The sequence below is a fragment of the Ylistrum balloti genome, unplaced genomic scaffold, assembly GCF_031769215.1.
Source record: "Ylistrum balloti isolate Yb309-2 unplaced genomic scaffold, AGI_CSIRO_Ybal_v1 Utg369624, whole genome shotgun sequence".
In the NCBI taxonomy this organism is placed as follows: domain Eukaryota; kingdom Metazoa; phylum Mollusca; class Bivalvia; order Pectinida; family Pectinidae; genus Ylistrum; species Ylistrum balloti.
The window spans coordinates 284246-428424 of NW_026781893.1; the positions used below are offsets into that span (position 1 = coordinate 284246).

At 36.0% G+C, this 144179-nt stretch overlaps 10 protein-coding genes across 10 annotated transcripts in view; 8 read left to right on the forward strand and 2 right to left on the reverse strand.

Annotated features, from left to right (window-relative positions):
• Positions 1 to 20464: 20464 nt before the first annotated feature.
• Positions 20465 to 31447, forward strand: LOC132550412 (globin-like). Its single transcript, XM_060214477.1, has 5 exons — positions 20465 to 20880; positions 28341 to 28481; positions 28908 to 28988; positions 29955 to 30120; positions 30512 to 31447. The coding sequence occupies exons 1-5, from the start codon at positions 20741 to 20743 to the stop codon at positions 30650 to 30652; spliced, it is 669 nt and encodes a 222-aa protein (XP_060070460.1). The 5' UTR covers positions 20465 to 20740; the 3' UTR covers positions 30653 to 31447.
• Positions 31448 to 44599: 13152 nt separating this feature from the next.
• On the forward strand, positions 44600 to 49214 carry LOC132550510 (globin-like). Its single transcript, XM_060214584.1, has 4 exons — positions 44600 to 44718; positions 45741 to 45821; positions 46712 to 46877; positions 49065 to 49214. Exons 1-4 carry the CDS (start codon positions 44600 to 44602, stop codon positions 49212 to 49214), a joined length of 516 nt encoding a protein of 171 aa, XP_060070567.1.
• Positions 49215 to 53501: 4287 nt separating this feature from the next.
• Positions 53502 to 59987, forward strand: LOC132550903 (GTPase IMAP family member 7-like). The gene is made up of 4 exons (XM_060215006.1): positions 53502 to 53590; positions 54776 to 54904; positions 58172 to 58372; positions 58867 to 59987. Exons 1-4 carry the CDS (start codon positions 53503 to 53505, stop codon positions 59844 to 59846), a joined length of 1398 nt encoding a protein of 465 aa, XP_060070989.1. The 5' UTR covers position 53502; the 3' UTR covers positions 59847 to 59987.
• A 3953-nt stretch (positions 59988 to 63940) lies between these two features.
• LOC132550957 (glutathione S-transferase 1-like) lies at positions 63941 to 69106 on the forward strand. The gene is made up of 5 exons (XM_060215060.1): positions 63941 to 64079; positions 66686 to 66781; positions 67114 to 67232; positions 67957 to 68061; positions 68587 to 69106. Exons 1-5 carry the CDS (start codon positions 63941 to 63943, stop codon positions 68749 to 68751), a joined length of 624 nt encoding a protein of 207 aa, XP_060071043.1. The 3' UTR covers positions 68752 to 69106.
• A 4016-nt stretch (positions 69107 to 73122) lies between these two features.
• On the forward strand, positions 73123 to 76580 carry LOC132550945 (S-crystallin SL11-like). The gene is made up of 5 exons (XM_060215050.1): positions 73123 to 73261; positions 74155 to 74250; positions 74761 to 74879; positions 75493 to 75597; positions 76416 to 76580. The coding sequence occupies exons 1-5, from the start codon at positions 73123 to 73125 to the stop codon at positions 76578 to 76580; spliced, it is 624 nt and encodes a 207-aa protein (XP_060071033.1).
• Positions 76581 to 83317: 6737 nt separating this feature from the next.
• On the forward strand, positions 83318 to 86765 carry LOC132550518 (cell surface glycoprotein 1-like). The gene is made up of 2 exons (XM_060214597.1): positions 83318 to 84073; positions 86616 to 86765. The coding sequence occupies exons 1-2, from the start codon at positions 83318 to 83320 to the stop codon at positions 86763 to 86765; spliced, it is 906 nt and encodes a 301-aa protein (XP_060070580.1).
• A 410-nt stretch (positions 86766 to 87175) lies between these two features.
• LOC132550522 (S-crystallin SL11-like) lies at positions 87176 to 97740 on the reverse strand. Its single transcript, XM_060214610.1, has 7 exons — positions 97651 to 97740; positions 97154 to 97252; positions 95014 to 95203; positions 94356 to 94463; positions 93998 to 94113; positions 93461 to 93559; positions 87176 to 87560 (listed from the first exon to the last, which is right to left on the reverse strand). The coding sequence occupies exons 1-7, from the start codon at positions 97738 to 97740 to the stop codon at positions 87381 to 87383; spliced, it is 882 nt and encodes a 293-aa protein (XP_060070593.1). The 3' UTR covers positions 87176 to 87380.
• A 3013-nt stretch (positions 97741 to 100753) lies between these two features.
• Positions 100754 to 111991, reverse strand: LOC132550530 (hematopoietic prostaglandin D synthase-like). Its single transcript, XM_060214623.1, has 9 exons — positions 111859 to 111991; positions 110702 to 110794; positions 108570 to 108679; positions 108291 to 108389; positions 107432 to 107573; positions 102892 to 102984; positions 101801 to 101916; positions 101546 to 101644; positions 100754 to 100933 (listed from the first exon to the last, which is right to left on the reverse strand). The coding sequence occupies exons 1-9, from the start codon at positions 111989 to 111991 to the stop codon at positions 100754 to 100756; spliced, it is 1065 nt and encodes a 354-aa protein (XP_060070606.1).
• A 4079-nt stretch (positions 111992 to 116070) lies between these two features.
• Positions 116071 to 138250, forward strand: LOC132550539 (uncharacterized). The gene is made up of 12 exons (XM_060214635.1): positions 116071 to 116206; positions 119757 to 119849; positions 120102 to 120217; positions 120586 to 120696; positions 121068 to 121240; positions 126289 to 126421; positions 129501 to 129680; positions 135273 to 135444; positions 136215 to 136307; positions 136855 to 136970; positions 137289 to 137399; positions 137724 to 138250. Exons 1-12 carry the CDS (start codon positions 116071 to 116073, stop codon positions 137886 to 137888), a joined length of 1599 nt encoding a protein of 532 aa, XP_060070618.1. The 3' UTR covers positions 137889 to 138250.
• Positions 138251 to 141700: 3450 nt separating this feature from the next.
• Positions 141701 to 144179, forward strand: part of LOC132550835 (probable glutathione S-transferase 7) — a 9882-nt gene continuing 7403 nt past the window's right edge. The window contains exon 1 of the mRNA XM_060214931.1: positions 141701 to 141892. Within this exon, the coding sequence (XP_060070914.1) occupies positions 141760 to 141892 (133 nt within the window). The 5' untranslated portion in view covers positions 141701 to 141759. The remainder of the gene's footprint in view (positions 141893 to 144179) is intronic.

Sequence of the window (144179 nt, forward strand, 5' to 3'; positions counted from 1 at the left end):
CAAAGGTCTGATGGGAAATAGTAACGCTACATAGGTCGGACGGGAAACAGTAACACTACAAAGGTCTGATGGGAAACAGTAACGCTACATAGGTCGGATGAGGAAACGTAACACTACATAGGTCGGATGAGGAACAGTAATACTACATAGGTCGGATAGGGAAATGTAACGCTACATAGGTCGGACGGGAAACAGTAACACTACATAGGTCTGATGGGAAACAGTAACGCTACATAGGTCGGACGTGAAACAGTAACACTACAAAGGTCTGATGGGAAACAGTAACGCTACATAGGTCGGATGAGGAAACGTAACACTACATAGGTCGGATGAGGAACAATAATACTACATAGGTCGGATAGGGAACTGTAACGCTACATAGGTCGGACGGGAAACAGTAACACTATATAGGTCTGATGGGAAACAGTAACGCTACATAGGTCGGACGGGAAACAGTAACACTACAAAGGTCTGATGGGAAACAGTAACACTACATAGGTCGGACGGGAAACAGTAACGCTACATAGGTCGGACGGGAAACAGTAACACTACAAAGGTCTGATGGGAAACAGTAACGCTACATAGGTCGGATGAGGAAACGTAACACTACATAGGTCGGATGAGGAACAATAATACTACATAGGTCGGATAGGGAACTGTAACGCTACATAGGTCGGACGGGAAACAGTAACACTACATAGGTCTGATGGGAAACAGTAACGCTACATAGGTCGGACGGGAAACAGTAACACTACAAAGGTCTGATGGGAAACAGTAACACTACATAGGTCGGACGGGAAACAGTAACACTAAATAGGTCGGACGGGAAACAGTAACGCTACATAGGTCGGACGGGAAACAGTAACGCTACATAGGTCTGATGGGAAACAGTAACGCTACAAAGGTCGGATGGGAAACAGTAACACTACATAGGTCGGACGGGAAACAGTAACACTAAATAGGTCGGACGGGAAACAGTAACGCTGCAAAAGTCGGATTGGAAACAGTAAGGCTACATAGGTCGGACGGGAAACAGTAACGCTACAAAAGTCGGATTGGAAACAGTAACGCTACATAGGTCGGACGGGAAACAGTAACGCTACAAAGGTCGGATGGGGAACAGTAACGCTAGATAGGACAGATGGGGAACGGTAACGCTACAAAGGTCGAATAGGGAACTGTAACGCTTCATAGGTCGGATGGGGAACGGTAACGCTATATAGGTCTAATATGGAACAGTCACGCTACAAAGGTCGGATGGTGAACAAGAACGCTACATAGGTCGAATGGCGAAGGTAAAGCTTCAAAAGTCAGTTTGGGAACAGTAACGCTACAAAGGTATGATGTGGAACAGTAATGCTACACAGTTCGGATGGGGAACAGTAACGCTACTTAGATCAGAAGAGGAACAGCAACGCTACAAATGTATGATGTGGAACAGTAACGCTACATAGCTCGGATGGGGAACGGTAACGCTACAAAGGTCGAATAGGGAACAGTAACACTACATAGGTCGGATGGGGAACGGTAACGCTATATAGGTCTAATGGGGAACAGTTACACTTCAAAAGTTGGATTGGAGAAAGTAACGATAGAAAGGTCGGATTGGGAACAGTAACGCTACATAGATCGGATGGGGAACAGTAACGCTACAAAGGTCGGATGGGAACAGTAACACTACAAAAGTCGGATTGGAAACGGTAACACTAAATAGGTCTGATGGGAAACAGTAACGCTACAAAGGTCGGATGGGAAACAGTAAGGCTAAATAGGTCGGACGGGAAACAGTAACGCTACAAAAGTCGGATTGGAAACAGTAAGGCTACATAGGTCGGACGGGAAACAGTAACGCTACAAAGGTCGAATGGGAAACAGTAACACTAAATAGGTCTGATGGGAAACAGTAACGCTACAAAGGTCGGATGGGAAACAGTAAGGCTAAATAGGTCGGACGGGAAACAGTAACGCTACAAAAGTCGGATTGGAAACAGTAAGGCTACATAGGTCGGACGGGAAACAGTAACGCTACAAAGGTCGAATGGGAAACAGTAACACTAAATAGGTCTGATGGGAAACAGTAACGCTACAAAGGTCGGATGGGAAACAGTAACACTAAATAGGTCTGATGGGAAACAGTAACGCTACAAAGGTCGGATGGGAAACAGTAACACTAAATAGGTCGGACGGGAAACAGTAACGCTGCAAAAGTCGGATTGGAAACAGTAAGGCTACATAGGTCGGACGGGAAACAGTAACGCTACAAAAGTCGGATTGGAAACAGTAACGCTACATAGGTCGGACGGGAAACAGTAACGCTACATAGGGGATCAAAATATCATACACTTCATAAATGATATTTGAAATATCATATGTTTAGTGTATTTTTCATGTGTGTGCTCCTACCTGTTGTTTTTTGACCCACTTTATAAACCGATATAGAGATATGACTAAACATAAACCTATATGGTCACCTTTCCGCCACGGTATGTTTGTACTATGTTGACCTTTCTCAAAGGAAGATATGATGTACAAAAAGTCCACATTCTATCTGTAAATTTAACCAAATTTACCACACAAAGCAAATGTCACCATATTGCTTTTACTACCATGTTCACATATAGATACATACTTATCACTTAATTTCCTTATAAAACATAACATATATATACTAATGCATTACCGTCAGGAAAAATATATGTTTTGATAATAAAAACATAATTGTCAAATTGGATCTCCTCTACTAACAAAATTGTTTTTAAATCTCAGATTTTTTCCCTTTTTTACCGGATGTTTTAAAAACCCACGAAAATCAATCCCACTAAAATATATGACCCAACAGTATTGTCAAACGCTAATTCTTATCACGAGATATATTAGCGTAATGTGTCGTTTATAGTTGCATGCTGTACAAAGTAAAACACTATACACGGTAGCCTAAAGCATTCACTCTTAATGACTTTGAAGATGAAAATAAATATCGGAAACTGATATTCTTTATCAAAATATCACAGAAACCAAACATGGACCGCTGCTGCTCCCAGCAAAATTTGAGATAAAAAGATGTATAAAAGTTAGAGATGCATTTCTTTGTAATCTTCTGTATACTGAAATTTTGTCTCCAGGGCCCTCTTCAAATACATTATTATTTTTTATAATGTACATACCGAAAAATTAGTATCATAAACAACGGCCATCCGGTATCAGTACTTAATGTACGGAAATTATACAGCAATTCAAAATATTAAATTGAATTAGATATTTCAAATCATGAAATCTACATGAGATTATTTCCATGAACGCTTCTCATGAGACAATTTTTTGCCACACATTTACGAAGAGGTCAGTGATCTGATGTTCAGTGAAAATATCAACAAGAATGACCTTTATAGTTGTTGACGTGGTGGCCCAAATTCTTCAAATGTTAGCTGAAATATGAGAAATATCGTCGGGAGACAAAAGTGACTGGTTCGTGTCTTATCAGGCTGACCTCATCAGTTAGACAACGAGAACATGCTCTGGACGTTAGTATCACAACGTTAAACTACTCTCGGTCAAATTGAGCTGACCTCATTGTATAAATTCCGTAAAGTCATTCCGCAATCTATTAGGTACATCTGATATCATCTGAAGACGGGATTGCCAACCTATAGTACACATATAATAATATAGTTTGTCATCGTAGTGTAATGAACGATATCTGGACCTCACAGTGATAACTCGGTGTCTACAATAGTCCTATTAATCTCACTACCGTGCATACAGAAGGCATATCGAATTATCAGTGTGCCAATGAGATGTCCACATGAGTGTCTGGGTCATTTGGCTTGAATAACCTGAAAGTGAAACTGTAAACAATGCTTTCAATGATATGAAGGTATTCTTATTGTCTGCTAGTAGCTTTAATAAAAGGAAACTAATTCCAATAAAAACTCAAACAACCAGCTATTGTTATCGTAACTTGATACTTCTAATTACTGATGTAATATGGTGTGAAAGACAGTAACATGTTACATGTTGATGATCTCACCTGGAAAACAGATTTCATACAATTTTATAAGATGCAGATCGACTAACCTTTTCGACTGTACAATAATTCTATGTACACAAGTAGCAACACAGTGTAACGAGATGGTAAACATATAACAGAAAAAATACACAAGGTGGTACAACAATGTATTACAGTCGATTTGGCCACGTTTTGTTTAACACTTGGTCATAGATGTGCGAGAGTCTGCGGTCCCCACGCATTGGCCCGCTGTGGTGTATCCAGATGACCTCCTTGACCAGCCGCCTGGAAAGGCATCAAAACATGAAAAACTGAAGAGCAACCCTACCTAAAAGCTACAAAAGTGCCTGATAGCTATGTTATTGAAACTGAAGCAAGACTACAAGGTCACTGAATCAACATTATAAACACCCGTATCTATGGTGGCTGATTCGGGACATCGTAATGTCGCTTCATTTAATGGGAAGCGATATTGCGATATTACGATAGAACGATGCGATATTACGATGTAACGATGCGATACTACGATATCACGATGCGATACTACGATATCACGATGCGATATCGTTGTATCGCATCGTGCTATCGTGATATCGCATCGTTCTATCGTAATATCGCAATATCGCTTCCCATTAAACGAAGCGATATTACGATGTCCCGAACCAGCCACCATACGTATCCCACTGCACAGAACACTTTAGATTAAAAATTAAAAACTCAAAAATAAGACACGACCGTTTTACTCAAAATGCAAATGCAGATTTATTCATGTAATAAATTACAAACTTACTTTCAGGATAGGATTATTTAGAAATTTTGTTGTTCTCGAGATTTTAGGGTATGCAAATATATACGGTTGTTTGTAATTACATGAGGGTGCAGTCAAAGTAAACTACAGAGCATTTGATGGTGGTGTTACAAATTGAGGTCGGCTTGTTTTTAAATTTTTATGTAATAAAAACTATAAACTAGTTTGTAATCGCATAGGATTTTGTCAAATTAAACTACAGGCCATTTAACGTAGAGGTGTAGTAGATATAGGACTACGAAATTTGATATTTCAGGAAATATTCTTATTGTTGTTACTACCGTCTGGATTATATAACCAATTACACAGAAGCTATGTGCACCTTTCTCCTCGTCTCTCCGTACCAACCTACCAGGAATTTCTCTCCATAAGGATGATCCTACTTTGAAAGAGCGAAAATCATGTGTGATCTTTGCTTAAACCAGGACTTTTCTCCTGTATCCTATGACTTCGGGTCGCTACATCCTACGCTAAGTACAAATATGTATACATTTGGAAAACTACGAAATTTGAGCCCCATGGAAATACATGCTTTTACAGTAAGTAGTGATTCAAGATTAAAACAATAATAATTAAAATGTATAATATAAAAATTCCGGCGAATGCCACACAGAGGTTAACAATGGTTTAACATGTGGTGAAATCTTTAACTCATAATAGATGCTATTTTGATAATAAATTACTGATTTTTTCATCAATGAACATCCATAGTCATAAAAATATATAAAATGGCCGTTCTGTCATACGGAAGAAGGATTTTGTCTGCACTGTACGGATTCACATTCAATCCATCTTCTTGGTGGTTTAATAAGTTTAAACATATTTATTGCCCAAAGATAGACAAAGGATTGGTAGCTATATGGCGTAACAGACATCGGACGACTTAAGACCGTGACATTTACATAACGTTATTTTATGTGATCAGTGAAATTATGCCATGCATAACGGACACAAGGTATTTATTACACAATTTTATTCACTGATAATACGTTACAAAATTATATGCTTTAAATATCTTCTCTGGTTAGTAAAATTGCAAAGTGACAAATAAAACGAAATATCTTCGTTTTTGAAAAGCTGATATAACAGGTTGTTTATACAGCTGAAACCAATGGGAACTTTCTTATACTTTGAGAATAGAATATTTGTATTGAGAACGAATGACCACAGACTAAGAAAGGACCGAATAGTTTTTCCTTACTATTTCCTAATGAAGTGAGATACCTTTGACAATCCGAAGAACAAGCGACATACACTGAGGGGTCTATATTGGTCTTTGATGTTATCTACGGGGCTGATAGACGTTGAAACTACTGGGAACTAGTTTCATCCTTTTGTTAGATATACTGAACTTTGATATATACACCTACATAAATACATAGACGAAGCAGAAGAAGGGGAAGGGGAGTGCTTAATTAAGCGTATTTATTCATGGCGATCTTCAGAAGTCATTGTCAGTTGCGCAGTCCAGCGTGAAATTGGCCAATCTAAATGTAGAAATGTTGGCTGGGACATTACAAGAAAACGACTGTTGAGAGATTACGTGTACTTTCACCCCAAAAACTACAAACTTTAAGATTTACTAAGAACAAACTTACATTGCAATAAACAGGTTTGACAGACTAATAGGTTATTTTGCCTATGATAAACGATAGAAATTTAGCAACGATATGTCTGAGTATTGACCACTAAGTGGTGAACTATTTGTAAGCGTTTGACAGGTGCGTGGTCCTTGCTGTCACCCCATAATCTCCAGTCGCAATCCATCTGTATATAGACAACATATCCTCAAGATGCTGATTATGCAGTATTTATTTGACAGCTTTAGCATGACTGTATTTGAATTTGTACATTTTCTATGTGCCTATTCAAAATCACTATTTTGATTTAAAGAACAATTTTGTCTACTTCTCTAAGCATTTATCTTACTGAATGAGTTCTGAAGACCAACATACATCATAATCATTTTGTTAGGACGATGATATTAGAAATGATATTATGTTGTCAGTGACGATGAAAGGTACAACATGAAGTAAATGAGAAACACAGATATCATATAATATGAAGCAGGCTTGTAATTCAACATAATTTATACCTGTATATATATAATATAGTTGTTACGTCTAATACACTGACCTGATTTAGAAACATAACCTATTGGCCTTTTATCTTACATCATGTGTAAGTAATAGGTAACCTATAAAAGTAGTGATTTATGAACAACGACGACAAAAAAGTCACTTAGATATGCACACAAGCAGGATTACGGGAACAAGAACATTAAAATGTACTAGGAATAAAGAGTAAACTAATTTAAAAGAAGAACATAAATACTCGGAGATAGTTTAAAAGATCATAGCGAAAGATTTATCAGTCTAGGTCAAAATCAAATGATGTCATGTTATCAAAGTAAGAGATGGGGAAGTAACAACAAATCAACAACATATGCCTTTAAGCATATTAACTAAATATGTTTTATTTGTAAAAACACACACAAAATAATCCAAATGAAAAAAGTTGAATGTTGCAATCAGGAAAAGAAAAATTCAAAATACAAGATAGGTAGGGAATGTTACGGAGTACTGATCACGGAGGTTTGGTACATTAGGTAACAGAAATATAGGGGATGCTTGCTTGTGTTGAGTAGTGCCCACGATCATATGATGTCTGTGGGAATCAGAGAGGTGGTTATGCTAGTTGTGGTGTCTGTGATAGCTGATAGCCATGTCATGTTAGGATTTTGTTATGACCAAGGGAGGATGCTGCCTTTGGAGTGAGATAACAAGTGGGGGATTTCCTCAATCGTGTGGAATCAGATAGGTAGGAGCTGTTTAAGGAGACGTGGTGAGTGTTGTACGAGATACATGTAGGTAGTGGATGCTAGGGGATGTTAGGGGTGTGTTAAGTGTTGCCCAAGGTAATGTAGTACCTTAATGACCAGATAGGTAGGGGATACTAAGGTTGTTAAAGTACTGCCCGTTGTCATCTAGTGCCTCAAGGACCAGATAGTTGGGGGATACTAGGGTTGTTTAAGTACTGCCCAAGGTCATATAGTGCCTCAATGACCAGATAGTTGGGGGATACTAGGGTAGTGTTGGTGCTGACCAAAGAAATTTGGTATCCGTGGAATTAGAAAGCAAGGGGTGGCTGGATTTGTAGTATTAGGAAGGGGTTGTTCCAGGAGATGTGGAACAAGATGTTTCAGATATATGTAGGTAGAGGAGGCTAAATGAGATAAACTGGCTAAGTTGTATGTGGTATCGGTTATTACTACCCAATGTAGTGTGTTTCCTGCCGTAACAGATAGGTAGTTACCTGGAGGTAAGATATTTGTTCGACACTGTCCAAAGTCGTGTGCATGACGCAAAACATCCATGACTGAAAATCTATTTGATATACCCGAACACGAAACTAGGGGATACTGTTAATGATGCTGTTTTCCTCTACACAATGATAGATTAGAAGGATTTATAGGTTATAAGGACATAAGTACTTTATATTATAAACCAGAATAATAAGATTATTCGGGTGTCCCAAAAGATTACTGTAATTGCATTTGTTAGACTCAGCACGTATACATGTGCAAATAAGATCTTTCTATAATTGGATGACCATGAAAGGAATGGGGATTTAAAGAAAATATCGATACCGGAATGAAATAGGATTTAACAGGAAATGACAGGGAAGGTGAAATCAACATGTGCATTTAAGAATGGGGCCTCTTTGAGTATATAGTTTACATTTGAAAAAACTCCAACAATTATAGCATTCCGATATCTTCACGACTGGGACGATCTAACGAACACGTGTTTGATTTATCAAGCACGCAATAGGTGACGTAATTGGCATATCAGTAAAACCTTTAGACGCCATAGATAAATGTCCTCTACCGATTTTTCCATATAAACGCGCGGGTGACATGTTGCTGCTTCTTTTCAATAACTTATGCTACATGTTCTTAACTTATGCTACATGTTCTTAAAGTGCCCTTGATCATTCCTACTCCTTTGAATTTTCTTTCCCATGCCATAACTAAGGTTACATTTTGCCCCAACTGGTTGTTATTGGTCTTCTAAAAGAAGAATTTCACTGTCCTGTCAGATGAGGTCAATGTTTTTACTTGTTTTTCTTTCAACGATTATGATTTATTTTGATTCACTTTACAAAGATATGACAGACTCTTCTACATCAGCTGTTTACCTCGTAGCTTTCCATTAAGATGTATGATAAACATGCGTATTGATTTCAATTTCCCTATTGTGAATTTTCCATTTTTGGATAGCAATATCCATACAACCCCAACATATGGTATTTACATGTCACAGTTGATTCGACATTCAAGGGCTGTTCCCATTATCACGATTTTTCATGCAAGAAGTCGTCAACTGACTGACAAACTCGTAATACAGGAGTGCAAATGCTGCAGTTTGGTGAAAATTATGGGAGTGTTTATGGTCGCCATAGTTATGTTATTGAGAAATAATCTATTTCTTTGTGCGACATAGAACTGGACGTATGTGATGCTCGTTGGTTTGTCTGTTGGTTCCGTTGTTGTGTACATTGTTCTCATTTGAGTACGTGACATTACATACTAGGATTGACCAAGGTTTATATAGCGGGTGTCGTCTATGAGGCAGATGACGCTTACTTGTTCTTATTTTACTTGTACTTATGCAGGAGTTTCCAAGTAAAGTTTTCATTTGTTCATACTTGCCCTAATTTTATGGAATTTGAGTTTGAATTATGATTATGTTGCCATGTACGTATTTTCTTGATGTTGTTTTTGCAGCAAATTCTTGATGGTTTGAACTGAATATCTCCTGTTAATGACCTCTTTAAACCAGGCTGTAGTTCATGGCGATCTTGAAGCATGTCGCTCTGCGCTCTTGACATAGTAAACCTACTTGACTGGGTTGTATACTTATATTGGTGAGCAAACCCATGAATTAGCATGATGACGTCTGTTGACCTTATCACAAGTCAGAGTAGGGGGTTGTGTACACAAACCATTAGAAGAGGACGATCCAACATATATCACTAACCATCCAATACTGAAACGATAATCCAACACAAAACACAACCGCAGAGATATCTTACATTTTAGTGCACAAAAGAGGTGTCACAACCGATAATACTTTGTTACAAAGAGAATTGTATTGGACAACGGGTTGCTAGGATGATCTAAGAAGCGTGGCAGCAGGTTTTGAGGACAGTTTAAGGATATTAGAATTGGGACCAGAAGCAGGTGAGTGAATTCAAGTCTGTTGTACTACCTAATTGCTAAGTCATAAAAGGTGTAAATAAATGTCGAATGTGAATTAAGTCATTTATATCGAGTTGATAGAATCGATTCATTTCCGTATTTTGAAAGGAATTTGTTTACAGAATGAGGCCATTTATCTGTATTTTACGAATATAATTCAGGACACCGACAGATTAAGATTCCTAGTTACCATATGAGAATGTTATATGGAGAATCGGTTCTATCGTTATGAAAAAGATCGGATCGATAAGCCTTGACGACAAATTGATAAAACAAGTGTTAATGACTAAGCTCACTTTTTTAAATATCTGAAATAGAATTATGCTATATTGTAAACTGTAGAAAGCAGCAAGATAAAGATTATTAAAAGGGTCATTGAAGGTAGATTGTCTCAATAGATTTTCTTTTAATACTGTGACCTGTGTAACTTCCTCAAAAACTGTTGCCTTTTATGTCACATACCCCTTAGATTGACTTTTTCATTTGCGTTTTATGTTGTTGAATTCGTGATGACTCTTTTCATGGACGAATTCATATGTCGACGAAACAATCAAGATTAAATGACATTAATTTTTAGCATTACAACGATTTAGTAAATCAAATGCATCATCTATAAACCATAGGTTAACGTGAATGTATATTGTTGTAAAACCACAACCAAATGAGCCCAACGAAAACATATCAATTGACAGTAAATAATATAACTACAATAATAGATGGGTGTTGTTCAACTCCCAATCCATTTTTAATCATTTCAGCTGTTGTATAAAACTACATTTTATACCACATGTAGTATAACTCTTTAGCATGTTTTGATTGGCTAACTGGGTGAACTTTGACAAAAAAAGTGCTTCACGCACTAATGGAAATTACAACATGAAATAAGAAGTTTGTAATTATTCAAATTTATTTTGATTTTCGTCCATTTTTTTTTGCTTTGAAAATAACTAATCAAGTTATCACTATTTATAATTTTAATGAGCACAATATCTCAATGTCAGTTTTGCATGTAAATTTGTGGTATTTATTTGAAGGTTAAATCATTAATCCCCAACTGATGACGTTAAGGAAACACACGTTGGTACAAAAAGGTCACTTTAACTTCGGAATAGCCTTATTGTTGTAGAAACAGGTCACTCAAAGTTATGGTTGTTAGGTAAAGTACTTCTTTCACTCTGGAATTTTTTCAAATGATAAAAAAGCACGAAAGTTCATGTTATTTCGTAACTTTTGGAAAATATTTAACTTCAGTGAAAGAAATACCATATGGTTTATGTATGGTATTACCGATTCATGGACTGGTCATGTTTGTATTCAGAAGTCCCTCACCAGTTTATTATTACTTTACGGTCTCCACATTATTCTGATTTGTTACCCTTTGCTCCCATCTTATAAAACCAATCTTGTTTCATTTTGTCGCATTGTTTAAGTATATATATGTTCAATGTTTGTTCACCACTTGAGTAATTTCTGTTTCAATGCTGCTGTAGTTTGTCTTCACTTCAATGCAGATATTTATAGCACTATTCGCAATCCCTGTTTTATATATATTTGACTGGTTTTACGACTGCAGTGTTTACAAATTTTTTTTCTGTGGCGTCTCTCACACATATGATGCCATGGTCTACTTACGATCGAGTTAATCTTTTACAACATCTACTAGACCTCGAAATATTTATAATAGATTTAATATTCACTTTTATCACTTTGAGACATTCGTCTGTAAATTTAACAAAAACACATGAAATATGGCTGGTGTTTGTATATATATACACGTGCATACATGTACAAGATTGCAGTATTGGTACATTATAATTGTTATATAGATTTAAATAGCAAAAAAACCTCCATATTGCCAAATAAATCATAAGATATTTAAATATCACGTATAATATCGTTCATGTAAATTACAAACGACAATGGACAAAGATCCACAGAAAGTGGGACAACTAAAGGACAGTTTTTCACATATCTTTCACTTTGACATCCTTGACACAGAAATGCCAAAAGCCTTGACATGAAAATGTCATAATATTGAAACTAAAATGTAACATTATTGACATAGCGCTCCATTTCGTCATACAGTTATATAAACAAGCTATACAATGACACTTACCGCAAGACAATACTACATAGGAACAGAAGGAAGGATAAAAAAGAATATATAAGAAGCAGGGGGAGAGGGTTGGAGGTTTGGGCAGGAAACGAAACATAGAGAGGAAAGAGGAGAAGGAGAGTGTAGGAGAGAAAGGAAGAATATGGTATATAATAGAAGACAGAATAGGGGAAATGGAAAAGGAAATTCGGTAGCAGGAAAAAAAGAAATAAATTGTAGTAACCTCTTATTTGGCGATCTTCCTTCGACAAAAAGAAAGATATGTTTCTTTGTAGTGGCATGTGTTTTAATCTTCTTTGAGGTACAGTATAATGTTTTTTGACATACTAAATGTAGATAGTGACTACAGAGTTGATGGTCCTAGATAGTCTTACAGTAGAAAGCCACATTAATGTTTCAACATTGTTAGGTATCTCTTATCAGAGATATATATGGTTACAGCTGTATAACAATGTCATGCTCTAGTTACGCTTTATCCTTATCGGTCTGCACGTTATATTCAACATATCAATATTCGTAAATAAAGACACATACGCGTACTTGGATATTAGGGAACTCCCCGAATCTTTTGACGTAAATATCAGCTTTGTAAAACTATGCAAGTAATTGAGATTTGAATTATTGAAGTGTAGGTTATATGTCTAAGATTAATAATGTCTATGGAATATCATTTCACCTGTTGTGTATAATTCCGAGTTTTTTTAATCAACAAACGACGTGTTTGTGTATCCAATGTGTTCAAACTCTAAAACTTTATATTGGGTAACTTCCGCTTTGGCGGTAGGCGAGAATACAGGATAACATTTGATATATGGATCTGTTTCCATACATGTTGACATAATCACGATCACTTTATGCTAATTATCCCCTATAAGGTACCGAGGCGGCAAGGTAAAACAAAATTAGGTGCTTTTAGACTTAACAATTGTATTTTTATAGACTTTGAAGAAGAATGCAAGAGGAGGTGACGAACACCTATTGAGTATACCTGTCATGCGCTGATCTCACCTGACTCTACCTCCGGACCTTAATACACATACACACATGGGGTACGGGACACTCGACCTTCATACTTCACAGGATTATAACGTGCACACATAGGTAGGAATCAAGGTAAGTCAACCATTTACATGATATGTATCTGTAATCATTACTAACCAAACAGACTGGATGTTTAAACTTCTACCGATATTATGTTAAACCTATTGCCTTTTCATTTAAACCTAAGCGGCCTCCTTTTTATTTACTTTTCTATTGGGTTTTTATTTTCGCTCTGGTTTCCTGGGTGTTAAAAAAGGGTAAAAAAATCACTGCTGTTTGCGATAAGAGTAGTTGATTGTTGTGTGTCTATGTATGTGACACAAGATCTGCCGAGCGGGGGCCTGTGAGGCCTCGACCCCTAACCGTCAAAGATAATAGACTTATTACTCTATTACAAATTGAAACTAGCGAGAAACTAGGTCCAGTTGTCACTCCGCCATCATGTCGGTAATATAACGGCGTAAAAACGTCAATCCAACCATCTGAATTTGATCGTGACTCCTTGTAATGGTGTGCATTTCCGTGTGAACGGGATCTATTATCTTATCTTAAGGTATGTACCTACACTATATAGGTAAGCTGTGCATATGTGCACGTCATACACGTGCATAATATACAGGCATTATATTTGATAGAATATTTACCGCTGAATGTTGTCTATGGACATTTTTTCTCGAAATATGCTTCGTGTGTGTACATTTTGAAAGTTTGGGACAGCCTGCCTTCACTCCGGAGTGGCTGTGTAAACACTTCCCGTAGATCATGTTGGTCAGGAATATATAAACAATCTATATTTGTACGCCATTTCGCACTGATGTAAGTAAACTACCTTTTACACTACACATATACCTGAGATTAAATTCTAACAAAGGTCATTAAATACATGAACTTGTACATATCTTTTATTTCTGCATTTTCCTCATTTTAACATGCTAACTAATTCAAATCAATTACTAAAATTAATTAAACTGGATATTGGATTTTTAATGACGATATAGTAGAGCAAAATGATTGATAACTGTGCTTTAATTTTCCGATCTGCGTTGAATCCTACAAGATGACACACGGCTATGCATGAAGCCAGCGATACATTACATTTGTAAGGACAGCAGCATGCATCAGTGGTCGTATATGGGGGAAGGAAATTATGTATTCGTATTACAATCCATTGGAACAGTTTCTTTATAAAACCTTAACAAATCTGGGCTTGCTTGTAACAGATTACTGGAGAAAAAAACGAAAACCCATATTACTCGGTAGGAAAGGAAAATTCCTCACCACAATAAACGCATGAAATATTCAATTTTCATACAAATTATGTCATTATTTCCTAGTGATATCAGAGCATCTTAAAATTTCTAATTTTTTGTATTTTCACCGGACAAGTAGTAGACAAGCTAGTATTATTCAGACTAATACGCTCTCTTGTTTTGAACAATTTTAGCATCAGTGAAATGCAAAACGTTAATGGTTTGTCGCAGTGACATCTGTCATGTTACGTTATAAGTGTTGATACGAATGACATGTTACATTGTTAGATAAGTACGTAAGCGATTGGCTTTGTTATCACCTGATACAAAGGCCAGATTTAGAGGTGACATCATTATTAACAAGCAATAGTTTAGACTCAGTCTGTAAAACAGCATTGTATTGTCTAAATTTCTTCAAGTCAAAAACAGGTTTTATTTGTATCTTTTGTAGTTAAAGACAAATAATGAAAAAAATTAAGCAAATTTACATTCAAACGAACAACATTCGAATAGCTCATGAATCGGCTAGGACGAGTTTACTTTCGCAATAAAATATTTATCATGTCGAATGTTTGAATATGGGAATTTTTTTTCCGCAACGAATCGCTGTGAAAACCTGTAAAAAATAACTAGCGACATAATGAATTTCCGTGGGTACTTTTATTTTCGTTCATTTTGTTGGTACTCTAAATCAACTTTATTTCTCCACGAAATAAAGTCTCCACGAAATAGTGTTTTCTTTGGAAAACCACGAGAAAATAAGCCCAACGAAAATGTAGGATTTTACAGTATTATATCCATGTAGTTGATTCGTTGTTATCGCCTTGCTCTCGATATACGATACCTGTAAAACTGATTTAGTTGTGAAAATGTCATTAAATCGATTCGCGCCCTGTTTAGCTTACTCTAATGTTACAGACTGATGACAACAATAGGATATTTCGCAAATACACGTGGAAAGGATTTGTTACAGATCTGTCCGTGTAACAACAATGCCCATGAAATTAGGTCAAGTTCCTAACATGTTAAGTTGGAAATGAATGCCATTGATTCTCCAGATAATTTCTGGTATATACTATACTTAATATTCATGATGACAGAGAATCTGAAATCACTATCAACCGCTAATTACTCGCATAGCTCCCAGGTCGTTCGGCGGGTATATCTAACTGTGATACGGTCTTAAATTATCGTCAGGGTATTTAAACAATTCCTACGAACAATGCTGTTCTTCTAGGAATCTAAGAAGAAGAATTTAGAATGCTACGTTCATGTACAGTTGTGTGCTGTCCTTGAAAGCGTGATCTGATGGCCAGCACTATTACATAACTAGACTTCAGATTAGAATTGACTAAAGTAACGTAGCTGCCATATCAAGATTTCTTTCAGTAATGATTCATCGATTGGATGGCGACAAAGCGATATTCCTAAATCCTCTGATCCTTTTTAACATTTAGACATTGGAGTTGTGAATGAAATAACCAAGTAGCAAACCGTGATTCCATTTTGTTATAAACAGTTCTATCATAACAGTTTGGAGCCCAGATGACAATCGTGGATGAAAAGCCCTTTATGTTTAGTGCTAATAGCTGACCGAAGGAGTATCACCTCTAATGGGCAGTGAACAGGTGCTTAACTACCCACAATTGTCCGGATTGTCCCTCTGGACATTGGTCCAGACATTGTTTAGCATCCAGGTATATCATGCGTTCTTCTCTTATCGATAAATGGAATCTCTAAACACATACGTAAAAATAATAGCTTGATTATGTTGTTGAATGCATCAATGATATGAGCACGTAAGAAACACTTTTATCTAAGTTGTACTGTCATGCTTAATTCGTTATTGTGTTGTCAGTCGACCGGATGACTGGAGACCAGTACCCAGTAATATACGTATCCGTGGCAAACGCTCAGCCGACTATGCGTCCTAGATCTAGGTCAATTTCCTTTGTAAATCAGTGTTTTGTCAACTCCTTATCAGGTTTTGTAATAGTATATCGCTACTTTAAAGTATATCATATCGAGAATTTCAATTTTCGAGGATGGCATAAAATAGCTAAATACCATGAAATAACCTGAAAAGAGAAGATAATTGGTGTCATTTATTTCCTGAGAAACACCAGGTTTTTTGCTCCAAGCTTTTAGAAAATTAGCGAAATGTTGAACCATTAGTAACTACAGTATACACATTATATTGCAATGTATAGAATTTCTAAACGTGCGTCGATTATCATCAGAAAAATATGAAATTTATATGATTATAAAATAACATGACTTTTAAGATGAAGTATAAACTCGTATACACTGAGGTGGAGAGTAGTGTGACGAGATGGTGATAAGATTTTAGTGAAACAGGTCGAATTGGTGATCTTCCATACGTACATCAGATAGCTATAATGTTCTATGCAATAAAAGTCGATCCAGCTACGCGATGTTTATTCCCATTTCAATTTTTGATAAGAAAATCACGGATAGACTGTTTACGAATTTTTGAGATTCCTTACAGACGGTAATTGGAAATAACGAAACCAAATGAGCTGATTACGATGAAGGTTCTGCTAGAAGAGGCCACCCTCGATAACAAATAGTGTCTAGTTTCACGACGACAGTCTCTAAGGTTTAATCGTACCCCATTACATACATTGTTATCTACACTGTAATAAATAATGTCATGTTGTTGTAAGTTGAGGACTTTCTACCATTAGGATCTAGACTTGAACGTAGTTTAATTTCCTTTAGTTTCCTTATAGACAATGACATGAAAGTAAATCAATTTTCCTTTCATCTGACGGGCTTAGTTGATTACGCGCTACTGACCCTTTTGGTAATTCAATCAATGGTCGATAACTTTAATCTCTATCGGGACCTAAAATACCTCCACGGAGTCAATGTGTGTTGGGACAAGATGTTTCCCCAATAGCTCAGAGAAACCACCATAAACTTACTCTCTGTTTTACCTCGCTCAAGAACTATAACAAGAATGTGTAACTTTGCTGACGGAATTAGTCTGATCATAGCTTTTTAACCTTCGACATTCAACGTCTGACGTTAATGTTTCTATTGAGGATATTAACAAGTATTATAAAATATAAGTTTATATATATATATATTTTAACAAAATTCTGTTTTCTCTTTCTTCAGTGCATTATCATTCTTTTAATTGAATTCCATTATACTGGAAACAACGCAATATCGTAATATTTCAATCATGCAGTTTTTTTTATAATACAACGTTAAATTTCTCGTCGTAGACATTCAAATCAAAATCGCAAGATATTAAGCCTGTCTGATAACTTTATTTTCGACCTTTTGACCTTTGTTTACCAGATCGATTTTAGACTCTGTGGTAGGCTGGTATTATCGGTTAATGCGAAAACGAATTTTGAGAGTTGAATGAATAGACATCTTTATATTCTGTATAATCTCGACGCTGTTACACTTTAAATGAAATATCAGTTCCAGTTGAAGCATGTGTTATCAGCTTTCTTATTCAAGGCTGCTCCAAAATACATTTCCTGCTCTAATACATGTGTAGCTTTATATCAATGGAAAGTCTATCCAGCACGCATTCCACGGATTCCGCCGTGAAACACATGTGGTGTTGAAGTGTAAACATTCGCGAACATGATAATGTATTAAGGGAAGGGTTATCTCTGCGGTCAAAAGCACCCTTACTGTGACGTCCACCAGGTTCGGTTTAGGTCTGGTGCCATATACAGCATTACTGATGTCGTTTTATATAGAGATCAAACGCCGTGTGAAGTACATCCACCCTTTTTACTAGAATACTAACCAGCTGAGAAGAAAGAAGTCAGTCTTGCGGAAAGACACTCTACAGAGGCTGCTAGGGTGGTTGACATAGATAACTATTTCAATTTCATTATTACATGTTCTCGGTAGGAAATTGAATCTTCTTTCATAGAACTGTACAGGCAAGTGATGAGAATGGGTTATGTCGCTTATTTAGGAAATATCATCAAGTAATGTTGGTTCGGAATCAATCAATTAAGTGTTGTTAGATAGTTATCTTTATATTCAGACATGTATAAAGCTAATGAAATTATAATAGAAATATTCTATCTTTGGTAAATGTGGGTACAAGTATCCTATTTCCTTATACGATTTGAAGTTTGACGTGTTTGATGTTCTTTAGTTTACCTGTTGGTTCCGTTGTTGTATACATTGTTCTCATTTTGGGAATCTGACATTACTTACTTGGACTGACCAAGATTGATATGGCGGGTGTTGTTGATGAAGCAGAAGACGCTTAATCTTGCGGTCACATCCTCCTTGTACTTGTTAATGAGTCTTAATGTAAATCTTTCTTTTGTTCATATTTTGCTCTTGTTTGATTAAATTTTGAGTTTGGATTATGATTATGTTTACATATTGGTGTTTTGCTTGGTTTTGTTACTACACGAGTGAAGCCCGTTTGTCATTGACAAACGTTGATATCGAGATAAACATGTTAAATCGATTGTCTATATCAGCAGTGTGTATTTCTGGTATATCTTGAAGTCGCTGCAGGCATGAAAAAGATACTGATGTTAATATTGTCGACTGGTTTACCTACCATCTATATCGTCAACAATACAATTATCTGGACACAGAATTCAAACTGGATCCAACAACATATGGTTCAATATGTTATGTTTGTCTGGAAAGCTATATCTGTACGTTTGCGTATGAAATTAATATTGTTACTAGAATTAGTAAATAAAATGACGGTAAACTTGATGGAAATCGCACGAGATCTTACTGTGAAGTTCGATTACCATATAATTCCATGTTTACTTTGAAGTTTGTTTTCATTTTGTAGTATACCGCAGTTTACACTTAAATGCAATAAATAATCCAGAAACTGTCGACAGTCTAATGTGATTTACATATGAAACATGTTTTATATAGGTTTCTCATCATCACTCGCTAACTTTAATAATCCTCCTACGCGACAAAGGTGTTCGAGCTTGAAGTGTTTCATCCTCATTCTATACACACTAACATTCGTCGATAAGGTTGCTCATAAGTGTCGGAGTACCGTCCCTTACTGCTAAATAAAGAATTTCTCCGACGCGAAAGGTGCGTTAATTTGACTACATATTTAATTTCTACACTACGCGACACACGCGATGGTGTCCGCACTGAATAATCAGCTCTCCATATATATTCATTGTGTCATATGTGAGCTCGCACGTGTAGTTATACCTTTCCGACGCGACAGGTGCGGTCTTTGTATATGCGCGTTCGTATGTGCGACGGGTCACATAGTACACCACATATTATCTTTTACGCTATAACATGATGTAGTATACGATGAATTATGCAAGTTCAAATCCTATCCTTAAAGCTGTCAACAGTCGATCGTTGTAACGCGATGTTGAAGGAGTGAGGCAGTGCAGGCTGTGTATGTCATCCGTCCAGCTGCTAGCCACCTCGTTAATCTACTTAATGATCGATGAAGTGATGTCAAGTCAATACACTTTAGCAAGAAACGTTAGCAACCGAACAAAAATCAAACTGGTGATAATCTTAATTCAACATCATAAATAAAACGAATAAGAACTAAAAATAGTTTGTCATTAACACGACCGACCTTTCCAAATAATTGGAACGTTAATGAAACCCCCCAGTGCAGTAATGCACGCCCGTGCGTAAGTCTACACGTGTTGACAGATTTACGGGGGTTCTGTCTTATCAGCTGCCGTTCGACACGGCATAACCTTTCCCTCCACATTGTCGGTTATCATCGCCTGTGATGGACATGCTAACAATAAACGTGACGTGAAAACGTCGATAACTTCCGCGCCAGAATATGTTTCATTTCACATGGCCTACCTACGTCAGACCCGACCTGATGGCGCACAGTTTACACTTACTACGCTTGTTTGTCTATGCAAAGGATGCAGATGTGTGCGCGCATTGAAATCGTATCTTTTTGTCCGTTTTATCAATTTTATATACAGAGTTGATATAATGCCTTCTCGCCCAGCGTCACTTCACCATGCGAATTGGTTTACAGAAGTAATGTAAATATTTGGAACATCGGCTACTACATTTATTCCTACACGTGCTGGACCAGTATCCCTCCGCCCTGACAGGTTAATTCCGTGGTAGTGAATAGCCTATCCCTCCGCCCTGGCAGGGAAACTGTGGGAGTTTGGAGACATATCAGTAGGACATAACTACTGAGCTCAAATGATTAGAACCATTGATCGATCTTTCTAAATGTTGAAAGCATTATCTCGTTGGAATAATGGCGGGGAAAATGACCAAAAATGGGTTCGGTGTTGTAATAGTGTCCGTGTTTCGCGCTGTGATGGCGATCTTGGTGATGTTGCCTACACTCCTGATTCAGTGGCTAACAGGGACCACTTCTGCCCAACTGCCGTCCCGGTGAGTTCAACATAATTATTCTTTGTACTCCATGACGAGTTCATGCTGTTAAATTATTTTGTTTCCTTTTCCTGTATAAAACCACATGTTTAAGCTAACTTCACTCATGATGTATCTGTAGGTTAATTAAATCTGGATTTGTTTAGATAGTTCGAAATTAATCGAATCCTAATCTAACTTGATTAAGGTGACTACAAAGCTTTTAATTAACTGCAGTAAAGAAACATTTATAAGTTTAACAAGTCTGTAATGTTAAGAATGTTAAAGTTTACACAATAACTATATTAACTAAAACATGACATTTTGGAAGATATAACCCTCCCAATTAATTTGCATCTAACGTTTAACTGCAAATCGATATTAAATGAAGTGTAGTCTTTTTCAAATTAACTATCATCGCTTTTCTTATAGAAGCTCAATTAAATACCTTTTGTGATTAGACATATTGGTTTTCATCGTCGCACAAAAACATCGCCAATCGCAATATGAGACTATTAAACGAAAGATATGGTGGGGCTTGGTACTGAGTATTGACACTGTATCGCTTTAACCTATGTAAGACCTTGGTTGGGCATGATATATGGTAAAATGTTTGTCATGGTACACTAAAACGATCCATCGGTTTCACACAATACCAAATACTTTACAGGAGTAGTGAAGGCCATCGTGAATAGATATAACGATATACCAACGCGAACATGATATTTGAGCTACTCGGGAATCAAACTTACGCATCTAAGCCGATACCTTCCGAAGTAATGTTCCAGTTGTACTACAATACACAAGCTAAATCTAAAACCAAGATACATCCCGAACATTGATGTTCTGTGAATCAGGAGACGTTCTGAATTGCTACTAAACATGCTTGCATCCAGTCTGCATTCCGAAATGTTGGTGTAATTCATTGTTACGAAATGATAACATGGAGACGTTATTTCTTAATATCACTGGCTTGTTAAATCACTCAGAATGCTTTATTTTGTGTTATGTCATCTACTGGTTGGCTGAGATAGGTAGCTTAAGTACTTATCTGGGGGCTCTCCCCATCATACAGGCTTGTTTACAACAGAAACTATTTCAGACGATGGCAATGTTAGTTTTGAAAAGAGGCTTCATAACGTCGGCTGTTGTTACGCCATATACGGCGTTTTTACACAATAAACAAGTTACAAGGTCAACAATAGGTGTTTCTGATATACTACAAAGGTCTGACAGAATATGTTAATAGGGTACCGTAGGGGTCTTTTATACATACTGAAAGCTATACAATAATCTCCTTTAGACTGTATAGCTACAGAGTTTCTCAAACAGGATACATTCCGGAGGGAAGTTCTCATACTTAGATTATGTACGAGGAGTAAGTACACAATGTAAGTAAAACTGTGTTTAGGTGGAAATTAATGTAATCGTTAACTTGTCTTTGCTGATGTTCGAGTAAGGATAGCACAAACTTCAATACTGTAAAATAATTTCTTTTCGTGTGGCTAAGTTTTCGTGGTTAAAAAAATGAGAAGAAAATGCAATGTAGGATGCACTTTGTTTGTGCTGATAAATCTTACGAAGTCCACGGGTACTAAAATCCGTTTTTATGCTTATCCTTTTTTGACTTGACAAAACCCAACGAAAATAAGCCCTCGAAAATTATTGACTTTACAGAATATATATGCTGGCTGACTGAAAGATTACCTAAAGAATGAATTACGGTATTTTCAGTTGGTAAACTATTTACACAAACTATTGCACGACTTGATCGTGCACCTGTCTAGGAAGTGGACATTGATTTTACCCAGGGGTGCCAGACACCGACCTATAACTATACCTCCACATAGAAATAATCGATCGCAGGGCAAACAAATCTTACTCATGAAAAATACAGGACCAAGTTCTCGTGCTTAAATAGATACCACTTCTATAACAGTCTTCTCCACGATCAAATCAATAATTGTCTTCCTAATGAATTTTGTAATATCAAACTCGTTGTTGTAAGATTGTGAGGTTAGTGGGCTAGACTTGTTTTTATTCTTGTCGTTTCGAAATGCGACCTTACCGTACATAGACAACGACAATAATTCATTTGAAAAAGGTTTCATGGACAAGTATATACGGAAATTGAGAAAATACGTAATGGGAACGGGTATGATGTATTTCAATTGGTATAAAGTATTTACTATCTAATTTTTTATATTATTATATAGCATGTATTATGTTAAATATCTCACTTGCATGTTTTACATGAAAACAATATGTCCGACTCTATATCGTCTTTCCAAACGTAAATTATTTAATCTATTGACAGATGATTATGTGTTGACTTCATTTACAAAAACATCCTATTAATTTGTGAAAACGACTCTTCATACCCATGAGGAATATTGAAAAACGTTTGGGAAGAAAACTTTCATCCATATGTAGACAAGATGTCCTTGAGCTCTATGATGTGTTTTATTAGAATTATGAAGAGAAAAACACCACGCGGGTATCATATGCAAGTATGCATCGTCAGCCAATCAAATCACTGTAAAATTGCAGTGGTGTACTGCCGTAAAACAAGGTCAAGGACAGTATTGATGTGATTATCCAGGGCAGAAGGTGGAACCAGGTCATAATGGACAATATACACTTTTGGTCTGAAACAGACACATACCAACAATGTCATTTTGGGAGGGAGAATACTAAATAAACGTAAGAAACAAACATTCATTCTATGACGTGCGTCTCTAAAATCACACACAAACAAAATGATCTGTCACATACCCGACACAGCTACAGAGGAATTAGTACATCTAAGGAAAGGCCATAGAAATCCAGTGTGAGGGTTACATCATGTTAGATAGTGATAGGGGTGAGGTCATCAGAAGTGGTTAGGTACTATCGGAAATTCACTTATCTGTATCCATAGAACAAAACAATGAAACATGTCACGTATTCTAATAAAAAAGAATGTGGACTAAGTTTCCTGATACATATAAACGTAGCATTAAACATGAAGATTCTACCATCATGCTTTCCTTCCTGAAACGTTTAAGGAACTCGGCTTTACAATCGGCTGTTGTCTATAGCTGTAATGATCAACTGGTCAGTATCAAACTTATTGAAGATCAATGTTGAAATTAAGGATGATGGTCTTCAAATTGTCAAAATATCTAATTTCGATATACAAATGATTAACTGAAGGTCAGGCAGAACAATGAAGAGGTGTGAGAGAATGTTTCAGCACTCACATCTCCATGTGAATGTTTGAAATCAGCATTGCCAAAGTCGTCAAACGAACCAATTCTTTTGAAAGCTGAAAGTAGAGCATCGAATGTAAATTAAACTAACATACTAACGCAATCAGCAGTAGAAATCCTTTTATATATTATTATTTTCTTTCTCTAACCTTTGTCCGAAAACACTATGAATGTCATTTAAATTTACTATCTGTGAGAAGGGAAGACTTGTTATTGTCAATTACGGCTTTGATGCACACCGAAGCACGGAGCACGAAACGAGACAACAAATACAGTACGACTGCACTTAATAATGCACAAAGAAGCGGACATATCTTTTGTGCAATCTGAGATAGGTGGTAGACACTGCTGGTGGACTATACAATAGATGGTCTTCAAATTGTCAAAATATCTAATTTCGATATACGCTTGTCAATGAAGAGAAAACAAACAGTGTACACAGCTGGGAGTCTCCGAGGTTTAGTGTAATCTGCAATCCATATGAATAGTGGCACGGTTCAGAATATACACAAATACTTGACTTTCTCCTAAAATTATCAGTTTAAAATTTTACTTAAATTACTGAGTTATGGAAACTTGCCGATTTAGAATTTGACGTTTATTTCCGATCATTTTGGATTTTTCTCCGTCGCCTCCTGTGGTTAAAATTTAGTTCCTCAGCTTCCATGAGGAGTCCTAGAATGACGAAACAGCTATATAATGTAGCGTCACTGACGAATCCTAGAAAGACGAAACAGCGGTTTGATACAGTTAATTCATTGTTTGTATCTTACCTAAATTTGTATGTTCTGAAATCTCGTTTTATCAGTAATATCTGGTAATAAGGGTACATAAGATAGATTTATAGAAAACATGATGTTAATTTTCATAATCCACGTACTGTTTCAGTCTTAGTGTTTTATTTGGTATTCGGTGTATTCCGAAACAGTGCTATTTTACTATTGTTATTGGCCGAATGAATATTGAGTTGAAAAGTTTGGTACTCGGTACTTATGGTTCTAATGATCACAGGGGTCATATACACTGCCCAAAGTTTCCTATCATTATTGTATGTCACACCGCTTATCGTCATGATCAACCTAACGTCGTAATACATAGCGATCTCGTACACTATCACCACTTCTTGCGTCACTACAACTGTTATGGCCTCATAAGGCAAGCTGACACCCGTTCAGTAAAACTATATGTATAAGCCAAGCTAATCTGGAAATATCGTCAACTATTGATTGTGGCTAGGTCCGAAATAAACAAGCTGCAGATCTGTATTAAAACCGAACAGAGATAATGCACTAAAGTCTTTATACTTGTGACTGCTTTCAGTTCATCAATTAACGTTCAAAATGTTATTTCATATTAAAGTTCGAACAAAATATTTCCATAAGGTATAAGATAAACATCAACAAGGATTACAGAACATATGTATTCAAACTGAACCAGCAAAGGATTAATTTGTGAACGTGTATTTGCAATGTTTGTATTAATGTCAAGACCTACATACATACTCCTATTTCACCTGAAGATTAACGACCACAGACTGTGTTTACGACCCTAGTAACGATCCTCCATTTATACTACAAGTGTAGACCCAGAGGGTAATCATTCTACAGACGATGGGAATAATAACGACTCGGATCTAATCAGTGATCAGGTAACACTAGAAGCTACTTAAAGAGAGGTAAATATACGTCAGTCTTAAACGAGGAATCTAATGCAGGTAAACAAAATTCAGTGGAGAATCTATGAAACTAACTTTTAAAGCTGTATATGTCATCTAGTGATGAATCTGTGAAATTTACTTTTAAAGCTGTAGATGTCATCCAGTGATGAATCTGTGAAATTAACTTTTAAAGCTGTATATGTCATCTAGTGATGATTCTGTGAAATTAACTTTTAAAGCTGTAGATGTCATCCAGTGATGAATCTGTGAAATTAACTTTTAAAGCTGTATATGTCATCTAGTGATGATTCTGTGAAATTAACTTTTAAAGCTGTAAATGTCATCCAGTGATGAATCTGTGAAACTAACTTTTTAGTGAATTCTGTGAAATTAACATTTAAAGCTGTATATGTCAACTAGTGATGAATCTGTGAAACTAACTTTTTAAATCTTAATATGTCATGAAGTGATAAATCAGTGAAACTAATTTTTTTAATCTTAATATGTCATCCAGTGATGAATCTGTTAAACTGACTTTTCCAGCTTTATGTGTCATCCAGTGATGAATGTGTGAAACTCTCTTCTTTTAATCTTTATATTTCATCCAGTGATAAATCCATGATAATAACTCTTTTTAGTTTACATGTCATCCAGTGATGGACTTAAGTGAACGAAAATCAGTGACAAATATATTTCACTTTACATGTGTACGAAATTCAAAATGACTTATTTTACTGCATAAGAGAATGATGATGAATCAACCAAGCTGACTTATTTTACTATGTATGTGGACGAAACCCAGCGATAAATTCATAAAACTGGCTTATTTTGCATATTAGTTTAATGATAAAACTTAATATAACTGACATATTTTAATTGATTGAGCATAATTGCTTATTCTATTAAAAAGAAAATAACGACAGATTATATACTTAACACGCTTATTAACAGTGATATGTTTACCGTTGACAAAGGACTTGTGAACATGTAAAGTTGGTGCTAAGTGGTAGAGTGTCAATTGGGGTTGATAATGTGATTATTGTGTCCATATATCATGTTGTGGTATATATATACAGATTGTCATTGTGGTTCTATTCCATCTGACATATATGTATCTGTCTCAGGCTTTCATATATCTTCCCTTTGTGATCCATTTTATTGCCAGGGTTCACCTGCTCAATCGTTCATTCGATTTTTCTCCTTTTAAATTGAAATTGTTGCGTAATTATAATCTAGGAGTGAGATCGAAACTTATCATGTTTGTTGATTCATGTTCATTCGAGTACAATGACCTTGTAAACGTAATTTTATGCTTTGTTTCCTGTCAATTGATACTGTGATACATCTTTCGTATTTTGTCCTGAGCAGTTATCTGTTATTTTTATCTTTTTCAGCGCTTGTCGAATCACATTGCTTAAAATTAATTTGGTTTCAGAATTGACATAATTGGCCTATAATGGTTTCTTTTTAACCTTATTTGGCATGCATGTCTAGATTTAACTATGGATGTCCATATAGAGTAATATGTACGAAATCACATCGATCAACTTAACATCCGGCAATTAACCTCTTCCTATGTGTCCACTTAATTTCGATGAATCACAATCGTGTCAGTTTTAAAATATTTCCTTGATTCGTAGGTCGACCACGTTTTGTAATAATGACGACATGTTATGTGTAGTTCCTCAAAAAACCCGACTTCAATGTAAGAACCTACACAACCTGACTGACATCACGGACACAATGCAGACAGTAAACAAAGCAATCCCACAAATATACTACCAGCCATCACTTATTTCTCCGTTTAACTACGAAAATATTTAATTAATACATATACAGATAGATATGCCACAAAATAGATGGTACTCAATGATTTATACCAGAAGTTGTGACAACAATTTGCATATCACTGGGCCAGCAATATTACCAATGTGTGTTATTGGGAAGTAGAATAAATTGAGCGCCGTAGGTTCATCTTCTTAGTGTTAAGTGTAAATGGAAATATTTTAAGATAACACAAATGTAATTTATAAACTGGCATGAATTTAAAGATATTTATACAATGGTGTATGCATCCTGTTGTCGTTCTAATCCCATTAACTAGATCGTTGTCAGGTCCGACTGGGCTGTTGTGCAGATGTCGGTTTTGTAACCTACATTTTGTTTGGTTTCTTGTTTACACCGAACACAACAAATAACCCTATGATTATCCGGCTCCTCATGGCCTAACCAAATAGAAAGGAGCAATTTCGCAACCATAATGACATTCCTTAACAGTCAAAAGTCAAAAAATTTGATGGTCTATAATATAAGTGATTATTTGATTATACACGAGTATTTGGTTGTTTGTGTAAATTGTAAATAAAGCACACTCATAATCATTTAGGTTGGTTATAATGGAATACTCCTTATGCATAACTTGACATGTCAATGAAGTCGTAATATAGACAGAAATAGGAATAAATAAATATATAAGTATATAAACAGGTAGATAGATAAATAAATAGATAAATAAATAAATATTGATAATAACGCTTGTGGTGTATTGAAGAATTATTTCTTTCTTTATTTAGCAAGACAATGTCGAAGAACGGACAGCCAGCCAATGAGTATAGTGGGGCCCCTCTATCTGATAATGAGGTTGAACTACTCAAGGCAAGCTGGGAGATTTTGGCGGAGGACAAGAAGACCAATGGTGTGAAGTTCTTTATGAAGTACGTATATTTGCACAGGAATATCACACAGAATTAATAATAAGAATATAAAATTTTAGTTGGATTGCAAAAGTAATGAAATCTTAACTTTGTTACACTAATTATATATTTAATTATATAATTTCATAATGATAATGTTAATTATGTCACAGGATGCCATAGAAACGAGACGTTTTACTATATATTTAACATAATGAACATTAATAAGCATCGAGATAGCTTTTGTCTGTTATTGATGGGAATAAACAATAGATTTATGTACATGCATATAACTAATATTAAATAGCAATGATGTTGAAGACAGATGTCCTACCTGAACAACTGACGTCATAAGAGAACGTTTGTTAGGGGTAATAGTTACATGTAATGTTAGTAGCTAGCTCAATGGTTATGTCACTGATGCCGAGATTTGCATGCTTTTCCTAGATTGTTTACAATGTATCCTGATACAAAGAAGATGTTCAAGAGCTTCAAAGATGTTCCACTGGAGCTCCTCGATTATGACGGGTAAGCAAGATTTGTATGTTTGCTATGGTGATAGGAAATATATCATTACATATTTATACTCACATATAGAAGAAAAAGAAAAATACCGCCCTTTCAACAGGTTGCAGTTCAAACTCAAATTCAATTACACTAGGAAAAACATGCACAAAAATAGATTTATACTCATTAAGAATCACAAGGAAAATAAAACAAGGTGTTCAGTAAAGGTAAGAGGCATCTTGTGCTTCACCAACGACACATGTCATTAAATCTAAGTCAATCCATGTAAGCAATGCTAAGGTAACGAAACCAACAGACTTACTAACGAATAAAAAACACATTATTCATGTCGCACAAGAAAGAAGACTATTTCCAAACGAGATCCCTATGACGACTGTAAATCTTCCCCATAAGGCAACAAGACATGTTCAAAGTTATATTATGGCACTGTTATATCCCTTTCAAATCTAGGGTGTAGGATATAATTTGATATGAAACAAATTCCAACATTACATCTGTAACTACCGGTGTTTTATGTAATTTGGTATCTAAATTGGATGACTTTATATGACAATTTGTAGAGTATTAGAGTGTTTACCGAGTACACCATTTTAATATGACGTCGTTGACAGCGTGATTAAGTTAATGGTTTCATCGATATCCATGTTTTTCCGTTGTCGATGTATTTATCTTTGATATAAAGAAGGAATCTATCGGAAAATAGGTCGCCTAAGAACTTACAAAACTGTCTTTAAACCAAAATAATAACAAAAGAACAAAAACAAACAAAACAAAAAGAACGCGTAAATGGCTATTGCCAAATATACATCTACATATAACAGAAAAAGAAGTGCAGCTACTTAAGGATTCTTTAAAATTTGTTTTCACTTCTTTGCTAAAATTTTACCTCTCAAAAATTGTCACCACGACGAAAGTTTAATTTTTAGTTTTTTTGCCTACTAACCTTCATAAATCTGAAATTTACAGCACTACAACAAAGAAAAACAAGACGATGATAGCGCATGCGACGAGCGTAATGTACGCACTTGAGTCCTATATAGACAGTCTTGACGATTTAGATTGTCTGGAGGAATTGGTGAAAAAGGTTGCAATCAGTCATAAACCACGAGGGATAGGACCAGCAGAGTTTAAAGTAAATATGAATTTCGTGTCTGGCTTCTGTGTGTAACTCAGCATCGATGTAACAAAGGTATCATGTGTAATGCAATATCTAGGTTACCAGGGTAGTGTATATAACGAAATTTCTTTGTGACTTCTTTGGTGAGTAAATCTGATATAAATTGATTACCCTCTGTGGAGAACCATTGAACCCTCAGGTTTGATTGATTTTCCTGTGATGAAACTAATTGTTCCATACTAGAAAAATGATTGTCAAATTTTAAGAAGCAGTAATACAATTGTTCGAATAAAACTGAAATTATAATGATAATCAGCAAATGAACTTTTCAATATATGATGTTTATTTGTAATTTTGGTTGTGAATGCTATTGCATATCTCAGGTTTCATTGTTGTTTTATTACAGTTGCTCGAAAAAGTTTTTCTCGCCGTAATTGAAGATTTAGTGAAAGATGATTCACTTGATTTAGAGAAGATTAAGAACGCTTGGAAAGAACTCATTAGATTAGTTTGCTCTATAGTGAAGGAAGCACAAAACGACAACTGAGGTCATGGTACAACGTTTCCTTGCTCATACCATAATGACGGTTATCAGGGCTCTTTTCTCCGAAGCAAGTCGTTGTGTGTAAACATTATACTTTACATATAATATTGCATCTAATGAACAATGAACTACAAACTTGAACCTCATTCCTGAATCATCATTGGACTTATAAGACTGAGATGTGGATAGAAAAGATTGGAAAGGGTTTCCTTGCTTGAGAAAAATCAAAATCTATATATTAAATAATGCACACTCGTATTCAAGACAATAACTTGGACATATTAAAAACCTTCTTGTGATGTTGTTCTTGTATGAACTTGACAAAATAGCGGTTTCTGTGAAGCGGGAGGAGGACCATTTTCTTGACTAATGACTTGTACACGGCAATATGTGTTGACTTGTATAAATCGCGTGTGATGTTTGACAATGAACAGTGCAAAAGGTAATGTTGCACGGGTGATGAACATTTCACAAGTCCGCTCCAAATAACACATGAGAGAGTAAATAAATCAAGCATGTATTTAATGATGTATCGTAAATTCTTTCAGCTTTAAGTCCCCAAATATCTTTGTGTTGACATTTCAGTTTCTAGATCATTTGAAAAACATTTATTATAAATCCATGTTACCTGAAGGTACTTTTGCCTTCAGTCACCATCATTCCCAAATATAGTGTTTTCAAATGATTTTTTTTATTTGTTAATAAATTAAAGAAAGATCATTGAAATATTTTAAAATAAAATTTCTAAAATTTTCTTTTAAATTATCATTAAAATTAAGCAATAATAAGATAACAAACACAGAGACGTCATAATAACTCTGATTATCGTGTTGTTTTGGAGAAAATACTATTTTTAGATAGTATGTATTTTGAATGACGTGGTCGTCTATCATGAGGGGTACAGATCATAATGAGATTAAGTCATACATGTTTTAGAATAGGATCCCTAGTAATGGTATTTTTTGTCACTGCCAATATTGGTTTTTGTTTTCATAATATCTTTATTGTAAGTTATATCTGTGTATCATGTATTTTCATCATGTGTTTGTAATATCCAAATTTATCATAATCATCTAAATGGGCGTGGAAACTTGATGATGATCACAGAAAACTGAAAGATCATTGATTTTCGTTAGGGATTTTTTTGTTGATTTCGTGGGTTCTCTTTATCCATGAATTTATACGTTTACAAAACGATAAACAGTTAAAATACATATTATCTTAGCAATAGTGGATTATGTGAATATTAATAACTACAAAATCAAATGTTTTATGAAAACCACGAAATTCCAGCCCCACGAAAATAAGTGATTTCACAGAAGAATGGAAAAGGTTGTTTTGTGCACGTTGTCATTAATTTACCTAGCCCTAAAACCTGCAGATGATAGACCAGTTCAAAGTTTATTAAAATGAGATGAAAATATATCTAACTATCATTGTTAAATGTAGTATGTAAATATAAATATTTCAGATAGAATGAAATAATATCATTCTGTGTATGCTTCATGTTAATAGCTGTGAACGGAGATTTTATATATTGGTCTATCGTGTTGGTGAATATTTACTTTAACTGATATTGATAACGTACATATAGAAAACGTATTTAATATTTGGCCGTAATTTTTGTATTAATGACACAAAATTTTGTAAGGCTTCACTCAAAAAGTAAAAAGTGGCAATCATATGGAAAAATGTCTTTATTGAATTTTCGTTACTAAGGGAACATAATATTTATGATCAAATACAATAGGAAGAGAACAAAGGCGAAACAAAACTTTATCTATGTGCCGTATGCATGATATCCAGACATGAAACAAGTGCGTTGCAAAGAATATGATGTAAAGTTATTAAAATGCAAGTGTTTTATCAAACATATTATTACCAACTCAAATTTAAGATTGTCGAAAAGACACAAAGGTGAATATAGCACCTTGGAGTTAGATAATGTAGATCCAAACGATTAATTATACTACATCATACAGCTGTTTCGTCTTTCTAGGACTCGTCAATGACGCTACGTCATACAGCTGTTTCGTCTTTCTAGGACTCGTCAATGATGCTACGTCATACAGCTGTTTCGTCCTTCTAGGAGTCGTCATTGATGTTACGTTATACAGCTGTTTCGTCCTTGTAGGACTCTGCAATGATGCTATGTCATACAGCTGTTTCGTCCTTGTAGGACTCTGCAATGATGTTGCATCATACCGCTGTTTCGTCCTTCTAGGACTCGGCAATGATGCTATGTCATACAGCTGTTTCGTCCTTGTAGGACTCGTCAATGATGCTACGTCATACAGCTGTTTCGTCCTTCTAGGAGTCGTCATTGATGTTACGTTATACAGCTGTTTCGTCCTTGTAGGACTCGTCAATGACGCTACGTCATACAGCTGTTTCGTCCTTCTAGGAGTCGTCGTTGATGTTACGTTATACAGCTGTTTCGTCCTTGTAGGACTCTGCAATGATGCTATGTCATACAGCTGTTTCGTCCTTGTAGGACTCTGCAATAATGTTGCATCATACCGCTGTTTCGTCCTTCTAGGACTCGGCAATGATGCTATGTCATACAGCTGTTTCGTCCTTGTAGGACTCGTCAATGATGCTACGTCATACAGCTGTTTCGTCCTTCTAGGACTCGGCAATGATGCTATATCATACAGCTGTTTCGTCTTTCTAGGACTCGTCAATGACGCTACGTCATACAGCTGTTTCGTCCTTCTAGGACTCGGCAATGACGCTATGTCATACAGCTGTTTCGTCCTTCTAGGACTCGTCAATGATGCTATGTCATACAGCTGTTTCGTCCTTGTAGGACTCGTCAATGACGCTACGTCATACAGCTGTTTCGTCCTTCTAGGACTCGTTAATGATGCTATGTCATACAGCTGTTTCGTCCTTGTAGGACTCTGCAATGATGCTGCATCATACCGCTGTTTCGTCCTTCTAGGTCTCGGCAATGACGCTACGTCATACAGCTGATTCGTCCTTGTAGGACTCGTCAATGATGCTATGTCATACAGCTGTTTCGTCCTTGTAGGACTCGTCAATGACGCTACGTCATACAGCTGTTTCGTCCTTCTAGGACTCGTCAGTGATGCTATGTCATACAGCTGTTTCGTCCTAGTAGGACTCTGCAATGATGTTGCATCATACAACTATTTAGTCCTTTTAGGACTCGGCAATGATGCGTCCTTCTAGGTATCGGCAATGATGCTACGTCATACAACTGTTTAGTCCTTTTAGGACTCAGCAATGATGCGTCCTTCTAGGTCTCGGCATTGATGCTACGTCATACAGCTGTTTCCTCTTTCTAGGACTCGTCAATGACGCTACGTCATACAGCTGTTTCCTCTTTCTAGGACTCGTCAATGACGCTACGTCATACAGCTGTTTCGTCCTTCTAGGTCTCGGCAATGATGCTACGTCATACAGCTGTTTCGTCTTTCTAGGACTCGTCAATGACGCTACGTCATACAGCTGTTTCGTCCTTCTAGGTCTCGCGATGACGCTACGTCATACAGCTGTTTCGTCCTTGTAGGACACGGCAATGATGCTACATCATACAGCTGTTTCGTCTTTCTAGGACTCGTCAATGATGCTACGTCATACAGCTGTTTCGTCCTTCTAGGTCTCGGCAATGACGCTACGTCATACAGCTGTTTCGTCCTTGTAGGACTCGGCAATGATGCTACATCATACAGCTGTTTCGTCTTTCTAGGACTCGTCAATGATGCTAAATCATACAGCTGTTTCGTCTTTCTAGGACTCGTCAATGACGCTACGTCATACAGCTGTTTCGTCTTTCTAGGACTCGTCAATGACGCTAAGGACTTTAAATTGTTGAAACCTAAGTTTATGTTTTTACTTATTTGCTTAGTCGTCTATAAATAGATAGTACCATAAGGCACTAGACTGTTGAAGCCTCGAAAAAACCAAGTGTTTCCCGTACTTCTGACTCATCTGTAACCACTTATTCTGGGGATTTTCCCATCAAAATGTTTAAAAATGTTTATCATTTTCACTTGACTTAACTTAAATATAACCATGCGTACATTGTTATTAACTGGTGTCACTGGAAACTAACTCAAGTAGTAGAGCGTTGAATTTACATAACTTTAGATGAAGATCCGAGGTATGTTGTTTGACGCTCCTACCCGTGGCAGTTCGTGTTTCTCAGGACATTGAGGATCAGACATGTCTGTTTTGACGTAGTTGTGTCCTTGGGCAAGACATTTCAACCAATTGCTCGGTATAGTTTGCGACGGATCTCCTGTATGTTGTTCAATGAAAGTAACAACCAGTTACTACAAGGGAACTCCGCCGCAATATAATCAATATTGGATATATGAATCAAGTTGTTTTAATCTGGATACTTACAACTAATGTAAAAATGTTTTCTAGATAAAATTATAAAATTATGCTTTGTTGTCTTATCTATTTGTTTACCCTACAAAACGAAAAGAAAATTTCTGATTTGAAGAACTCTTCTTCATGTCGATGAATGTCGTCAGAATTTACATTATGATCATAGCCGATAGTGATGCAAACCTGTCTGATTAAAATCATCTCACTGAATCATGACAATATAAAATATATTCGTCGGTTTTCTGTTTTGAAATTCATCCCTAAATTTCAGGAAAAAAACATGAAGCCATTGATTTTTTGATTAATTTGAATTTTCTCAGCAATAGGCAAATATCTGCTACTTACTAGATGTGATATGTTTAGCACTACTGTAAAGACTGGTTCACTACCAGACAGCTCAATTTATTTGATTGCGGCTGGAATATTTTCTGGAATTTATAACGAACATTATTATGATATTATGCGCTGAGCCTTTTTTTCAAATCACGTATCAAGCAACGCAAATAATACATGCACTATTCGTTATAATGAAATTTTATGTAACAATAATTACGACGACCATATCAGCTGTACACAGTATCTCGTCTACTTTGTGTAAGTGTACAGTAATTGAACGTGTCAATTGCTGTTAAATAATGCATGAACAATTTTCTAAAGACTTTAGGCATACTTTCCAATTTCAGCACGATTCAAAATATGAAATCAACATATTTGTTGTCAAAGAGATGAATACATCTTTATATAAAAATATTACGAGAATAGTGTCAGTTTACTATCTGTAAGATCAAGTATGTGAAATTGTGGACATCCTGTGAACGTAAATAAAATAACATCGTCCTCGGTATATTGTGAAATTCCTGAATAATTGGAAAAAGCGGTGTACCTGTCTACCCTTAGGTGTTTGAAAACCTGTCCTCGTTACCACCCATATACAGCTGTATACCTGTCTACCCTTAGGAGTTTGAAGACTAGTCCTCGTTACCAGCACATATACAGCGGTATACCTGTCTACCCTTAGTTGTCTGAAGACTAGTCCTCGTTACCCGCACATATACAGCGGTATACCTGTCTACCCTTAGTTGTCTGAAGACCTGTCCTCGTTACCAGCACATATAGCACATATACAGCTGTGTACCTGTCTACCTTTAGGCGTTTGAAGACTAGTCCTCGTTACCCGCACATATACAGCTGTATACCTGTCTACCCTTAGGAGTTTGAAAATTAGTCCTCGTTACCAGCACATATACAGCGGTATACTTGTCTACCCTTAGGAGTTTGAAGACCTGTCCTCCATACTATCCCACATACAATGGCATACCTGTCTACCCGAAACACCCGGCATGACTGTTGTTTACCTCAATTCGTAGGCTTAGTGTAATTTAGATAATAAAAAAATAAATAAATAAATAAATAAATAAATAAAATAATTTATGAAAGTAAGAAGAAGGAAAATCGTTTACTTGCAGATGCACAAAAAGAGACAATTTATGAGTTTGGCTATTATCTACAACTTGTACTCATTAGCTATATAAATGTTTGCACGTGTATCGCAATTGTACAAAAGACATACATGTTGTAAACATATGTCAACACATATAGATCTAGATACAGCAGCGCCAGATAAGGATATAAAACACATAAAACAGCTGTTTCGTCCTTCTAGGACTAGTCAGTGACGCTTTAGGCATGATCGTGAAATCAGGAGGCACACGAGGAAAATAAAACAGAAAGAAATGTCACAATGAGATGGAGAGGTCCAAAGTTCAATAAATGCAATAAATTTTAACATTGCATCATTGCAAGAGACCGTCACATATTATGTGTATGGAACGTGACATGAAGGCATTTGCAAGTACATTTGTGTGTGTATATATATATATATATATATATATATATATATATATATGTAGATCTAGTGACTCCGTACTTTGTCAATCCTCTATAATGTGATAAGGATGTGTAATTTCAGCAACTCTATATATTGTGTTAATGATGTATAGATTCAGCTACTCTCTGTACTGTGTTACCGATGTGTAAATTCAGCTTCTCTCTGTACTGTGTTACCGATGTGTAAATTCAGCTACACTCTGTACTGTGTTACCGATGTGTAAATTCAGCTACTCTTGTGCTGTGTTACCGATATGTAAATTCAGCTACTCTTGTGCTGTGTTACCGATATGTAAATTCAGCTACTCTCTGTACTGTGTTACCGATGTGTAAATTCAGCTACTCTCTGTACTGTGTTACCGATGTGTGACTTCAGCTACTCTTGTACTGTGTTACCGATGTGTAAATTCAGCTACTCTCTGTACTGTGTTACCGATGTGTAAATTCAGCTACTCTCTGTACTGTGTTACCGATGTGTAAATTCAGCTACTCTCTGTACTGTGTTACCGATGTGTAAATTCAGCTACTCTCTGTACCGTGTTATCGATGTGTTACCGATGTGTGATTCAGCTACTTCATGTGCTACTCTCGATGTGTGTACTGTGTTAGCTACTCTCCGTGATGTGTAAATTCAGCTACTCTCTGTGTTGTGTTACCGATGTGTTACGTGTAAATTCAGCTACTCTCTGTGCTGTGTAAATTCAGCCACTCTCTCTGTGTACTGTGTAAAATTTGTTACGATGTGTAAATTCAGATGTGTAAATTCAGCTTCTCTCTGTACTGTGTTACCGATGTGTGACTTCAGCTACTCTCTGTACTGTGTTACCAATGTGTAAATACAGCTACTCTCTGTACTGTGTTACCGAAGTGTAAATTCAGCTACTCTCTGTACTGTGTTACCGATATGTAAATTCAGCTTCTCTCTGTACTGTGTTACCGATGTGTAAATTCAGCTACTCTCTGTACTGTGTTACCGATGTGTAAATTCAGCTTCTCTCTGTACTGTGTTACCGATGTGTAAATTCAGCTACTCTTGTGCTGTGTTACCGATATGTAAATTCAGTTACTCTCTGTACTGTGTTACCGATGTGTAAATTCAGCTACTCTTGTGCTGTGTTACCGATGTGTGATTTCAACTACTCTCTGTGCTGTGTTAGCGATGGGTGATTTCAGCTACTCTCTGTGCTGTGTTAGCGATGTGTAGAATCAGCTACTCTCTGTGCTGTGTTAGCGTTGTGTGATTTCAGCTACTCTCTGTGCCGTGTTAGCGATGGGTGATTTCAGCTATCTCTGTGCTGTGTTAGCGATGTGTGATTTCAACTACTCTCTGTGCTGTGTTAGCGATGGGTAATTTCAGCTAATCTCTGTGCTGTGTTTGCAATGTGTGGTTTCAGCTACTCTCTGTGCCGTGTTAGCGATGTGTGATTTCAGCTACTCTCTGTGGTTTGTTAGCGATGTGTAGATTCAGCTACTCTCTGTGCTGTGTTAGCGATGTGTGATTTCAGCCACTCTCTATGCTGTGTTAGCGAAGTGTGATTTTAGCCACTCTCTGTGCTGTGTTACCGAAGTGTAAATTCAGCTACTCTCTGTACTGTGTTACCGATGTGTGACTTCAGCTACTCTCTGTACTGTGTTACCGATGTGTAAATTCAGCTACTCTTGTGCTGTGTTACCGATATGTAAATTCAGTTACTCTCTGTACTGTGTTACCGATATGTAAATTCAGCTACTCTTGTGCTGTGTTACCGATATGTAAATTCAGTTACTCTCTGTACTGTGTTGTCGATGTGTAAATTCAGCTACTCTCTGTACTGTTTTGTCGATGTGTAAATTCAGCTACTCTCTGTACTGTTTTGTCGATGTGTAAATTCAGGTACTCTCTGTGCTGTGTTATCAATGTGTGATTTCATCTACTCTCTGTGCTGTGTTACCGATGTGTAGATTCAGCTACTCTCTATGCTGTGTTAGCGAAGCGTGATTTCAGATACTCTCTGTGATGTGTTAGCGATGTGTGATTTCAGCTACTATCTGTGCTGTGTTAGCGATGTGTGATTTCAGCTACTCTCTGTGTTGTGTTAGCGATGTGTGATTTCAGCTACTCTCTGTGCTGTGTTACCGATGTGTAGATTCAGCTACTCTCTATGCTGTGTTAGCGATGCGTGATTTCAGATACTCTCTGTGCTATGTTAGCGTTGTGTGATTGCAGCAACTCTCTGTGATGTGTTAGCGATGTGTGATTTCAGCTACTCTCTGTGCTGTGTTAGCGATGTGTGATTTCAGCTACTTTCTGTGCTGTGTTAGCGATGTGTAGATTCAGCTACTCTCTGTGCTGTGTTAGCGATGGGTGATTTCAGCTACTTTCTGTGCTGTGTTAGCGATGTGTGATTTCAGCTACTCTCTGTGCTGTGTTAGCGATGTGTGATTTCAACTACTCTCTGTGCTGTGTTAGCGATGGGTGATTTCAGCTAATCTCTGTGCTGTGTTAGCAATGTGTGGTTTCAGCTACTCTCTGTGCCGTGTTAGCGATGTGTGATTTCAGCTACTCTCTGTGGTTTGTTAGCGATGTGTAGATTCAGCTACTCTCTGTGCTGTGTTAGCGATGTGTGATTTCAGCCACTCTCTATGCTGTGTTAGCGAAGTGTGATTTTAGCCACTCTCTGTGCTGTGTTACCGAAGTGTAAATTCAGCTACTCTCTGTACTGTGTTACCGATGTGTGACTTCAGCTACTCTCTGTACTGTGTTACCGATGTGTAAATTCAGCTACTCTTGTGCTGTGTTACCGATATGTAAATTCAGTTACTCTCTGTACTGTGTTACCGATATGTAAATTCAGCTACTCTTGTGCTGTGTTACCGATATGTAAATTCAGTTACTCTCTGTACTGTGTTGTCGATGTGTAAATTCAGCTACTCTCTGTACTGTTTTGTCGATGTGTAAATTCAGCTACTCTCTGTACTGTTTTGTCGATGTGTAAATTCAGGTACTCTCTGTGCTGTGTTACCAATGTGTGATTTCATCTACTCTCTGTGCTGTGTTACCGATGTGTAGATTCAGCTACTCTCTATGCTGTGTTAGCGATGCGTGATTTCAGATACTCTCTGTGATGTGTTAGCGATGTGTGATTTCAGCTACTCTCTGTGCTGTGTTAGCGATGTGTGATTTCAGCTACTCTCTGTGTTGTGTTAGCGATGTGTGATTTCAGCTACTCTCTGTGCTGTGTTACCGATGTGTAGATTCAGCTACTCTCTATGCTGTGTTAGCGATGCGTGATTTCAGATACTCTCTGTGCTATGTTAGCGTTGTGTGATTGCAGCAACTCTCTGTGATGTGTTAGCGATGTGTGATTTCAGCTACTCTCTGTGCTGTGTTAGCGATGTGTGATTTCAGCTACTTTCTGTGCTGTGTTAGCGATGTGTGATTTCAGCTACTCTCTGTGCTGTGTTAGCGATGGGTGATTTCAGCTACTTTCTGTGCTGTGTTAGCGATGTGTGATTTCAGCTACTCTCTGTGCTGTGTTAGCGATGGGTGATTTCAGCTAATCTCTGTGCTGTGTTAGCGATGTGTGATTTCAGCTATTCTCTATGGTGTATTAGCGATATGTGGTTTCAGCTACTCTCTGTGCTGTGTTAGCGATGTGTGATTTCAGCTACTCTCTGTGGTTTGTTAGCGATGTGTAGATTCAGCTACTCTCTGTGCTGTGTTAGCGAAGTGTGATTTCAGCCACTCTCTGTACTGTGTTACCGAAGTGTAAATTCAGCTACTCTCTCTACTGTGTTACCGATGTGTGACTTCAGCTACTCTCTGTGCTGTGTTACCGATATGTAAATTCAGTTACTCTCTGTACTGTGTTACCGATATGTAAATTCAGCTACTCTCTGTACTGTTACCGATGTGTAAATTCAGTTACTCTCTGTACTGTGTTGTCGATGTATAAATTCAGCTACTCTCTTTACTGTTTTGTCGGTATGTAAATTCAGCTACTCTCTGTACTGTGTTGTCGATGTGTAAATTCAGCTACTCTCTGTGCTGTGTTACCGATGTGTAGATTCAGCTACTCTCTATGCTGTGTTAGCGATGTGTGATTTCAGATACTCTCTGTGCTGTGTTAGCGTTGTGTGATTGCAGCTACTCTCTGTGCTGTGTTAGCGATGTGTGATTTCAGCTACTCTCTGTGCTGTGTTATCGATGTGATTTTGTAGGCGTATATCAAGTTACATAATGTTAATTATTGCCTATTTGTGTAATTACATCTCTGTTACTGACTTTAAACATTTTTTGGTGGTGGCACTATTTTGAAGGTAGATAATGTTTACGTGACACATTGCAGGTGAATACGTACATTTTTTCATACATAAACATTGATTGTTGAACTATGCCACTTATGTACTCTTTACTCAAAGTAGGAGTGTCACACGAATTCCGTTATAGCATTTCAGAACAAGCAACGGTAGAAGTGTTAGACGGAGGAAGAAAATAGAGGGATAGAGTGCTAGAAGAGGTAGGTGTTATCACAGATCTTTATAAAAGTTATACATTCATATTATAGGTCAACTATTTAAAACACAATTATAAAGTTTATTGATCACAAACTTGCATCATTATCTGTATAACCTATGATGAAATACACTTATGTTAGAAAATGAAAATAAAAAGGATTTGAAGGATATCGATGTTTCCTTTTGAGGTCGCAAAGTCCGTTTTATATAAGTTGGATTAGATGTCGGAAAGTAACCTTAAACTAAACTTATAACAAAACTGTTAATCTATAAATATAACATTTTGACTATATAGGTGAAAATATTACGTCACATTCATCCGCCTGGTTTGTATTTTGGGTGGTGACAAGGCAGGTCATACACCTGCTTTATCGCGTAGCGCTCTTATCAATAGGTAACAGCGGTATTACGATATTACACCGTGGCAGTATTGATTAGAATGTAAAGTCAGCGTTGGGTATATTCATACCCTAACTGTGTTTCCGATGATAATGTGCTATCTCATGCAGGGGCGTAGCTTCCATAGGAAGCTAAAAGCCCGGGCTTACACATAAAAAAAAATCCGTGCATAGAGTATGTCGGACAAAATTACAAAAGCAAGGTTGAAAATAAATATCAGGGGTTGAAGTTTGTTGTTAAATAATTAAAAAAAACACTGTCTCAGAAAACGATTCAAAACATCTTTGAAAGCATGAAATTCATGACCCCTCGCCTGGGCTTACACATTTCTGCTGGGCTTGGCTACGCCCTGTCATGTACACAATTGTATGAAAGAATGACCAAATAAATAAAAGTTAATTAATTTATCTAAAGTTTAGATGTAAATTGTTAAAATATATTTATCATTACCACTCGACATAAACATATTTTCTCATTAATCACCAATCGGTATATGTAAATAAATAAATGATCACTCGACATCAATGATGTAAACATACAATACTATAAATATCAGCACTCGGCATAAAAAGGCATATTTATGAATTACTATGTCACTCGAACTAACTTATATATACAGATACATAAGTATGAAACACAACTCAGTATATGTAATTAAATAGATATATCGGAAAAAATACTAAATAAATAGATATTTTAAATATAAAGTTATTTTACAACAAGTTATGAATGAATACTCGACATAAATGATGTCAACAGATATATTTATAACTATACCTCGACATATGTACGGATACCATGAATTACCGCTTGATATGTATAAACAGACTTCTACCAATCGACATGATTAATGTATAAAAATACTTACTCGTAATAATAATGTCTACTCCATGTAAGTATACAGACATATTCATAAATTCATCAATCGATTTATGTAAATATATATGATAATGAATTAACAGTGCATGCACACATATACTTATATATCATTTTCTCTGACACTTTACAATTATATATATATATATATATATATTCAGATATGTTCCAGAATTATCACTATACATATATATTTAAGAATTACCACTATACATATATACAGATATATTTAAGAATTACCACTATACATATATACAGATATATTTAAGAAGTACCACTATACATATATACAGATATATTTAAGAATTACCACCATACATATATACAGATATATTTAAGAATTTGGTAACAGACAATCAGATCGGATGACATTTGCAATTTACACGTTTATTTCTGCAGTATATGCAACGTGACATCACAAACATACATCGTTTTGACATGCATTGCTTTGAGATTTTTAGTGATCAATAAGACACATTTCATTGGAATCTTGATGTATACATTACATTATACAAATCTGCTAACTTCAATGGAACGATACTTTGAGGCCAATATATCAAAAATATCCTACTTCCTGAGGGTGGCTTTTGATACACGATGTACCGACTCATCAAGGTTCTACGGAAGCGTATTCCGGCCACGTTGTGTTTTATTTTAACTCGAAATTTTGAGTTAGTAACTCGAAATTTAGAGATAACAACTAGAAATTTCGAGTGAATAATCCGAAATTTTGAGTTAGTAAGTCGAACCCGATATTACGAGATAACTCGAAATTTCGACTTACTCAAAATATCGGATTACTAACTCGAAATTTCTACTTAATAACCCAAAAATTTAGAGCTGCTATCTCTAGCTCGAAATTTCAAGTTACTATCTCGAAATTTCGAGTGAAAATAAAACACAACGTGGCCGGAATACACTTCCGTAAGGTTCAACTCAATTCAATTTTATTTAATTCACTCATTACCTTAAATCCTACGATTTATCAGTACAGTGTGCCTATATTTACAGTGCAGGTACAAACACAAGAACAAACAAAAGAAGAACACAGCTTACAAAACACACAGACTACACAGGTGAACACGTAACACATGTAGAAGTTTTAGTGTAGTGTAGGTCAGAATTAGGAGATTGAATCTGGCCAAGATAGCGGTGACGGACGGACATAACGCAAAATTATAGCCTCCCCCTCTCTTCTCGGCGGGGCAATACTAACTATCTGTCACTATTTCTCTATTCTCATGATTTTGTGAAAATCCTTCGATGCAATGAAACAATGACTTGGTTGCTTTTGTGCTACAACATAATTGTAGAGAGTTTCCAGATTAGTCTCACAGACTCGCCATCATTCCGAAGGCCGACTGTAACTACATATAACAAAACACCTGTTGATGAAACAGCGCTTGATAAATGTATACAGCAATGTTTGATTTTGAATTGATGCCACGACATAAGAAAAGAAATACTTGGCAGAATAACCACCAAGAGACATAAATAAACAGGTGTATTTCTTTATTCCTTCTTTCACTATGTTTTCAGACTATATATGAATGGCGCTATGACACACGTATGCAAACATCTTAATTAATTAATTACGGGTTCATATATTAAATAATTGTCAGTTGGTATTTTTCAGTTAAGAGTTGCATGTCGTATGATTTCCCCCCTGACATGTCAATTCCTGCGTGGTATTGAAGTCTGGGTGGTTAAAAGCACGTACACATCTGTCGGACGGGTTATCAGAAAGGTCGTAGTTGTTTATTAACGTGCTACGGCGAACCGTAATTACGATTCCAGCTGTCAGATACAGATCTCATTTTGGTAATAGTCCTTTAACAAATGATGGTCAGCAATTTTAGATAAATATCAAATATAAAGGCCGAGGTCAGTTGAAGGAATTGAAAATTTACATTTCTTTATCATAGAAAGATGTCGGAAACTACACAGAACGATGGGCCGCTTACATCTGAGGAGGCGAAACTTCTTCAAGCCAGCTGGGAGATCCTAGCCGAGGACAAGAAAACCAACGGCGTGAAACTTTTCATCAAGTGAGTACATAAAGATATGTATGTGAGCGGGTTTCGATCAATGTGGTATGTAATCCGCTTTCAGTAAACCCGCCCATCTATCTATAACATACTTGTATTGAGTGTCAGGTAATAGAGGTGTCTTGGCTTTGAATGAATGTGTATTGTGTATCTGTCAGTAAAATGTACACTACCTTTCAGAATAACATTAACACCATATCGTATTAAGGATATTGTAACTAATCAATCGGTGCACTTTTGTGAATACTGTCTACCTATCTACAATCAAATAGGGGGAAGTCGTAGTCCAAAACGAAGAAATAAAGAAATATGATGGTAAACAGTATACTATATACATTAAAAATGGATTGTTTTCTCTGGATATCAGAAAAGTTAAAAAAAGGCGATTAAATGATTAAAAAGAAATAAATACGGACTGAAACAAATTATCTCCAGAAAGACTTTGATGTAACTTCAAAATTTACACAAGAAAAGTAAAATAACATTTATAAGTCAATATACTGAGACAGCGAAAATATGTCAGTTAGGAAACCTGGATACTGATCGGCGTGTTCGTGAGAAAGGAAGTAACTGATAGTTCAAAAACAATTTTAATTTTCATTTGAACAAATCTTACATGTTATTAATCATTTTTTGAGAGGTAAACAATTTTTAAGATGGTGTAATAAACAACATTTTATCAACGACTTTTAAATGCACGTGAAACCGACAAGCAGTGTAGAAAGATATAATGATACATTAATTTACTGAAGTTACGTTTAATGTGTTTGTATATTCTTATTGCTTTATCAGTTGAAACTAAATCATAATTGAGCATTCCAAAAATTGGCAAAAAAAGCAAAACTGCCCCTCCTAAACAAAGAAAGAAAAAACACGCACAAACACATACCAAATAAAAATCAATCAATTGAAGTTGACGTAGAAAAAGAAAGTATATGAACTTGGGTAAAGTCTGAATACCATGAGGCCCTGAACACAATCTCTTAGGTCACGTGCTGATTGATATTACTATTTGATTTCAGACTTTTCAGCAGATATCCTGAGAGCAAGGAAATGTTCAAGATGTTTCATAATGTACCTCTGGAAGATTTGGATTACAATGGGTAGGCATTATTCATCAAGTTAGCTCATTTACTCACATCGTCGCAGTAGTTAGTTCAATAACTCACGTCGTCTTAGTAGTAAACTAATCGACTCAAAGTGTCTCAGTAGTTAGCTCATTAACTCACATCGTATTTAGCTCGTTAACTCATGGTGTCTCAGTAGTTAGCTCATTAACTCACATCGTATTTAATTCGTTAACCCATGGGGTATCAGTAGTTAGCTCATTAACTCACGTTGTCTTAATATTAAACTTATCGACTCAAAGTGTCTCAGTAGTTAGCTCATTAACTCACATCGTATTTAGCTCGTTAACTCATGGTGTCTCAGTAGTTAGCTCATTAACTCACATCGTATTTAATTCGTTAACCCATGGGGTATCAGTAGTTAGCTCATTAACTCACGTCGTCTTAGTATTAAACTAATCGACTCAAAGTGTCTCAGTAGTTAGCTCATTAACTCACATCGTATTTAGCTCGTTAACTCAAATTGTCTCAGTAGTTAGCTCATTAACTCACATCGTATTTAATTAGTTAACTCAAAGTGTCTCAGTTGTTAGCTCATTAACTCCTTGCGGATTAGCGACCTTAAGCAAAGTCGTTTATTATTATTATGGTTATTTCTTGGGTAAAGCCGTTTACTCTCGATTTATTTGTACTGTTGTACTGAATTAGCTGCAGTCAATGTGATAATTAATATTGTATTGGTTAATTATGTTATACTGACGTCATTAGTTCTTAATGAACCCAGAAAGGGTTACTATCATGGATTATACTTTCCTCATATACATTGGCGACTCAAGTGTTGAATAAAAGATATGTTTTTGAAACTTGACGAAACGTCCCTCTGAATCATTTCGGTTATAATGTTTTAAATTTGTAATTGTTTCTAGCGAAACAACCAAAGCAAACCGTCGGATGGTGGCCCACGGTATGAGTGTAATGTACGCCCTAGAGTCTTACGTCGACAGTCTCGATGATTCGGACTGTCTTGTAGAACTGGTGAGGAAAACGGCACGCTTCCATTTGGATAGAAATATTGGGGCGAAACAGTTCATGGTAAGTTGACTTGTTCTATGATTTGGTTTGAAATCTTCTGAACTGCAGGATTTCATTTCCTCCACCCATGCGGTTTTATAAATATTTTAAATCATCTAGCGTGGTCAGTGACTCAAAACTGCTGCCTATGACCTTGTGACCTTTATCTCCAACACAATACTGGTGTCTGTGACCTTGTGACCTTCATCTCCAACACAAAAATGCTGTCCGTGACCTTGTGACCTTCATCTCCAACACAAAGCTGCTGCCCATGGCCTTGTGACCTTCATCTCCAACACAAAACTGCTGTCCATGACCTTATGATCTTCATCTCCGACACAAAAGCTTGGCCAATGCTCATACCGTACACGTTTCTGTTCAACTGTAATGAAAGTCCTCGTTATTATAATACATATTTGAGTGACCTAGAATTACCGCTTTTAGTACTGATTTTTCGCCCATGTGTAAAATCACGCTGCGCTAAATGGCAGACTCCGGTGAACAGCGGTATTTCAGGGGTATCCATTCTAAATTTCAGCTTCTGTAATAGAACAAACAAACCAGTATACTGTTACGTAAACCTCGGTCAGAAGTTATTGCTGGTGTACGTCTGAAGATGGCAGATCACCTAGGTCTTTAATAAATATAAAAAATTTGGTGGTAACATTCGCCTTTGAGCTAGTCGTCCGGGGTTTGATTACCGGAATAGACATAAAAAGGTATGGGTCATATTCCCGACCACATGGGCTTTCCCCGGATACTCCGGTTTCCTTCCACAGTAAAACCCCTTGCGCGTCTTCATCCGGGAAAACAAGATTGAATAATAATTTTTTGGAAAAACTTTTTTTGCAATTGTTGTTAAATAGATAAAGGCTTATTTTTAAAGTACGAAATGACGTTAGCCACATCATTATAGGAAGAGGAGATTACGCCGAAATGGCAGCAATATAAATCACACACTAAACTCGCTTTGGCAGGTTCTCGTAGCTAAAGTGGAAGGTAGTGTTTTCGAGAAAAGAGCAAATCTAAAAAGTATACATATATGCCAATAGCTCACCATTAGCAAAACCAATACTGAAACAATTAGTATCTCGTAATCTTTACAGATACTGTTTATTTTGTTAATAAATTATCTAACTATTAACTAATGAAAAGGTGCTATCATTTTGATATCACAATGATTGACACAAATGTCAAAAAAAGGAGAATTAATACAAACGGTCTCTTAGTATCGTGTTCGTTCATCCAAATTTCACCGGGCATGGGGTACAGATAAAATCAACAAGGTTAAGTAGAAGTGGTAAAGAATAGAAGAATAATGTCTCATTTTGACAAAAACACTCACAAAAAAGATGAAATAGTTACTTTTTATCTTGTATATTTATGCGCTTCATTTCTAAGCTGTATACAATGTATCAGTGAATATGATAAATTGTTTAACCATAGATAAATACTATATCCTAAGTAGAAGTCAAATAAATATCACAAATAATACAAGTAAGGGATAAATACTGTATACACTTTCTATATATATATAACCTTAGCGATAATCAAATGCATTTACTTTCTATATCTATTTATAAATGAGTGGGATGATATCATCAATACGGGCTATTTTTGGTCAAACTTTCAAGACAATCTGTCGCTTTAACGCAAAACACATACCAAACACTGAGTAATGATTACGTCACAAATACGTGTATACGAAAAATCTCGATATATCTGGAATGTTAGTCTGTTAGATGTTTGCAGCCTAGGGCTATGGAGATATGTAATACTACATCTAAAGATTATCACTTCATATAAATTAAAAGGGGAAACATATTAATTAATTTTGACAGTGTTATTTCAGAAGCTTTTTGTTTCTGCGGAGATTTTTTTTCTGTACGAGAAATAAATAGAAGAGCCGGTTATGTATATGATTTTAAGGTACTCGTTACATCTGTATTAAAAAGACGTTTTAGTGAAGCTGTTATTTTGTATAACCATAATCCTTGATGCTGTAATCCTTTATGAATAATTAATTCATGGCGAAGTGATGATAAACCCAAATCAGACAGATAAATAATGGATTATAGCGCAAAAGGATTTGGTGAACAAGGTTTATCCACGACAAAAAAGAGCCAATGAAATGTATAAATGTTTGAAAAACCACGAACATTAAGCCCCGCGAAAACATGTGATTTTACCAGATTTTTCCTTTTGCAGTGGTTGATACCGGTAATACATGAACTCATTGACGACGTCACGGAGGGGAGGGACATTGCAGACATCGACGCCATCAAGAAAGCATGGGAGAAAATCCTGACAGTAGTAGCAGAACTGGTAGCGTCAGAGGCATCGGATCCACGAGTATAATACAATATTGTAAATAAAATCAGCATACTGATATTATTTAGTTGATAGTAGCAGCATTTGTTTATATAAAGTACGCCATTTCGGTGTCCATGGTTAAGACTATCAGTTTGATGTTCATCGTTTTATGAGAATCTACATGTAGACATTGTTTGGTTAATATCACCAATTAGCGACGGCTACTCTTTTGATGTCTATGATTACCATCAACACCAGTAAATTTATGCTTAGAGTAATCATTTATCAATGGGATCGGTAATGTGATGATGATATTTTAATGAATATCCACTAATGGTAATTACACAGCTTAAACGAATGTTATCAGGAATATATTTTAAAGTCTTAGTTTAAATTTTGATTTTTGAAAACATTGGTGATACAATTCCCGGACACTAAATATAATCGAATTCAGGGAAATTTCGATTTTGATATTACCTCTTTGTGAAAAAATAGAATCTTTATGGAAATCTGACCTCGCTGCAATATTTACCTCAGATTGAATAGCTTTTGGGATAATGTCTATGAAATGTTGAAAGGAAAGCAGTTAGATTCAAATGTTAGAGTAAATCGCGAGTTTATTGTCTTGACAAACTGTAAAGTTGGTAAAAATGGCGGGATTTCGTGGGCATCAATAAATAGCACGAATCTAGGTATCCTGCAAGCATTTAACAGAAAAACAAAATATAAGAAGATTTATATTAAATGGGAACAAGCCCAAATCCGGACAACCCTGAATTATTAGATTCAAGAAATCAAACAAGCAGAGAGGGCATTTTTTAAAAATATATTATGATATATGTTAATTACTTACATTGTGTAGTCATCAGCAGGGATAGTAATCCATTTATCATACATGATATATACTTATATATGTACATATGTATCTGCAACATGGGGTAAAGTTCGACGTTAGATTTTGCGATGGAAATTCCTAGATACGTTTAACATACTAAACCTAGTACAATATGATGATAATTTTAACACGGGTATCTACTTCTATTGTACCGAATGCCATGACAACGTAATATGTTTGTTGACGCTTTAAATCACCAAAATTGAAATATAAATAAGATACAACATGCTGTCTTTCTGAGACGCCGTATTATTGACGGAGTTATGCCCCTTACAAGTGTTTATTCTTGTTGGTATATTCAGTGCTTTTAGAACATATATATTTTCATATGTTGATTTTTAAAAATCGACCGAATTATAAATAAAAAAATGTTTCACACATTTTCTTTATCTTATTTTTTAAAACTATCGCTTTGTTTACACACGTACCTCAATAAATTTAGACACGTTGATTGTGACGTCATCGCGTCAACAGAACTGTAGGGGAAACCCTTCACATGATCACATTGAATTAATTTGTTAATAAGGTGAATTTAAAGCATTTTTTTCCATAAACATTACCACGAGACTATAACAAGTGATACCAGTTCATTCTAAGTATTCTGTATTTCCAACACGTGTCTAATACAGATAGTATGTAGTATGTAGAAGGACAATCATACTACTCAATCGAAAATCGATCATATCTCACAAAAAAAAAAAAAAAATAAAAATAAAAAAAAAAAAAAAAAAAATAAATAGATAAGTAAAATGAAATAAAGAAATAGATGGAAATTCAATCAACATATCCGATTTTGATTCGTGGTCCTTTAGATAAATTACAAAATGTTTCATTTGTTTTCTTTCTCAAAGAGGTGTATCGTTATAGTAAACTGACTTGTGATTACTATGGTTATCGACTCAAGAAATGCTAAGATATCACTAATTCCAGGCGAAAACTACAACTGCATCTAAAATTTTGATTTCTGAGCACCTGTCATGGTAATAAATTACGAACGGGTTCACAACACGACCACGTGTAGACACCAAGGAAATTCCACTTGATGAAAAGCTTGTTGCAAAAACATTATTTTGGAAAGTATGGAGCTCTACATAGTCCACTTCAATATGACTAGTCCAATTTTAGTAAGCATTTATTTTTCATCCAAAATATAATTAATGGTAACAAATGGCCTCGTCGAGACACTGTTTACTGCTTCCTGATTGAAATTACAAAGCTGAGGTTCTAAAGTTCTTGAGAATAAAGGATCTCCGAATCAGAAATAAGCAATAAATACAATATATGCCGAAAACATGTCATTTATGCGACATCAAATTATTGCGACTGAGGCGGTAGAACGACAATGTCGGTATCTTAGCGACATATTCTGATGTCTTTTCCATCTATAACCCTGTTTTATTCGAAGCATTTTGTCGGTCCTGCCTAACTTGACATAAAAACATTCGAACTCCCTTAAATCGAATACTCAATTATCTCGAAGTTTTCCCTCGGCCCAGCCGAGTTCCCGTTAACGAGGTTCGACTACACTGGCTAATTGCGCTCCAATATTGAAGCTGTATGATGTAATAATTATCTGTCTCTACCGTTCCTTACTCTCTTTTATAATGAATTTCAAAACGTTACAGGATTCCATATACTAAACATTTTATTGCTGGTTCATTTAGTTGTTTACCTAACCTTTAATCAAAGTCTTCACTATCATTATAAGTTTTATCGTAGCAGGGTTACAGCATTATTGTACTTCAGTAATTTTACTTTAGTAATGTAAAGAACAATTTGTGTTTTCAAAGCTCTCCAAACAGTTTTTGATCAACTTTTAAAATCCTCTTCCCAAGGAACTTTTTATTTTCCCACTCTGCACTTTCGAATACCCCATTCCAAACTGAACGCCTTCGTTATCTTGTTATGAGAGCTTTTGTTTCAAAAACTATTTCGTGAAAAACAAATCCAAATCTAAGACGACATATACAGAAGAAACGATCGTAGATGGGATCAAGTTTCTTGTTGACAATATATTCGTCGAGTTTGATGGTGGCATCTTTCAACAGACTATTGGCATAACTATTAGAACAAAAAACAAAAAACTCAAATTCCACAAAATAAGGGCAAACTAAGAAACTAAAGAAAGATTTGCATGGAAACTCCAGAAAAGGTACAAGGAAAATAAGACAGTTCGTATAGCTATGGAAAAAGTTTGTTGGAAGAGCTGACCACCAAACTCAACGAACTGTGCCCTTCTGTTGTCTTGTTTTAGTTTACATATAAGGCTGACTTTGTAATTGATATCATTTACGCATTCTCCTTTTTACATGCATGATGGAACGATACAGTTGGAGGTGGTTTGCAGATCAATCTGTGATCGTAATTGATTCTTAGATTTGACTTTAGATTCATTTTAATTGCTTTATCCATATTTAACTGTAAAATATAGGTGTTTATCAAATAGATGGTATACAAAAATACATAGGAGATATAATCTTCCAAAACAAATCATAGCAGTTTGTTAATAGTGAGGTAAAGAAAGACTGAAACCACATACAGTTTTAAATATTCACCATTTAAAAAAAATCATTTTGTGAACAAACATTTACAATGTCATTTAAGTGTTTTTGTCGGATACATATATTTCATATAGTTTATATGCGACATAAAGAGGACGCATTTGAGTTACCATTGGATATTATATATTCTTCCTGAGTTTGACAGGATATCGATATTCTGACGGGTGCGAGGCACGAGTGGAAATGTCGGTATTCTATGTCATTAATCACTAATTTGGGAACGCTACATTATTTTAGTTTTACTTGGGGTAAGCGATGATGAGGACAGAAATGTTATTTCTTTTGGCATTTGAAAAGTTATTACTTTTAAGTATCGTGTTCATAAATCAGAATTTTTATTCTTTTGGTCAGTGTCCGTTTATTTGTTTTCAATAAAATCAAATATCATGGTATTTCAGTGGGACTCAACTTTAAAAAACAATGTGGCACATGATTTCATGGAATCACGCGTAATCAACTTGTATTGAAAAATGTGCCTTTAAAAAGTTGCTCGGTTCGGTCTGCTCTATTTTTCAAACACTCCATGAACTACTAGGAACCAGTTAAACAATAAGCTGAGATCAAGTCGATATTACGTGAATAATTGACAAAATGTGCATCTTTAATAAAAAAAAACATAAAAAGGAAACAAAAAGAAAATGAACCCCTAGAAATCTTACTTTTCTCTTAAAGAAATTTATACATAATCATTAAAACATATGTACTTCCCTATTTGACTTCCGGAAACAGAAGGGGAATTTCCGACAGATTGATCTTTGCTCGCGGCTGTCTAGAATATAAACTGATATCATTCTTTAACGACCTTTTTCCGCATCATGGGAGTATTGTGTTGGCGTGGAAACTACTAACCAGGACAAAAATAAATCACGTTACTTCAATGATTGAATTATTTCAAAATGAGACATTGTTGAGTATGGAGCCCGAATATTTCAACACATCAGCGGATTGTCCGGCAACCCGACAACGTAAGTACAATCACAGTATTCCTTTGCAGCAGGTATTCATCAGGCTTAATTTGTTATCCTAATTGTTGTGTAAACAAACTTTTCCTGCGTATATTTTGCTTTTTAAGCTAGCTTTGATCTTTCTGTTATCATTCAGACAAACTGTCATCCGCTTGTTTTTTTTTTTTGCACTACCTGTCACTTTCAACCTTATATGTTATATCATCACCATCTCCATTTATTGTTTCATACACTCGTTGCTCAACTTCCATCTTAATATATTTGTAGGAAGTTAGTCACCCTTCTTTATGGTTTGTAGGCTATCTGTGACACTTCCTTTATCGTTTTGTAGGCTAACTGTCACTCCTCCTTTATCGTTTTGTAGGCTAACTGTCACACCTCTTTATTGTTTTGTAGGCTAGCTGTCATTCCTCCTTTATTGTTTTGTAGGCTAACTGTCATTCCTCCTTTATTGGTTTGTAGGCTAACTGTCATTCCTCCTTTATTGTTTAGTAGGCTAACTGTCATTCCTCCTTTATTGGTTTGTAGGCTAACTGTCGCTCCTCCTTTATTGTTTTGTAGGCTAACTGTCACTTCTCCTTTATTGTTTTGTAGGCTAGCTTTCACTACTCCTTTATCGTTTAGTAGGATAACTGTCACTCCTAATTTGTTATTTTGTAGTCCTACTGTTACTTTCCTTTTTTTTGTAACCTGACTGTTATTCTCCCCTTTGAGGTTTTGACGGATTCGTGTCGCTCCCTCCTTTCTTTATTTTGTAGGATGGCACACCCCTGTTATCATTTTTTTTCCGCTGGGTAATTGCCACCCCTCCTCTTGTTATCTTACAAATACACTTACAATCTTTTAAAATTAACATTTTATAATCGTGTCTGTCTCTATTTTTATGCTAGTGTGTAGTTATAAGCTGTTTCTGACTGTTGTCCATACAATATAAGCTGTTACAAGACAGCTACAATGGTGACATAGGATATAGACAAGTAATGGTGTAAAATTGTGTTTCTTCGGATGTCTTATAATCAATGCTTCAATCATTTCGTTATCAGTTTCTAGGGAATTACAAGTACATTTTTGGAAGGTAAATTTACGTGGGAAACATATTACAGGCCTATATTCTCTAGATTGTTTATAGTTAGACTGTTGGTAGATGATTACATCCGAGCAATGGTGTTTTATTTCCCAATTCAGATGACGGCGATAAGTGGGAATGTGATGAATGTGGTTACTACTCTAGCACGGACGCTCTCATTTGTGAAGGCTGTTTCTCAAATCGTCACCAACAGATAGACAATCAAATGGCCACACTGAACCAGACAGGTAAGTATTTGAAGTAAAAGACTTATCAAACTACACCAAAAGTCGGATCTTCCAGTTTGTACACCAAAAAATGAATATCATTGTACCATACAGTGTTGTGTCTTTAAGGACTGGTGTGAATCAAATGTTAGGAAATAAAGAATGTGTTAGGTTTGTTGTAAAGAGTAGATCATTACTGAAGCCTCTAGCTGGATGATGTAGTAGTTTAATTCAATGTTTGGCTTTACATTGCTTATTCTTTAAATTATCCAACAAATGATATTTTTAAATAAGATTACAATACCGATGTAATTAAAAGGTTTTGTACATAATTCTACAAGTAATACCTAGACTTGGACGTTCGTAATAACTCACCTCACCAAGGTTTAATGTTATTGATTGTCAATTTCCTGTTTTGTGTACCCTTATTCTGATATAAGATTTCCAATACTAGAAGCCTTTCTTTTAGTATGATTAAAAACTCAAAAAGACAGTAAGCTGATCGGTAATCAACATTTTATTAAAACACAGCATGGTTTCTCTCGCCATGAGCTTTGCATAATGGTATTTTGATGTAAAAGTTTGGACATGTTGTACAAATGGTAGTAGATACGTAGTTATCTTTTATATCTGTAGTGGATACGTAGTTATCTTTTATATCTGTAGTAGATACGTAGCTATCTGTTATATCTGTAGTAGATACGTAGCTATCTGTTATATCTGTAGTAGATACGTAGCTATCTGTTATATCTGTAGTAGATACGTAGCTATCTGTTATATCTGTAGTAGATACGTAACTATCTGTTATATCTGTAGTAGATACATAACTTTCTGTTATATCTGTAGTAGATACATAGCTATCTGTTATATCTGTAGTAGATACGTGGCTTTCTGTTATATCTGTAGTAGATGCATAGCTATCTGTTATATCTGTAGTAGATGCATAACTATCTGTTATATCTGTAGTAGATACGTAGTTATCTGTTATATCTGTAGTAGATACGTAACTATCTGTTATATCTGTAGTAGATACCTAGCTATCTGTTATATCTGTAGTAGATACGTAGCTATCTGTTATATCTGTAGTAGATACGTAACTATCTGTTATATCTGTAGTAGATACATAACTTTCTGTTATATCTGTAGTAGATACGTAGCTATCTGTTATATCTGTAGTAGATACATAGATATCTATTATTTCTGTAGTAGATACATAACTATCTGTTATATCTGTAGTAGATACGTGGCTATCTGTTATATCTGTAGTAGATGCATAGCTATCTGTTATATCTGTAGTAGATGCATAGCTATCTGTTATATCTGTAGTAGATACGTAGTTATCTATTATATATGTAGTAGATACGTAGTTATCTGTTATATCTGTAGTAGATACGTAGTTATCTGTTATATCTGTAGTAGATACGTAGCTATCTGTTATATCTGTAGTAGATACATAGCTATCAGTTATATCTGTAGTAGATGCATAGCTATCTGTTATATCTGTAGTAGATACGTGGCTATCTGTTATATATGTAGTAGATACGTAGTTATCTGTTATATCTGTAGCTATATCTGTTATATCTGTAGTAGATACGTGCTATCTGTTATATCTAGATACATAGCTATCAGTTATATCTGTAGTAGATGCATAGCTATCTGTTATATCTGTAGTAGATACGTGGCTATCTGTTATATCTGTAGTAGATGCATAGCTATCTGTTATATCTGTAGTAGATACGTAGTTATCTATTATATATGTAGTAGATACGTAGTTATCTGTTATATCTGTAGTAGATACGTAGTTATCTATTATATATGTAGTAGATACGTAGTTATATGTTATATCTGTAGTAGATACGTAGTTATCTATTATTTCTGTAGTAGATACGTAACTATCTGTTATATTTGTAGTAGATACATAGCTATCTGTAGTAAATACATAGCTTTCCCAGAGGGACGAAACAACTTTAAAACACATTTAAATTAGTTACTTTAAAATTAATTTGTTCACGAGGTTCTTTTAAAAATACCTATTTCATGAACGCTTGATTTCGAGGGAACATATGAAATAAATCACTTTTAACTAATCTTAACAGTTCCTTATTACATCCTCGAAATCATTGAAAATAAACCCCAATAAATAGAATGAATTTTGAGTAATTGGCAATTACTGTATCTGATTATAGATTTGTAAACAAGGTTTACTAACTTGTGTGTCTTTCGTAATATTTAATGTACGATTGGGCTCATATGATTCTAATCGATGATTCATTTATATATACATGATATTTGATGACCGCATTATCTGAAAGCGTTCAGAGCTCGTGACAAGGAAATTATTTAATTGATGCATCCTGTTCAGCTGCCTAGCCAAGATCCCCTACTTCATTGTCATTGTTTGTTAAAATATAAAGCTGTTGCTGTAAGCCGATGTCCATCAAATCTTTTATTATTGCCTATCATTAATAAGGTCTGTTATGATTGTAACTCACTACGTTGAAACGAACATGAATTTATCACATAAAACTCAACACTTATATATGGGTGTAGCCTTCGACGGTCATCTAGCTTTATTCTTACAACAAAATTCAATCATATTGAGCCATTCACGAAATCTTCCGACGTCAATTATTCCTCCAACTTCCGGTATTAGCGAGTCACTTCCGGAGCTCCGTGAAGGTTTTGCTACATACAGAAAAGCGAACATCGAAAATCATAAGAAAAATAAGTATATGCCAGAACAGGTTGACTGTCAAGACTTGAATGACCATGCTACACTATAATGCTATTTATTATCCCGACTGACACTTGTGTCGCACCTTACTCACGTGCGATATCGAGCAATACGCCACCGCGCACGTTCCTCAGCTCGGACACCTGTCCAAAGAACCTCGTCTACTAAGAGTACGCATGTACGGAATGGATTACATCCATTGTGTTCCGTGACTATAATACATTCATATATACTGTCATTAGATCGTGGGTGAAATTCCTGTGTTAAACATTAGATATCTTGGCAGACGCTATGAGCTGGGAAGTCTACTTTATTTTACCTAAACGCCTTTGTGAAGTTTCATTGTCACTTGTGCATTCTTCCATTGGATAAATATTATATTTTCTATACTTATAATACAGTGTATCACAGGGACGTGAGAACATGGTACATGTAACAAGCTCTCGTGTCCCTGTGCGTATAACCATATTTGTTCTCAATACGAACTATAATTTGTGTCATTGATGCCGGTATTGCGATAATCAGTTTTACAAAGGGCATTATCTATATTGCAGGTGTTGAGAACGAGACCCGACTGATACTGATAGGAAAGACCGGCACAGGTAAAAGTGCTACCGGAAACATGATACTAGGAAAGAAGGCGTTCCAGTCGGCGGTGTCATGTAGGTCAGTGACAAGGGTATGTCGGAGGGGGACCAGTCTGCGGTTCGGACGGATGCTATCGGTAGTCGACACTCCCGGACTCTTCGACACAGGTACATGTTTGACAAGGAATCGTTGATAATGAAACATCTTAAACCCGTTGATAAAATATATAGGTTTTAAGATATGCTTTCATTTTCTATGACATCTCATGAAACGAAATTTTACAAGTTTGAGACTAGTCTCATTAAATTTTATATGAAGTGAAAACAAAATTAAGATACATTTTGTCTTTTAACTTTGTTATAATGTTAAACGTTAAACAATTTGTTGCCCAAATTTTTATTCAGGACATCCATATTATGATATCACAAGCAACTTTCGACTGGCACTGCCAATGAAAAATGTCCAAGGGTATATCAAACTAGTGACGTATACCTAAAATTATAACACTGAGAAATTCAATGAGTAACAGGCCATTTCTGTGATGGTTTAGGAAAATTAATATAATCCCCAAAAGATATGTTGTAACCAATTGAGTTGCACGCAGTGTTGGTTTATTATGAAAGTCAACTTTAGTAGAGTGAAACATTCTTATACATTCCAGGTCTCGATAACCATGAAATCACCAAGGAGATTTTAAAGTGTGTGGGGATGTCCGCCCCTGGACCGCACGCTATACTTCTTGTAATTTCGATCGATAGGTTCACGAAAGAAGAGTGTGATGCCGTTCGGATGCTTCAACAAGCGTTTGGCGAGGAAATGAACAAGTATCTCATCGTGATATTCACGCGCAAGGATGAGCTAGATAGATGTTTGAAGACCAAGCACGATTTGGTTAGCGAAGCTCCACCCGACCTTACAGCCATTTTAAAAAGCTGTGACTTCCGGTTTTTAGCATTTAACAACTTTGCTATAGAGAGAGAATCAGAACAGCAGGTGCAGGGACTTTTCGATATGGTTAATGAAATAGTTTCTGCAAACAAAGGAGAATGCTACACAAGTTGTATATTTAGTGAAACGGAACGAATTATCAAAGACAGGGAGAAAGAAATAAAAAAGCAGTTTAAAGATTCTGCCAGAATTGCACTTAAAAAATGTGAAAATAGACTTGCTCAAGAATGTGAACCAAGAATAGACTCGAATCGCAAGCAACAAGAGTTATACCGCAAAGAGCTGAAAGAGCTTCATGAGTTACGAGATAGCTCAAACAAATTTCTGGAAAATGCTACAGAAAGAAAGCATGTACGCAACCATAAACCGGTAATAGATCGCCCGGCAAGGTCGAACTCACCTAATTCCAAAGACGATCTTTATGAACGGATGCTCGATTGCGAAAAACGATTGAGGAATCTTCAAACACAAGAAGGACACATTATATCATCGATGAAGATGACATTTTTAGCAAGGGAACAAGAAATCAAAAAGAAGCTGGAGAAATTGAAACTTGAGGTTCGCAACACGGTCAGAGAAGAAATCGAAAAAGAAGATCGCAGTGTTCTAAGACGAATTTGGACACAAGTTACAAGTTTTGGAAAAGGCTTAGTTGATGGATTCAAACGGATTTTCGAGTCAAAAGCAACATGAAAAACACATTGTAAATAAGCACATAGAAGAATCACATGTAACATTATACCAATATATACATAGACATACAGGTATAAATGAAATATACGTTACAGACGTGTTTACTAAAATAAATATCGTGGTTCAATTGGTGTGGTGCATAGTCTGTCATGTGATCTATTGTTAAAATATTTTTTTCTGCTCGCTGAGTTGAATTCTGTATATATTTATCAACAGAGTACGATGTACTTTATGTATATTATTGAATTATTGTTATATGCATGTCCAATAAATGAGTAGCGAGCATCATTCCCACACGTCATTAAGTCATCTGTTAGAAAGTAATTGATTTTTGTTTGGACGAAGACACAATATAGAAAAGTAAAACTATTATCCTGCTAACGATTGTCTGATAATACCTGTTTTACGTATACCTTTAAAACAGTGAAAAAGTCACTGTCAATATAAGAAGACAAGATCGTAGAAAGATATGTATAGGATTTTACACGCAGTGACAGCATTTACTATCAACGCTATTAAATAATGGTTCGAGCAGGGTATACACATGTATAGAGTGGTATAGTCAAGGGATGGACGGCAACAATATATATATATATATATATGACCTTGTAGACAAACAAATACTCATGCAATGCTAATTTTCTAAGTAAAAATACAATAAATTAAAGTGGGAATCTAGACCGAACTAATAAACTCAATTACTGATACTTTCCTAAGTTCCTTTCTGTTACGTACAGATATCAGTTGGACAGGTTTATATGGAGATGGACGGTTCCAATAATACTTTTTAATGAACTTTGTACGAATATTTACTGATAATAGATAGATCTGAACAAAATGGAGCTCATCTTCTATCTGGTTTTGATTATAAATCCGACATAACGCATTATCCCTCGGAATAATATGATATACATAACTTCTCTACATAACTGATGGGATAAAAGTCATAATTTAGATATAAGTTTAAGATATCCATCTGGGATAGACTGTGTTAAATAAAATTATGTTGTAAAACTACATATTAGGACTTTTTTTTTAGAAATAGCATTTTGAAGACCGCTCAACAAAATCATCCCATATTTGAATGAAATCATTTATCAAACGCTGCTCAAAACAACGTAAAAATACCTGTTCATTATCAACATATTGAGTTAACCAGACGTTACCAAAACCAGAGGACAATAATAGTTTCTTAACTTGACAACGTCAATTACAGTTTCTGTGGTTACATTCTTGCATTTATACGTAAATTGATTTAAGGACACAATTATTACATTTGCTTAATTTCAACCAATGGTTCATTATTCGACAGTTCATAAAAATACGCATAGGTAGGCGTCCTAATTCCGAGTATACCATAAAAAATGGTGTTCTGCATTTTTAACTTCTTTTTTCTTCTTCTTTAAAAATCAACATGTACTTTTTGTACTGTGTCCTCGGCATTAAAGCGCCATGTTTCGCAACCATAATTAAGAACAGAGGAAACATATCAATAAAATACGTTGAGTTTTGATTCTACATTGAGTGACAAATCATTACAAGTTTTTAATACATTATACATGCATTTTCGACCTTGTTCAATACACCAAGATAATAAAATCTGCCAAAAATTTCTACTTCATATCCATTAGAATATAATTTCTCATCAGCTCTTTATCTTCTACCATTTCGAAATACAACAGTTTCTCTCTGTATTGACTGTCAGATCCCAGTTATCACGATACAGTTTTAAAGAGTCTAACATTTTTTGCTAACCATAGGCATATTCTGAGAAGGTGACAATATCATGTGCATACATAAGGTGAAACAAAGAAATATCTCTTTAAAACAAAGGAAGTATTTATAAGTTCGTTTTAAAGGTCATTCACATATTTTGGAATAAAACAAGGGAGATAACTCCTGTCCATGCGTCAAGCCTCGTGAGCATGTAAAGAAATCAGACAACTTAGACTTATACTGAACACAAGACTCTAAACATTAATAAAAAGATTTACAATGTTCAATAGTTTTCCTGTGACTCCACCATGATAAAGCTGATAAATATGGTATTTACAAATATGAAGTGCCTCTGAAGAGGTAGGTTTTAGTAGGTCTTGGTTTAAGACAGCTTGTCGATATTTTACTGATTCCTATACTGTTATGGGGGTGCAGGGGAAACCCGTTTGCTTGGCTATGAGAGGCACGATAAAACCCATACATCACAGATTAGAAAACCACGCTGTCTTCACTTTACCGCCAATTTATTCTACGGAAAACAACAACACACATATAAACACGAAAACAAGGATCTGGAGGCCGGGTCAAATATCCGGAACTAGTCAATTATCTTACACTACCTGACCAGTTATATAGATGTATACAACATCCCCGCACCCCCCCCCCCTCCCCAACACACATATAAACACGAAAACAAGGATCTGGAGGCCGGGTCAAATATCCGGAACTAGTCAATTATCTTACACTACCTGACCAGTTATATAGATGTATACAACATCCCCGCCCCCCACCCCCCCCAGGAAAAAAATTGCAAGCAATTTTGGAAGACACTGGTCAGCAAGTGTACGATAAAGGAACACAATATATGGAATTCTATCCTAATTAGAATACATGAATTAAAGGAAATTTGATATAGGAAAGCGTTATCAGCAAAAAGATACAATTAATGACATATTATAAACCTTATGAAGAAAATTGATCAAGGTATACATGTTATTCCCAGAGATCAAATGATGCACACTAGCATGACACAATATTATTATGAAACTGAGTGTATAAACATGATCATTGCAGGATAAATGACAGATTTTTTTCCATACAGGACAAACCAGGTTATAATAGTAATGTAATGAAAAATTTCAAAAACTGACAATAAGACATTGAATATATGTTACCACAAACATCTCTTACAATCACCTGTGCACTAGGTAGTTACACTCACAGTTTCGCCCGCAACACATAATGAAATCAAATTGCGCAGGATTTGTATAACCTCATAGTGAATTACATTGTTACATTCTATTGCTGGCAATCATAATCATTTCATACAAGATCATAAGTAAATAGTCACTACAGATTCATGTGGAAAACTTTGTGATTTCATACTATAAAGTTGAATTATTTGTAAAATCTCATCCACTGGTTAAGAACCACACAGGATTATTCAATAGCAATCATTTGAAATCAATTTCAATGCAGTAGTAATTAACATATAAATGTATTCTTAAGAGAAAAAAAATATATTCTCCACCATGTTATGGGGGTGCAGGGGAAACCCGTTTGCTTGGCTATGAGAGGCACGATAAAACCCATACATCACAGATTAGAAAACCACGCTGTCTTCACTTTACCGCCAATTTATTCTACGGAAAACAACAACACACATATAAACACGAAAACAAGGATCCGGAGGCCGGGTCAAATATCCGGAACTAGTCAATTATCTTACACTACCTGACCAGTTATATAGATGTATACAACAATACAATTTAAATACTACTGGGATTACTGATCACTATTTTGGAAGGCTTTTTTAAACTATTTTTTTAAGAGTAATTTTGGTTTTTATGCAACAAACGTGTACACATGAGTAGACAGTAATTTTAATAGGAGTCAACTGATTTATTTAGTGCTTTACTGAAATGCCACGTTTAATTTTTATTAAATAAATAAAAACAAATTGATTCCATTTATAGATTGGATGGAAATGCGACTTTTAATCGAGCAATTAGTACAACAGGTTACATTGTCTAAATCAATTATATTATTACAGGGAATGTGAGAACAATTTTCGGCATGAAAGTAACTGAAACATGACTGTTGTATAATAAATAAAAACTAGTTAAAAAAATAATTACTTTAATTTGAGTGTCCCGTTAAACATCCTAAGTAATTACTGTTGGGTCAGCTGATGGTGACATACTCATTAACAGGTTAATACAATAGTACACGTAATTTTACCGGGCTCCGATCACGGAGGTGAGACGATCGCGACCAGCAGTGCTGAAAATTATAGTCGTCACAGTAAATGGACTCGCTGTGATTGCCATGGTGTAGTCCATATGACTCGTCCTGTTTATTTATCAGCGGCAGGCAAGATGTCTGGTAAGCCCTGGAAGGTAACGTATTTCAACGGCCGCGGAAGAGCAGAAAGTACCCGGATCGTTCTTACCGAAGCAGGAGTGCCATTTGAGGACATTCGCATTAACAAAGAGAAATGGGATGCAATGAAAGAATGTATGTATATATTTAAAAATGTGTATGGAATGTGAATACATAGAAACCAACTGTCGAGAATTATTCACTATTCGGAACATATCAGATGTTTCCATGTATTCATACAGACTTTGATGGAAGTTAGTGAATCGGAGTGAGGTGTTTCGAACGTTTCGACAAGGCCGACAGGCCTGTAATATTGGACACTCAGTTCTCGATAGAAAATATACACAGGATTTAAACTTTGTGATTATCTCTTTTACAATATAATCTATTATAACAGGCAATCATTCGCTTATCCCCAATATATAAACATGAAAATGTATCCTGCTCACCTCGAACAAACATAAAGAGTTAGTGGCAAAAACACTATGTACATATGAGTGGATATTTCTCGGTATCAGGAAGGTCATTGCCAAATATTAATATCAGTCTGTCTTTATCTCAGCCGAGGATTATTTTCGTGTGAAGGTAAATTATGGATTTTTTCTTAAACGTTAAATAAATGTGGTATGGATAATTCATCACAAAATGATTCCGAGAAGATTTGGAAAGTTTGAAAGCTTGAAGTCCGGTTAATTGTGTAACTAAAGTTCTGGTGTCATTGAAGGAACACAATGCTAGATATAACTCTGTTATGGAGCGAAATATCAGTAAATTGTAAGTTCTAAAATAGTTCAAAATACAGGAAACTAAAACCATTTTATACGTGGTATTTTCATCCTATAAATAATTAAGATATTTCCTGTATGGATCTTTCAAGGAAAAGTACATGTTTGAACATTTCATATGACAAACACGGAAATAAGTGCTAGATGTTATATAATTTACTAGGAGCAGAAGGGTGTTTTACAATCTCGTGACAAGGAAATTTCAGATTTGTGCTGTGCATATTGTGAACATTGTGAAAATAAAGAAAATGTACATCCTCGATACTCCAGAGGTTATAATCACTTTCGCTCTCTACACCCCAGGAAGATGGGAAAAGGAAGAAACACTTAAACAGCGCATGTCACAGGTCAAGTGGTCAGTCATTGTCCAGAACATGTATACTACGTCATTAACAATAGTATGCCTATTCCGGGCCTACTATATATGTACATCAGACAAAACCAAAGTAACCAACGTTTACGGGAATGAACACGAATACAAGAGACTAATATAATAAATACAAACATTCACTTGTATTACTGTATGTCACATACATCATGATTATAATTGATCCTTTCATTTGTATTTTCCCCTTAATTATTACTATCTTATCGATTTTCTCCCCTTTACCACAGGTTTGTTACCACTGTTCACTGCACACAGCCCCATTCGTGGTCTCGTAATCATGCATACCAATGAAATGGGATCAGATGTGCACCACTCTGTGGTAGCGAACGTTCTAATACCCAAACGTTTCCGTTGTGAGAAGTGTGAAGTATGCAGTTGTTGTGATTTCACGTGGAAGTGTTCGCAGGGTACTGTAGTAGCGGGCGTTTTCCATTGAGAGAGGTGTGAAGTATACAGTATGTTGTTGCTCGATTTCTTGTCACTCGACATTAATTCTCCCCACAGTCTCACTTGGGTGTAATAAATCCATTAAACTTGAAAGCAGTGCGATCACCTATACAAACATTACTTTGATTTTGTCACATATCTCGAAAATCAACCAGGATTGCGACCAGAGGGACAACTCCATAAGTCAAAGACTAGAAAAAAAAACCTTAGAAGTTCTACTGTCAGCACTTGATGATGAAAAAAAACTTAGACGTTATACTGTCAGCACTTGATGATGAAAAAAAAACTTAGACGTTATACTGTCAGCACTTGATGATGAAAAAATAAACTTTATAAAACACAGAAAACATTCAAAATTGGGCATGTAAGTGTTTACTTTATATTTGTTATTTAGATGAATATTTCTTGCTGAGAAATTACGATATGTATGTCATAAAAAACTGACCGAACGCTCCGTGGTAGCAGGCTAGAACGAACAAAACGGTCATTCTTACAACATTCACGTGCAACGTACTTTCCCTGTTCAATATTCATGATTCGCTCTTATCCTTAACAAAAGACAAACATTTTCTGATTTGTTATGAAAAGCAAGAAATTCTGTCACTGTCGAACGCTCCGACATGAATCGAACCAGGGTATCCGGTGTAATGAAAAGCGTGCCCTGTCTACTGAAAGACAGAGATCGTATTAATCACAGTGCATTTTTGTATGTGAAAACCGCACTTCTTTTAAAGCACAACCAAAATAACCTCAATTTAGATCAAACATAATCCCATCAAATATAAGGTATAATTCATTATGTCACTGACGCTGTCTTTAGTTAGATAACTGACACATTCTTACAAAAATACAGGAAATCGTAACCACAGGAAAGGAACTACTACAATAGGGGAGATAACTCCAAGAGTGCGAAACTCTTTACTAAGATAATAACTGATACTCTATTACACATGAAAACATCATTGTTGAAATTTAAGAAGTAACGAGCACGTGCACTTTTTGTCGCTGATGTCCTGATAACCAATATGTATATTAAATGAATTATCAAGTACGATTTGTACTGGTGAAATCCCTATAGTTTCCCTCGGGAATTTAACGGACGTTTCTGTTGATACCAACAGCAACACCTACACATACCCTCCCTATCCTGGAGACCGACGAGGGGATTGTTCTCAGTCAGTCATCAGCCATCCTCAGATACCTCGGTAGGAGGTTTGGTGAGTCCTCGTTCTTATATTTCTGTCCCATGTATTTATGTTCATTATTGTGTTTTGTTATTCATTCATTTTCGAGTACATTTTAAAACCATATTATCAAATAATTAAAAACGCATTAAGTCAGTGATAAGCAGATGTGAAATCTTTCCATAGAACATGTATAAATAAGAAAAATGTCTCATGAGTGAAATAACTCAGTTCTCTTCCGCGGTATTTACTTTGAATACCTGTCCTCTATGATTGGTATTACAGGAGGTTGATAACATTTCGTATTATTGAGGGTCATCATGTTAATTATATGTACCACGAGGCTACCACTTCCCATTACACAGGTATGTACAACGGCGATGTCATGGAAGAGTACAGAATTGACCTGGTCATGAACATCATCGATGATCTGGTCGATAAAATACTAATACCAGCGCTTTTTGAAAAGGACCCCCTGATCAAGGCAAGTATGTTAAACTTATCTATATTTCTTTTAGTTTGATAACGAAGAACCCGTTGTGACAGGAGGCACCGGGTCGGCTCGGGGATGTCTTATGGCGACAGCAAAACAACGTTTATGTTGCCCTAACCATAATAGCAAAGCATCAATTAAAAAAAGGAAAAAATTGGGATCACACAAGTCATTTTGCTTGTTATTTGATGAGAGAGAGCCATTTCGTTCAGATTACCCCTGTTACCCACTAACTATCTTTTGAGAACATTGCCGTAAATATCTGGCATCACTTCAACGCTATTTGTATTCTTGTGATTTGACATGAACAACCTGTATTCATCGTTTTTAAATCATGAGTAATATACTGTCCCAAAACACTCCCGGTGTTAGGTTAACGCAACAAAGAACACACAAGTGAATATTACATTTCAATATGAATTTGGATTTAAATTTAGAATTAAACAGGAGAACCAAACAATTTTTACTGCATTAACCTACTTAATGGTGTAAGTTTCCAATAGTTACAATGATTATAAGCATCTCTTACACAACGTATCAGACGTCAATATCAGCTTCACAACAAAGCACGAATCCGTCTCTTAATATGATTTAGCACTGTCCTTCAAACGATTTCCCATCTAGATGATTTTATAGAATCAACTGAGACGTGTTTCTTTGTAATTTTCTTTACAAAATTCAGTCTCCTTTTAATTCGTAACTGTTTGATTTTCAGGCGGAAAAGATGAAAAAGGTTGAGGGTGAAGATTTAACGGGTTATTTGAAACTGTTGTCGAGAGAACTACAAGCTGGCGGTCATGGATTTTTTGTCGGAACTGAAGTGAGTTGTTACGGGTAACAAAGAATGTGCACCCAGAGACATCATGGAAGATTGAATTATTTTTTTTTAAAGGCAGGTGCCGGCCTCTCCAAAATAATACTTTAACTTCTGTTTGATGTCGCCGTATATATATATATATATATATACCGTGGGTGATATATTTTAAAGGTTAGTAGTAGACTTTGACAAGTTGGCGACTACATAACTAAAAGAATAGGAGCCTGAAAGTTGTCCACGTCGTTAAAAAATCTCCCGTGCGGTCCCGTTATGAATTTATTCGGAGATGGTCGTGAACACTTTCAATCTGGCCATCATCAAAGACTCGAAATGGAATTTGTGGAATAAAACGTGTCTTGTCAGAAATCACCAGGTATTACAGTAGAATATTCAGAGACAGAATTTGTTGTTTTATTCTTCAAAGATTTAAACATGTAGCGCACATAATTTATCGACTCCAGATAATTTCTGAATATTGCCTAGTACATATGTTCTGCGCATTTTATAAATCATGCGTTTCTATTTCAGCTTACTATAGCTGACGTTAAAGTGTTCACTGTTTTGGAAAATATGACGAGCGATTTTCCAGAAACTATGGCAAAATGGGACGACCTCAGAGAATTCAAGGAGAGGATAGCATCACGACCAAAGATAGCTGAATGGATTAAAAAACGACCAAACACTTGGTTCTAAATCGTTCGGAGGCTTTAAAGGAAAACCTGTCCCGAAAATCTGTTCAATTTAGTAATTGATATAAAGAGGATGGGTCAGTTTTGTTCATAACCATCTTTCAGTCAGTAGAAGTACGATGGCTGCCCATCATCAATGTTTTAACAAAATGTTGCAAACAACCAGCAATTCGACCAAATGTAAACTATGTGAATCCATATTGTGTGCTGTTAAACGTGGCTATCTGTATATACATATCATGTGATCAAGTCTGAGAAAACATGTTTGGTTTAGTATAAAAAGTTGAAATATTTCTTCTGAAATATCTTCACACTTATAGTTATAATGTGTCGGTATATGAGTATGAATGGGGATAGTACTTGTCTTTAAGTTATTTTCAGGTTAATAAATTTGTATTCTGTTGTAAGTCATTGTTCCGTTTTTCATTTTAAATTTAGAATTCCATATTTCATCTATTGGGGTATCACAAGTTTAACCCGCGTATCAGGAAATAATCTGATCTGACAGGTTCACTACAACAGTAAGTACGCACAGCTGGAAATACTGCGATTTGATTGGTCAAAAGTAGGTGAAATTATCAATATATGTTACATGTATCTTATTTTCACCATAAAACATTGTATTTAACTACGAAAATGTAATCAATTATGATATTATATATTTGGTCAGTAACTATCAGTCTAATACAATACTGTACAGACAAAACGAGACAACATCCAACAATTCCTGCTATCCTCTTTATATACCTAGTTATACTCTAACCAAATAGTTCATATTTCAATTTTCTAACTTTCACAATATCATGAAAAATGAAACTTGAGATTTTTATCGGTCAGACATGATATACATACATAATTTCTAATGCTTTCCAAATGTCATGGTAACAACAAGCGAACATCGTAGATATATACACTGTAACTAGAGTGTGACGAAATTGGGCTATAAAAGCCCGAGGTGACTCCTCCCATCATGATGTCGACGAACTTATTTCCGTCTATAACGTTGTGTCAGTTTCTTTAGAAATATAGACGGTCACCACCAGACGCCAATCACAGAATGCACATATTTTATTCCAAAGAGAAATGACATATGAAAAATTATCATGATATAACGTAGACTATCCAATGGTACGCACAGATCTTATTCCAAAATAAAACTTTAGACCTGTTAACGCATTTACATATAAATGTTCTATTTGATTGTACACTGTGATAAATCTGATGAATCAAGTTTCTTATATTGATGTGTTCCCCCTTATTGACACATCCTCATCACCATCTGGTGTCTATCAATAATATGGCCCTGACATAGAACAACGTGTTTATCAATAAACACAAAAACGCTTTATCACAACAAAACCTAACAGTAGAACTATTGATTAAGATTTCAATAAACATCACAAGTTAATTTTACCTAGCATGATTTCCAGTCACGTGATAACATGGCGATATAGATATTTATGTTGTAAATCAACAAAGACACAATCTTCACAGCTGTCTCATTATGGTTATGGAAAAAATAACAAAGATTGTTTCCCGATAATTGTCATTTATTTAAATGAATGTTTACAATGAATATGGCAACAATATAGGTTATAGAAATATACACAAAACACCTAACGTCATAAGTAATAATTAAAAGATGACGTGTATAAAATGCCTAACATAACCGATATAGAAAGATTACCAGCAAAACGTTCTTATTGAAAACATAATATATCCTAAAATGTTGTTCGTAAAGAAAAGTATCACCGACATTTAGTCAAGTTCCTTTGAATTCAGATGGAAAACTTGTTTGTGAAAACCAATAATTCATAGAACATGTTATGTATGTAATGTATTAACGTACATTAATGGAATTCCAAGTATTAAAGAAATTAAGCAGGGGTGTCCTTTTTCAGCTCTACAATTCACTGACTTTTTTAGGCTGTGTATCCAAAGACTGGTGCCATTTGGACAGATTACGTCGAAGAGGTAGCAATCTAAAGTAAACAAGGCAAGTGACTTTTAGAAAATGAACAAAAACCGCTGACAGAGCAGTGATTTAATATTTGACATAAGAAAAACCTAGTTCTTAAGTATATCCATACTGATATGGTAGCAACACTTAGGAATGATACCCCTTTATATGCTACAGTGAAAAGGTGGGGGACGGAATTAAACGTGGCAATACCTTCGGGATTCCATCTAAGGAAGATCTTGCAATGAGGAAGCTTTCAGCCCGAGACTATGGGTGAACCGTGAGTCCATCATTTCACACCTAAACAATGGAAGAGCCCTAGTTCAGAAGGCAAAGGAAAGGTTATGGTCTCGGTTTTCTGGGATGCTGATTGTATTCTGATGATATGTTATCTGCAAAAGGGACAAACAATCAATGGCACATAGTCTGCATAATTTCTTAGGTAGGTAGGAGAAAACATTAAACTCAAGCGTCGTGGAAAACTCGGTAAAAGTGTATTGTTCCGCTAGGTCAATACCTCTGTCCACAGGTCTGTCATTGTCATGGATGTCATTAACTATTATTCGCCTGATCTCACACCATAAGACATTCATCTAATTCTAGAATTGAAAAAGGCCATTTCTGGTACCCACATTCGGTAAGATGATTACGTCATACATGCAGTGGAGGACTTTCTGAACGGTCAAGTCCTCTTGAAATCTTTAAAAGTGACTTTAGTGTCCTTAAACATCGCTGACAAAAGTGTATAGATACTGAAGGGGATTATGTTGAAAAACAATCGATTTGTCAGCCAAAAGTCAAACTCGTATATATGAAGGTCACAGCTTATCATCAATCAGCCCTCGCGTATCTTGAAATCGTGTATTGTAAGTTGATCCTTCCGTTGTTGGGATTATTTCACGGAATTAAATATCCATTATGTTACATTTGTATTAATTATTCACACGTAATATAAATCCTCTATAATTTGTCCTTATATTTACAATTCAGTTACGAAGTGAGAATGTAGATTTATTTTTTGTTTTTGTTTTGTTATTTAAAGACAAACATCCATAACTGTATTTAAAAGTAAAAGCTAAGTACTAAAGTCTCTTTGGTCTTGGTTTCTGTTTTCGGTAAGTTTATGAAAGAACTATTAATTAACACGTGAATATTGGAACAGAAACCAATGAGCACCGCTTGTACATGTTTTAAATATGTCTTTTTATCAATACCATAAAAACTCACAATCCGACCCCACAAATAATGATTTACTGAAAATAAGCCTGTAGTTTCTTCCATTCGTAAACCTGCATTTGCTTATTATCAGAGAAACTAAGTCCCGTCTTACTTTCGACGTTTAGGGTATATTTTCAGCTACATGTATTGGCTTTTTCAGAGGGCTACAAATAATTAATTGTCAAAACTACACAACATATCACAATCCTTCCCCCTTACTTTCTCAATGATATAGGCATAAGGAACACGGAAGAATAGATATCTTAAAAATGAAAGTGCGATAATGTCGGTCAGATTTACAGATATATGAAATAGTTACGGATAGGAATCCCTCGGCATCCCGAAACCAACTCGATAATTGGGTATTTATGCGATCATCATGCTAACCTTGTACGAATTTTTAAAAAAAAATAAAGCTGATAAAGCATTGGGGTCTGTGTTTAAACGCTGTCGTTATTGGCACTTGATGTGGTTCCCATTCAGTGTTTCCTTATGATTGAAATGAATCTTATCATACAATTTTGCAAGTTGAAAACATAGTAATACTAAATCATTCAACGTATATCTTCATTTTCATAACAGTCAGTCATATATAGACAATGATTAGATCTAGACAACAGTGCCTTTTGAATGATATTTTCTGCCACGGTGAAGGTAATGATAGGAACCGCGCTTTTATCAAAAGCAAATATCGTCAGTAAGCTATTGAAATACATTGGTCGTGCAAGAGTGCATGGAAATAAAAAGCAATGAATGTCTATGGATAGGTGTATTCAAAATGTGTAAACAGTGTTATCAAGTCAAAATTTTATAAACAATATTGGACGGAACCAACAGTAAGGCGTCAGGCCCGTATTAAAAACATGGACTCGTTTAATTTGCCACCAGAAGTTTGGAAGTCAATGGCACTGTGTACCCGGTCTGTCAATATTTAGATTATTAACAACGGAAAGACAGTATTTACAATTTACGTCCGGTACGCGTTTACTTAACAATGTTTTTAAAGGTCCAACGTTTGTGTTTACCTGTGTGCTTTTGGCCTATTCCCGCATGAACCACTACGTCTGCACGCAATCGATATTGAATGTTGTTAAATGTAATGCAGTGGAACGTCTACGGAATATTTAGCTGTGGCCTGTCAATTTTGTATTCATCTTACTACAAGAAAATATACCGTTGTATCGATCAGCAGAAGACATGCCTCGTAAGCCATGGAAACTTACATACTTTAATGGCCGCGGAAGGGCAGAAAGTATCCGGATTGTCCTCACCGAAGCTGGGATTCCTTTCGAGGACATCCGAGTCTCCAAAAAAGAATGGACAGCAATGAAAGACTGTATGTATGCATGTCATTAACATATGTGTACCTTAAAAAACAACACGAGAAAGTATTGACAAGAAAAATTACTCGTGTTCCTGTTAAAACCATCACAGGTGTGATTCATAACGAAACGTGTAATGATTAATAGCTAGTAATGTCAACATACAGAAAATGCCCTTGTAGAGTATCTTGGAACGTGCTATTTACTTTTATGGTCTTGTACGATCTGTAAAGTAGAGTTAATGAATGATTCATAACGACTAGGTGTACGCATTATTAAAAATCAATACAGATGTATGCGTGTTCGTCGGGAACACAACAGATAATTAATTGTGGCCCGCCACTTCTCTATTTAATTGCTTTCGTCACCTTTATGTTTCAAGACTTTAGCCATGTATTATATTTGTGCCGCACCAGTTTTACTGTTATATATATACTTTAAAATTTAATTAACACTTTTTTCGGCTTTGTATGTTTATATAATGAACATCATACCGCAAAATTATGTTGTCATTGGACTTAATTTCTATGGATGTAAAGAAAATGCTATTACGTGGACTCTTGGTGTCGCATATAAATATAGATTATTAGATCTACTTAATAATTTAACACTTTATGGAAATATAAATTCATGGATTAGTAATTAGTAGTACACATAATCAACCAAAATAAATCTCCCACGAAAATGAATGATTTTACAGTAATGTATATCTTTTAATTTTTATGTTAATAATATGATTATTGAAAGAATCAGAGTAAACCATGTGAATTAAACCTCTGTCAAAACGAGAATATTTCATGCCACTTTTACTGTACAGTTAAACTCTATTTGTGTCAGATGTCTTGTATATACATCGTTTCTTTATTGTGTAGAATCGACTATAAAATGCATATTTTATTAACAACAGCCACACCTACACATACCCTTCCTATCCTGGAAATCGACAACGGGATTGTTCTTAGCCAGTCAACGGCCATCCTCATATTTCTCGGTTCACAGTTAAGTAAGTTTTTTTCTCATTTATTTTTGTTGCTTTATACATGAATTGTAAGCCTTCGTATGCCATTTGGTATTCTGATATCAAACCAGAGCTGAAGACAAATATTTGATTAAACAATGCAGCTGTTGCAGCATATGGAGGAGAAGATAAAACATTCTAGACGTCTAAACCAAGGAAGAATGATTACAATACCATATAGAATGTTCGGTCTCAAATAAAAGAAGAAAAGGCACGGAATTCCAGAATGTTTAGTCTCATAGAAAAAGAGAAAAACATTTCTTGATAGGTTTAGCCTCCAAGGAAAATAGTAATACATTTCCAGAAGGTTTAGTCTTAGATGAGAATAGTGACATATTTCAAGAAGGTTTGACTCAAGGAAGATTTTTGGACATTCCGTGTTTACCATATTACAGTATTATGATCGGCAATGATTGTTGTGGTGAAGCCGAAAGTGAAGTAAGGTTTTGTGTTCTTTGTAATGAAGATTTTCTATGGTCCCCTCCAACATTACAGATATGTACAGTAAAGATATCATGGAAATGTACAGAATTGACCTAATCATGAACATGATGGATGATCTGATCGATAAGGTACTAGTTCCAGCACTGACCGAAAAGGATCCTAATTTAAAGGCAAGTGTTATATACAAACAAATTCACGGGGAATGAGGTATTTAATGTCTGTATGCAGTAATTGATCCCGATATGCTGGCGTTCTAACAAAATTCAGTGTTAAGCAAATAAAACCAATTTTCTGCTATTCTGGTTCATTTCTTTAACACAAAATCACCATTACCCGTAACACAAAACGAAATTAGGTGTCCGGACATGCATCACCAATGCCACCAATAACAGCATACAAACATCAGCAGCATCAGCAGAAACAACAACAACAACAACAACAACAACAACAACAACAACAACAACAACAACAACAACAACAACAACAACAACAACAACAACAACAACAACAGCAGCAGCAGCACCATCACCACCACCACCACCACCACCAGCAGCAGCAGCAGCAACAACAACAAATAATAAGTCAAAAGTTTTTGTTTCGTTGAAATGGATATTACCGCAAATATGACGAAATATTGATAATACATAGAAAAAAAGAAATGGAGGGACGGACATGCCATAGACTCACTGGTACTTCAATTGCCAGGAGTGCTAAAAACCTTTTCATGGACTTAAAAACGTACAAGGTAGTATATCAAAGTCTCCACAACTTCTTCATTTGCAGGCCGAAAAGACAAAAGCTGTAGAGAAGGAGAATTTACCGGGTTATATGAAAACGCTTTCCAGAGAACTAGAAGCAGGTGGAAACGGATATTTCGTTGGAACAAAGGTAAGTGGTATGACGGATAACGAGTGAAGTTGGACGGATGACAGCACCAGGATGTAATCCAAATGCTTACGTTACAATAAAGACTCCTATTTGTATTTCCGTGTTATGGATCAATGACATCAGAAATGATTAAAGTTGCTTCCATAATTTCATCAGATTGCGATATGTTTGACATTTGTAATGAACTTTTTAAAAAATAATTTCTTACGACGCCACATTGGCCAATCAGACATGACGTTACTAAATGACGTAAACACTTTTGATGTTAAGAGATGCTATGTAAAAACGTTGCCAAAGAAAATGTTTGTTTTATACAGAATTGAATTATTAATATCATGAATGAAAATATGGATTTATCAGGACAGCGTTTACTTTCTTCAATTTTCTAGACTACTGTTTTATTATGATTCTGCCTACTTATCAGTAATATTTTTTTCTGTCACGATATGGTCGGCGCACGCTCAGTCAGTATGACATCGGACCACTGTAGCCTCCGAGGTGTGTGGTTCGATTCCTACCTGGCGCGGTTCATGTTTATCAGGAAAATGAATCACCAAAAGGCATGCACTTTTGAAGTTGTGCCCATGAGTAACATATTTAACGAAATGTCTAATATAGAACGTGATTGGCCTCTCGCATGATACTCGGTAAAGTTGTAACTAGTCAAAACATGTACAAAGAGAAACCTCAACTAAATGATCTAGTTCATTCAAAAAGTTCTAGTATTTCAATTAAATTCGATTGCATAAGAGTTTTACAGATATGTATCATGATAAGCTTTGATGACTGTTCCAATTTTTTTTCTTTCTCTATTTCAGCTTACTATAGCCGATGTTAAAGTTTTCACTGTTTTAGAAAACATGGCAGGCGCTTTTCCAGAAACTATAGCCAAATGGAAGGACATCAAAGGATTCATGGAGAGGATAGCATCACGACCGAAGATAGCAGCTTGGATAAAAGGACGACCAAAATCGTGGTTCTAGATTTGTGAGAGGAGTAAGAGAACCTTCACGCCTTCTTTCGGAGCGAGATAATTGAGATCCTCTCTCCCATCCTTAGAGAAGTAAATGATCATCTTGTTTTACTCCGCTGGTATTCTACAAGACGTATTGTATTAGGGATGTTATTACTGTAGTAACGATATAAATGGGTACCAGCACCCCCCCCCCCCCCCCCGCCCTCGACTCAGAAGCTCAGTAAAAATTGTGGACACACTATTCCAGGGTAAGAGCAAAAGATCGATATTGACAATTACTTGGTATAATTAAAATTGACCGCATCATTTATGTGTAATATCCATTAAAAGGTTTCTCCGTTTTAACGAACTTACATGCACGTACCCGAGGATGTATTCATGTATCTACTTATCATCACGTTGATATTTTGAAGAAATGTGTTCGAAGTTTATAAATATATGTGCCATGTTGATATGTTTAACACATATTATAACACAATATACATATAAATTATACAGTGATATAAATACAGTCCAACATATACATCTATCAGAGTTGATCAGGGTAAGTAGAACATCAACACATTTGTCGATTCATGTACCTTGTATCACCTGGTCGAACATCCTTTTTTATCATGTACATAACAATAAAACACATCGGTGACTTAATTCGTTGTTCTGTCTCTCCCTATATGCTACTTGTGGCTAACATACCCAACTTCCTATTGGACATTCGTCTATAGTACAAGGCAGTGATAGGTAGCTTAGGACTGTTACACGAAACGTGTAGTAGATTCCCTATACAGTAAAACAATGCAATATCGACAGGCATGTTTTGAAATAGTAGTAAAACATAATTAGTTTAATCAGACTTATTCCAAAGGATATCAATCTGCTCTCTATCATACTATAGTACAGTTAGGGACTTGTCTCCATAACATCATTGATTATAAGTATGTTAACAACAGATATAACAAAAGGTCATTGAGAATTGATATGAAATAATTTGCGCCTATCAAGGTTAAAATCACATGCAACAGGGTCTGATGATAATCACTATCAGTTCCTTAATCGTGTACCAGAATCATCAACAGAAAAAAACTTGATATTTATAATTATATCTTTAGATCGGGTAATGTCCCAAGGTCATGTAAAAAGGCAACTGTGATTCTATCCCCAAACACGGTAAAGATACAATCCCTCCAGTTACCCCTAATATCACTCAAGAGATCGTTTTGTAAAACTCGAAAGCGGATGATGAATTCAAAGTTAATTTGGTATCTAGAATCTAATAATATAACATCACCCCCACGAAGCTGTTTTAGATCTAAGAGAGGTACCAACGATCATTTGGTTAGACTTGAAACCTTTGTACACGAGTCTTTTCTATCGAAGGAGAAGTTGGTTGAGGTTTTCTTCGATTTGGAAAAGGCTTACGACACAACGTGGAAATATGACATAATGAAAGATCTGCACGATATAGCTATTGCAGGTCATTTACCAAATTTCATTTCACATTTTTTGTCCGATTGAGTATTTCAAGTTTGGAATGGAACGACCCTTTCCAATGTTCGTCAGCACGAAATGGTTGTACCATAGGTCAGCAATTTCTTTGTTTCACTTTTCGGAATTAACAGTATTGCCAAAACTTTATCCCCTTCAGTGGAGGGTGCTCTTTATGTCGATAACTTCATTATATGCTATCGACCTTAACATATGAATACCAATGAAAGACAACTACAGCAATATTTAAATACGCTTCATATTTGGGCAAATGAAAATGGATTTAAATTTTCACAAGCAAAAACAGTTTGTATGCATTTTTGTCAAATCCGGAGACAACATGACTATTGAAATCTCTCTCTTTGTAGTGTACCCATTTCAGCTGTTGAGCAAACAAGATTCTAATGTGAAATCTTCGACAGGAAATCATCGTTCCTTCCACATATAAAAATATCTGAAAGTCAAATGCCTTGAAACACTAAATACTCTAAAAGTAGTGTCCCAAACTGATTGGGAATCTGGTAGAAAAGTTTTGCTAAGACTTTATAGAGCTCTTACTATATCAAAATTAGACTACAGTTCCATTGTGTATGGATCTGCTTGACCTTCATATCTCAAATTATTAGACACTGTTCATCACCAGGGTCTGAGGCTCCCTCTTGAGTTAACTTAAGAGTTATGATATAGCATTTACCACGCCCATAATAAAATCCTGAAGCAAGTTTACTTATTGTGTCCTTACTGTCACTACTTTTTCTGCTCGCCATCACGTGTTCGTGTTTACAAAGTGCACTGTCTCGGTTTCAAAACAATAACGTAACATTAAAAATGCTAAAGTTGAGAGGGGTTTCCTGAACCAAAGAAGTAGTCAAGCTTGACATTGGAAATCAACTGTAAATATTGGGATACCATAGATACATAATTGGAGGTAAAAAAATCATGCACAATCAATAATAAATTGATGTTTTTAAACTTATGTCACTTTAAGATATTTAGTTGAGAGACAACGAGTAGGCAGGAAGTGGAAACGATATTTCTGAAACGCAGAAAACACCATGTCAAGACATACAAATTCAAAATTGAGACTCCATTGGTCAAATTGGTCTAATGGAAAGTGTATGGAAAACATTTACATAGACAGTATAATGAACGAAACTTAATTAATTCTATCAAGAAAATCTGTTTCAACTAATGTAACGATCACATTTGTCAAGTTTGTGAGACGTTTTATCATATAATACAAGTCAGACACTGTTGGATTGTTCAACACACTCCTCTTACAGGTCTAGTATATCAAAAGTACAGCACTGAATATTGAATTTGTTTCTTCCTCACTCATTTAACGTCATTTTAATTTCGATATCATTTGTATTATCATCTCTCCAGCCATTCCTTAATTTCTTTCACTTCTGCCATCCTGTCGCTGTGCGCCTTTAACTTCGCATTATCTGTAAAGGCCTTGATTGTATCAGCACCCAAGTAGCTTTTGATGACACCAAAAAGGCTGAACAGTCCATGATCAGCGACCGTCAACTATAAAAAATTTAAGTGCACGTTTAGCAAGGTAAGTCATGAAGGACCGTTTCTGAATTTCTTATACCATGTCAAACGTTCCATTCAAAATGCATTGATATTGAAAACAGAAAAATAAATTGTAAACAGCATCTTCATATTCATTACATTTAGAAGCTACATAATAACTTAAAATAAATACAGTCTAACCTGTATTAAACGGCCACTGTGGGGAAACTATGAAAGTGGCCTTTATAGAGAGGTGGCCTCTTAATTGAGGTTCCTTATTTTCGAACCCAAGTTGCGGCAATTTGCACATTGATATTTGAATACAGTTTAATAATCAGGATTGTCACTGTCTTCCTGTACTTGGGAGTTTGTGGTTTGGTCTGAGTTCGTTTGCTGCTCATATATCGAAGTGATTTGCCACAATAGTGATAATATGCCTGTATTGTGTATACCAGTGACGTAAATGAAATCAAACTCAATATATAATGCATGGTGAATTGTGTGCCATCGTGCCATCAGCTGTTTTCAACTGACAAAAAACTGTCTTATGATAAACAACCAACATCAAACATGTGTCTTCATCGACAACCGACAACAAACATGTATCTTGATCGACAACCGACATGAAACCTATCTCACGATCGACAATTGACTAAAACCTGTCTTATGATAAACAACCAACATCAAACATGTGTCTTGATCGACAGCTAACATCAAGCATGTGTCACCAAGCATGTGGCACGATCGAAAACCATCAAATAACCAGCCCCACGATCGAAAACCTTCAAATAACCAGCCCCACGATCGAAAACCAACAAAGAACCCGTCTCACGATCGAAAACCAACAACGAACCCGTCTCACGATCGAAAGCCAACAAAGAACCCGTCTCACTATCGAAAACCAACAAAGAACCCGTCTCACGATCTACAACCAACAACGAACCCGTCTCACGATCGAAAACCAACAACGAACCCGTCCCACGATCGACAACCAACAAAGAACCCGTCTCACGATCGAAAACCAACAAAGAACCCGTCTCACGATCGAAAACCAACAACGAACCCGTCCCACGATCAAAAACCAACAAAGAACCCGTCTCACGATCGAAAACCAACAAAGAACCCGTCTCACGATCTACAACCAACAACGAACCCGTCTCACGATCGAATACCAACAAAGAGCCCGTCCCACGATCGAAAACCTTCAAATAACCAGCCCCACGATCGAAAACCAACAAAGAACCCGTCTCACGATCGAAAACCAACAACGAACCCGTCTCACGATCGAAAACCAACAAAGAGCCCGTCCCACGATCGAAAACCTTCAAAGAACCCGTCCCACGATCGAAAACCAACAAAGAACCCGTCCCACGATCGAAAACCAACAACGAACCAGCCTCACGATCGAAAACCATCAAATAACCAGCCCCACGATCGAAAACCAACAACGAACCCGTCCACGATCGAAAACCAACAACGAACCCGTCCACGATCGACAACCAACAACGAACCCGTCCACGATCGAAAACCAACAACGAACCCGTCCACGATCGACAACCAACAACGAACCCGTCCACGATCGACAACCAACAACGAACCCTTCCCACGATCTACAACCAACAACGAACCCGTCCCACGATCGAAAACCAACAACGAACCCGTCCCATGATCAAAACCAACAAAGAACCCGTCTCACGATCGAAAACCAACAACGAACCCGTCTCACGATCGAAAACCAACAAAGAACCCGTCTCACGATCGAAAACCAACAAAGAACCCGTCTCACGATCGAAAACCAACAAAGAACCCGTCCCACGAACGCAAACCAACAACGAACCCGTCTCACGATCGACAACCAACAAAGAACCCGTCTCACGATCGAAAACCAACAAAGAACCCATCTCACGATCGAAAACCAACAACGAACCCGTCTCACGATCGAAAACCAACAACGAACCCGTCTCACGATCGAAAACCAACAACGAACCCGTCTCACGATCGAAAACCAACAACGAACCCGTCTCACGATCGAAAACCAACAAAGAACCCATCTCACGATCGAAAACCAACAAAGAACCCGTCTCACGATCTACAACCAACAACGAACCCGTCTCACGATCGAAAACCAACAACGAACCCGTCTCACGATCGAAAACCAACGAACCCGTCTCACGATCGAAAACCATCAACGAACCCGTCACACGATCGACAATCAACAACGAACCCGTCTCACGATCGATCGAAAACCAACAACCAACAACGAAAACCCGTCCCACGATCGAAAACCAACAACGAACCCGATCGAAAACCAACAACGAACCCGTCTCACGATCGAAAACCAACAACGAACCCGTCCCACGATCGACAACCAACAACGAACCCGTCCCACGATCAAAAACCAACAACGAACCCGTCCCACGATCTACAACCAACAAAGAACCCGTCTCACGATCGACAACCAACAACGAACCCTTCCCACGATCGAAAACCAACAACGAACCCGTCCCACGATCGAAAACCAACAAAGAGCCCGTCTCACGATCGAAAACCAACAACGAACCCGTCCCACGATCGACAACCAACAACGAACCCGTCCCACGATCGAAAACCAACAACGAACCCGTCCCACGATCCCAACAACGAACCCGTCCCACGATCTACAACCAACAAAGAACCCGTCTCACGATCGACAACCAACAACGAACCCGTCCCACGATCGAAAACCAACAACGAACCCGTCCCACGATCGAAAACCAACAAAGAACCCGTCTCACGATCGAAAACCAACAAAGAACCCGTCTCACGATCGAAAACCAACAACGAACCCGTCTCACGATCGAAAACCAACAAAGAACCCGTCTCACGATCGAAAACCAACAAAGAACCCGTCTCACATCGAAAACCAACAAACCCGAGATCGAACAACCAACAAAGAACCCGTCTCACGATCGAAAACCAACAAAGAACCCGTCTCACGATCGAAAACCAACAAAGAACCCGTCTAAAACGATCGAAAACCAAAAATCAGTTTCAACCCGTCTCACGATCGAAAACCAACAACGAACCCGTCTCACGATCGAAAACCAACAACGAACCACGATCGAAAACCAACAAAGAACCCGTCTCACGATCGAAAACCAACAACGAACCCGTCCCACGATCGAAAACCAACAAAGAACCCGTCTCACGATCGAAAACCAACAACGAACCCGTCTCACGATCGAAAACCAACAAAGAACCCGTCCCACGAACGCAAACCAACAACGAACCCGTCTCACGATCGAAAACCAACAAAGAACCCGTCTCACGATCGAAAACCAACAAAGAACCCGTCTCACGATCGAAAACCAACAAAGAACCCGTCTCACGATCGAAAACCAACAAAGAACCCGTCTCACGATCGAAAACCAACAAAGAACCCGTCTCACGATCGAAAACCAACAAAGAACCCGTCTCACGATCGAAAACCAAAAAAGAGCCCGTCTCACGATCGAAAACCAAAAAAGAACCCGTCTCGTGATTGATAACCAATGTCAAAGCTGTCTCACAATCGACAGCCGACATCAATCCCGTCTCACGACTATATCCGACACCAAACTCGTCTCATGATCGACAACCGATAAAAAAATCGTCTCACAATCGACTAACGTCAAACCCCGCTCATGATTGTTAATATTGACAGGTGACTCAAAAGATAATTCATGGGCATGGGTTCTTCACGGATTAGTATATTGTAAAACGATGGACGGAGAGTCCTTAAATATCAGTTTCAGTTCAACCCGTCTCACGATCGAAAACCAACAACGAACCCGTCCTACGATCGAAAACCAACAACGAACCCGTCTCACGATCTACAACCAACAACGAACCCGTCCCACGATCGACAACCAACAACGAACCCGTCCACGATCGAAAGCCAACAACGAACCCGTCCCACGATCGAAAACCAACAACGAACCCGTCTCACGATCGAAAACCAACAACGAACCCGTCCCACGATCTACAACCAACAACGAACCCGTCCCACGATCGACAACCAACAACGAACCCGTCTCACGATCGAAAACCAACAACGAACCCGTCCCACGATCGACAACCAACAACGAACCCGTCTCACGATCGACAACCAACAACGAACCCGTCCACGATCGAAAGCCAACAACGAACCCGTCCCACGATCGACAACCAACAACGAACCCGTCTCACGATCGAAAACCAACAACGAACCCGTCCACGATCGAAAACCAACAACGAAACCGTCCACGATCGAAAACCAACAACGAAACCTTCCCACGATCTACAACCAACAACGAACCCGTCCCACGATCGACAACCAACAACGAACCCGTCCCACGATCAAAAACCAACAACGAACCCGTCCCACGATCTACAACCAACAACGTAGCCGTCCCACGATCGACAACCAACAACGAACCCTTCCCACGATCTACAACCAACAACGAACCCGTCCCACGATCGACAACCAACAACGAACCCGTCTCACGATCGAAAACCAACAAAGTGCCCGTCTCACGATCGAAAACCAACAAAGAACCCGTCCCACGAACGCAAACCAACAACGAACCCGTCTCACGATCGAAAACCAACAAAGAACCCGTCTCACGATCGAAAACCAACAAAGAACCCGTCTCATGATCGAAAACCAACAAAGAGCCCGTCTCACGATCGAAAACCAACAAAGAACCCATCTCACGATCGAAAACCAACAAAGAACCCGTCTCACGATCGAAAACCAACAAAGAAACCAACAACAAAGAACCCGTCTCACGATCGAAAACCAACAAAGAGCCCGTCTCACGATCGAAAACCAACAAAGAACCCATCTCACGATCGAAAACCAACAAAGAACCCATCTCACTATCGAAAACCAACAAAGAACCCGTCTCACGATCGAAAACCAACAAAGAACCCGTCTCACGATCGAAAACCAACAAAGAACCCGTCTCACGATCGAAAACCAACAAAGAACCCGTCTCACGATCGAAAACCAACAAAGAACCCATCTCACGATCGAAAACCAACAAAGAACCCGTCTCACGATCGACAACCAACAACGAACCCGTCCCACGATCAAAACCAACAAAGAACCCGTCTCACGATCGAAAACCAACAACGAACCCGTCCCACGATCGACAACCAACAACGAACCCGTCCCACGATCGAAAACAAACAAAGAACCCGTCTCACGATCGAAAACCAACAAAGTGCCCGTCTCACGATCGAAAACCAGCAAAGAACCCGTCCCACGAACGCAAACCAACAACGAACCCGTCTCACGATCGAAAACCAACAAAGAACCCGTCTCACGATCGAATACCAACAAAGAACCCGTCTCACGATCGAAAACCAACAAAGAACCCGTCTCACGATCGAAAACCAACAAAGTCTCACGATCGAAAACCAACAAAGAACCCGTCTCACGATCGAAAACCAACAAAGAACCCGTCTCACGATCGAAAACCAAAAAAGAGCCCGTCTCACGATCGAAAACCAACAAAGAACCCGTCTCGTGATTGATAACCAATGTCAAAGCTGTCTCACAATCGACAGCCGACATCAATCCCGTCTCACGACTATATCCGACACCAAACTCGTCTCATGATCGACAACCGATATGAAACTCGTCTCACAATCGACTAACGTCAAACCCCGCTCATGATTGTTAATATTGACAGGTGACTCAAAAGATAATTCATGGGCATGGGTTCTTCACGGATTAGTATATTGTAAAACGATGGACGGAGAGTCCTTAAATATCAGTTTCAGTTCTCTGTTGTAATATATTCACGAGTTCTTTGGTATTCAAGGAATGTGAATCTTAAATGCAATATTATGTTACTTAATTTATGTTAACCAATCAATGTCTAACTCTCATGTATTAACACATAAACTGTAGGCCGGCAAATACTACAAACGTGAATGTATGCATGATCACATGTGTGTAGTTGTGAACAACAATACTATTGATCACTTACATATAGACATGTAAACTTACTTGGTTTCTTTTCTTTCCATACTTCTGGCGTCAGCCTTATATCTTCAAACGTCTGTTTTGCCGCACAGAGCGCCAGGCGGGTTAATTCAGCCCGGCCGGATGCGTCATAATATATTACCTTATACTGAGGCATGCTTGACCAGTGAATGGTGTGAGGTGTCTTTAGTGGGATGTCAGTCAGTCAGTGATGTCGATTTTAGAAACAGAACGCTCGACTGCATATAAATGTTAGGTAACTTTTAAGGTTTCTCGACCGTTCCTCATTATGTATACGTATGTGATGACCGTGCCCATTAAATACTTATTCAACATCCAATTTATTGCATGAAATCTGATAGTGTCAATTAAATACATAATTTTATAACTTTATCAAAGTATTAATGCACTCGGCAACCTGTCCTATGCTTCTAGCTCCCAGACGAGTTTCTGCTTTAATTCTGTTTTACTTTGGTGGTGTTTGTTGTTCTTTAAACGGAATTTCGTGTTTGAAAGGGTTTTCACTGAAAAGGCATCCCTTCGGTGGATTCCAAGATCTTTTGTGGCGTTTCATGGCGATTTGACGTTTGCACTCTACCGCGATGAGATCCACCACGCTGACCTGACCCATGTGAGGTAATCAATTCTACTGCCCAAACCCTAGACTATCCTTACTAAACACAAGCTGGTTTCGTTGTCAGGGTCTATGGCGGCCAAGCATGAAACAAGAAAAATTGGGATTCGCTATTACAACAAATGATTATTTCTTATGGAACTGATTGTGACGCAATTACAATTCAGAAACGAAATGTTACCTCACAGTTTTTCTTGTTGCTTCTTTTAGTCTAAGAGAAATTTTCTCTAACCGCCAACCGAGCAGTTTATTGTGGCTTGTATTTAGCAGGGTTACATAGGCAGAGTATGCGCCCTTTTAATACATTGTAACTGAGAAAGACTGTAGGATGTTAGGGTTTTGGCAATGATTTTTTGCTTCCTCATTGTTACCAATTATTCTCTAGTGTCAGAAAACTAAACTCTTGTTTGTAGCAACAAAGCGAAGGTATGGTCAAGGCGGCCGTAGTTTCGTATCTCCACGACCTGTATTCTCGTCATCATATAAGTCGGGTGTGTAACACATTAATGGATCTCTACATTAATGATGATGCCTATGTACCTTACTTTACAATTGATATATAATGAAACGTTGTAGCTGACAGTTACGTAAAACTATTTCTAATATTTCGTTACTGTCACTACAGTTTCAATATTTTCATGATGTCTTTGCTTTAGAGTCGGAACGGGTGATAAGCTTTCAATATAAACTGTGTGGTTAAGCCGCAATGCTTAAAGTAGCAAAGTATTGAATTAGGTAATGCTTGTCATCTTAAGAGCTGACGATTGCTTCATATTAGTGAAAAAGTTACTTGTGTGGCAGTTACAAAGTTCAAAATGGCTAATGGTGAAAGTATAGTCACTTCTGTGATCGTCAAAGTCAACTCAAGCTTAACCTTCAACGGTCATTTGTATGTGAATGTCGACACTTTAACTCGGATGGTTTACAACCCGTAAGTAAAATATGAAAAAAAAAACGACACAGATGGCTAGATTGTATTGTATCTTGATAAAGGGGCAGGTTGCCTCGACAATTTGACAATTCGCTTGTCCTTACTGTTGCTATTACTTCATTGATCATTTACTAAATATAGACATATTCACAATGTTCATTTTTTACGATTCAGATGGATTACACAACGATGAACAGGAAAGGTATGTATTTACATTATAGTGTTTATTTGAAAATGATCACTGTATTCATTGCGATTTTGGCTTAGGACGCTTCTCAAGATATTTCTTCACGTTTTCATTAGCAGCCACCTTCTCGGAAAGACCTGGAAGAGTTTTGCTGTCACGAAACCTTTTGACTGAATTTTCACCGAACGTTACCGGGAGTTGGTCAAATATACTGAACACAGCTAGATCGGCGATTGTCATCTGTAAATAAAAACTCAAAATGGATAATTATTCATGTGGTATAAATCTGCCATGTACAAATATCTACTGCTTTCTCATAGTATAAAAAACAAGAAGTCTATAGCGCCCTCGTCGCACACTAGGATAGCTCAGCAATTTACGAAAATTACATTAAAATAATGCTTTAAATTTATAACTATATAACATAACTGTTCCGGCCCGTCTATCTCCAGAGGTCAGACCCACCGTTAACATATTTGAGTTCCTTAACCCAGGAATATCATATTTGGGGAAAAAAACTGTCATTCCTATAGAAGAGGGAAGGTTTAAAACATGGCGTCCTTTCCTTCTAAACTAGATCTCGGAGGAACAGGTCATCCGTTTAAACAAAAGTTGCATTTCTCCAACCACAGTTTTTTCTGACTGTATTCCACCACAATGTCATATGTACCGCTGTAGCTGACAGTGTATTATACAAGATATATGCATCTTGCACGAGCACAGGTGATGGTAAAAATGTAGTATATCTCGTACATACACAGGCGTTATTAAGTCTGTGGTATATCTTGCACATGTACCGGTGTTGTTAAGTCTGTGGTATATCTTGTATATGGTGTTGTTAAGTCTGTGGTATATCTTGTATATGGTGTTGTTAAGTCTGTGGTATATCTTGTATATGGTGTTGTTAAGTCTGTGGTATATCTTGTATATGTACCGGTGTTGTTAAGTCTGTGGTATATCTTGTATATGGTGTTGTTAAGTCTGTGGTATATCTTGTATATGGTGTTGTTAATGGTGTTGTTAAGTCTGTGGTATATCTTGTATATGTACCGGTGTTGTTAAGTCTGTGGTGTATCTTGTATATGGTGTTGTTAAGTCTGTGGTATATCTTGTATATGGTGTTGTTAAGTCTGTGGTATATCTTGTATATGTAGCGGTGTTGTTAAGTCTGTGGTATATCTTGTATATGGTGTTGTTAAGTCTGTGGTATATCTTGTATATGTACCGGTGTTGTTATGTCTGTGGTGTATCTTGTATATGGTGTTGTTAAGTCTGTGGTATATCTTGTATATGGTGTTGTTAAGTCTGTGGTATATCTTGTATATGTACCGGTGTTGTTAAGTCTATGGTATATCTTGTATATGTAGCGGTGTTGTTAAGTCTGTGGTATATCTTGTATATGGTGTTGTTAAGTCTGTGGTATATCTTGTATATGTACCGGTGTTGTTATGTCTGTGGTGTATCTTGTATATGGTGTTGTTAAGTCTGTGGTATATCTTGTATATGGTGTTGTTAAGTCTGTGGTGTATCTTGTATATGTACCGGTGTTGTTAAGTCTGTGGTATATCTTGTATATGGTGTTGTTAAGTCTGTGGTATATCTTGTATATGGTGTTGTTAAGTCTGTGGTATATCTTGTATATGGTGTTGTTAAGTCTGTGGTATATCTTGTATATGGTTTGTTAAATCCGTGGTATATCTGGTATATGGTGTTGTTAAGTCTGTGGTATATCTTGTATATGGTGTTGTTAAGTCTGTGGTATATCTTGTATATGTACCGGTGTTGTTAAGTCTGTGGTATATATTGTATATGTACCGGTGTTGTTAAGTCTGTGGTATATCTTGTATATGGTGTTGTTAAATCTGTGGTATATCTTGTATATGTACCGGTGTTGTTAAGTCTGTGGTATATCTTGTATATGTAGCGGTGTTGTTAAGTCTGTGGTGTATCTTGTATATGTACCGGTGTTGTTAAGTCTGTAGTGTATCTTTTACATGGTGTTGTTAAGTCTGTGGTATATCTTGTATATGTACCGGTGTTGTTAAGTCTGTGGTATATCTTGTATATGGTGTTGTTAAGTCTGTGGTGTATCTTGTATATGTACCGGTGTTGTTAAGTCTGTGGTATATCTTGTATATGGTGTTGTTAAGTCTGTGGTATATCTTGTATATGGTGTTGTTAAATCTGTGGTATATCTTATATATGTACCGGTGTTGTTAAGTCTGTGGTATATCTTGTATATGTACCGGTGTTGTTAAGTCTGTGGTATATCTTGTATATGTACCGGTGTTGTTATGTCTGTGGTATATCTTGTATATGGTATTGTTAAGTCTGTGGTATATCTTGTATATGGTGTTGTTAAGTCTGTGGTGTATCTTGTATATGTACCGGTGTTGTTAAGTCTGTGGTATATCTTGAATATGTACCGGTGTTGTTAAGTCTGTGGTATATCTTGTATATGGTGTTGTTAAGTCTGTGGTGTATCTTGTATATGGTGTTGTTAAGTCTGTGGTATATCTTGTATATGTACCGGTGTTGTTAAGTCTGTAGTGTATCTTTTACATGGTGTTGTTAAGTCTGTGGTATATCTTGTATATGTACCGGTGTTGTTAAGTCTGTGGTATATCTTGTATATGGTGTTGTTAAGTCTGTGGTGTATCTTGTATATGTACCGGTGTTGTTAAGTCTGTGGTATATCTTGTATATGGTGTTGTTAAGTCTGTGGTATATCTTGTATATGGTGTTGTTAAATCTGTGGTATATCTTATATATGTACCGGTGTTGTTAAGTCTGTGGTATATCTTGTATATGTACCGGTGTTGTTAAGTCTGTGGTATATCTTGTATATGTACCGGTGTTGTTAAGTCTGTGGTATATCTTGTATATGTACCGGTGTTGTTAAGTCTGTGGTGTATCTTGTATATGGTGTTCTTAAGTCTGTGGTATATCTTGTATATGGTGTTGTTAAATCTGTGGTATATCTTGTATATGTAGCGGTATTGTTAAGTCTGTGGTATATCTTGTATATGTACCGGTGTTGTTATGTCTGTGGTATATCTTGTATATGGTATTGTTAAGTCTGTGGTATATCTTGTATATGTACCGGTGTTGTTAAGTCTGTGGTATATCTTGTATATGGTGTTGTTAAGTCTGTGGTATATCTTTTATATGTAGTGGTGTTGTTAAGTCTGTGGTATATCTTGTATATGGTGTTGTTAAGTCTGTGGTATATCTTGTATATGGTGTTGTTAAGTCTGTGGTATATCTTGTATATTGTGTTGTTAAGTCTGTGGTATATCTTGTATATGTACCGGTGTTGTTAAGTCTGTGGTGTATCTTGTATATGGTGTTGTTAAGTCTGTGGTATATCTTGTATATGGTGTTGTTAAGTCTGTGGTATATCTTGTATATGTACCGGTGTTGTTAAGTCTATGGTATATCTTGTATATGTAGCGGTGTTGTTAAGTCTGTGGTATATCTTGTATATGGTGTTGTTAAGTCTGTGGTATATCTTGTATATGTACCGGTGTTGTTATGTCTGTGGTGTATCTTGTATATGGTGTTGTTAAGTCTGTGGTATATCTTGTATATGGTGTTGTTAAGTCTGTGGTGTATCTTGTATATGTACCGGTGTTGTTAAGTCTGTGGTATATCTTGTATATGGTGTTGTTAAGTCTGTGGTATATCTTGTATATGGTGTTGTTAAGTCTGTGGTATATCTTGTATATGGTGTTGTTAAGTCTGTGGTATATCTTGTATATGGTTTGTTAAATCTGTGGTATATCTGGTATATGGTGTTGTTAAGTCTGTGGTATATCTTGTATATGGTGTTGTTAAGTCTGTGGTATATCTTGTATATGTACCGGTGTTGTTAAGTCTGTGGTATATATTGTATATGTACCGGTGTTGTTAAGTCTGTGGTATATCTTGTATATGGTGTTGTTAAATCTGTGGTATATCTTGTATATGTACCGGTGTTGTTAAGTCTGTGGTATATCTTGTATATGTAGCGGTGTTGTTAAGTCTGTGGTATATCTTGTATATGTACCGGTGTTGTTAAGTCTGTAGTGTATCTTTTACATGGTGTTGTTAAGTCTGTGGTATATCTTGTATATGTACCGGTGTTGTTAAGTCTGTGGTATATCTTGTATATGGTGTTGTTAAGTCTGTGGTGTATCTTGTATATGTACCGGTGTTGTTAAGTCTGTGGTATATCTTGTATATGGTGTTGTTAAGTCTGTGGTATATCTTGTATATGGTGTTGTTAAATCTGTGGTATATCTTATATATGTACCGGTGTTGTTAAGTCTGTGGTATATCTTGTATATGTACCGGTGTTGTTAAGTCTGTGGTATATCTTGTATATGTACCGGTGTTGTTATGTCTGTGGTATATCTTGTATATGGTATTGTTAAGTCTGTGGTATATCTTGTATATGGTGTTGTTAAGTCTGTGGTGTATCTTGTATATGTACCGGTGTTGTTAAGTCTGTGGTATATCTTGTATATGTTGTAAGTCTGTGTTATCTTGTATATGGTGTTGTTAAGTCTGTGGGTATCTTGTATATGGTGTTGTTAATCTGTGGTATATCTTGTATATGTACCGGTGTTGTTAAGTCTGTGGTATATCTTGTATATGGTGTTGTTAAGTCTGTGGTATATCTTGTATATGTACGGTGTTGTTAAGTCGGTGTTGTTAAGTCTGTGGTATATCTTGTATATGTATCCGGTGTTGTTAAGTCTGTGGTATATCTTGTATATGGTGTTGTTAAGTCTGTGGTATATCTTGTATATGTGGTGTTGTTAAGTCTGTGGTATATCTTGTATATGTACCGGTGTTGTTAAGTATATGGTGTTGTTAAGTCTGTGGTATATCTTGTATATGGTGTTGTTAAGTCTGTGGTATATCTTGTATATGTAGAGGTGTTGTTAAGTCTGTGGTATATCTTGTATATGTAGCGGCGTTGTTAAGTCTGTGGTATATCTTGTATATGGTGTTGTTAAGTCTGTGGTATATCTTGTATATGTACCGGTGTTGTTAAGTCTGTGGTATATCTTGTATATGGTGTTGTTAAGTCTGTGGTATATCTTGTATATGTACCGGTGTTGTTAAGTCTGTGGTATATCTTGTATATGTGTTGTTAAGTCTGTGGTATATCTTGTATATGGTGTTGTTAAGTCTGTGGTATATCTTGTATATGGTGTTGTTAAGTCTGTGGTATATCTTGTATATGTACCGGTGTTGTTAAGTCTGTGGTATATCTTGTATATAGTGTTGTTAAGTCTGTGGTATATCTTGTATATGGTGTTGTTAAGTCTGTGGTATATCTTGTATATGTACCGGTGTTGTTAAGTCTGTGGTATATCTTGTATATGTACCGGTGTTGTTAAGTCTGTGGTATATCTTGTATATGGTGTTGTTAAGTCTGTGGTATATCTTGTATATGTTGTTGTTAAGTCTGTGGTATATCTTGTATATGTAGTCTGTGGTATATCTTGTATATGGTGGTTGTTGTATATCTTGTATATGGTGTTGTCTGTGGTATATCTTGTATATGGTGTTGTTAAGTCTGTGGTATATCTTGTATATGGTGTTGTTAAGTCTGTGGTATATCTTTTATATGTAGTGGTGTTGTTAAGTCTGTGGTATATCTTGTATATGTACCGGTGTTGTTAAGTCTGTGGTATATCTTATATATAGTGTTGTTAAGTCTGTGGTATATCTTGTATATGTACCGGTGTTGTTAAGTCTGTGGTATATCTTGTATATAGTGTTGTTAAGTCTGTGGTATATCTTGTATATGTACCGGTGTTGTTAAGTCTGTGGTGTATATGTATATCTTGTATATCTTGGTGTTGTTAAGTCTGTGGTATATCTTGTATATACCGGTGTTGTTAAGTCTGTGGTATATCTTGGTGTTGTTAAGTCTGTGGTATATCTTGTATATGGTGTTGTTAAGTCTGTGGTATATCTTGTATATGGTGTTGTTAAGTCTGTGGTATATCTTGTATATGGTGTTGTTAAGTCTGTGGTATATCTTGTACATGTACCGGTTTTTACTGAAGCTACGGTATATCTTGTCATGAGTTAGAAACGACTTATCACACTTTGATGAGAGAAACGATTTTTAATTGTCTTACCGCTGATCCAACCATCCATTCTTTTTTCCCTTTGATATTTTCGAAGTGTTCCACATATTTCGGAATAACCGTTTCTCCCAAAGCAGCTTTTAATTCATCCTAACGGACATAGAAAATAAATACCGTGAAGGGATCACAGATGTAAATAATTTCAATGTAGAAAAACATTGTATACAGCAGAATTTGAGTTGTTTAGAACTACAAGGTTTGTTTGAAGGTGTATTTGCCACATCGAGGTAACCATGTACTTTTGTTAAAAATTTAATAAAGTGATTAACCTTATTTAAGGTATTATTAACATAAATGTTGACAAAATAACTTACTGATTAAAGAAAAAAAGTTCACTTTACACCGACTGACAGATTTACGAACGATTCATTTAAATTCAGTTTGGTATGGATATATTAAGGCACTTTTAATACATGTAGGTGTAAATATTTTGTAAAATTCAAAATGTGAAACTAAAACAAAACGAACAAATACAGGTTTATATATGACATGCACAACACATTGTTAGTACACTTCATTCATTTTTACCTTCTTTTTCTCGTCCTTTTCAAAGAAAATTTTAATGAGGTCATTAAAAAGGTCATTTAAGGTTTCTAGTACAACGTCCACTTCGGTGTTTTCTTCAGGAGTTTTTCCATAGAGATCTAGAGTAAAGAGTGAAAATGATTACATAACTATTTCATTGGTTACCATCGGAACACACCATAATCGATCTAAAAATCGATGAACATCTACACAATGAACATTTCTATGTTTAAGTATATCATCTAATTCTGCTTTAAGACGTATGTACTGTGTAAGAATATAAATGATTTTGCATATACTATAAATACACATATAGACTATTTAAATTTGAGTGTTTCATGTGACAAGCCTCTATACGTACCAAGGTCACGGGCTACACAGCGAGCTATTGCACCGCTCTGAGGAAACGTCACCTTTTTACCTGCAGAGTATTCTACCTCCAGAATAGGGAGCTGACCCTGTGGCGTATCTGGGATAAAAATTGACAATAATTTGAAAACAAAATTAAGAGACAAACCACCGATATGGACCAGTAGTATATAAGATGAAGATTATACATTCATTCTATAGCGTTTCATATTTCAATTAGAAGACGTTTTGTCGATCAGGAAGAAAGGAAACGGAGAAAGAGCCCTATGCCAGTCAAAATAGATAGCACGCTCCAATAGCAAGTAACGCATACAAATTGTGACATTTTATGTTATCTCATTAAATACTTTTGTGGAGATAATGAGAATCGTTCTATAAAAGTTCCCGAACTGTAATTGTTAGGCCAATGTTTTAGACATAATGTGAATCGTGTTAATGAATATTTTCATCTGCTTTTGAATTATTATTATTTTTTGTTTTGTTTTATATGCGCGGTAATGTATATTACTAATATTTAATGCAAACCATTTAGTATACGTTCACAACAAAGACAAAGTGTAAATATAACTTGTTTCGAGAAGCTTGCTTGAACTTTTTTCCGGCTATTTACATAATGAGATGACGCCGACACATATATATTTCAGACTTACTTGGTTTCCGTTTTTGCCATTCTTCTGATGTCAGACGTACATCCTCGAAATCAGCCCCAGCAGCTGCCAATGCCAATCTGGTCACCTCGGCCCTTCCGGGAGATTCAAAATATATGACGGTATATTTCACCATGCTGTTCGACGTTGAATCAGTGTATGAGAGCAGGTATGTCTGTACAGCGAGCTTGATCTACAGTGGTGAGATTTAAGGTCGGGTCACTTATATAGTGCCGGCGAATGGGGGCACTATATGGAACGTCGACAGGGTATTAAATAGAGCGCGGTGATCAACAGCTAGGTGAACTGTATGAAGAAATGGTGTACACAGCCCTGTGGTGTTAAATGGATTCTAGTTGAGGTGCGTGCGTCGTGCGAGATCAATATAGCGTCAGTAGACCATAATAATAGTTATATACCTGGTATACAATAACTAGGTTTGTCTAGGTTTATTTCAATATTCACCTCTTCAACCATTACGAAGATTTATCGTTTGTGAATAAAAGTAAAATTGTGCAGAGAAGTAAAAAAAAAGATTCTGTTTGAGGGTGCACCATATCTTTTTGTTATTTAGATGTTTTAATGTTCTCGCATAGTGTTAATCAGTACCTTTTTCATCTGTGTTCTGCAAATAGAAGACTACAGTTTCACATAATTTCTACCATCTGTTTCTACACTGTACATATGATATATACCTTATCTGTATACATTTACGTACATGAAATATGAGCTTTCCTTTTTTGGTGTTCATTAAAAATTCTCTTGAACAGACAGTTTCACCTTCAAATGTTACGATTTGTGTAAATAGCCTTCCCGCTACAACACGTATTCACACCTTGATATGAAAGAATGCTACAGTTCAGGTCAACTTGTAGAACGTTATTTGTAATCGATAAAAAAGACGGTAAAAGTGAAAATTGCCTGATTAACTTGTAGTCAGACGATGAAGACCTTTTTGTCTGGTATATCGGCTATTATATACAATATAGAGAGCGTATCAAATAAGTTATGACAGTTGAACGCATTTTTCTTGGCGATTTCGTGACTCCAACGGAATCCATGTTGCTTGGTGTATGACTGAACGTTACCTTAGATAGTGAAAAATCGCTGTACGTTTACCTTTGTGGATTATCTGGTGACTGTTATAATCTTGACACAGGTGTGAAAACAATTTCATGGACTTTCTTCAGAAACGAAACGTTCACAAGTTGAAATCATGAAGATGAGAGAATTTCTTGTTGATAATATTTTCGTTGAATTGGCATATCCATTGGACCAAACTGTGCCTCTCTCGTGGCTGACTCGTGTTTGTTTCATACAAGGTTGAAAATATGTCACCAAGATCTTTCAAAGAAATTTACAAGAAATTAATAATGTCCATCGAGGAAACAACAAGAATTGAAAATCAAGAACATGACAAACTCTTCTATAACTGCCGCTTTCCTATACTTTTCTAAAGCCCACCAAAAGGGGCTGCTTTTCTGACGAAGCTGTAATATAACCTTGGTAATTTTGATTTTCACATTATTTAAATTTTCATTTTCTGGATAGAAACAACCTGCTTATGATGTTTACATGTCGAACTTTATGCGATATTCTTGGGGCTGTTCCTAATATATCCAGTGTCAAGTTGCCTTAATGTCGATATATATCAGAAAAACTCAAATGCGGGGTTTCAAGAGATGCAGATAATGGTGATTATAGGAAAGTTTTATGTTTGTTTCAATGATTGGCTATCTCCTTGCGCAATATTTAGTGTGACGTTTGCGATGTTTGTTAGTTTGGCTGTTGGTCCGGTGTTGACCCTGGTCTTATTTTTGGAACGTTACATTACTTAGATTGACCAAGGTTTACACTTGTCGTCGATCAAACAGAATACGCATACATTTAAACTTATCCCAATTTTATGCTTCCAGATATCTAGATGTGAATCTTCCCTTTCCTCATATTTTGCCCTTGTTTCGTCGATTGGAAATTTGATTTAAGATTCTGTCGGAATTTTCTATATATTTCAGACTGATTTGTACTTTATTTCTGTATCAATTACTAAGAACATGTATAGTTCTTTCATAAATTTTGATACTTCTTGTAGCACACAAAAGAAATATATATCTTGTTGGGAAGAAAAGCACGGCATCTTTACCAATGGTCCAACCATCCACTTTTCCTTCCCAAGAATTTCCGCGAAGATCTTCATGAACCTCGTTACTGTTTTACTTTGAAATGTCTTCATCAGTTCGGCCTGTAATTATGATCATACGCATTTATGCAAGATATATTTTGGATTGTGTAATTTTCCTTCAGTTGCCTCAGCGTAGTGAGATGACACATTCAAATGCATTTAAATAACACAGGATTTGAAAAGACGCAGGTTGATAAAAATCATGGTGTTACTGATGTCACTAAGAAATAGCTTATTTCATTGTTCGATATGAAGCTGGATGTTGTTCTCCTCGTATACATTTTAAGCAGTTTCTATGAAATTTTTCTTTTCTTCATATTTAGCCCTAGTTTTATTGAGTTCGGATTGATATTTTTCAAGTGTTTTTCAATACAGCTAATCATATAATACTAGTATTTTGTTAATAAGTAACATATCAAAAGTGTAAATTAAGTTGTACTTAGTGTAAAGCATCATACCTTTTTCGCTTCGTCTTTTTCAAAAAATCCTTTATACCTCTCTTGATCTAAGTCTTGAACAGTGTCAATGACTACATCAACTTGAGCCATTTTTAAGTTGGTTTCGCCATATAGATCTGCATTATTAATTTTTGAACTGTACTGTTGTCGTCATTAGTAGCAATGATAAACATATAGAATTGGTTAAGAAGATACCATACATTGTCTCCTTGATAGACAAAAAAATCCTTGTAATTGCTCAAGATCTTTCTCACGATATTAAACACTTATATTTATAAAGTGATATATCCTTTTTCTTCCTCATATATATGCATATTGCAACTACTGATTATCGGTCCCAGCAAGTGTTTGAACAACTCAAAACGGAATTCAAGCAATTTTTTCGAGTGACTACCGATCTGAACCAGCTTATTGACAATGCAAGTAGTTTGAAATTGGATAGCGGTAGGCAAGTGTCCACTGCTGAAAGGGGTTATCGGTTAACTAAAGTATCGACTGCTGACAATTGTGTTAAACCACTACGATGCAAAACCCAATGAATGGAAAATATGGTAGACCTACCAGTGGCTATCGCGGTCAACTTTGTCGACTACCACTGTTAGCTGGAGATCTTAGCCAGTATATAGGGGCTATCCTTACTTTGTTTGAGGCCCGGCCAAACCTCGAATTTAACTCGGACGTCCTCAAAATCTGTCACATGATTTTTAATATGTGTAGTCATCCATAATATAAAAACATTCCTGAATGTATAATCAATCCACCCTTTCGCAGTATTGATTACCTAGGTAACTGATGTTGCTTCTCAGTTAAAACTGGAGGATGAAATAAAACTTGAACGGAAATCAATTACAGTAGACTGAATAAGGCGTGATGGTGGATTAACTCTAACACTTAAGAGGCCGTAGTGGCAACATTCCTTCAACAACATTACCTGTGTAATCTGTGATTTCGAAGTAGTTCATTGCCCTAATTAGTTTTACTCATAGAGTGGTACTGTACAAGTACAATTTTATACTATTGTAAGTATTTTAGTTCCTCATGTGGTCTAATTCATATGTTTCAAGCTGTACTATTAAATGCATGTTATTATGTAAAGTAGGGATTTTGAAGTCATTTGATTAGTGATGTTGAAGTGTTCAATTACTGCTTTCTAGTACCTATATGAAGTAGGACAATTAAAGCTGATAGTGTCAGATATAAACCTGTCAAATCAACATTTAAGAATTGATGATGAACAAACAATATAACAGTTTTCAGAATGCTTCTGAAATGTTTCTTTAGACGATACTGTCTTCTGGTCATCGCATCCAACGAAGTACATACATTTTTAGTGTCTGTTTTTTCCTTATAAACGCGTTTAAGTGCTGTTGGGTATAAAATGCTTTTCTAACCAGTTAGCATTGTTCGTTGATGGCTCAACGCAACAGAACTATAAATATAAAAAATATAAAAATAATGACCACGAAAAGATGCACTTTTAGGAAAAAATAATACAAACCGGTGAAGACTTATTGTCATTATTTGCTGAGGAAGAAGTCATCGATATAACAAATACTGGGATGACGATGGGCTCCATATTTTGTAGTGAACGATATCAGGTCCTCTTGGCGTATTCTTGACACCATCATTTAGTTATTACTTGTAACATACTAGCGATGTTTTGTCTTTTTTATGAACATTCGTAATTCAATAAATGACAATTATCAGAAAACAACTTTTGTTATTTCTTCATAACCAAAGGGACTGCTGTGAAGTGTTCGTCGTTGTTGATGGACACCATCAAAACTGTCTTTAAAACAAATGTTAACCCTACCTTGGTGTTCCATTCAAACTTTATGCCACGATATGGAGTGATATGTTTGATATGTTACTGTGTTTATGAGAAAATGAAATAATTCCGAAATGATATATACAATAACTAGTATAGAGTGAAGTTGATAATGACTGTCATATTGTACTAATCTAAACACCTCGGTATGCATCCAAATGAAACAACAATGTTTATTAGATTTTTATGTGAGTGTTTTCAGTTTTATTTCCAGTGTTTTGATACAAAATACTAAGAACATTATTGGGAGATAAAGGCCATCGTCGAGCTATGTCATCGTCCTGAGTGTGTTGTTCTTTTCCTTCTGACGATAAGGGTCACGTGGTGATTTCTGCTTCGTGATTTCTCATTTCTGTTGTTTACACGCTTCTCGAATCGTAACCAACATGTGGACTACACTCTGAGGCAGTTTGCATCGGTACTTGAGTTTTTTTCATGCCAACATAAATTATATTATTGACCAACCAGATTGGAACTTTAAAGGTATAAAAAAATACACATATGAGCAGATTGACTAGATATTTTCATTGTAACAAATAACAGATAATCCGTTAAGGTAACATTGCAGGCAACCATACTGTTATTACATATTCCTAAATCTGGGTCCTTGTTTTTTTTTTTTTTTTTTTAGCTGTAACGAGATCTTGCCAAACAAACATAAATAATTTCATATATTGATTTGTTTCTATACATGTTTAGCAGCCAGTGACAACTATAATTCCAATATTATAAAACAGATATCTATTTCAATCATCACATTTACCTACTACATTTGTGACATGTTTGATACATGTTAGGAATAATGTCTCATTCAATATACCTAACCTAACCAAAACCAGTTGTGTGTTATTGGCTTATGAACTGCCAACGGTGTGGTAACATTACCAGTAATGTAAGCCTAAGTATAACAAGACAAAAAATAATAAAGAATGTTAAATAGAAGAACTGAAGAACTGATATATTGTAATTAGGCAATATGATTTACAAGTATATAAATGTAAACTCAACATTCAATTCGTTGAAGAAACTTAAGTTCGCTTGTTTATCAGATATCTCTTAAATGCCTGAATATTTATTTACTATTTTGTTATTTTAAACGTTAAAGAAATTCATACGGTCTATAGATTTGGCACACTTACAACAAACGTAAACATAAATATAGTGATGAGGGTATTTCATTGGTGAAATCGTCCACGGGAAATACCACCTAGATTTACAGGAAATGAAATGTTCTGATAATGATTTGAAAAGAAAAGTTCCACTATAACATCGAATTCAATATTCGGTAGTAGGACGGCGATCCAACCATGCCTTGATTCTTGGAACAGACCTCACTCGATCTGAATGTTTTTTTATCGTAGGACTCGCAGCATAAATATTATGTTTACTTGTGTCAGAATTCATCTTTTCCAAGTAGTCACACACACTGAACAATGCGATGTCAGCAAGCGTAAGCTGTAAGAATACACAATATTAACGTTAGAATACACTGACAACACTTTTAATGAGCACTGTAAATGTACAAATTAATCACGTTCGATTAAGTTTTGGAAAAAATATATATTACTAAAAAACAAGTCTAAATTAACTGTGGCAAACAAACATGGTAACTTTATTAGACATGATTGAAAGTATTATGTTAGTAAAAAACCACTTATGTCACCAAGAAACATCTTCTGTATAGTGAAATTGCAAATCTTAGAAGCCGCGAAAATGAATCAGTCTACAGTAGTTATATCTTCACAACCAACCTCACTCTTCCGGAACACCTGGTCTTATTCTCCTTGTACTTTTTAAGGAGTCTCCGCGTAAATCTTTCTTTTGTTCACATTTTGGCCTAGTGTTATGGAATCTGCGTTTGGTTTATGATTTTGTTGCCATGTTGGTATTTTCTTGATTTTGTTTTTGTTCCATACGGTGACATATAATTTTTCATTATTATTATATTTTCATACTCGACTGATATATGAGACAGGTTTCGCTTACTGAGCGTCTGATAATCGTGAAATCCTAACATAGAATCTCTTGTCGTAGACAGACAGGATACGTGAAAGAAGTCGTACTTACCTTTTGTGCAACCAACCAATCATTTTCTCCTAGCATTTCCGTGAAGATTTTAAAAAACCTCGGCACTGTTTCAGTTATAAATGTCTTCATCCTATCGGCCTGGAACATGATCGCATGTAAATGTTATTCAGATGTTGTTAAACGACCAATAAACTCACTGTAGCGATATATTATATTAATGATATATACTTCATGATTAGGTAAAATAAAAACGTCAAATGAATCGAAACATCTATAGACGAATAATACACATACCTTTTTTTCTTCGTCTTTTTCATAATATAATTTGATTATGTGAACCTCAAGATCCTGAAGAGTTCCAATAACTACGTCAACCATGGTGTTATCGATATTTGTTTCACCATAAAGACCTGCAATATACAGTTCATGTTTTGAGTTTTTTTTTCTTTACAATCACCAATCAACAATATATTTAAGGTACGATGTACATTAATAAACATGCATTGTACCGAAAATACCATTCCAAACGAACAAACAAGTGTCAAGGGAAGTTAATCAAGGACTGGGTTAATTGCTCATCAGTCAGGACGTCAAGGAAACTGTCAATGACATTTTTTCTATGATTAATTGATCTGCCCCACGAAAAACCTCAAACACATTTCTGTAACCACCTACCATCTCATTCTGATCTCTGGTACATTTCAGTGATATATAGAGGAACCTGTTCCCCAAAATATTGACTAAATCGGGAGCTAAGAACTGTCTTTAGTACTACATTTCAAGACTTCGCTGGATTAGCCTTTCTTACATATCCACCCAAACCGATGGGGTCAAATAGCTAATTATTAGCCTTTTGTACCAAAGGGGTCCTATTGAGTAAAAGGCACGTTGACTAGTCCCATCGGTGTTTTCTCCCATATTGATGAATATGCACCCAAATCCTGCTTAGACTTCACTGGTCGGCCATATTCTGCCATTCAGATCCATCACAGGACATGTCAGATCAATAATTACCTAAACACCTATCTATTAACATTGGTGCCCGAGCAACCAATCATTGGCGTCTCAACGTCACCTAACTCACAACTACTTATCGGTATTGAGGACTAGGCCACACCTTAATATATGAGGTAACCTGAGCGTGCAGCGATGTATAGTTTTTACCTACCCTCCCCCTCCGAAAAAAAGTTGCATCGGGTGTTGTCACATAGGTGGACAGAGTAGAGGGGACCCGTGGAAACAAAGCTCTCAGCTAAAATACCCCCTCCTCTCCTCCCAAAGAAAACAAATATCCGTTACAGTAATAATTTCTGTTTTCCGCTCCCCCTTCCCCTCTACTCACTGAGTTGCATAATTTGAAAATAATGCCAAAAGCATATCAGTACCATGTTTCCGAGCGACATAGCGAGCTATGGCCCGGCTTTGAGGAATTGTCTCGCCGTGGACCTCAAGAATTGGAAGTTTACCCTGTGGTGTATCTGTAACAGAAACATAGTTGTACTTTGAAAACATATCATAAGTGCATTAAACTTTATCAAAGCTAAAACAAAGGTATGACGAAAACCTCTAGGAATAGAACGTTACTTATATGAATTTTATCTTTTGTTTCATTTATCCCTTTGTATCACACACAATATATTGTGTTACCTATGATAACATTGCATTCAGTCAAGATCAAACGTCAACGTAAATGACAACTGACAGTACATATACTTGAATCCTACACCTCCTCCGATAGACAATTGACTATTCTGACCCGATATAAGATGACCACACACTTTCTGATGAAACATTTGAATCTTTTGATAGATAATATGGCTTGAAATGATTTAATCAAAAACTTTCTGAGAATAAGATGTTATGCTAGCAAGATCAGAAGCCTTTCTCCAGATCGACAGCATGGTGACTATACTTATTGTACAGAACACGAATAGTCCAGGATATTACATGTATACCTAAATATCGTATGATATTTCCAACCATTCAAAAATATAGATATGTTCATTTCACAATGTATCTATATGTGCCAGTGTCCACCTGTTTTAAACTGTTTATCAAATTACTGCTGTATGATCCAGTATATCTTTTGTCAATTTCTTTTCTGAGTTCTGCTGCCAGTGGCTACATGTCTGAGTCACTATGACAACTTTTATATCTAGCTGTCTGAGACACTATGTCGACTGCTGCTAGTGGCTACATGTCTGAGTCACTATGTCGACTGCTGCTAGTGGCTACATGTCTGAGTCACTATGACAACTGTTATCTCTAGCTGTCTGAGACACTATGTCGACTGCTGCCAGTGGCTACATGTCTGAGTCACTATGACAACTGTTATATCTAGCTGTCTGAGACACTATGTCGACTGCTGCCAGTGGCTACATGTCTGAGTCACTATGACAACTTTTATCTCTAGCTGTCTGAGACACTATGTCGACTGCTGCTAGTGGCTACATGTCTGAGTCACTATGTCGACTGCTGCTAGTGGCTGCATGTCTGAGTCACTATGACAACTGTTATCTCTAGCTGTCTGAGACACTATGTCGACTGCTGCCAGTGGCTACATGTCTGAGTCACTATGACAACTGTTATCTCTAGCTGTCTGAGTCACTATGTCGACTGCTGCCAGTGGCTACATGTCTGAGTCACTATGACAATTGTTACCTCTAGCTGTCTGAGACACTATGTCGACTGCTGCCAGTGGCTACATGTCTGAGTCACTATGACAACTGTTATCTCTAGCTGTCTAAGACACTATGTCGACTGCTGCTAGTGGCTACATGCCTGGGTTACTATGACAACTGTTATCTCTAGATGTCTGAACCACTATGTCGACTGCTGCTAATGACTACATGTCTGGGTTACTATGACAACTGTTATCTCTAGATGTCTAAACCACTATGTCGACTGCTGCTAATGGCTACATGTCTGGGTTACTATGACAACTGTTATCTCTAGCTTTCTGGGCCACTGTGTCGACTGCGGCTAGTGGCTACATGTCTGGGTTACTATGACAACTGTTATCTCTAGATGTCTGAACCACTATGTCGACTGCTGCTAATGGCTACATGTCTGGGTTACTATGACAACTATTATCTCTAGCTTTCTGAGCCACTATGTCGACTGCGGCTAGTGGCTAAATGTCTGAACAACTGATATACTTTGACTGCTATCTCCAGCTGTTTGAGCCAATATTACGACTGATTCTTGTGGCTACTTGACTGAACCATTATGACAAATGTTATTTGTGGCTAACAGTCTGAGCCACTCTACCGGCTACTATTATTGGTCATAGGCCAGATCTATAAAAGCCAACATTCTGGGCCACTTCGTCGACTCCTTTCAGTGACAACATGTCTGAAACCGTAATGACTGTTCTAACACGTGTTAATTAACACTTTCTTACTTGGTTTCAGCTCCAACCAATCCTCCTGTTTGATTCGGACATCTTCGAAGTCTACACCAGCAGCGAAAAAGGTCAGCCTGATCACTTCTGCTCCTCCTCTAGCATCAAAATATGTAAGTTTGTATGAAGGCATGTTACTTATTACTCGTATGTGCAACAGTTATGTTGGTATATACGTGTAACGTCGACGATTTCCGACTCAAATTGCCTACCTGGGTAAATTTGTAGGTCGTGCAATGTGGCTGTTACACATATAATTAACCAGTTGAAGTCACCTAAACCTTGTCAGCACACAGCCCATGACATTGAATCGTCCATCAAAAACTATCTACAGTGGTAAATTGTGGCTGAAACAAATCGGGAAAATGTGAAGCATAGCATGACAAATCAGTAACCACGCCGCTAGGAGCAGCTCTGTGTCAAAAACCAGCCATTATACTACATGTAGGTTTTGTAGTTAAGTAAGGTCACATAATGTACTCAAGTACAATTTTTAAATGTGCTTTGTGTTTTGTGTCGAAGGATATAGTTGATTGCGTTTCTCCTGTGTCTTTATAAATGAAGGCTCTTAAAGGCTGATGTGTAGTATTTAAGAGTGGTGTGTAGTATTGAAGGGTGAAGGGTAGCATTCAAGGATGTCATATAATATTTAAGAGTGGTATGTAGTATTGAAGGGTGGAGGGTAGCATTTAAGGATGTCATGTAATATTTAAGAGTGGTATGTAGTATTGAAGGGTGGAGGGTAGCATTTAAGGATGTCATGTAATATTTAAGAGTGGTATGTAGTATTGAAGGGTGGAGGGTAGCATTTAAGGATGTCATGTAATATTTAAGAGTGGTATGTAGTATTGAAGGGTGGAGGGTAGCATTTAAGGATGTCATGTAATATTTAAGAGTGGTATGTAGTATTGAAGGGTGGAGGGTAGCATTTAAGGATGTCATGTAATATTTAAGAGTGGTATGTAGTATTGAAGGGTGGAGGGTAGCATTTAAGGATGTCATGTAATATTTAAGAGTGGTATGTAGTATTGAAGGGTGGAGGGTAGCATTTAAGGATGTCATGTAATATTTAAGAGTGGCGTGTAGTATTGAAGGGTGTCCTGTATTGTAAAGAGTTTCTTTTGGTATTTACTAGTGTTGTGTGGTGATTAAGAGTGTCGTGTAGTATTTTAGAATGTATACTATTTAAGGATGTCGTGCAGTATGTCCGTTCACTGTATATTGACATCTGTATGAAAATGACCTTTGGGTTTTTCTTGCCTAGGAAACATTTAGATTGATTAATTCTGACGACGACGAAATCGCTGTAAATTGTCGTATATACTCGTATGTACTATAATTTGGCGTAGTGATGACATAAATACCAGTTGGGAGTTCATAGCTTTGACATACCTCCATCTAGTTTACATAGACCTGAATGGAAAACTGTTGGTAGAACGGGAATATTAGCTAATGGTGTCTTATGTTATTTGATGGTGTCGTGTGGTACAAGGATGGACCATTTCAAGGAATTGAAGAGGAAATTACGATCATTTAAGAAATAAATTACTAGATGGGAAATTTAAAATGTTTATATTTGCACAGTTCTCACATCTCGATATTAGCAATATATCTGTATCACCACTCTAGATTTATTTTTATAATACCAGAAGGGTTTATGCAAGTGTTTGCTGAGCCAGGTGAACCGACTGTCGGGTCAGGGCTCTCGAATATTTGTTGTACAACTGAGTATATGAACTACATATATGTCAATGCATTGTTTAAAAAAACGCCATTTGCATACGTCATATGGCATCAAGCGATAATGTTATATCTTTACACAGCTTTTGATGTTGGTAGTCCATTGAATATGAAACAATGAAAACAGAGATGTAATATTCACTTTGTAGACTCCTGCAACGAAAAATAAGAAGCAAAATATATTTTAGGATACATAATGAATGGCATTGACTGGGTCACGTCTCTTGGAATAAATTGACCTCTGTTCGTTTGAAATATAACATAACAAGAAAATAAAAAGTTTATGAAAGTTTATTTAAATTTCAAGATCTCTCATGGTTATGTCAAATGGATAATTACTTGCGCTCCAGAAATATTATGATTTGAGAACAATCTCTGTCATTCCAAATTGACTTTGCAACGGTTGTAACAGACAATGTATGAAAACGCTACCAGAAGCGTCGTTTTGTCATGTAAGTTTGAAGGTAGTAGATCGTGACGATACTTTTATTTATATACATATAAATCGAAAAAATTATTAACAATAAGGTAAATAAGACAAAGGCTGAAATTCTATGATAGGATTCACTATCTGCATTCAATAATCATGTAAAGCTCAGAGTTTGTCACGTGGTTGTTCTGAACAAATATCACGTGGAAAGGTCAATGATCTATGGCTTCATTCGTAGCATAGCAACGGTAACAATAAAACACAAATTGTAAATCTAACGGGTCTGAGTTTTGTTTATCAAGTGTTATTACAATAACATGGTAACCACAAGTTCAAAAATCAGAATCTGGACGGTTTGCCAACCAAGCCTTGACTTTTGGATGGGACTCCACTTTCTTAGCATGTGCTTCCAGTTTTTGATGTTTAGAAAAGATCTTATTGTCCTTAGCAAAGGCCTGAAAAGAGTTAAACACTGCCAGATCAGCAACCGTCATCTGAAAGAATAAAAATCATTATCTTTAGAACGACTTGAAATAGATAAATAAAATAAGATAGGGAACGAACACACATATTGCTTAAACACATTTCGAAATCCATCATCTGTATTCAATTCAAATATATAGGAGATTAATAAAAAAAACATGTAATATATATATGCGCGTGTAGCATATAATATTCAATTACGATACAATTGCGCTTAATTCAATGCATTGCTTTTAAGAAAAATCTTGCATGCAAAATGTACAAGTAGAAATCTTGTTTATTGATCCATGACACACTGAGAAGATTTGTTATCGAACGCACAAGAATTTAGGAAAAAAAATCATATATCGTAAGTGCAATGCATTTGATGTTACGCATCAATCTGAGAATATATTATTACAGGGAAGGTGGAACGGATGTTATAGCACAGTAAATTAAGATGAGAATGCAATTTTACAGGGATTGTTAGACGGATGTTACAGAGCAGTCGATCTAACCTGAGAATACATTAGTATTTTGTTTGTGGAACAATGGAAACTATTTAAATTTGAGTGAGAAATCATGGAAATCTGTTGTTGGCGAATACAAAATATAATGATCCGACGTGCAGTTCGGAATGATTAGTATTTAGAGTGCGAAAATAATGATCTTTTCACAGTAATAGAAAAACAAAATTGTTTAAAGGAAAAACATTTTTCTTGAAAATGAAAATATTTCGTTGTGCTTACCGCATCTCCAACCAGATACTCTTTGTTTGCAAGCATTTTCATGAATATATCCAAATACTTTGGCACTGTTTCCTCTAAGAGTTCCTTCATCAATTTGTCCTGGAAATTTCATTATACAAATCTATTACTTAGGTGTCTTTAACGTTCTCTAACAACAATACTTTGTCAATATATGAGAAACACTATGAATTGGTTCATTGTTTTACAAAAAACATGTTAGGTAAGTAAATATGTACGAATGGAAGTGAACAAAATTATACTAAAGTTTATATGAAGTACCTTGTCTTCCTTTGCAAACATCGCTTTGATCTTTTTCTCAGAAAATTCCTGAATAGTCTCTAGAACGACATCCACCTCTGTCATTTCGATGTCATTTTTTCCGTAAAGTTCTGTAAAATAAGACAATGATTTAACAAATTTATGTAGCTTGTAGATATGAATATATTAAAAATATTCTTTGTGAATACGAATGGCTGATATCATAATGCAGTTTACGAAGTTTGAATATTATAAGTGCTAATCTGACGAAACACAAAAAAATACACGGCAATTATAAACAAAAGCATATGGCCCTTCTAGCCATTGTCATGAATGCTGCAATAGTGATATTAAAACAAATGGCATGACAATGGTGGGAATGGATGATGACATGACAATGGTGGGAATGAATGGTGACATGACGATTGAAAGAATGTATGATGGCATGACAGCGATTGGGAGAATGAATGATGGCATGACAGCGGTGAGAATGGATGATGACATGACAATGTTGGGAATCGATGATGACATGACAATGGTGGGGATATATGATGGCATGACAATGTTGGGAATGGATGATGACAACAATGTTGGGAATATATGATGATAAGACAATGTTGGGAATCGATGATGACATGACAATGGTGGGAATATATGATGATATGACAATGGTGAGAATGAATGTGTATGGTGACATGACAATGTTGGGAATTGATGATGATATGACAATGGTGGGAATGAATGGTGACATGACGGTTGAAAGAATGTATGATGGCATGACAATGGTGAGAATGGATGATGACATGACAATGTTGGGAATATATGATGACATGACAATGTTGGGAATCGATGATGACATGACAATGGTGGGAATATATGATGACATGACAATGTTGGGAATCGATGATGACATGACAATGGTGGGAATATATGATGACATGACAATGTTGGGAATATATGATGATATGACAATGTTGGGAATGGATGATGACAACAATGTTGGGAATATATGATGATATGACAATGTTGGGAATGGATGATGACATGACAATGTTGGGAATATATGATGATATGACAATGGTGGGAATGAATGGTGACATGACAATGTTGGGAATATATGATGATATGACAATGATGGGAATGAATGGTGACATGACAATGTTGGGAATTGATGATGATATGACAATGGTGGGAATGAATGGTGACATGAAGGTTGAGAGAATGAATGATGACAAGACGATTGAGAGAATGAATGATGACATGACAATGGTGGGAATAGATGATAACAAGACGTTGGTGGTAATGGATGGTAACCTGACGATGTAGGGAATGGTTGAAAAACGAATACCTTGCAAAATCCTTTAATTTCATTTTCAGATATATTGGTGATGTCTTGTCTTTAAATAGAATGAAATTAATTCACTATATCAGTCGCATATACCCACCTAATTAAGAAATAAAGTGAGCGGAAAACTCTTCTATATCGGCCACTCACCTCGATCTTTTTCTTAAATGAAAGCTTACGGAACAGCTTTCACCAAGATGTATGATAAGGATAATGATTTTAATGTCCTTATTGTAAATGCTCCATTCCTATAAAGAAAAGAAATCCATACATCCCCAATATCTAAAATGTTTACATGTCCAAGTCAACTCAATAGTCAAGTGTCTTATTTCACTATTACATTTGTCGTGCAACATGAGTTTCAAAATATGCAGGTTGTTGAAAATTATGTGGAAGTTCTACGGCCGACATAATGATCTAATTTGGAAATATTGGGAAAAATTCTGTTTCCTTCCGCGATATGAAGTTAAATGTTCTTTAATATGGATTAACCAAGGTTTACATTCAGGTTGTCGTCGATGAAGCAGAAAAAACTTACTTTTTCAGGAGTCTCCGCATGATCATTTTTGTTCACATTTTTTCCTAGTGCTATTGAATTTGAGTCTGGATTTTGATTCTTTTGACATATTTTTTTCTTTGGTGTGTGGTGTTTGTAGGCAAAATAAGACAATTGAATTCTTGAATATTTACCTTATACTCTCAGGATTTATGATTATATTTTGTAGGTTGGGTGGTATTGAGATATTGAGAAAATGTAAGAAATCGTAATATTGTAACATGTACTTGATTGTATTATAGATTTACTTACTGGTTGCACGGGCAATTTCGCGTATTATAGCACCGCTTTGACCAATCATCCTGTCGTCGACTTCCAGGATAGGGAGCATTCCCTGTGGTGTATCTTCAATAGAAACAGATTTGTCCAGGAATAACCGAGCTATTCCACATGCTTCAACTAGTATGTAAACTAATATATCAAAATTTGTAATTGTTCATTAGAGAGGGAAATTGATTGAAGGAGTGACAAAAAAATCTGTAAATATCTATGTTGCATTTTTCTTCCATGAAAAATGGATCTCCAAATCAACGTTGCCAAATTCACCCAAGACTTTTTCAATAATGAGAGGATGTAGCGTTTATTGTGTTTCTATCAAAATCTAAAGGGTAAAACTAATGTAAAGTTCTCAAAAAGAATACCGGAAAAGCCGCAATAACTTTAGCATTATCTAGCTGCGTAAACCTATACATATAATCTAAGGTCGTTTACACACCTCATACCGAATAATTGTGCAAGCCTAAACTTGATATCGCGGACTAGGTATCACCGTCACTCACAGGAAAACATTCATAATCACATGCAGTAATAGCCAAACGTTATGGCAAGGTATGAAAACAAAATGAACGCCAAAATAAATTGTATTGATTCATGTTTGACCTTTGCCCGACCATTACATTGACTTATGATATAACTTTAAAATCAATCAAATTAATCTTAAAATATTTGCAATATTAGGTAAAACTATTTGTTATAGGTATTTTTTCATTCAAGAACGTGATACTGCTTACTTGGAAATACCAAAATGTACATATTGGGGTCGTCGAAGGAGACGCTTTCCTTTCTGGAACACCTTGTCTTATTACTTTTCAGGGTTTTCCGTGAAATATGTTTTGTTTCAAAATTTGAGTTAGTTTCATAGAATTTGAGTTTGAATTAAGGTGCTGCTTAAATATCGGTATTCCTATGTTATTTTTGTATATCATTTTCATTTATTAAAAGTTTAAGCTGGTATTTTAGAATTAATCAGGAGACATAGACAAAAATTGTTGTTATTATGACTTGATACCTTACATATATTAATGCTGCATGATAAAAGAAAACGCTTCCAATTGGAAAAGTTTGCCTATGGTTATAATATATGCACGCTGTAAACGAGTTTTGACTAATTCTTTAAAACGTTTTCTTACTTGGTTTCAGTTTCTTCCATTCCTCAGATGACACTCTAACATCTTCGTACTTAACTCCACCTAGAGCAAAAGCCAGTCTGGACAATTCAGCTCGGCCTCGGACATTGAAATATGTAAGTTTGTATGTGGGCATGTTGCTTGCTATTCCTCCTTCTAGCGCAGACAAAATAACCAAATTCCCGTGTAAGGTACCACAGTATAGAGCGCTATGTCGATAAACCTAGCAGATAACAGGGTAAATAAGTAGACCGAAATCATTATAATAATTACAAAGAACAGAAAATAAATACATGTTATCAATTGTATCGTGACATAACAGCACGCACAGTCAAAGACAACGCTGTGTTGATAGTCTCAATATATCTAATTTACCTTTAGCTATTCAACATATGAATGGTGTAGATTTTAATCTCACATTGATCTGGAGAAACATTATACCCAGTCTAAAAAGTTTCAAAGCTAACGTCAGCATAAAGAACGAAATGTGAAATAGTCAAAGCAAAAACTTGGTAAATTTAAAGCTGCAAGTTGACGATCAAGGTCGTATTAGTACCACAGGACAGGAATATTATTAACATTTGCACGCAGGGAAAACATGACCAGAACAATTTGTACAAATTGCATTGTCATTCGATCGCGCATTGCAAGCAACATGCATTCTTAAAACAAGTCTTCTGTCTGTAAATGTCAACATTTTATAAATCAACCAGAAAGATGTCAGTATCGTTGGCGAAAAAACGATAACAGTTCATTTATTTTAGTTTTAATCAAATTATAATTGTCGGAGGACAGAAACATCGATAAGGAATATAAATATTGGTCACCCTGTGCTCATAGCCATTTATAACGACCATAAATGACAAGACAAGACAGTTCAATGCATTTTTTGTCATTGAACAAAATAAACTATATCAGAGATGATTGATTATTGTAAGAATCATGAAATATGTTTATAATCTACCTTTCGTTTAAGGAGGATATGTTAACTAGTTTGTTTTAGAAAGAGACTATAACAGAACGTGTAGATTATGTTTTTCTTCGATATCGGTGACTAACTGTAATGCCGTTCTATTTACCAAATGTTTGCATAACACTATGACATTGATTTTTGAAATCATTGCAGGAAGGTTATGAATATTTCCACTACATGTTGATGAGTTTTGACACAGCAATATATGCTTGTCATGTATTTATCCGTTGTGAGCATGCTTTCCTGTGCATTGACAATATGATGGGTGTTGTCACTGTTTACCATGTGGTACATAATTACCTTTTATGTTGTCTTTGTGTTGATATAGTAATGAATGGCAAATGTCTCTGTGTTGAGGCTGTCGTGTATAGTATCACTATGTGTTTACACCATGGTGGTGGTAGATGTTGTCTCTATGTTGAGACTGTGGTATATGTTGTCCTTGTATTCACATAGTAATGAATGCCAAATCTCTCTACGTTGAGGCTGTCGTATATAATGTCACTATGTGTTGACACCATGGTGGATGGTTGATGTTGTCTCTATGTTGTGACGGTGGTATATGCTGTCCTTGTGTTGACATAGTGGTATATATTGTCTTTGTGTGGAAGATTTTGTCTCTATGTTGACCTTGTATTAAATATTGTCTTTATGTTGACCCCATGACAGATATGTGTACATATTGTCTCTATGTTATATATTTTAAGATACGAATACAAGAGAACACATTGTACCCGGCTCTGTCTTACAGTGAACAGTCATTATTTTTCATTTTATTTAATGATATTTTCCAGCACAGTTTCCTTTATGGATCCTCTTCGCTGGACTCATAAAAGTTGCTATCATATTTATAAATTTAACATCCGGTTGTTATACGTATTGTCCCCTTGTTGTTGTTGTACTTTATTTCGTGTCAATTTGAGTAGTTATCCGGTTTGTTTTGAAGCTGTTTACTGTGTTTGCAGAGACTATGTGATCAGGCAAACTGTTTCATACGGCTGTTCCGATAGGGAATGGATTTTTCAGTAGTGATGGTATAGCATTAACTACGTACGTATGTATTGATTTCAGTAGGGGAAAGACGTTACTGTTTTTCACCTTTTGTATCGTGGGGATTTTCCACTACCTGTGTAAAGTAGGCAAACATGTACACACAGATACAGGTAGAAGCGCTGGTGAATTGTAGATTCACAAGGTTCATAAGGTTAGGATGATATACAGATCCCGTCAAACAGGTAATATGATACTATTTACACATACTCAGTATACAAGTAAACGGACGACATATATATACGAACCCCCTACCCCCCAGGTGAAGCAAACAGATTTAGATATAAACACCGAAGGTACAAGGTACGAATCAGTTTACCTGATAAGAAATTTTACGAGCTTGAAACAATAGATATGATATATTTATAATTAGTTTAATCGGTAACGATACATTGATATCATGAGCTCTTCATGGCTTTGATAGGGGTGCCGGGGTCTTACAGGTGATGAAAAACACCTTTGCCGGCTAGTTCAGCGCATCGACCCCGTTTGCCATGATGATCGGCAAGCGTTCTATCAACCGAAAAAAAAACGACCACCCTCCGCTCCTCCCATTCTCGCCATGGTGTTGACAGCCCAAATAAACTGTCATCTCAAAGATAATCACATCAGTGTTTTCAAATACACGTACAATGAAACATGAAAGGAATGACAATATCTGCTGATTAACCATACAAACACTTAATCCCTTTTTTATCGTGTGTGTTACTATATATACAATAAAATTCAATGATAAAGCATTTTCTATCACTGATTCTGTACCAGTTTAGAGTAACGAAATAAAGTGATAATTACGGAGGGACATACATGATGACGGCTTTACTATAATCATTGTGTTTACAATAATATAGAAAATGTAAATGTCTCGTCTTAAATCAGAACTGATAGTGGGAAAACGAATTAAACATGCTTCCCTACAATCATTCATCTATACATATATATAAACGCATACCTGCAACATTTTTATAGATAGAGGACAAATTACATTTGTCAAACGTTTCATGTGCAATAGATTTGTTGGTATGAATAAATGAATTTAGGGTTCTTTTTACACACAGTGTTTATTTTGTTTTCTTAAGTAACACCAATACGTTTACTCAAGTTCTATTTCAAGATAGCAGCAATACTGATAAAACAACCTGTGATGCTGCCATTATGCTGTTGGTTTCAAGAGCTTATTGTCTTATCTTACTTTCTTCATCGATATGGATTGGGAAGTGTTTTATGGTCGTTCGTATGTCTGGTGGCTCCGTTGTTTTTAATTTTTGGTGATGTGACATTACTTGGATTAACCACAGTTATGTGGCAACTGTTATCATTGACACAGAAAATGGAAAGGCTCGTCTTGTTTACCTTGTGCTTTTTCAGAAGTCTCCACAAATACCTCTCTTCTGTTCATATTTGGTACATATTTCATCTAATCTGAGTTTGAATTAGGATTCTGTTGACGTGTGGTTGGATGTTTTTTTTTTGTGTGTTAATTCATTCACATTTATATGACTCAGTTGTTGTAAACGTTTCAATATCAATGAATCTAAGACCGATTATTTATATGAATACGGAAGGGATTTTCAACACTTACTGATGAAGTTAATCATATGTTATATTTGTCATTTCTTCATATGTAGTATAATCAAAGTTCTTTAATAAGTTTCCAATGTATAATGGTAATAATAAATACAATAAAAATGATAACAATTAGATTATATAATTATACACCTCCATATCCATATCGTAATATGTATTTCCATCGACCTTGATTGTCTTAACTAGCCTTGCTCATTTCCAGGTTTTCGGTTATTTGCATTAATTTCCGACGAGTTCCAGGGGAACATAACAACTGCAAATAGTAACCTACTTCATTGTTCTGTATTAAATGTACGGAATTCCTGATCCTGATTGAGAAATACGTTTAGCATCATTAATAAGCTTATCTGAACTTTAACTCCATCTTACAACATGGATACAGAATAAGAGCCGAACTGTTCAGTACTGACAGTATGGTCAGTGAAAGCGAGACGACCGACTTTTTAATGTTTATATATTAGATTGGAACATATTGACACTTGTCCACTGATACCAATAAACCGGTTTCGTGAACTTTACTCTGCCACGTACGAAATTGTCCAGCGAGTAAAATCTTACAGCCCGAAAAGGAAGCATTGTACAGTCTACCTGACGAAGGAGACAAAATGCCGGCATATCGTTTGACTTATTTTGATGGCCGAGGACGGGGAGAAGCAATTAGACTTGCTTTAGCTGTAGCAGGACAGGAATATGAAGATATAAGGATAAAAGATAATGAGGAATGGGAGAAAGTTAAGTCAGGTAAACAAATGCTATTAATGCAACAAGATGGTTAACAAACATTATACCTATGTATCAACATTAATTTTCATGTTCCTTTTCAGTTAATAACGTTGCTTATATCAGGACAGTGACAGTATTTCCACAGAATCATATTGTTTGCATGTATTTGTTGGTCAAGGACCAGTAACTTTTAATACCTTAGGAAAGAAGGTATGCTATAGAAATAGGCGTGGCATTCAAATGTATATTATGTCCTGTATAGACCAAGTGTGAAATACGAGTACAGTATTCATGCTACGTGTACTATATTCATTTCTATAGTAGAGAGTAATGTCTAATGTCATTAACAAACAACCATGCCCTTTCCACATTACTTTGAGCGTAAGATGTCGAGAACTCTGTATTTATAAAAAATGCATTGTCCATATTTCATAAAGAATCGTTACAACTGAAGCGGAAAGAATGCACGTGCAATATATATATATATATATATATACTTTAATGATATAAATCATATCAACAAATAATCAATAAATCACTGTAAATATCAAAATGGAAAAATCAATAGATTCCGTTGACTAAGAAATTCTTGCGAATTTGCTAAGAATTTATATTTGATTTAACTTTTAATGATGGACAAAATAGATTGTTAAGGTGAAATTATGTGATATATCCGTGAGTATAAATGTTTAGGAGATAATGATCGATACTAAGAAAGGACTTAATACAGTATTCATCAGAATAAAGCATTCGGTGTCGAATTGCTTGAATTTTATCGAAGTAAAAAGAGAAATGCTCTGGTTTATAAAAGGCGAATTATGGATTATTATTCACAATAAAAAATATGCAAACATCTTTTTTTCGAAAAGGAGAAAACAGCATGAATAACTGCAAAGTAACGTTTTTTTCGCGTGCTGTGTTTTGAGAATTTCGCTATCGAAGTAAAAATCGCGAATATTAGTCGCCAAAAATTAATACAAAAAAATATCAAATTTGACTCCTTCCTCATTCTATCATGAAATGAATGAAATATTTTGTTGAAGATCTGTAACATGTTTGACTTGTATGACTTGGTCACCTTTATATGACGCCACTCAAGCTTTTGAATAACTTTGACAAACCTTCAGATTGCTATCTAAACAAAACACGAGAGACCTATTGAATTTGCAAGCTAATAATACTGGTTTATTTGTTTTGGTAGTGTTTGATGTACTAAGGTGTCAAATGTCACGCTGGTCTATGAACAAGTCACTACTGATCCCGGAAAAACGTTTCACAGTTATTTACCTGTCGTGGTAAAATTAACAATCGGGTATGGAAGTCCACTCGAAGTTTAAGTGAAGACCATGGGAATTGAATTTTACAATGCTGGGTCAGAAATCATTGTGAACATATTAAATACATTGTGCAAAAGACACATCTTTAAATACACAGTAAGAGTTAGATTAAGTAGTACTGAACAATGAATTAAACTGCATTATATATCGTATATATATCTGCATTATAATCTTTATAGGAATCGTCAGTGATGCTAAGGGTCTACATTTCGTTATTTTCATACATCAGATTATATCAAAACAACGTCAGGTATATATCTATATTCTGATCCGTTCTACTATTCGAATGAATTCCGAATATTCGAGTGAACATTGTTCAAATAGCAAAAGTTGGTAGAGTGAAAGTTAGTTAGTTTTACGTATTTTAATTGGTCACTAACAAATATATCTCTGATGGTTTCTAAAATGAAGGCGAACAAAACAACGCATTATCCAAGGTCAACAATTCAAAACGATAAAGGTAGTTTAGAAATATGAGTATTACCTACTCGGTTCAACGCCTTGGGGTATCTCTAGTAAACATCGTTCGCATCTTGATTACTCTATGATAATACCAAGTGTCTTAAATGAGGACCGGGGTAGTTCAACAACAATAATGACACGAATCCTTATATTAATGAGAAAATTATATTTATATTTCAATGGATTTACCCCTTCGGTAATATATAAGGAAGCAAGGATGAAATTGACAATAAATTGATTATAAACTATTTGAATGTTTAAATAACATGGTCATGATGTCATATTCTTATCCTTCCACGCTCAGCCTTGCCTTTATGCTTTATGATCTTACGACTTCAACAGTGGAGAAAATGGAGCGTATTATCAACAGATACCTCCGGAAGTGGTTGGGAGTTCCTCGAAGCTTTACGGCATTAGGCCTATACAGCAGGACAGCAAAACTCCAACTCCCTATCTCTTCACTCGTTGAAGAATTCAAGACAGCCAAGGCAGGAATCGTCATGACCTTGAAGGACTCCAGTGATGATGATTTACAATTAGCCGGCGTGGAAGTATGAACTGACAGGAAATGGTCAGCATCAGGAACAACTAAGAGCACCTCCTGGAGAAAGGCTGATGCGAAAGAAAGGCGTAGGATGGTCCAGAAGGAAATAAGAAATGGTGAGGAAGAACAAAGACATTCAAAGAAGTTGCATTGGGAGCCCAATGAACGTGGACAAGATGAGATGCACTTTCCTGGTCAAAAATCTGGAAGTTCCCGCAATTCCAATTGCAATTCCTCCTCCGGTCTGTGTATGACGTGCTATCAACACCAGCAAATCTCCACCGCAGTAACACCTGATTGCCGCCTGTGTGGACAGAGAGGAACATTACAGCACATTCTTACCTCTTGTCAGGTGGCCTTAACACAGGGAAGATATACATGGCGCCACAACCAAGTCTTAAGGGAGTTGGCAGATATTATAGGAAACGAAATGAAAGAATAAGGCCAGCCAACCAAGGTCCAGACATAAACAGATTAGGTTTGTGAAGGAAGGTGAGACACCAACATCCGCATCACCACAGAGAACTTCCGAAATTCTTTGTCAGGCAGGAGACTGGAAGCTGGCGGTAGACCTTAATCAGAGACTAACCTTTCCGGACATTGTACCAACCAACCTTCGGTCGGATATGGTTCTTTGGTCGTAGTTGAATGGTCATTATCATAGAGCTGAAAGTTCCATGGGAGGAACAATGCAGTGAATCACACGAATGGAAGAGAGGAAAGCACGAAGCATTGCTGATGGAGTGCGGGAAGAAAGGATGGCAGACTTGGAGAATGCTAGCTGCAGGGTAGTGTCGGGCAGGACCAAGAGAACAGCGGTGCAGAGGGTGATCAAGGCAGCAGAGAGATCTTCATGCTGGGTGTGGATGAAGAAAGTAACTGGACACCCACCACCGACTGGAAGTGACAGATCATCACTGTGGACCCCCAGCATGAGAGTGTACCGAGCTAGAGGTCGAAACACGCAATGAGGGATGGCCTCGGCTGAGGACGTAAGCGGTGAAGCAGCAGAAACAACTTAGCTATATTAAGATAATCACAGTTATTTCATTCAAGCGATAATTGATGTCAGATCTCATGATCCTACTATGAAGTCTGAGAAGATTATATTAACGAATGAAAGAAGAAATGATCAATTTCTTTGAATTTATATATCGTTTTGATTAGAAATACAACCGAATTTATTTGATATATTCCTTTATTACTTTTATTTTTGTTTTTGTAGAAATGCCGCTGAATGCAGTGCCCATATTTTCTGTAGACGGAGAGACGATTTCACAAAGCACCGCGATTTTGCGATACATTGCTAGAGAATACAGTAAGATTGAATGTTAATCTGCAATACGTACAATAAATAAAAATTTGTTGGTCTGATAGTTAAATGATGCATATTGAAATTATTTAGATAACTTTTTTATCCTCTTTTTATATTGGACAAAGATGAAAATAAAAATAAAGGAAGCAAACAAACAAACGAAAATGTCGTAAACAGTTATTGGTGATAATGTGCATGAGAATATACATGTGTAAGCTATTGAAAACAAAAATCTGATGAATGCTGTATTTCTAGATCTGTATGGGGACGGAAACATGAATATGACTAAAGTAGACACACTTATTTCAACATACGAAGACTTTTTCGGCGAGATGATTAAACCATTTATGGAGCCAGATGAAGGAAAGAAGGTATGGTTCCATGAACAACCACAAAGCACCACAGTTTTATACATTTCAAATACTGATATTTTTCAAGATATGTATCTCTGAAACAACATGTTACAGGTACACTTTATGAAAACAGTAGTTCTTCCCCAACTAACAGTACAAAACACTGCTGCTGTTTCTGGTTTTCCTTGGTTCGGGTTGATACTGCATGATGTCGTGGAACATGTAAATATCTATATTGTGCTCTGATCTTATACATCTATAACAAACATATAAAAGTTATAAGGTTGTTTGTACCTAATTATTTCGTCTTATTTTCAAACGTTCCTGACTGCTCATTTAAACGTGTAATTAAATGTGAACTTGTTCTTGTAATTGTTTCATTACAGAAAGATATGACACAGACGTTGAAGGAGAAAACGGTTCCAAAATTTGTGAAATTTGTAGGTAAAATGTTGAGTGACAATGCGGAGAATAGCGGTTGGTTGGTAGGATCGAAGGTAAGGAATGACATATTCTCCAATAGTAAACAGGTTAAAATAATTTCATCGGTAGCACTCAGAGGTTTTCTTCTTTACTTTGTTTTTCTTTGTTTGGATTTTGTTTGGTTGTGTGTTTTTTGGGGTGGGGTGTTATGGTTTGTTTGTTTTCCATTCTTGTTGGCGCTCGAGTTAAGTTCTGACATTTTGGTTGTTCATATTATTTGTTTGTGTTATCTGTAATTGTATCCAGCGTCATAAGTTACTAAAACCCATTGAAAACGATGGTGATTTGGAGATGTCGTAATGATAAGAATGTGTTTATCAATAAGTATATATAATTGTATGCTCATTTTGAGAGACTATGATTTATTGTCGATCTTTTTCGACAGCTGACAGTCGCTGATATTGCCATATTCTGCATGTTTGGAGATGTCGAAGGAATGCTTGGTAAAGACACCGCAAAAGCCTTTCTGGAAGACAAGAATCTTGTCGCTCACAATGAAAGAGTTGCTTCCTTCCCTGCAATTAAGGAATGGATAGCAAAAAGACCACAATCACAGTGGTGATTTAAAATTATAAACATTTCAGATTTATACTCATTTTGTATAAATGATCGCAATTTCATTTGCAATACATTCTAGTGACAATAGCTGAATTTTATATTGCGACCTTTTGGTCAGTATATGTAACTAGGATAGTTAATAAATCGCATAATAAATCACCTCAAATTTACTCTATACCTTGTTTCAATTACCGATCTGTTGCATGTTTTATAAGTGCCAGTGGCTATTTACCAATGCTAGCTATCACTGCAATGTTCGACTTGCAGTACATTGATAAATCGAAAAATTGTATTCATTATCTAGGTCAATATCAATCAACGTGTAACGTGTTTCCTGGCAGTCTCAAACTACAAACCAATCAGCATTCATAGCTCGTTATTACAACGTCATTTTGGAACCATCTTGGCTTACGTCACAACGATTCTTTTAGTTTTCCAAAATAATTTATCGTAGCTTAACACTGATAGCTTGAACGAATAAAATTTTCTGAAAGCTCTTCAAATGAATTAAAAAATATACACAAACTACACGATACAATATATGTTTAATGCATACGGAATTAAAATAACATTGACATCACCAACCTGCAAAATAGATAACTGAAGAAATAAAAAGTTCTAACTGAAGACAACAATGCGCTGTTCATAGAACAGGTGCGCTTTTGATACCTAACTGAAGAGGCAATGTTCAGCTGATTTTAGAGTAGCTACTTAACACCAATGGATATGTATATTTGTAGCTAGCTGGGAGGAATCAACACACAATTCTTATCATACTTATCTGTACAGAAATTTGATTGACAATAGTTGCGGAAGGGTTCGTCTAACAGTTGTTTGATAGCTACTTCCATTGATTGACTTAGTGTAAGGTAGAAGAAAGGTTTATAAACGTACAACATCTTCGGTATTTGACCTATAACATTTTTCATACTGATTAATTAATCCATAATTTGTTAATGCATTTACTTTTTATAGTTTTGTCTCATATAATTAAAACATCATACCAAAATTATCAGCAGTAACAAGCTGGTCAGTTATCGTGAGACGATTTATATCAGTAATTGCCTTTATGAATTGGCAATTTAATTATCTGGACCCTGAAAAGTGAGACCAAGTTGCAGTCAGATTTAAAGCTGTAGTATCCTTATTAGCCATTATATTCGATACAAGAAACATTATAATTACAAACAAAATCACACAAGTAAAACATGACTGAAATAGACAATAACATGAGATCATGTCTTGATGAACTTTTTTTATCGCTAACTTATAGCCAATTTCCACATGTTTATTTTCGCGCTTGAAATATGTTATTTCATTGATATTCATGTAAATATAGAAAACGATATATAGAAAATCTAGCATGGTAAAAGACTAATACACTGCATTGCAGTCATGGAAAAAAGTTTGTTTTATAGATATGAAAATTTAATCCGGGGAATAAAAAACCAATCAAACAAACAAACAAGCAAAATACAAACGTACAAACAAAACAGGAAAATATCTACACGCCAACGTAATAAAATCATCATCGTACAGCTTGGTGGATAGCTGTTTATGTTCGTGTCGTTGTAGAAAATGACAGAGATAAGCGACTGACACAGAAAAGTCAGTCGTGTCCATGATATCAATTTCTGGTGGATATATACGACAGACGTGATCAATAAATTTCTTGTTATTTAAAGATAAAACGACATCAGTATATCTGTAAGTGAAATTAAACGACTTTGCAAGGATTTTGTGACCGGTTTTGATAAGCTCTTCGATATATTTAGCCTCGTATGAGAACAAAAACAAAAACAAGTCAGCTAACGGAGGGGCACAGTTCCCATAGGTATGAAAATAGTCTGTTGAAAGATCTTCTCACCAAACTCAACGAAGATGTTGCCAACCGGAAACTCGGTCAGTTTTATGATTTCATCCCCCACATATGTGTTCTTCGATTTGGACGTATATTTTAACGAAATATGTTTCAGTATATTTAGCAACCATGTGTGTGTTTGTACCACCGTTCACCTTTCTTGGGAAAATATCTCTCATAATCAGAGAACGAAGGCCTTCTTTCAATTTAGAATGGGTAATAGTAGTGTACATGGTGAAAGAAATAAAATGTTCTTATCAGAGAAATCTTTTAAGAAGAGGGGTTTGGCCCTAAGCTCTTCAGAGTTCTTCAAAATACAAACGCTATTAATCACACTTCTTGAATAAACACTATCACAATAACACTGTAACCTAAATTTGCTAGTGCTAATAATGGTAGTCAGCAGTTATGACAAAGGCGTGGTTGAACAGCTAGAAGAGCTAGCAATAAAACGTTGTTATTAGAACTCTTATTGAGGTCCGGAATCCACTGTGAACGGAGGAAGTCTGTATCCTTATCAATGATAAGCAATCTAAATGATATCAATACCGAAGCATGATTAGCCAGTATCTTCTTTTGCACGATGTATAGGCGGGGTTTCCTTCGTTACCAAGCAAGCCCAGCTCATTTCGTATACAGGAAATAAAACAATGTTGCAGACAAGGATCAAATCATTGGACGCAAAAATATAAATGTCATGTAAATCGAGAAATGTGGATTCAACATTAGGACCGAGGAACGCTGACATGTATTTTGGTTTCCTTTTATTTTTAAGCTCAAGATTATTTTAAGAATGATGAACCGAATGGATTTGATAAACTCAGAAACTGAATCCAACGCAATATCTTATCATCAAACCCATTCTATGGTATAATTTGTAACGGAACCCAGCTGAAATTCATATTCTAATTAACTGACGGGATTTCACGATATTTGGGACCTCTCATGAAAAGCTCTCGTAGCTTGACATGTATTAATAATGCTTAAATCACCAGTAACTATTTGCCCAGTTAGACCTAAAGTCACTATCATGCTTCATCAAAATTATCTGGGGTAACAGGACAGTGAAATACAAATCCTTTTGTTACAAGTAAGAGATTATCCCACTAACAATTAATCTCATTTGGATCTTTCCGAGAAATATTGCCGGAAGGATCATATCCAGGTATGAAAACATTAGGTTGTCATATTTAGTGACCATTAATCATGCAACACCACATCAATGTCCATTTGGTAAAGTTTTAAGATTTTTAATAGATAAATGAATAAATAGATATATAAGATTTGACCACGTGGAAACGTCATCTTCTAAGAATGAAATGAAAAAACGAGAGAGGAAGGTAAATGAAAAATTGATTGAAATAATAGCAATTGTTTTATTAAAACAACCTTCTAAAGAACACGAATAACCTTATTGAGAAACACACAGAATCACAAGGTTACATGAACACAATACAAGCACATGCTAGCCAGTTACCCTATATCACATAGCCTGTTATTTTTGAGGGGGTGTATTTTCGCTTTTTCGCGGTACTTTAACATGATCGCGAAAAATTTATCCGAGAAATAATCAAACACGCCAGTTTTTTAAGGCCTTTTACATTCAGATAGCGAGTTTTTAATTCGTTAAGATATCGACATTTCAAAAGAAAATCGTGTTTTGACCCGTGATTATCACCAGTTATAGAGCATTAGAATATACATATCAGTTTTCCTGCTCAGAGTTACTACTAATTGCAGTTCGCTATCGAAAATGCTTATTTCAAATCTGATTTTGAATAAAATCCAATAATACAAGTAACAATTAAGGGCGATCGGAGTGTACACTCTGTCATGTAATCACATTTAATGTCCATGTCCAGGTCAATAGTGTTACCCAATAGCGTGGTTTCATGTCTGTAACACTATGTAAGGAAAGTGAAGTCAACCGTGGAATTCGCCCTAACTGAAAGTCCTTTGCTAAGATTAGAATATACTGATACCCACTTCCACTTACTGTGGACTCGTCATTTGTATGTGATCTCCCGACACTTACATAATCGCATTGGTGTTCTAATGAGACAGTTGGAGAAGGAAAGTACGAGACAAGATGCCGCAGTATTGTTTGACTTATTTTGATGCAATGGGAAGAGCAGAGCCCATACGAATTGCACTAGTTGCAGCAGGACAACCATATATGGATAAAAGGATTACACAGGATGAATGTATAAAAAATAAAGCCTGGTAAGCGATATTTATTTGATAATGAAACAATACGATTTATATAACGATATACGGAGTAGTTTGATATCGGGTTTTATTACATTTTTGCTAGTGAAATATAGCAAACTATCACATGGAGTGAACAAACACATTTTTCTGAAAACTAACACTTCTGTAGACTTACACCAATGAAAAGAGAGAACATCAAATTGACAATGCATAAAACCCGGTACAAAAAATACAAAACCAGAAACCTGAAGGGTTTGGTGCACACTCGTGAAAGATACTAAAATATTAGAGACACTTGTTAAATATAGTTATTATTACTGAAGACACTCTTAAATATCCTCTATTTATTGTTCATTAATAATCTGTATACCAAGATTACAAATTAATAAATATTGATAATGCCTTTCCTGTTATGAAACTACTGCTCGGTGAAAAAAAATGCTGTAAAATGAAATGCGGTTGTATGAAGCGTAACACTGGGCGTGAACATGCCTTGTTAAGTTGGGAGGATACTGTGAGCATGTTGATTGTGATATACAACGACAGTGTCGTCAAGTTCTCCATTCATGTTAGACATGTTGTACCTATAATTATCCCCCACAAAGAGTTAATAATGAAACGGTTTACAGTGGTCGAAGAAAATATACGAATCAAACTAAATAGGTGTGTAAATATAACTATATAAGATTGAAGTTTTGTTTTATATATATCAATTCTTCGTATTGGTATCAATTAATAATTTATTCTTTAAATTCGAATGAATCACAAAAAGATACTTTGTATTTCATTTAACGAACATCTTTTGATGCTGATTAGATACATTCAGCACTAAACCACGGAATATTTTGTCGTTTACTCTCGTCCTGGAGTGTTTTTTTTCGTTTAGTACTGATGCTGAAGAATATTCCGTTGTTCGATGTTGATACTGTGGTTTATTTTGATGTTGTGAGGTAATGTTGCGTTGTTTGTCGTGTAGTGATAACGCTGAAGTTCGTTTGAAGCTTGAAGGTTACAACCTGGCATCGGCAGCTGATGCTGGTGTATTGGATGATGTTTTTAATGAAGCAGAGGACGTTTGTCCTTCAGGAACGCCAACTCGCATTCCTTATGTAAAACATATCTGCTCATGTTTTGTCATTTATTTAGCAGTTTCCATTTTTATTTCAATGATATGGCATTGATGTTTAATTTTAATTTATATTTTGTCGTTAGATGTCAGTTGGAGTAGTTGTATGACGAATATAATTTGTCGGGAAATGATATATGCAATAAACGTTGATTTTTTCTTCAATTGTTCGAGTCACGGCAACGTTTTCCTCGTATTCAGATTCGCCACAAGGCTCGCTGTCTATATTCACAGTAGACGGGGAAATGATTTCACAAAGTACAACTATCTTACGATATGTCGCTATGGAGCATAGTAAGTATGAAATGTAGCTGTTAAATTGTAAGTCATACATATAATTAACTAAAATTAAATAAGAAATAACCGTATCACGTAAATATAATTAAACTCAGAAAATCTTTTGAAAATAAATCTTTGATAGCAAGCGAAGCGATAGAACATAAATTATATTGCATTTTAAATTATGACCTATTGATGTCATCAAATGATTTGGTAAAGATAAACCAAAACTATCCTTTTCAATTCATGGTAATAACTGACAAACACGTTATAGTTCACACTTGGTTGAAAAAGACCTTGTAGGTGAAACTAAAATGTCAAAACAAAAACCTTTTAGTACAAATTTTGTTGACAAGGATCTTATAGCTTAAATTGGACTTCGAAAGACCTTATAGCCCGAATTATGTTGAAAAAAACTAGTGTTATTGTTGTCTGATTACGTGTGTAAACTAGTGTTATTGTTGTCTGGTAACGTGTGTAAACTGTTGTTATTGTTGTCTGGTAACGTGTGTAAACTGTTGTTATTGTTGTCTGGTTACGTGTGTAAACTAGTGTTATTGTTGTCATGTTACGTGTGTAAACAGTTGTTATTGTTGTCTGGTTACGTGGGTAAACTGTTGTTATTGTTGTCTGGTTACGTGTGTAAACTGTTGTTATTGTTGTCTGGTTACGTGTGTAAACTAGTGTTATTGTTGTCATGTTACGTGTGTAAACAGTTGTTATTGTTGTCTGGTTACGTGGGTAAACTGTTGTTATTGTTGTCTGGTTACGTGTGTAAACTGTCGTTATTGTTGTCTGGTTACGTGTGTAAATAATAATAATAATAAAAATAATATACAACATTTATATAGGCACTATCTATTTTGACAAAATACTCTAATGCTCTTCACAATTACATAATAATCTTACTACAAAATTTATAGAACATGTATAACACAGTAATCAACATAGGTAACACAGTAACCAAATCAAGTAAGTAGTGGTGAAAGTATGTATATACAGGACGTCTGCGTGAGAGTCTAAAATGCAGACGTAAACAGGTGGGTTTTAATATCCCTCTTGAATTTGGCCAGTGATTTTGACTTTCTAGTAGCAGATGGTAAGCTGTCCCACAAAGTGGCCGCTACCTTTCCAAAGCACCGATTACCATAAGTCACAGTCCGAGAGTTTGGAACGCACAACAAGGATTCTGTCTCCGATCGTAGTGATCGTGACGGCCGATAAACGGTGACAAGTTCCTGCAAATACTCAGGAGCTGTTCCATTTATTGCCTTGTATGTATACATCAAAATCTTGTGCTGTGACCGGAATCGCACGGGCAGCCAATGCAATAAGTAAAGGACTGGTGTAAACTGTTGTTATTGTTGTCATGTTACGTGTGTAACTGTTGTTATTGTTGTCTGGTAACGTGTGTAAACTATTGTTATTATTGTCTGGTAACGTGTGTAAACTGTTGTTATAGTCTGGTAACGTGTGTAAACTGTTGTTATTATTGTCTGGTTACGTGTGTAAACTGTTGTTATTGTTGTCTGGTTATGTGTATAAACTATCGTTATTGTTGTCTCGTTACGTGTGCAAACTATGTTATTGTTGCTTGGTTACGCCTATAAACTGTTGTTGTTCCGTTACGTGTGTTGCTCATGCGTATTTATTTTATAACAGAAAGAAATGGTGGCGGCAGTAGGTGATGAATAGGTCCCTAAATTTGTGAAAATTGTCGGTAAATTACTGGACAACAAGGGATGGTTAGTCGGAGATAAGGTAAGACTTCGAGTATGTTAAATCACTGGTTATCTAGTATATAAGTATATAACTGTTCCACTTCTGACACCAATGCTAAGTAAAATTAACAAAAGATAACACAAAACATCATTTGATCACTGCTTTTCGCTAATTTCTACTGCTGCATTCTGAACTTTTTTTGACTTGTATGGTTGGGAATTCAGCATGAATTCACTTTTTTCTATATAAATAATTTATCATTGACTTTGAAGAGATATATAAAATATATTTCACTCTTATGGCCTATTTAATCTATACAAATATTCACTTTCTCTACATTGGAAATTTCTGCAATATTGATAATTATGAAATTGATTAAAGTTTGGGGTTACTGCACATCCTCATATGGTATTTTTACCAATTATGATTTTCTTTATCTCTTCCAAGGCTTAAAGATAAGGTCCATGTCAACTAACATTTGTATGATGTCTAATTCATTATTTGTCTATGCAGCATTTGATTCTAGATTTGCAATAAACGGTGGAGCTAAACTGAAGCACAACTGTCGAAATCATGGGATCAGAACTAAAGTATTACGGTATCACATCGCTAAGAATCGTCAGGACATCGTCAGAACATCGGCGACAAAATCAGCAATTTCGGACAAAGAAATTTCAATATGCTCGAAAATTTCTGCCGTTTCGTGTAGTCGAAGCGAGCTAGGAGACTTCAACAGAAGTACCACGGTATGGCTTCGTTAATGTAGTTTAAGCAGTAGTCGCCCACCATATTTGATCGGCGAACTCCCATGATGGTATGGATGTGATACCGTGATGCCGAGGTGAGATGTACGACCATTCTTAGCGAGGTAATGCTATACTGCTACCGAACTGCTACGATTGTGCATTTTGGACAGTGCCTCTGAGGCGTGCATTGGGTTGGGGTGTATTCATCATGCTGACAACCATCTTAACATATTTATGATAAAGTAAAATCTAACATATTTTTGTGATTTTTTGTAATAAAACAAATTAAACTATGATTGTATATCTGCCTGACAGCTGACGGTTGCCGACATTGTTGTGTTCTACATGTTTGGAGCTGCAGAAAATTTGTATGGTAAGGACACAGCGAAAGCCTTTTTGGAGGACAAGAATTGGGTCGTTCACAGTGCCAAAGTTGCTGCTGTACCTGAGATAAAGGAATGGTTGCAGAACAACCCAAAACATCGTTTTAGTTACGTAAGATATATATATCTGATTACTGTTGGAGCTATTTTTTTCGAATCTAACTTGATCCGAGTGTAAAAGTCCTTGCATAAGGCAAAATGCATGTGAATGTCATGATTAAAAGTCTGATATCGTCTTATATTTTTTTTTTTTTTTCATTTTTGCAAATAGAAAAGTAGTTTTTATATATTACTGTCTAACCAAAAGTAAATAGATTTGTATTGCTTTAGATAAGCGACAGCCGTCTTAATCGAGGTCAAACAATATAATACCATTCTCTCAAAAGATAACTGGGATAATAGCGACGAAATCAAAAGGAAAACAAATTGTCATCAAACACGTCAAACTCCGTATTACTGCATATATAACATTAAAAAATAATTACCACTGTGTTTATTAAATTTCACCCCTCGGGTCGGATGTCAGATTATCTGTCAGCTGTCGACATCTCTAACGTAATTAGTGATTGGGGGAACTTTGATATCGAACCAATGGCTATTTGTTTACACAGTGGGTTTGAGGAGCAAGATTTTTTACTATAAAATAGAAAACATTAAATTTTTAACGAATTTTTTCGCTTCCATAAAACTAAAACTGTTCATCTATTTGTAGGAAATATGAATAACATCATGATGGATTTTGATTGTGACAGGAAACTGTTTTCGGCCATTATGAAGATGTCATTCATCTAACGTCTATATTTCCCAATGCAGTTCGTTTTTCTGTGGACGCTTAAGTAAATCAATGATGGCACGCTCTTTTTAAAATAAGTCTGAGGCTGAACTCTCCGTTTTTGTCATAAACTGGTGATGAAATAATCACCCTTGTCACACTGACACAGAGATCTAGATAATCGCTTATAGACATTGAAATATTTACCTTTCCTTCTAGATTAATGTAACGTAGGCACCACTTCCATTCCACTTCACAAAGGATATACGCTAAACATAGGTAATGACACCGTTATATATCGATGTGATGGATCTGGAAACAAAGATTAGATGTCAAAAATCAATTAAAATCTACTGGGCGTAGTATATCGATTCTTGATAGTGATAAATACTTTTCTTGATTCATAGTTTTCATTTTACACTTTTCCCATAGCGGCCCAATATCACTGTATGTATCCAACACTGCATCAACTTTAGCGGAAGCCCAGGAATCTTCATCATAGAGACCTGAGCGGTAGCAATAAAAATATCAACACTTTGAAATGACGAAATTAAAAATGACATATATACAGTAGTTATATCTTATAACGGTATATACAAAGAACACTAAATATCCTCTGTGAAATTCGTCTTGTAAAATATTGGTCCACCCAAAGTATTGCAACAACAACAACAACAACAACAACGACGACGACGACGACGACGACGACGACGACAACAACAACAACAACGACGACGACGTCGACAACAATAACAACAACAACGACGACGACGTCGACAACAATAACAACAACAACAACGACGACGACGACAACAACAACGACGTCGACAACAATAACAACAACGACGACGACGACAACAACAACAACGACGACGTTGACAACAATAACAACAACAACGACGACGACGACAACAACGACGACGTCGACAACAATAACAACAACAACGACGACGACGACGACAACAACAACGACGACGTCGACAACAATAACAACAACGACGACGACGACAACAAATGAAGCAATGACAGCATTATTTAATTCTGTTCTTTAGTTTTCATCAAACCGAAACATTCGGAAAACATCATTAACATTTTAAACATATTAGAGGATTATCATGTGCATTGCTAATTTTTGATATAACTAGAATGGATAGGGCATTAATAAATGGCTTAAGCTCAGGAGAGAAATTATCAACATCATTCAGGTGGGAGATTTATTCAGTTATTCAGTGTCTTTTGTAACCGTGAGTCTAATTTTAGGGTGAATAGTACCCACAATATCATGCAAATCAGAAATCCTCCACCATGCTTGAACAGCCATGAAAGACTACCCGTGGAAAAAAAATACATGCAACCTGTGCCGAGTTAATACCTGAACACTATCTTTGTATACGTGTTTTATTGAATGTGACATACAAGGGAATGGTTTTCATGTCAACTCACTTACCTTGATCTCGGACCAAATACTGTATAATTGTCACGCTCTGTGGTACGGAGAGTTGGTACTGGGGCAAGTCTATAAGTAGATGCATCTTGATTTCTTTTTCATAAACGAAGAGAAGCTATGTATATACGTAATAAAACAATTGAATAAGAAACGTAAGAGATGCAAATGTTTGGTAAGATAAAAGCAATGAACTTAGTGTGCATAAAACACACCTGGATTTAAACACACCCTGTTTTATCTTCAAAAAGTCGTCAACAGAGATCCGTTTGTCTTAGAAATCTTGACTGGCAGCACAAAGGGTCATTATAATTAGTTCGGCCCCGCCTCGAAGATTGAAATATATCAGTTTGTATCCAGGCATGTTTACTAATTTTTCCTGCTAAACCGCCCGTTGTCCCTCTTCGCCTACGATAGAGTGACCTCCCTTTAACAATAAAATGAAGCCCTGTACGTTATATGCAGAACGATCCTGCCTAATCAGCTGCATTCCCTAAGCTTTCTTCATTATTTATTTTTTGTGAAGTTTATACACATGTTGTTTTATTCTACATTTCAATCATTAAGAAAAATATATTCTTATTTAGTTGAAAAATATCTTTTGAAAATATCACTTGAAAAACAGCTTTCATAGTTGTAAACGCTGATCCATCGACCGTAGTCGTTCTGTTGACATAGACAGATCCCGCCTACTACACATGTGTATACACATACAAGCACGACGCCTGATGCATCTCAGAGGTGATATTCTAGGACGACGGTTAACAAGTGAGCCTCGGATACAACGAACGTTGTGGGCTTTCACCAATGACATTCTACTGGTCGCTGTAATCACACATACTACTAAAACAAAATCATGCCACTGCCTTGAAACTATAAAAGATGTGAAATAAATACAATTGCTTGTGAATGGTAGCTGATTAATTAGACACAATAAAGATACAACTGAGTAAGCTAGCACATTAAGAATATGCCAGGTATCGAAATACAAGCCTGCTTAGGGACTCGAAAGTGACGACCTCAGAGAAAACTCTTCGAGGAAAAAAGTATGATCATTTGTATATATATGGGAGATGACTATCTACAAAACAGTGATATTAGGATTGTTCATGTAGTATACAGTAGGTGTAATCTGAATGTGTATACTAAAAGGCAAACCAGTTATTCAAATTTATTCTGGAATATTTTTCCGGAAAATTACGAAAAAGAAATTCATATCGAATGAGTTCTGTATCGAAAGTGCACTAAGTGAATGAAGTAATTTATCACCGAGAATGTGTAATCTGGCTGATATCACACATGGACAGAAGATTCTAGTAAATTTTATCTACCTGTACCGCAGGGCTCCGGGGTGAAATTCTGTAACGACATCACTATCTCCGTTATGTTAATATGTATTGGTCAGGTAAGCATCAATGTTAGATACATTGTTTGACTCCTAGCAACATGACCAATGTAAATGATATTCTAAGCATGATTAAGACGTTAGGTTCGATTTAAGGAATAGTAAAATACAAAGGTGTTCGTGTGCTAGGTTTCTTCGATAGACATATCTAAGAAATATAGAAATAAATATTTACCTGGAATGTTAATTTATCGGAGGGTGAAACATACTTTACATCAATAAACTGTAAACTTATTACATTAAATGTCTGTGTTAATTTGAATATTGAAGTTTTGTACAAGATGTGACAATACTGATCCAGAACAATGACATCAAATCGACTCCTGACTTCATTAAATTGGTATCCAATAAAAATACATGTACACTCTTTCTCAAATTGCCAGTAGTCAGCCTCTCCTGGTGGGTGTTTTAGTTATATTAAATTCTAATCCTCACAGAGAGAGACATTTGCTTAATACGATATAACTAAATAAAAAAATGATTAAATTCAGTTATAGAGTTTCCAATCCTTCCGATTGGATTTTAGTTTCATCTCTTTCTTTTCCAATAGTTCACATTTAGCAACATTGAAGTGTTAAGAAGAGTAAAATGATAGTTTGTGCAGGTTTATTAATCACAAACGTACTGTACATTTATCTTTATATATAGATATAATAGACGTTATTCACAAGCGTTTGTCTTCTATACATTCTTAAGATACACTCAAACCGAACAGCAAATATTTTTCTTACTGTCCATTTAAGCTTGAAACGTCTCGGTAAGCATGACAATTCCATGTTTGAAACCACAATACGACAGTTTTTATTGCCATATATCTTTCACTATTTCAACAAACATTCAGCATAGATATATTCATTTATTCCTAGCCCATTTTACGAGGAATATATAGACTTTTTAGCAATGGTAGAAAATTAGATAAGAAATACTTGAGAGGGAAATTATGCTTTACTTGATGAATTGATTAATATTGACCTTTTACTTTGCTTATGGTTGACCGGGTGCCTAGTGACCGCTTTAGTTTCCTTCGGTTTTGTGGTTATATTCCCACAAAGCATCAGTATCACTAGCGGGTCCCCAAATATCCTAATTATATTTTATGTTTAGCTATAAGTTCGAAGACTTCCACAAATTCAAAACGTACTCTTCCTGAAGCTAACGGGTGATAAAGCAAGAAATAATTCACAGACTGCACAAACCGGCAATATCAGGATATTGTAATAAATACTTACCATTATTTTTAGACATTTATCCGTTTGAATAATGTCTTTGAACGTAACATGACATAGCAGGATTGCTTTAGATCCATCAATGAATCATGATAAAAAAAGATCCTCCATCGTTTTGATAACTTACTATAAGAAATGGTTCTCGTCTCGAATTTAAAAAAAAAATCCATAAAATTTGTCAGCTCCATCATTACAAAAAATGTTTACCTTTTCATCAAATAAATAATTGTCCGTTATTCTTTCTTCCTCTGTAGAACTGATTTATTTGTTTAAATTCCTGTTAGATAAAAATAATGACCCGGATTTTATCTTACTCTACAAATGCGCTATTTATATAATGCCAACATCCTGATATGACGTCATAACAACGAATGTTGAGAATGTGCACTTACTAACACCACGACATGGCCAGTGTAGGGCAAACAAAACACTCCTGTAGTAATATACACAAATAAAGTGTGTTATGTGTAGCAGCTTGTGGCGTGTTTGTCATCGTCTAGACGGACATAAACCGAAAAAAAAATATGCATATTGAAAGCATGTAAATTCTCCCGCCATCACCCTATAATTACATCTGGACAGGTGATATTCTATATGTAATTCTTTAATTCATTCATCTAAGATTGTTTAGATGCACTGCCGTTTTGCTATTAAACACTTGTACATCCGGGTTTTGCGTAAATATGACCTCCGTTATCATCACGCGCCCTGTGACCAACCCTCAGCCAATAGACGTTGTTTCCAAGAATAACACGTGTGCTCAATGCTCCATTCCTTTTTTGCATGTCACATCCGCCAGTTGAGGTTAAAGGTCATTAATATGTATAAAACAGGAATACAGGCATCGCTGATATCATTGCCTACACCAGCGTTTTAGTGAATCCACTAGTCACAAGATGCCAACCTACAAATTGCATTATTTCCCTATCCGAGCCAGAGGAGAGCTCATCAGGCTGATTTTCGCCGCAGCAGGGGAGACTTTTACAGATCAGATCATCACATTCGCAGATTGGCCATCAAAAAAATCAGGTACGGACTTTACCTTAATCATTTCATCAGTTTGTTTTCAGAAGATAATTTCGTGTGCCGATGGTTAAATGTTTTATTATCTTTTATAATAAATATTTGGAGAATTCTGTTCGCTTTACAACTCTGTCGATATGGAATATAATGGGAAATTGTGATAAAAATCAAGATACATTGCTGCTCTGCCTGCGTTTAAAAACACTTCAAATATGTCCGTGGTGTAGTACTTGCGTGGCAGTTTGAGTATTTATTTCCGTTGTAATACTACAGTTGTATGGGAAATGTTGGGATGTAATTTGTACATATAGGTGAATTACGTACCTATTTTGTTCGAGCTGTCGTGTTGTTTCCTGTTTTACTATCTGCAGTTGTCCATGTTTTCGATGCGTTTAATACATGAGCATTTATACGTGTACGTGAGAAAGTTAAATGTATTACAATACGTAAGTTATTTTGTAATTTTGAATATTTACGTAAATAGTAAAACTTCAAATATAAACATTTGACCTTCTTATCTTGAAAATGATTTAACTTATTCGAAAGAGATAAAACCCAAATCACAAGTAAAACTTGTCACTGAATCTGGACGAAAGCCAGAAGATAAATCAATCCAGTTTGTAATTGTAGTCGGATATCGATATCGCTGTTGTATAAAAAGGTCCGTTGCAGCATAGACGCGCTATCAGCTTGTACAAATAACAATAAAAAAGCTGAGTGTTAATAAATCAGTAAAAGGCGTAACCATGTGAAATATATGTGCATTTTGTCAACAGAGATGCCAACAGGCCAACTGCCGGTCCTTGAGGTCGATGGTGAAAAGCTGTGTCAGAGTCTCACGATTGTACGGTTCCTATCACGAGAGTTTGGTATGAACGATTTATTTTTAATCTATTATTCAGAAATATTAATCAATAATCAACTAATGGTTTTAATTAAAATGTTTATAGATTGTCAACATCTTACAAAATTTGCTTGATTTTTGTTTTTAATCTACAATTGCTATATTTCATTTTTAACATCTTCGATACTCCAGGGATTGCGATCACTATCACTCCCCGCACCCCTAGAACATTTCACGGCCAAATTGAAGGTAAAAGTGAAGTTATTTGATTTGTCTAGAGTGATTGATCACAGAATAAAGGAGCGATACCCAACTTCAAATCAAGTAAAACGAACCGTTATGCGACCACGAAAATTCTTTTGATGCACACAAAGGACCAAACAAGTCTTCTCGTCTTATCGCCATATAGTGTCGCACATGCAACTTTCCCATGAAGTGTTCTAGGGGTACAGAAAAATTTTGAGCGTTGGCCCTGGACTAACAATTATATCGAAATGGTGGCGGTTATAAAATGCAATTGTACATATGTTAATGTAATACATAAACTGTTATATCACGTTTACAAACAACAGGTTTGGCTGGAGAGAACAACTTTGAGCAGGCTAAGGCCGATCAGGTAGTCGACACCGTTGGGGATTTGTTGACAGAGTTCTTCAAGTATGCATTTGAGAAGGATGAGACGAAGAAGGTTAGATATGAATACTAACACTACTGGACCACACTCATCCTGATTTTAGCTAAAATACTCTACCTCTTAATTGTAGTCTGTCAAAACTATCAACGCTCCAAAATAGTTGCACTTGAAAGAATCAGACATAAGATCCTTCACTATCTATATTGCAAAATAATTTAAAATTCGTGGGGGATTATTTTTTGTTGATTCTATGGGTACTCTTCATCCACCTATTCGCATGTCCACGAAAATTAGGCCCAACGAAAATACATGCGCTTAAAGTAGCAGGTGTTTGCTATCATATTCAAGATCCATATCGTGTTTGCTTTGCAGGAGGAGCTGAAAAAGAAAACCTTCGATACCGTTCTATCAACATTTGCTACAAACGTGACCAAATTTCTTGATATGAACAAAACCAAGAGTGGTTACTTTGTTGGGAAAAAGGTATTTTTTTTGCTTCAAATAGATCTAATGAAATCAATAAAAGAAGATTACATATTACGCTTAAGTAGAACGACGATGAGGAAAACTATTATCTGATGTTTTAGGAAATATCTAAAAACAAAAGACATCTACTTTTCATAATTTACCAAATCAATATCCAAACGTATTACTTTGAGAGTGTAGACCTTTTTGTTATCCCGCAACCTCATCCAAATCTGTTATATGAAAACGTAGTTTTATACCGGCTACATAAAATGCTTATTAAGAGTGATGTTTGCTTGTAGTATTGTTGGAACCTTAAGGTTTTCTTGGGTAATTTTGCAGTTGACCGTTGCTGATTTGGCAGTGTATGAAGGGTTCGAGGATTTTCTGGTGGTGGACCCCAGCTCACTGGACAAATACCCTAAACTAGTTGCCCACAGGAAGCTGGTTTTATCTAATCCCAGAGTGAAAGCGTATCTGGACAAACGACCGAAAACCAATGTGTAGAACAGCGGTCATATATGCAATTGAAATAACTTCTTGGTCGAGATTGTCCTGATGTTATTCTTTGAATCCAAGTGGACCAAAGAAGAATTTAATAGTAGTAAACTTAGTGAAGAGAATCATGGCTCCTAACCTCTTGTCTTATTCAACCAGGAGAACAGGACATTAGCGTTGTCAGGGAATTACTATCTGTAACTAGTACATACGCATGTAAGTGTGGATTTAGATATTTTATCACCGTAAACAATGGCACAAGAGATCCACAACTGCTGTTTCATTTTTATGGAGTATTTTTGATTTTACATGTTTATTTTCGATCATACATTTACTTGTTTATTTTATTTTATTAAATAAGTTACTCAATACTGTCATTGTTATTGTATTATTGTAGCCACTCTACAAACTTTTACAAACTAGCCACAGGTTATTTTCGACATAGAAAATTCAGACGATTGAAAATGTCTAGCCTGTCTTCATCAACAGTCATCTTTCTCCGTGATGTACCTTTTCTGTCAGAATATTGTTTTGTGTTAAAAACTTATAGACTGGGAAAGCGCTACGTGATTATTGTACTTATATCAAAACACAGTTTAATCTAATATATTGAGGCGTTGTTTAAAACACTGCTTCTGGTTCAAACCATGTCGATTTCATCGTGCAGAAACTTCATGTAAATCACCATCATTTGATAGATAACTTTATATTTGTCTGTGTATTTCTGTTGACATATTACAAAACATTGTCGACGTGTGATCTTGGGATTTGTTTTTAAATATTGGGAAACTAGTTTCTGCCAGTGTTTGTAATAATGAATCACACTGAGGAAGAATCTGAGATCACAGATTTTACACACATATATATTCATATTCTGTAAAGGCTAACTCCAAATTGTCAATATGGGTACCCTTACAAATGGCATGAAAAATTCGACCACCATCCTATTTTATTGTTAAATAAGTAGCCATATGCTAATATGCTCATCAAGACCATTATAATGGTGTGGTTCAATCGATAGCAATCCGAAATATCGCAATACACTTCTTGCAATACATCTATATGACAAAAATCTTGTCATATATTCTATTCTCCGATAGAACGATGATATACAAGTCGATATTCCAACTTACATCGATACATGAAACATCCTTTCTCCTCTGCCAACAGGCACATCAGGGACTTCCATGAAAAACCTTGTATTAGATCGAATATTAAAATTTTCAAGTATTCTGATTTCATGAAGAGCGAATACCAAAGACGAAAAAACAACAAAATGAAAACAAAACAGGATTCAATGGTTTGGAACAAATCTTGACAATTTATCGACAGCCGCCTGAAATTATAAACAATGTCTCTCAAATAGATATTTATCAGGTGTCAACGTATACGATATTCCTGTTTCTGATTGTGACGCTGTTTGAAGTAACAGATTGTATGGTGTCATACCACACAAATGAAACGTCATGTTACTCAGTATGGATTTTACCCTTATTTTCCACGAAGAATATGGCCCTCGCTTTCATTTGACGTTCCTGTGACACAGATTTTTTTAAAATACGTTATCAATACGTTAATAATTGACATGAAAAATCATTTGATTAAGTCTCATATATGTGTATTTTTGGCATCTGTCTAAACAAACGAAGAACTCTCGGCTGATACAAGACTGTTTATCTAGTTACAGTACACAATGAAATAAACATAATATTTTCGGTCAAATTTAATAATTTCTTACTTTATGATGAAAATTCACCAGAGCATTTTCATTTTCTCTTTTCGTTGTGCTTCATCCTTACATTCAATGTGCTATCGGAATACATTTCCGAACATCACGACTATTAAAACTTAGGTCCTGATATTGTCGAAAAACAATAGATTTGTTGACTATATTCAGTATAAAGACATATGATGAGAACACGAGGTAAACCACACTGTTTGCCGATAACGAATGATAACCCATTGATGATTTAAAAGTTATCTCTGCAGTGACTATGAAATAATTTAGGATTTATCATAAGTAACATTTTGCTGTCAATGTTAAGTTCAAAGGCACACCTGCGGAGTTCAGTACGTAGTATCTTGGAAAATAGTGTCTTTGTGAACAAGTTCTCTGTATCACATTGTGTACTATATTGTTCAGTTAAAGGAAATATCTCATATCACATCATCTCATGCAAAAGAGGCTGCAGTGGTTCTTTTTGCAAATACGTACATCACATAATATAACATCTAGGAGTCTCTCTCCACATTTAATCCCCGTTTATATAAATTTGAGTGATATCTCACTTTTACAACCAATATTATTAATGAAAAGATCGTTTACTCTTATACCGCCATATACAAACACTAAGGATGGTAAGCTTTAGCTAGATACTTTGCAACGTAAATGTCAATATTAGCTTTTCGAAGTGATAAAATTAGTAAAATAACAGGATACACAATTGCTGTGTTGTTAATAGGCAGGGAATGAAAAACAAAGAGTACGTTTACTGTTGGCTTTAACATACTTCATGACAGGAAATATTGGTATAAATAGCCACGTATACATTATAAAAGAAAGAAAACTTAAAAGTCAGAGGTAAACTTCGACCATAAATCAGGGCTGCTGACGCGTACGTATAAATGTTTGTAGTTCCATGTTTAGACACTGACTGTTTTATGTTGTTTTTACCCTGTCCATAAACAGTGTTTTTCCATTCATCATACAGTTTTAACGATCCCGATATTGCCTTATATCCCCATCCTCTCCCCACCCCTATATTATTGACCTTAGTGCGTATTTCTTAGCATAAACCCCATTTGTTATAATACTATCATAATAATATTACATTATAATAATATTGCCATCCGAGATATTTAATTTCTGCAGTCCCCTAGTATGACTTTACAATACTGGAAATTTTTGAAGGGCCATTACTCTGCTAACAAGATTTCGATCGGGCCTTGCCGGGATCTGTTTTAAACGCAGCACCACGGAAAATAATCCAAGCCATGTTTTTTTTTTTTTTACTTCAAAAGGCTTTATGTTAATGATTGTACACTGGAACCGAATACAAGGTTTGAATACGGTAAGATTTCATCTCAATCTGTGAGCAAAGGCCACATTGAGCATTCACCACTAATACGCATGCCTAGTTCAAAGACATTGTGCTAATTAGAAAAAATAGGAGAGAAAATCTCCATTAGCAACAAATGAGACAGAGTTTTCTCCGACAACTACAGACTTTGACAGATAGAATTCGTATGTGATATGTCAAAATGTCAAAGTCCTGTGTCAGACCACAGGAAACTTGAGGTAAAGTAAATGGAAATATATGAATATTATCAAAAAGCATTTAAGTCACTTATTCATGCGACGAACATCAGAAAATATCGAGATGGGTTTTTTTTCTACGGACACTCTGGTAAGATTTCTACCTTGAAATAATTATTCCGGGTAACTTTTGCCATGTAGATTATTAACCCCGGATCGGTTTTAACTCTGGGTCACTTTTTGACGGTACACCGGCGTCGACCTCTGCTAACTGGACGTCCACTATTATAGTACTGCTTAATTAAGAATAGGATTAGAAATCACAAGCTTGTATTGTAAGTAGGTCAGACTACACTTATTGTATAAAACGTGAAATTTGAAACAATGAAACATGAAATTCCGTTGCCCAATAATTAATTCGCAGTCACTTTTGGGTCAGTAAAATGATAGTCCATGTCACGGGTCTGGATTTGAACCCCTTTGACGGCGGGCAAGTACAAGCACAAATATTTGAACAAGTTTCGTTATCACAAGGACTTATATACGTGTATCATAAGACCCGAATCACCAGTTGATCGCTACATCCATCACAGAACACTACACTGCAATCACCTATCGAACAAGATGCCATCTTACAAACTCATCTACTTTGCTGTCCGTGGAAGAGGCGAATTAATTCGTCTCACCCTCACAGCTGCCGGACAATCATTTGAAGAGGATCGCATTACGTTCGAAGACTGGCCTGCACTCAAGCCAAGTAAGTTTTAAATGGTACACATGTAATCCACAACACTTCACAACAGCTTCCCGTTCTTTAAGCTGTCTAAAACCAGGGGCAAACGTATCTGACATTCATAATTCAATAGTTAACTTTACATACCCATCAGGAATGCTGATCAATTGACGCAATCCAGTGCTAAAATATATTATATAACTTTTGTTTTCTCGCGTTTTCAAGGTCAAAATGGATTATAGATACCTATAGGGCTTCAATAAAGTAATGCGTCCAAAGAATTATGCTCCTCGTGTTAAATTTTAGGAATGCACTAAACAAAAGGACGTTTTATTATAAATTCCTCGGGGTCAATAAGTGTCACTTGCTTTTTACAAAGGTCACTCTCAGTGATGATATCTATTATGTCCTGTGTTAGCTCACTAAATCACACAAGGGTCAGGCAGAGATGTCTCGCAACGCCATGTTAACACAGAAAAGTTATCGTATATCACACATGCACTGAAGTCTTCGCCAGGAATAATTTAAGCTAGGGTCCGACATAGTTTTGATTTTCTACAGATAGGGGCTACTAATTGAGGTGTCAGGAAAGGTATAGAACTAGAGTAGACGGGAATCTGTCAGTGTGACAGGGTAATCCTCTTTTATTTTATAGGACATAGGATGGACAACTATCTATTTGGCATTGTGTAAAAACTGCCGAAAACTGTCGCTGCAGAGTTAGTCTTGCATGAGTATTGGGTAGTATGGTAGTATGTATTATTTACTTGTTCATGTGTATATCGACTATATCATGTTAACTCGAGCTTGTATAGTTAATAATACACACTTAGTATCTTCACCTTGTGCAGTAGTCCATGGTGCAGAGTAAAGTAGTGGCGTCACTACGATAACATTGAATGTATTGCCCGTTTAAAGTGAGTATATGTATTTATGATACATTGACTGAACGACATCTGACAAACAGAGACAAGTCCGGTCATGTGTAAACAGGTAGATGTTTATTTATCTACTTTTAGAGATCTATATCATCACAACAGGCTTTTTATTATATAAAAAAGAAGAAAACATTGTATATGAAATGTAGTTGCAGTTGCAGCGTGTAATATTGAAATCTTTGTTTTAGTAATAATGATGAATGTATACAATCGATGGGCTTTATGTTGCATTTGAATTCATCATTTTGCCTAATTTTACAGAAAATTAGATTTGTGCTGAATCAACTTAAAAGATTTGACAAAAAAAAATGTATGGCAAGACGACCTTGTGATATAGACAAGCACATGTTACATGGGCCTGATTAGGAACAGATAAGAGGTCCGCAGTATCACCTGTCAGAGATTAATGAGTGACCTAGCATCATAAACCCGAGTATATTGTTATCTAAACTGATTTGCTGTGTGCGGTACACGACCTGAAATAACTTTATATTTCAAATACTGGAAGTTAACATCCAAAAGGCTGATTTTACATACGTGTTCAAACTATATGAACAACTTATCAAAAATGTAAAGTAATGTGATGAAAGAAAATGTATAGGATACAGTGTATACGCTATTGTTTTGCATTGTGTACTGTATTGCTAACATTATATACAAACAATGGAATATTCTTACAGCCCAGTTTCCTATCTGCTGGCTTGAGCCTGGTATTACGTTCTTTTATTTCGTTACATTCCGGATGATGCTGGATTATCTTAACTTAGATAAATGACAATTGTCTGAAGCAAACGACCATGATGGACGGCCCATACATGGATATAGAGTGAGCTGGACAAATGTCAGTGTTGATTTATTTTTAAGAAATGCGGGTTAAATGAATTCACCTGAAAACATGAATAAATAAATTACCATATTTTGTTAAATTCTCAAAAAATTATCATGCGCAAATATTTCACAATATGCGGTATTGTACCAAAGCATAAGGAATAGGTTCTTCTGCAGATCCAAATTTGTTAATCACTGTGAGATATTTAAGTTTCACGGTTGATATTCACCGCGGAATTTAATTGGTAATTTATTTACGAAAAGATTCAGTGATGAAACGTCATAATATATCATGTAATGAAATCAGGCATCCATGTTAGAGTAGATTACGTAACCATGATTATGACGTCATCAACTTAGGCATCCGCCGACATATTATACATTAGATGATAACGCGGTCACCTAAGACTTTAGTTGAATCTAATCATGATCTACTTAATACTGTTTGATTCATAGATAATCAACTAAGTACAACGGCGCTTAATATGTAAATATGCAATTAGCGTTACATACACTGTAAAACCTTCACGGTACTGACATTTAGG

Coding starts and splice junctions, on each gene's coding strand:
- LOC132550518 (XM_060214597.1), top strand. CDS start 83,318: ATGGACGGAGAGTCCTTAAATATCAGTTTCAGTTCAACCCGTCTCACG. Junction 84,074..86,615: donor CGACAACCAACAACGAACCC/GTCTCACGATCG, acceptor TCTTGTTTGTAG/CAACAAAGCGAAGGTATGGT.
- LOC132550539 (XM_060214635.1), top strand. CDS start 116,071: ATGCCGGCATATCGTTTGACTTATTTTGATGGCCGAGGACGGGGAGAA. Junction 121,241..126,288: donor AAAAGACCACAATCACAGTG/GTGATTTAAAAT, acceptor TTTGTCGTGTAG/TGATAACGCTGAAGTTCGTT. Junction 129,681..135,272: donor CAAAACATCGTTTTAGTTAC/GTAAGATATATA, acceptor CGCTGATATCAT/TGCCTACACCAGCGTTTTAG.
- LOC132550530 (XM_060214623.1), bottom strand. CDS start 111,991: ATGCCCACATACAAACTTACATATTTCAATGTCCGAGGCCGAGCTGAA. Junction 108,390..108,569: donor TGTTTGCAAAGGAAGACAAG/GTACTTCATATA, acceptor TGAAATTTCCAG/GACAAATTGATGAAGGAACT. Junction 102,985..107,431: donor CAAGGCTTGGTTGGCAAACC/GTCCAGATTCTG, acceptor TTTCTGTTACAG/ATACACCACAGGGTAAACTT.
- LOC132550957 (XM_060215060.1), top strand. CDS start 63,941: ATGTCTGGTAAGCCCTGGAAGGTAACGTATTTCAACGGCCGCGGAAGA. Junction 67,233..67,956: donor AAAAGGACCCCCTGATCAAG/GCAAGTATGTTA, acceptor TTTGATTTTCAG/GCGGAAAAGATGAAAAAGGT. Junction 68,062..68,586: donor GATTTTTTGTCGGAACTGAA/GTGAGTTGTTAC, acceptor TTTCTATTTCAG/CTTACTATAGCTGACGTTAA.
- LOC132550522 (XM_060214610.1), bottom strand. CDS start 97,740: ATGGCTCAAGTTGATGTAGTCATTGACACTGTTCAAGACTTAGATCAA. Junction 97,253..97,650: donor AAAAAGACGAAGCGAAAAAG/GTATGATGCTTT, acceptor TCATAATTACAG/GCCGAACTGATGAAGACATT. Junction 93,560..93,997: donor AAAAGGACGAGAAAAAGAAG/GTAAAAATGAAT, acceptor TATGTCCGTTAG/GATGAATTAAAAGCTGCTTT.
- LOC132550903 (XM_060215006.1), top strand. CDS start 53,503: ATGATTGAATTATTTCAAAATGAGACATTGTTGAGTATGGAGCCCGAA. Junction 54,905..58,171: donor GGCCACACTGAACCAGACAG/GTAAGTATTTGA, acceptor TCTATATTGCAG/GTGTTGAGAACGAGACCCGA. Junction 58,373..58,866: donor TCCCGGACTCTTCGACACAG/GTACATGTTTGA, acceptor TATACATTCCAG/GTCTCGATAACCATGAAATC.
- LOC132550510 (XM_060214584.1), top strand. CDS start 44,600: ATGTCGGAAACTACACAGAACGATGGGCCGCTTACATCTGAGGAGGCG. Junction 45,822..46,711: donor GAAGATTTGGATTACAATGG/GTAGGCATTATT, acceptor AATTGTTTCTAG/CGAAACAACCAAAGCAAACC. Junction 46,878..49,064: donor TTGGGGCGAAACAGTTCATG/GTAAGTTGACTT, acceptor TTCCTTTTGCAG/TGGTTGATACCGGTAATACA.
- LOC132550945 (XM_060215050.1), top strand. CDS start 73,123: ATGCCTCGTAAGCCATGGAAACTTACATACTTTAATGGCCGCGGAAGG. Junction 73,262..74,154: donor ATGGACAGCAATGAAAGACT/GTATGTATGCAT, acceptor TATTAACAACAG/CCACACCTACACATACCCTT. Junction 74,251..74,760: donor ATTTCTCGGTTCACAGTTAA/GTAAGTTTTTTT, acceptor CCAACATTACAG/ATATGTACAGTAAAGATATC.
- LOC132550412 (XM_060214477.1), top strand. CDS start 20,741: ATGGCGGGGAAAATGACCAAAAATGGGTTCGGTGTTGTAATAGTGTCC. Junction 28,482..28,907: donor GGTGTGAAGTTCTTTATGAA/GTACGTATATTT, acceptor TGCTTTTCCTAG/ATTGTTTACAATGTATCCTG. Junction 28,989..29,954: donor GAGCTCCTCGATTATGACGG/GTAAGCAAGATT, acceptor TGAAATTTACAG/CACTACAACAAAGAAAAACA.